Here is a 142,027-nt window from a genome sequence, read left to right on the forward strand (position 1 = left end):
AAAATAAATATAAAGATAAAAATAGTATAAATATATTACTTTTTAAATTTGATAAAAAATATACAAATATTCAAAAATATTTCCTGTGCTACACGACATTGCATCCTCCGAATTTTTTTCAATACATTAGATATATCAATTTCGGTACTTTTTTTTTCAAATACATAAATTATTTTTCCATTTATATATTTTTTACTATTCACACTAAATCTAAAAACTTTTCTCATTACATAAAGATGCACCTACATCTACCGAATTCTTTTGGCACATGTGATAAGGAATGAAAAAAATAGTACTTCAAAAAAAAAAGGAATGAAAAAATAATAATTTGGAAAAGCCGTCTCCAAAAGAGTCCGATATTGTTAGATGAAGATTAGTCTTCAATTAGGGCCGAAGAATACTGTTGAAATTATTCAAAAAAAAGATATACCTACATCTGATGCATTCAAGATTTTCTCTCCTCCTCCACATTTGTGTTCTTTTATCTTATTTATGTATTCATTTATGAGATTAATTTTTTTATCTTATATAAGATAATTTTATTTTTACATATATATAAAATTATGTACACCTTCTGCAAGGTCATATGAAGAGAAAAAAGAGAAAAAAAAATATGGACTCCATACATTCTTATATATGTATAAGAGATAATTCATAAATTATCTCTTACAACATAAGAAATAGTAATCTTTTCATTTATTTATTGAGTTTATTTAAGATGTAGTGTGACAAGGATATAGTAAGCTAAAATATTATAAAAATTATATTAGTGCCATAAAGAGCTTTCACTTGGTTAAAATTTGAATATAAAAATAATAGGTTGATTATATACCATTTTTTTGTGACTTTTAAATTGTGTGCTCCTTATCAAAAGGGGAAAGTGTAGTACACCGCAATGCAAAGCCCACCTAGAGAAAAAAATGTAATACCTGGAATATAACGCTTGGGCGTTTCTTGAATTTTTTTTAAAAATTATATTTATATATTACCCGAATTACATAAATATAATTTCATTTTCAACGAGAATCGTACCTATTATTCAGTATGATAATAATACTAAAAATGTTCTCCTAACTGGTGTCTAGGTCGGGGTCATGTTGTCAGGGGCAAAACTTGATGAGATGTATAAAATTATTAATGTAGCTTTACCCAATAGCTTAAACTTTTGTGTTGAATTAGTTATTTACATGGTATTAAAGCCTCGGTATACCGATTTGATCCTCACCGTACCACACTTTCTTTCTAGTGGAATTTATTTCTTCACATAGGTAGATAGAAATGTATATTGTCCGCCCTTCAATTTCAGTGGACTCTCGTGTGAGGGGACGTGTTGAGATATATAAAACCATTAATGTAACCTCACCTTATAACTTAAGCTTTTGGGTTGAATTGATTCTTCACAGGACTAGCTAAAATTTGAATTTGTATATTGTTACTATATTATTATAAAAAAGTAATTATAATAAGATGTATTATTATTTGAACAAGATTTGTTAATTTTATTTTTATGCTGACAATTTAATATTATTATATGATGATAAATAATATGGAAAAAAAAAATCCAAATCCAATATAAATGGCATTTGGAAATAGTTTATCTTTCTCTTTTCTTCGATTGAAAAAGCAATACTGTTATGGATATGTATAAAGTCCATATCCATAGAAGGCCTAGACAACACAAGTCTAAAGGGAAATTCTATAAATAAAAGTTAAAGATCACATGTATGATTGATATTTTTTAATTTTATTTTATGCAATCACACAGTGCATACACCCACCTTTTCTTGACTAAGGCCGTCGCGTTGTGTGTCGTGATTCGCTGCCTTCTAGATACATAATCTATAGATATTTAGAGAAAATATTAAATCTAATATCAATCACTTAACCTTTGGTTAGACAACTCTACTACATGCATGCTGAACAAATACCTACGAGGGGGCCAAATCTTTCTTAACAGATTTTGGAATCTTTGATCTAGTATATAGTCAACGAAATGTACCATCTTTTTCATTTTTACTGAAAATATTATGGAGAATACAAATACATAACGATTATCCATGTGTTTTTCCCTTGATGGATGGATTTCCATTAACAAGTTGTCTTTTTTGTGTGTGTTGAAATTAATAAATTGTCTTTATTCATTGCATAAATGAAGTGTAGAAGTCAATTTAGTGAAATCAAGGAAAAGGTAAACAAAAATATTACTACAAGTGCAACCCCGGCATTTATTCTGAAAGACTTGACAGTTTGATAGATTATATATTTTTATTATAAATTACATATATTTTTTTTATGAAAACCAATTCTGTTTCAGAAAGATCTAGAATTAAGATTTTAAACTTAAATTACCAAAAAAAAAAAAAAAGATTTTAAACCTATACTAAAATTATCATCTATAACTAATCAAATTTACTGGTGTAATTATAATTCAATGTTTTGAGTGGAATAACCCCTCTCTCTTTTTTTGGGTAATTAAGTGGAATAACCCTTTGAATCAAATAAGAATTACCAAACTACCAGTCAAAACTCCAACGAATTCAAGCTTTACATACAAAAATTCATGTTTCACGTTCAAGCGAATGAAACTTAGGTGATCCCGATAAATCAAGCGTCATACATCCGTATGGTAACATACCCAAATCAATGCTGCATGCATATATAGCACTAGCATCTAATATACACCTCTAGGATCAATTTAAGATTGTAGCAGCCATAAAAAGATACGTATGATTGATTTTGGCTAATAAAAATGAGAGAAATAAAAGAAAAAATGATTATGATCGAGTTTTTGTGAAGTTGCAAACTTAAATATTTATGTAAATAGTATTACTAATACGTCTTTATAACGCGATTTTACAATCCAATAGGTTAGACGTATTAGAGGGGTCTTAAATTATGGGAAATTTAATCTACGGAAGCTTATGTTGTTAAGTCCATTGCTTAATCCCATCAAAAGAAAAATAATAATAATAAAAATTATGTGAAGCCGATTTACCTACTGCTTTTCTTCCTTGATTGTCAATCATTAATCATGTGATGTTGGCTGTTGCTACATTTCTTTCTTTTTTTCAATTATTCTCCCAATTGGATTGTGGTACTGGTCTCTCTCGTTGTAGCACTTGTGTTCTTATGTTGTTATATTTATCTGACAGACAGAATATGTCGTCTTCAATGGACTGGTTGAGCTTTTGCAGTCATAAGAATTAGAATTATTAATTTATGTTTATGGAAATTGAGTAGTCTACATCACACGCATGTTTGAATTGGGGCTATGATCATAGGCTGGTTCACTTCTTTTGAAGCAGTGGACCACGGAAATTATTGACTTACAAAAGAAGTACGTGATATTTTTCATGAATATAAGAGTATAATAGGTATACGTATGTCTGTTGCATTCTCTTCAACTCAGATAATGTACTTGTATATGACTATACGTGAAGTATTTTTTAAGGCAAAATTATTTGTGCAGTGATAGAAATAGTTTGTCTGTCACATACAGAGAGAGAGAATGGATACAATGTTGGATTTTGATAATTTTTTTTTTAATTAGTGAGTCTCATTTTTTGTCTCTAAAGCATATATTATTTTTCTACCGCTACTGTTGCAAAAAATAATACTCATTTTGTAAATTTATAAAAATATTTTATATGTTATTTGTCTGGTAAAGAAAAATTGATCTTATGAGCAAAAATGAAAATTTGAATATAATTTTATCCTTTGATTAATAAATTGTCGCTCTTGTTATCCGTGCTATCATTATATACAAAAAAGACATTAAGGGTTATTAACCAAAAAAAAACAGAAACAAATTATTCAAAAATTGTTTTAGAGTGGTAACGATTCCTTTCATGACGACGAGAAAATGGGATTGTTTAAAGGCCAACAAAAATGAATACACTGGAATTGAAATTGAGCTCAAACCCTTTGCAAAAGTGGGTCAATTCAATGGTCCAGTAAGCTGAAACTTAAAATTAAAAACGAAGGTTCATCGATATCTGAAGGCAAGCGAAGAGGGACCAGGCCCATAATGACTAGACAAGCATGGCTTCAAAGAGGGTCTTGGATTTAGATGAAGTTCCAAGTATTATGGGTCGGAAAAACGACTTCTTTAGCAAACAAGTTGGGACATTTTTATTGGCATCTCTGAATTCTGATTAATCGTTTGCTACGTTAATACAATTAATAATTTATTTACCATCAGTTACGGATCTAAAAAATGTTAGTGCCTGCAAAATTATATAACCTTAATTAGCGATTGACTTGGTCGGAAGTGTCGGCCTTAGGATCAATAGTTTAATATTATTCATGATTCATGTATCATTTTCAAATGCTGCGAGTAGCATTTTTAGAGTTTTTATTTAAAACAAAAAAAAAAAGTCAGACCGATCTTAACAAGTTAATGGACTGTTAGAATTTGACCGATTTGTCCAAAAGTTAAGAACTTGACGGACTTAGATATTGGATCACGGATTTTTGGGTCTGACAATCCAGACTAGTTCGGTGGTAGAGCTATCGGGCCATGGGCCATGAATCCCATGATTAACTTAAGGAGAACTACTAATTAACTCAGTTTAATGAATATTTAATCAATTAAATACGAAAATCAAAATATTCAACATGTTTTCAAGCCGAACAAAACCACATTAGAATGCGCCATTGAGCTAACCATTTTAGTTGCAAAACTAGCTTTACTCTTAGAAAAATAATAAATAAAACTATTAACATAATCATGATCAAGTAGTTACCGTTCGATTTTCACCAATCCTCTTTTTTAATAAAAAAAATAAAATAAAAAAATCCATGTTTCAAGGGCCCGTGATGTGATAGGCTTTTCATATTTCAATACTAAAAAAAACAACTCTTAATATCAATCTTATAAAAATTGGGTCGATTCCGCCGGATCACCAAAAAATCGGTGACTCAACTCGGTTTATAAAAGAAAATTAATTTATTCTCATTAATTGATGTCTTTTTTTTATTCTCACATACAAATGATTTATTTTCTTTTAAAATATTTGAGTGATGTATAGCTTATTAACTTACATAGATTATGTACTTACAACACTAATATTATCTTGGTTATGCAATATGCAGGAAATTCTGATTTGATTTATAGTTAGAGATGTCGTCTACTGAACTTGAAATACCAGGATCATAAGTATTATACGTTTCATTGAGAATTTGTTGGACAATTATATGTAATTTATTATTTTTCATATTAAAATATTTAGAATTGATATAATTTTTTTACACGTATTTAAGTATATTTATATTTTTTAATATAAAATATAGATTTATATATACTTACCGATCATGTGGTTGAACCAGTAATCCACTAATTGAACCAATGACTCAATCAATGACTCAATATCTCGACCGGTCAATAACTAGGCCGGGCTTAATAACATTGCTTAATATAGTGGGACTGTATATTAAACTCTTGTATGAATGAGTGTGTAAGAGAAATAATGTATAAAATTATTAATGTTATTTAATAGCTTGAAAATTTTAGGTTCCATTATTGTTTAATATTCACAAAAACAAAAAGTCTTCCAAAAAGTATGTATTGTTTAGGGACGTTTGGTAGAGTAGAAATTTTCTTGAACTCGGGAATCATGATTAATGAGAATATAGTTAGAATACATGTTTCCCGGTAATGTTATTAAAAAACTGTTAGGTACACGAAAATATTACCAGAAATTGTAGTTAATTTTACTGAGATGGTGTTTGGTTGATGATAAAATATTGGTGGAAATATGGTAGAGTTTTACCAAAATGACCTCATAACTTAACTATGTCTTTCAGATTTAGAAAGAAAAACACCATTGTGCGAAAATGAAAATTTCTCCTCGTTGACGAACTCTTCCACCATTCAACAAATTAAATACAGATCAACAAAAAAAAGTAATAAATTACGTTATAAAAAAAAATATGAATTTTTTTAATAAAATAAATAGGTCACCAACAACACACAGTAGCTAAACCCCCCTTCATTTTAGATTTTACAAGTTACACTTTGTATAGAAGAGGAGCAAATGAGGTGAGACGGACGATTGACTTCAACATGGTTATTGCAACTGAGAGCGTTGGGTTGGGTGAAGGATCCAAAGTAAGCTCAAAATAACCATCAACCGAGAGCACAATATACGAAACTTTTGCAAATCAGGTTCCAAAACAAAATAACCAAGATACATCACAAACACAAAAAATGGAGACAGGTCGCGGTGTCTCAGACAAGATAACTCACGTTTCGAAGAAAATGGCTTCCGATTGGGAATGAGGTCAGTACCAGTGCTTTTTTCAACAACAGGTCCTCACAAGAAGATACATTACCTTTTTTGATGAAGAAAAAGACACAGGTGTATGAAGACCAGCTGTAACACACGAAGGGTAGATTTATCCCAATAAATCAGACAAGATTTCCTCCAATCGAGTATTTCACAAATACCATCCCTTTGAAGGTAATCTGGACAAAATTTTGTTCATAACTGAAGATTCATGGAAAACTAGATACCTGGGCATTACCTACCAAATGTGGCCTTTCACAAAACCTTAGTGAACTTTTCTGGTAAAATTTCAAACATCCCTCGACCAAACAGGTCCTTAAGCCTGAGCAGAAGGAATTTTTTTTTTTTATGAAAATGACGCATACCTTATTTCCTGTATTAATTTAAATCAAACTGGAAAAAATGAGACAAATATTATGATAAAATTAACTTTAAATTATGTCATAAACATATTTTTGACATTTAGAATGCCCCCAACAATTTGTTCCACATTAAAAAAATTGAATATACGACTACAGGTTTTAAGTGCTGGGAATAAATATGAAATAGAAGAAGTCCAATAATCAATAAACCAATAGGATAATATAAAAAAATATATGTATAGAATATCCAAAGTGCAGATCGGTGGGGTGTTAGGTAAATTATGTAATTAACTGTAAACCATGACTATGTTTATATCTATCTGTAGCGACGATTGTGAATCTGTGATGCACATACAAATATGTCATTGTTTGAAGCGCCTAGTTTTGTGACGAGATCATAACGGGTTTATTTTATGAAAAATATTAATCTCATGTGATAGAAGATAATAAGTTTTTCTTACACACTTAAAAGATATGGGTATCATTTTAATTTTTTTTCTATATAATGGGACCCACATAAAATTGTGAGTGCAACAGTAGATATCATATCTCCTGTTGCATAAGAAAATATAATCTCTTATTTTATATCAAAGCTCTCCCTCCTTTTTTTTTAAATTTATTTTAAAGTACGAGAACTCTTATTTGAAGAATTGAAATTCAATGTGATGCAAAACAGGATAATAAGCCGTTATAAAATGTAACACTCTGTTTTAGAATTGGTTTATTATCATTACTTTATGATATCAAGTGCAATTACAATCACATTGGTTCAATTAAAAATCTGGATAGATTTTTCTTTTTCTTTTTAAAACTTACTTATTTTCCTTTTGAATAACTCAAATTTAAAATAAACAATCGCGTGACTATAATTATATGATATTGCAGAATAAATGAAACTTAAGCTTAATATCATACTCTTATTTTGTTCAAGTTCAATACTAATTATTAAATTGGAAATTTTATACTTTCTTTATAATTCTCATCTCCGATTTGAGCGCGGTATTAGATTGCTTGTTAATCTCAAACATGAATAAAGAGAAAAACTTATACGAATTGCATATTTTATTCCAAGATTTTAGCCTCCTTATCCAATTCCGTGTTAGCGCAAGCAAGAGACCCACATATATACTTGTCCCGCAAGTAATTGGCCATGAATTTGGCATTCGGGATTTTGGATCCACTTGCCATATTACAAGTCAACACATCTCAGAGCTTTGCTTGCAAGAAAAATATTCCTTCTTATTCAACCGTATAATTAATTTTTTAAAGTTAAAAACAATTTTTTATCTAGTAATAACATTTTGTTACAACCTGGCATGCGTTGGCACATTCACAAATGACATGTATACTTCATGATTTAAAATATATCTTTTGAATTAGAATCTTATGACTTCACCAAATTTTTTTAAAACGAACTATTCTTTATGGATTTGATATTGTAAACTAGTACAACTCTGAGCATAACCTCAAATCTTTTATTCTTTCCTTTTGCCAATAGTATAATCTTGTATTCATCGATAAAGATAAATTGCTTTCATACATCTCAAAGAATTGGAACTACAATTCATTATAAACCATGGCCCTTTCCTTCATACGTCAAAGCTTCCCTTTGACATCTGAAACTGGTCTCCGTGAGACCTATGAGGATGCATTGGCCTTGAATTATAGTCAAGGTAATGAAGGATCATCACCAAAAAAACTGAGCACATAAACATAGGTATTGGCCCAAAAAACCAAAGGAGCAAGTCAAGAGCAAAAAAGAGGGCTCGAAGACCAAGTGACCAAAAATCACCTCCCCTTATGACTGCTATTTCGACACTCCTCACTGGGATAGAACTATCTGGGGTGCCTGGGATTTTTGGGGTGCTTATGAGATAGGTTGCATGAACAAAGTGCCTGCATGCTTGAACAAAGCATGCGAAAGCAAGTAGGAAGCAAATTAATAAGCAAATGTACTTGATGGAAATGGTGGTTGCCCTTGTGTCACCATAGATTAATTGACTTTGGAAGAAAGCATTGGAACTACTGGCAATCCAAGCTCCAATAAGAGAACAAAGAGTCAAAGAGACAGCGGCTAAGGCTGTAGAAGCTTGTGTGTTGTTTTGAAGAACAGTTATAGTTGGGCCAAGTTCCTTTTTTTCAACCTGTTCATTACCAAGAAAAAAATAAATATAATAAATAACTAATTTAAAGGGTTTTTCACTTTTCAATCAAATCAAACAAAAGGAGAAGGATCAAGGATTACTTGCCGCCATAATATTTCTAGCCCAAGCCCTTTTGTCGTTGTTCTCAAATCCCATGACTGTTTTGTGAGGCAAATTGATATATCTGTAAAGGAGAAAAAGGTGATAAGTAAACATGATCAGCAACCCGCTAGGAACCAAGATCAAATCCAGGTACTCTTTACGGAACCCCATATTCTCAAACTCTTCCTTTCTTGGAGTCCCAATTGAGGGGTATAGTGGAGGATTGGGTTTTTATCAAAGCATATTCAGTTTATAAACTTTGGTCAAATAAACTTAGGTGGAATCCATGTTCATCTTTCACATTGTCATTCAATTTACTTGAAGGACCATTGACCTTTCGTAACTTGGCAACCAATTGCACAACTTGATATACTTTCCCACGCTATTTTATTCCGAACCATTGGAATTATTGGATTAGTACAGCTAAAATACTAACCAAAAGAAGAGAAAGTGGCTTTAAAAAGGGGACCAAAAAAAGATGCTTTGAGACGAAGAAACAAGTTTTGTATTCGAAGTTGTTCGAATCCTAATGGGATAAACCGTTGATATGCTGAAGGAGTGCCTGCATAATGGAGGCAATATGTAATATATAATTAAATATATTATTACAAGTTGAGTATAATATTTTATTTTATATTTGAATATTAGTTGCATTAATTCTTAGGCAATAATTTTTTGAACCATTTTTAATTCCAACATAAATAACTTTTTTTTACTTAAATAAATAATGAAATTGTAAAGAACCAATTTAACCTAAAGCCCGTTAAGATTGAAGGGTGAATAATATATAGACCCACCTACTTGTGTTATGAAATTCCACAAGATTTAATTATTTATTAATTAAATGAGACGGTACGAATTCACGAAACGAAGACTTTGATATCATGTCAAAAATCAATTCAACCAAAATGTGAAAATAATTTAAATAGTCAACACAATATCGAACAATAATATGAATAGTTGTTGGAGATACAAAAAAATAAAAAAATAAAAAATAATAATAAAGGTTAGTGTTGCGAAATCGGCAAGTATACCGTTCATTTCAAGTAATAAAATGATAAGTAAGATATCGTCCCACGAGGATTAATGCACCAATGACTAATTTTTAACTATTCCCTTTAAATTGGAAAAGAAAGAAATTCAATTTGATTGTGAAAATATTTGTTGATCGTAATTTAAAACAAAAATTTAAAAACAATAATATTCAAAAGCATTCAAGAATGTCAAGAACCTCAAGAAAATATGAGTGATAAAAATTGTAAAAGAAGATGTAGTCATGATGCACTTCACCTCCGACAATTTATTTACTCAAACAATTCATTATTTTCCTATTAAATAGTTGAACCCTAATGTCTTAGTGATTTCAACCCTTTAACTCAATTAGAATCCTAGTGTCCTAGGATTCCTCTTGAGTTAAGCATTAAACAATTGAATGTAAAAGTCTGCAATCTATGTACGCCTATGTCTAGGTCATGCACGGATTGTTATTCTACCCTTGTCCAGATTAAAACTCCAATATGTCAATTGTGAGCTCTAACCCTCAAAGAGTGATCAATTCTAAAAAGAGTATGGAAGAATTAACACAGGTAGAATAAAGCTAAATAAACTAAATTAATTATAAAAACAATTTAAGAAGTAGAAAGAATTCACACGCTACTAGCGCCAGGTTGGCGCTGATAGCGTGGAAGTGTTGTCTGGAGGCAGTAGCTTCGCACTACTAGCGTGAATCTCGCGCTGATAGCGCGATTGGCAGAAATAGCTGGCGCTGATAGCGCCAGTGCCGCGCTAGTAGCGCGGTGATCAAATCTTGTAATTCTTTGTGCTACTCAATTGAGCTTCTTTCTTGTCCTTTTTCCTGCAAAAATATAAAAAATCAGTGACAAGATATCTGATTATGATTTATCAATTTAATAGTAATTATAGCCCTTTTTATTCAAGATTAATCAAGATTCTTTCTTTTTTTGGCTTAAAATCATATCTATGTGGGAGGCATATCAATTAGCCATGCCAGAACTTTAGAATTATTAGATTTATTTGCAATGTTATTTTTTTGAATAACATATAAATATTAGTTTTGATATGTGAAGTTATAATAGCTAAGACTGCTTCAATTAAGTTTGCTTCAATTTGTTTTAATTGTTATCTGTGAATATATTTTGTGTTATTTATTTACTTGTTTAGTATGAGAAGGGGATTTTTTTTCGTTTAGACGTGGTTGGAAATTGATCTGAATCCACACCTTAGGCTCACCAGTTGGGTTCAATCTCTTAAAGTCCACATCTAGAACCTTCTAGAAGACACCCATGGGAAGCGCTCACCATTGGGATATTGAGGCTGTAGTACGTACTACGTAATTGAGGCTGTAGTACGACTCAATGTAGCCGGAGCAGCATATTTTCGATATATAGAAATTCCAAAGGTGGATACTGCAATACATGAGCTTGAAGGGAACATTGAGGAGAACATGATAACAGAAACTGTTGGACCAGAACAAATAGCTGAGGTTGTGAGCCGCTGGACTGGTATACCAGTGACGAGGCTTGGCCAGAATGAAAAGGAATGGTTGATTGGACTTGGTGACAGATTGCACAACAGAGTTGTAGGACAAGACCAAGCAGTTAATGCTGTTGCTAACGCTGTATTGAGATCAAGAGCCGGTCTAGGTAGACCTCAACAACCAACTGGTTCATTCCTGCTTTTGGGTCCAACTGGTGTTGGTAAAACTGAGCTTGCTAAGGCTCTTGCTGAACAACTCTTTGACGATGAAAATCTGTTGGTGAGAAATTGACATGTCCGAATACATGGAGCAGCACTCTGTTTCACGATTGATTGGAGCACCTCGAGGGTAAGTGGATTGCAAGTGAACTTGTGCTGATTGTTATTTATTTTGGTTGTAAGCATTATATCTCACTCCGTGTATTAAAATTTTCAGGTATGTTGGACATGGGGAAGGTGGTCAGTTAACTGAAGCTGTAAGGCGAAGGCCTTATAATGTGGTACTTTTTGATAAAGTGGAAAAAGCACATACATTTGTGTTGAATACTCTTCTCCAAGTTTTAGATGATGGAATATTAACTGACGGACAAGGCCGTACTGTGGACTTTAGAAACAGTGTCATTATTATGACCTCAAACCTCGGAGCTAAACACCTCCTAAGTGGACTTTCCGGAGAATGTACCATGCAAGTTGCTCGGGATAGCGTAATGCGGGAGGTATCTTTTCAAGGCTTATATTAATATACTATGATAAATGCTTATGTGGCTGTTCAGACTAATAATATATATTTGTATATAATTTACTTAAACAGGTAAGAAGTCATTTTAGGTCAAAATTGTTGAATCGACTTGATGAAATTGTGGTATTTGATCCTCTTTCACATGAGCAATTGAGGAAGGTTGTAGGGTTGCAAATGAAGGATGTTGCTAGTCCTCTTGCTGAGAGAGGGATTGCCATGGTAGTGACAGATGCAGCACTAGACTATATACTTGCTGAGAGCCATGATCCGGTAGGTATCATTATAACATGTTGGTTTGGTACATGATGCAGTAATATGTTAATGGCTTGTACTTAATAACCTTTTGTTGCTTGAAGGTGTATGGTGCTAGACCAATTAGGAGATGGCTTGAGAGGAAGGTGGTGACAGAACTCTATAGAATGCTTGTAAGCGAGGAAATTGATGAGAATTCAACAATGTACATAGATGCTGGGCCCGATGGGAACGAATTGGTCTACCGTGTAGAAAAGAATGGAGGGATTGTTAATCATGCAAATGTGCAGAAGTGAGATATTTTGATTCAGATTCCCAGTGGACCCAAAACTGATGCTGCACGGGCTGTCTAGAAGTAGGGGTGTCAAGACGGGTTGACACGACACAAATACATCAACACTAACACGACACGAATTTTTATTCGTGTCAAAATCTTTAACTCTGACACGACACAATTTTTTTGCGGGTTGAAACGATACGACACGAATAACACGCAAAATAAGGGTCAAAACAGTAATTGACAATTTTTTTTTAAAAAAAGTGGTTCAAAATTAAAATAATAATAAAAAATAGTAATAAAAAAATAAAATTAAAAAAAAATATGGGTCGACACGAACACGAATATCTCAACACGAACATGACACAAATTTTTCACGTGTCATTTTTTTTAACACGAACACGACACAAATTTTTTTACGGGTCAACTCGAACACGAATTTTCGGGTCGTGTCGCGGGTCGACCCATGTGTCATAACCTATATTGACACCCTATCTATCTAGAAGATGAAGATTGAGGAAATTGACGACGAAGATATGGAAGAGTGAATTTTATAATAACTGTAATTACATTTGATGCCCAGAGTGGCTCAAGTTTCAAGTTTTTTTCCTTTTTGTCTGCTATGTGAAATGTGGATTTTTTTGTGATACTGCACGACTCCCGTTTTTTCCTTTTTGGAAATTTTTTGCAAGTGATGTATATAGAAAAAGCGCTCGTGAAATGGGTGTGATTGAAGAATGAATATCCCTCGTGAAATGAGTGTGTAAGAGAAACAATGTATAAAATTATTAATGTTATTTAATAGCTTGAAGTTTTTAGGTAAGATTATTGTTTTAATATTCACAAAAAGAAAATGTCTTCCACAAAGTATGTATTCTTTATGCCCGGGGCAGAAGGAATTTTTATTTATTTATGAAAATGACGCATACCTTGTTTCCTGTATTAATTTAAATCAAACTGGGAAAAATGAGACGAATATTATGATAAAATTAACTTTAAATTAGAGAAACTTCCATCTAAAATTAACTTGGAACTTTCCTGTTTTTCAAGTTTTGTTGACAAAAAATATCTTTATCAATTTTTTTATATTTTTGGGTTAAGTGTCATGAAAAGTGGGCGGGGGGAGAAAAAAAAATTAAAAATGAAAAAGAAGAAGCAAAGAAGTGAAATAAGAGACGCAGAGCTGAACTAATTTCCTGCCTTAGAGATCTCTTGTGGAAGAGGAAGGGAGTCATGGAAAAAGCCCGAGAGCAGAGGATGTACCTGCTGATGAAGATTATCAGTATGAGTCAGAGGAAGAACATTTTGAGATGAAACCTAAAGAGAAACCACTTGGGCCACCGTTGGAGTTAGAGGTTCCACTGCGACCACCTCCAGCTCTTCCACAAAAGGTCTTCCTGTAATTTATATGTTTGTAACATTGTTATTTTGGTGGATGCCTGTGTTTTATATCTTTAACTTACAGTGGCTGGAAAGGCACATGAATACTATTATTCGTTTTCTTAGTTTATGTTATGTCTTTATGATTTAGGTGGCATATGTAGGGTGCCTAAGTGAATGTCTGAATTTTTATATGATAACAAAACCGTATCTTTAGGACATTTTCGTAAGGAGACGTGTTAGAGAAATATAATATAAAATCATTAATGTGATCTTCACCAAACATCTTAAGTTTTGGGTTGAGTTGGCGTATTGTATATGATGATATCTGCATATTGAGAACATATACAATATGCAGTCTAGGATTATGAGAACATGGTCATGGCAGATACAGTTTAATATGCAGTTTCACTTTAGGGGATCAAATCTGCATAATGAAATGACTTTTATATGATGATGTGCATTTTGGAGAGCAAGGGTTGTTTTTGGGGGCGTGAGGGAAAAAGCTACTTCTAACTGGAGATTTGCAGGTTCTTCCAAAGGAAGGGGTGGGAACCTTAGGTGATCTTACTTTCACCGACAATTATAGCTGGATAAGAAGCAGAAAATTCTGGCTTGGTGTTAAAGTGGCTTCTGTATATTGTCATGGGATTCGTATTCGTGAGGGAAAGACTGAAGCTTTTGCTGTTAGAGATCATAGAGGAGAATGTGAGTTTTCTAGCAGTTACCTCTTCATATTATTCCTTTCTGACAGAATAATTTCCATGTTCATCCTCCCTCGGGAGGTGTTGGATCACTAATATTACACTAAAGCATAGATTATGAATCTTGTATTTATTTTCTGGTATAACAGATTTCACAAGAAATTTCACACTAATATTACATAAAGCATAGATTATGAATTTACTTCGGCGTACCTTCTTTTGTATACTAACCCAATGGCATGGTCACCAAATTTACTCTACAATAAAGTCCTAACCCAATTTACCTTCGACATACGTGTCTTTTTATATATTGAGACTTGAAATTATAATAAATCTGGAATGCAACAAAATAATATAATTATTGCTAAAGGGAATATTTGAAATTATAACAAACAGTATGTAATTGTTATATGTATATCTATTTTATTCCAAAAAAAGTGGCAACTGATTGTTTTTGGGATATCCCATGTAAAGATTTTCCTACCAAAGTGAATACAGCTGCATCACCACAGATTAAGTTGAAATAATATCTTACTAGTTAATCCACATATACTTGGTGGTTGTAACATGTTTTTAATATATGCAACATATTTTAATATTTAATTTATTGGTTATATTATTTTTTGCATACATTAAAAACACATTGCATACATTTTATTATGTTTTAATTTTAAAATTTCAAAAACTATAGTTTTTTGTTAAAAAATATATAAAACTTTATAGCTAGACAGGGTTTAAATTTTTTAAAAGAAAATGCATTTAATAATAAAAAAAACTTACACCTATGAGTTTTTTCAATAAGGTAAAGGTTTCACATTGAATATTCTAATAGCTGGGATGGGTGAATTCAAAGCTAATATTTCCAAACTTACACCTATGCATTTAATATTTCCAAGCTAATATCATGCCATATTCTAATAGCTGGGATCGGTGAATTCAAAAAAAGGAAAAAATAATACAAGGTATAATATTCAAATAAACAAATCCATGATAAGTTGCTAAAGTGAGAATCATACAATCAGAAAAAGACAAAAATATATTCAGCAAGTGTTATGTAAAAGTATTGTAACAAACAATTATATAATATTCGGAACCTAGACTAGAATAACGTGCCCTATGACTTGTGATCAAAACAAAATAAGTTGAGAATTGAATCTGCATATCAACTTTGGACAGGCCCACTACCATGTTTCGTTTGGGTTGATAGATAAAGGAAAACTTTCCTTTTAGAAACTTGAAAGGGGAACAGTGCCGCAAGTGTTATAGCTTGGGATTTAAGCCTTTTTCTCTCTTCCCATAATGGTCCCTTTCATGTTTGCTTTTTTTTTAAGCCTTCTTGATCCATGCACCTTCCTCTTTCATGCTTAGAAATTTTTTCTAAAGCTACAACTCTTCCCTCCTCTTTTCCATAGCTATTTTTAACTAACCCTCTGATTACTTTTGTTCAGTATGCGCAGGCAGAATTTGTATCCTTGCAAAGAGAGGGTGACCAAATAAGCCATATAATATTTAGCTGAAAATGTCCCATTTGTTTTTTTGATTTTTTTGTACGATGCAATCTCCACCATCTTTTATCTTGCTATCTATTTACTTTTCTTGGGCAGAGTTCAAATACATATGCCCTTTTTCTTGCTTTTTTCTCAAATACCTTTATTTCTTCCTTATTTGATATGAATCCATTTTTTAGTAAATTTTTGATGCTTCAAGGCTGCTTGGCCATAGACATATCTGACTTATGAATTGTCATTTTCTCCTCTATTTTTTTTAATTCACTTCTCAATTTTTGTTTATTTTTTTTTTACGGGACAAGGAAAAAAAAATGGTGAATAAGTAGGACAAAATATGATGTTTACATAAGCTAATTTCTGACCAAATTTGGATAAGATACATACACCACAATCAAAACATTAATTCTATCAAAAGTAATAAAGGATTCTTTGAGTGCGAGAGAAAAAAAATAACTAGTAACATGATAAGCACCAATTTACAAATTCGAACTTATCATTTCCCGTGGTTATGCAGAAGATCAGAATTTAACATATAATTGCCACAAAATGGGTACACTTTGCTAGTTGTGATTTCTGAAAATTCAGGTAATAAGGTTGACTAAAAAATGATGAATATGCATCTGGCAGTTAGTCTTGCATGCTTATAGTGATAAGCACTATTAAAAAAGTCCAAATTTTTGACGGAAATTTTCGACGGAATTAATTTCGTCGAAATTATTATATAAAATAAATAAAAAAGAAAATAAATTTATGAATTTTTGACGGAATTAGATTTCCGTCGCGAAAATTATTATATAAAATAAATAAAAATAAAATTATATTTATGAATTTTTGACGGAATTTAGCCACGAAGAAAAATTCGACGACTTGAATTCTGTCGAAAAATCCGTCGAAAAATTTATTTTCGACAAAAAAATTCCATAAAAAAAATTGACTTTTCTAGTAGTGAATGACTGCATTAAGGTACTAAAGAAGCGCAGAGAAGCTATTTCAAGCAAAGGAAAAGTAATTATCATAAACATAGTGATCAGGGAGAAGAATGATAAGCACGAATTAACAGAAGCAAAAATCTTTTTTGATGTGTTAATGATGGTTCTGGTCAATGGAAAAGAAAGAGAAGAAAAAGAATGGGAGAAGCTCTTCTTGGAAGCTGGATTCAGTCACACTACAAGATCACACCCATCTTTGGTATGAGGTCACTTATTCAAGTTTATACTTGAATTACTCTAAAAAATCATCTCCGTTCCCAGGAGCAGATACAGTGATTTATGCATTGCTTTTCTGTTGCTTCCCATCATAAAGGATAATAACATTTTGTATCCTAGTTTCTGTTTGATCTTTATGCAAAAACCTTAATCCCGATTGTTACAATTATACTACCTGTTTTTGACGCACAATTCACTGTCTCCATTTTGGATATTCTAATTTATGCTTAAAGCTATGTACATTAAATGTAGCAACAACTGTTCTAATAACTCTACTGTGACAATACTAACTAACATAGATTTAATCATCAATACTTATTATATTCCCCGCTTTTGTTTTTCTTTCTGGGTACAGGGATGTTCTTTTCACATCTCTACTCCTCCTATTTTGCTATATTGCTGATTGTGACAAAAATAAAACGTTATCATTAATGTGGGCCTAAACCATTAGTTACAAGGCATGGAATAACTCGAGGAAAAAAGTCACTTGTTGCCATATGACTGGACGGGGCACGAAACATTAAAAATGACCCAATCTTCCCTTAATCTGTGTCTGCCCGTTTATCACTACTTGAGTACAGTGCCAAGTTAGTATGAGGAATGAGGATGTATGTCAAATATGGAGATTTTTTTGAACAAATCATATAATCCTACGATTTCATTGACCAATAAAGTTATCAAATGAATTGAAATTCTAATTGATACGATCTAAAACGATAGATGGGTTGATATATGCTCTAAAGTTGAAAATATCATATAAAAATATATAAAAAGTCCCTTGGTGAGATGTGGGAGTGTAATGGGCTTGTAGTTATAACTGTTTCTTTTCTCGTTGGGCTATGGCTACAAAAACAATAATTTTAGTTTGAGTGATGTAGCCCATGGTTTGGGAGTTGCTTGTGCACAAAGTTATTGTTTGTTATACAGGAATAGTCAAAATAGGATGAAGTATTAATTTCATCAACAAAAGGAAAATACATAGTTGTGGATAGAGTAAGAGTATTAAAAAAAAAAAAAAGTTTTACGCATCTAAGAAAATAATACAAGGCTTTTAAAAGCAACTTCATATATCTTTTAAAAATATAATAAATATTTAGAAACAAAGAAGTAAATAGAACCGTTGAGTTGTAACTTGTGGACCAACTCATTTGAACCCATTAAAATAGTAGATTGAGTTACTCCAGAATTAATTTAGCAAGATGTCTGACAACTTACAAGGATCAACGACGGTCTCCACATACTAACACGAGATCTTTCAGCGTGCTTTGTCCTCGTTCGCACACACTTCTCAAATTTTTTTTCATGAGGTCACTCATTTCAGAATTGTCCCAAGTCAAACACGCTTAACTATGGAGTTCTTCCGTTCCGAGCTACCGAAAAGTAGATGCATCTCGTTAGTATAGGTAGTACCAATTAATTCTTATAAGTTATTCCCAACTGTACCGTCCCATACCAGCATAGTCTCTGGAATCTCTCTCTTTCGGGTGTTGATTCGATTCATTTATGTACCCCGTCGCTGGAAATCTGTCAGGAGTCGCTCCTTGTCCATGCCCTTTCGCACCGACGATCACTCCCCACCTTCGTAAGCCCCCGCAATGTTACAATCCTAAATTGAAAAAAATTCATAGTACTCCCCTAGTAGATAAAATGGATCAATGGAAGTGTGCCACATCAGTTTTTATTGTCGTGGAAAGAAAAGAAAAAAAAAAAAAACTTACATAGCGTAAACTCTCTTGTTGCACTCAATAGTCAGTAATCCCATTGTACTAAAAGTGCTTTCCCTAAATTGATATGAATAATGGAGTTTTTTGGGGAAAGCTTGATAAAATTATTTATTGTATATTCTGTTGTATTTCGTTGAAAATTTAATAAGTAATTAGCGATTCAACCATTCATAAACCAGTTTGTCTTAGGGCAAGAGGTGATCAGTTGTATATTTTATTATTTTATATTAGATTAAGTGATATTCAGATTTTTTTTTTTGATATATAACTTGGAGGTATTCCCATTCAACATCCTCTGATCACCTTCTCATCGGAGTACGTCCCTGAAGGTTACCCCTCTTTGGAAGAGCGGGTGGTCCACAATTTTCTAAAAATTTGCTTGAGACAGAATTTGAACACTTGACTCGAGCAAACTTTGGGAGCTCAATTGTCAACTTAGCTATCTTTGAGAGTTATTTTATATATTTTTAAATGAATTCATCATTTCATTATTTATTTGAGTAAAAAAAGTTGTTTACGTTGGAATTAAAAATCGTTAAAAATATTATTGTCTATTTCTAAGAATTAATGAAATTAATATTCAAATATAAAATAAAATATTATACTTAACTTGTATTAATATATTTAATTATATATTACATGTTGCCTTCATTAAGCAGGCACTCCTTAAGATATCAACGGTTTATCCCAATCGGATTCGAACAACTTTACAATACAAAACTTGTTTCTTCCTCGCAAAGCATTTTTTTTTGGTCCATTTTCTCTTCTTTTGGTTAGTGTTTTAGCTGTCCTAATTAATAATTCCAATGGTTCTGAATAAAATAGCGTGGGAAAGTATAGCAAGTTGTGCAATTGGTTGCCAAGTTACGAAAGGTCAATGGTCCTTCAAGTAAATTAAATGACAATGTGAAAGATGAACATGGATTCCACCTAAATTTATTTGACCAAAGTTTACAAACTGAATATGCTTTGATAAAAACCCAATCCTCCACCATACCCCTCAATTGGGGGCTCCTAGAAAGGAAGAGTGTGAGAATATGGTGTTCAATAAAGAGTACCTGGATTTGATCTTGGTTCATGCAACCTATCTCATAAGCACCCGAGCTAGTTCTATTATCCTAGTGAGTAGTGTGGAAATAGCAGTCATGAAGGGAGGTGACTTTTGGTCACTTGTGTCAGGTGGGTCAAGGTGAAGTTGATGACGGGGGATCACCACCAATTAGTTAAGTTACTTTAAGTACATCAGGTGAGTCTGACACCATATCTCAACCCAAAATTTTAAGGCATTAGGTTCATGGATCCTTTCACTTATATACTCTTCACTTAGCCTATTACCAACCAATGTGAGATTTATCACACTTAAATATCCCAACAACTTGGTCTTCGAGCCCTCTTTTTTGCTCTTGACTTGCTCCTTTAGTTTTTTGGGCCAATACCCATGTTTATTTGCTCAGTTTTTTTGGTGATGATACTTCATTATCTTGAGACTATAATTCAAGGCAATTGCATTCTCATAGGTATCAGGGAGACCAGTTTCAGATGTCAAGAGGGGCTTTAACTTACGAAGGAAAGGGCCATAGTTTATAATGAATTGAAGTACCAATTCTTTGAGATGTATGAAAGCAAATGATCTTCTCCATGAATACAAGATTATACTATTCGCAAAAGGAAAGAATAAAAGATTGAGGTTATTTTCAGAGATATACTAGTTTACAATATCAAATCCATAAAGAATAGTTCTAGATCACGTTTTATAATTTTTTTGGGGAAATCATAAGATTCTAATTAAAAAGATAAATATTTTGTTAGAAAGTATGCATGTCATTTGTGAATATGCCAACGAATGCTAGGTTGTAACAAGATGAGTTGGTGGGCTTGTTTAAATTGTTATCCGACCATGGCAAAGGTTTGGGTCATAAAATTATGGGTTTTATAATTCTCGAGTTACATGAGAATTAAAATCTTATGTCGTAAAAACAGAAAATATATGGGATTCATATGTTAAAAAAAGTTATGTGGAGATTGACGTCAACACAGAAATCGAAGAGTATGTATGAAGATTTCAATTCTCATATTGAATGAGAATTATAAAACTTTAAAATTATTATATTTAAGCTAAGGGTTAAATATTTGGGAAGCGAGTTATGTGTAAAGAGTAGATTGATGAAACTAAAAAAAAATCGATTAATAAACGATGCAACATACGGTAAGTGATAAAAATCTCCGCACTTTTGAGTCATAAAAAAATTAGGCTCAATCAAATAAATAGAGACTATTTAAAAAAATGTTATTACTTAATTATTATCCTTTATAAAAAATATGTGAATATTCTTGTTTTTTATTTAAAAAATTAATTACACGATTGAATAATAAGGAATGTTTTTCTTACAAGACCATTCAGAGCTCCCCATGAAAAGAGCTTTGTTACCATATTGTAACGATCTGAATCAACAAACTCTAAAATAAACGAGAAGACAAAAGACAATCTGTATTTATTTCCTCAATCAACAGTATTAATATCAATTACAAGTAAACATCCCGACTTTATTACATCATAAATCTTCCAAACACATAGTACAAAATAAAGAAATGTAACAATCGTGAATAAGGTTTTTGCATAAAGATCAAACAGAAACTAGGATACAAAATGTTCTTATCCTTTGATGGGAAGCAACAGACAAGCAAAGCATAAATCACTGCATCTGCTCCTGAGAACAGAGGTTATTTTTTTAGAGTAATTCAAGGATAAACTTCAATAAGTGACCTCATCCCAAAGATGGGTGTGATCTTGTAGTGACTGAATCCAGCTTCCAAGAAGAGCTTCTCCCATTCTTTTTCTTCTCTTTCTCTTCCATTGACCACAACCATCATTAACACATCAAAAAAGAGTTTTGCTTCTTTTAATTCGTGCTCATCATTCTTCTCCCTGATCACTATGTCTATGATAATTACTTTTCCTTCTTTGTCTTTGCTTGAAATAGCTTCTCTGCACTTCTTTAGTACCTTAATGCAGTCCTCATCACTATAAGCATGCAAGACTAACTGCCAAGATGCATATTCATCAATTTTCAGTCAACCTTATTACCTGAAGTTTCAGAAATCACAACTAGCAAAGTATACAAACAAACTATCCTAGCTATTCTGTATGCAAATTAATAAAGCTTTAAATCCAACTAAACCTTAATGCAACAAAAAGTTTTGCAAAGATGAACAATTTGAATACCTTAAGAAGAATGGCATCTGCTGAAGGAATAGACTGAAACATGTCACCTCCAACAAACTTCAAATTGCTGCTATCTGGCAAATTTTCAACCACATGTGGAAGCTCTAACACTGTGCAATGAAAATTAGGAAATGACTCAGAAACCATCCTAGCTACTGCTCCTGTACCACCACCCACATCAACCAATGAGTTCAATCCCTCAAAAACAGATTTGCAATCTTTGATTACCAAATTCATCATCCCGGAATCACTAACCATGGCTTCATTGAAGAGCATGTTAAAGTCTTGGTTTTGGCTTAAATAGTCCCAAAAACTGGTGCCATATGCAGTGTGAAAGGGTGTGAGCTCATTTGTGTGAAACCACTCTCCCAAGAACTCTGATGAGTGAACTAGAGACGGATGAAACATTGCCCTTACAAAAGGAGACAAGGTTGGGACACTGTCTTTGAGGAGAAGCCTTGAGGAAGGTGTGAGATCATACCCCACTTCTTCCTTCTCATCATCATCATCTTTTGCAACCTTGGTTGTAGCAAAGAAGCCAGCATGCACCAGCAAGCGCATAAGCCTATATACATAACCAGATTTGGAAGGGTCGATGTGAAGTGCCAAGACCAATTCAGGGATAGTAATGGGTTGGCCATGGTTGTGGATTATGTCAGGTATTCCCAAATGAACTGCACTTTTGAGGCACATTGAACCAATGAAACTGTAGGTATATCTATACAAATGGGACTGAGCCTGAAACAACTCTTCAGCTCCATGCCCTTGGTTGATATCCATTTTTTGCATTACCCTATGCTTCTGATCAATTATCTTGCTTTTTATGACAAACAAACCGCAACTGAAATCTAAGATCGGAGATAGTGGTTAGTACTATTACTATTGCTCTTTAAATATCTATTTTTTTTTGGACTCTACCAGCATTCGTACAAGGACCCTTATGGTGTTGTCCTCCAACAAGCAACAACTACCATATTGACCATGAATGCTAGTCTCTTTAAATATCTCTTATCCTTAATTCTGAGGTGATGCTTTCACGTGTCTTGTATAGTTGACCGGCATCGTTTTTCTTCTATACTTTTCAAAACTGATGTTCTATCATTGAATACATTTCATTTTAGTAAGGGGAATGTGTTTATCTTACTCGACGTATAAAAAAATAGATGAGACAATATTTCCTTCATAATAAACATACAAAAATAAAAACAAAGTCTGGGATCATTTAATCACATCACTCGAAAAGTCGAACCAATCAAAGTAAATATGAATTTGATTACGTAGTCAACTTGATTTTGGTTTAGTTTAAACATCTTATCTCCGTATTGTTTGAATATTATATTTTGATTTTTTTTTTCAACTCAATTAAATTTAAATAAATCCAATCACCTAGTTTTTTATGTTTCTAAAAACTATTTTAATAGCACCACTTCCAAGATAGCAATAGAAGACGACAAATTTTTATTCACCAACAAAAAAAAAAAGACACGATTTTGTGCGGTCATTAGATTGCAAATTACTAGGTTTGAAGAAGAAAAAAACTCAACTATTTCAAGTTCTACTACTGGCATGAAATCTTTAGTGAACAACAGCACTTCTATTTTATTTGTTCCGCCATTTATGAATTGAACAAAACCGTGGGTGTGCGTTTAGTTAATGGGAATGACGAAGGCATGGGAATTTTAGGTCTTTGCTTAAAGTAAAAATCAGATTACCACTGATTACGTTAGACTATTTTGTTTTATTAAGAGGCTATAAACTTGATGTAACTTAAAGCGGAAGGGTTTTTTTTTTAACATGGAGACAAACTATTGACTTTATTTATAATAAAAATGTAATTTAAATCATATCATTTAATTATCATAATTGAAAAGTCATTCAAGATATATTAATTTATTTCAGCCTCAAATATATTATCTTTTAACCACCATGAGTTGTGCAGTCAGAAAATTTTGTAAAAGAAAACCAAATTATAATGTATATTCTTTTTTAAAATTAGAATTATCTAACTACATGATCCAAAAAATAAAATAAAATAATAAAGACGATTACAACTAAAGGCTTCTATAAATTTTGAGAAGGGGGACAAAAACTAATTATATGACTAAAAAAAATTAAAAATAATTCTCAAATCTAAAGGCTTATATAAAATTAAGGGGACAGTTATCCTCTAACCTCTTTTTTGGAGTTACCAATCCTAATTACTTCTTTGAGGCGAGTTGGCTCCCTCCGATATCCCCACGAGCTTCGACTCTTTGAGCCGGCTATGAGATTAATCCGGAGTGCGGGGGAGCAGTGATGGCTAAAGGTTCAGCCCCCTCCCCAAGAATGCATTCAGCAGGAATCGAACACATGTCGAACCCCACTAACTCAGCGCCAAATTACCAACTGAGCTGCATCCATTGGGTTCTAACCTCTTTCTCTCGCTCCAATATTACATGACATATGTATATTCAATTTTAGTTAAAAAATAATAATGAATAAATATATAGAAATGAATTAATACTATTTTTATTTTCATCAAATAAAGCTTCACTACTTGAAGTGATATGAGTTTAGAGATAATAATTAATTATTGATGCACTTACGGTTGGCCCATTGCGCGTGGCCTAACTTTTGATGCAAGAAATCCAGAGTCAATCAAAATTGTGGCCCAACTTAATAGTTATACGATAATTATCCATCATTTAGTACCGGATAATTATCCCAACTTAGGGGATGTATTGGATTGAGATTTCAAATGATTTTAATGGATTGAAAAAAAGTCACGTGGAATTCGATTAGGATTTTAAAGAATTATTTTAGAATCCGTCTAAATCCATTAGTATTCAATCAGGATTTTAAACAATGGAATCACAATCTCATGGTATTCAAAAATCCGACGATTTTAATAGATTTTCTATTGTGTTGATTTCGTGAAACTTTTTAGTGAAAAATATAAATAGGATGTCTCTCTCACAATCTCACCCTAACTCCTAGGATTTCTTGAGATTCTTCTATTGTAGTGTTTTCTTCTTCTTTTGGTAGGTTGACTGCTCGAAATTGGGTTCCGCCACGGGAGCTTCGTCAGAACTAAAAAAAAAAAAAAGAGTATATTTTTGAGCGATTTCCATCACAAAATAACCCAGAAACAACAAACCAACGAGATTTTAATATAATCTATCTAGAAAATAACATATTTTTGAGCCATTTTTGAAATTTTTTGGAAGTTTAAAAAGTGATTTTTCAAGCTATGGGTCACGAAACAGTGAAAAAATAACAGGAAAACTAAAACACTCAAACCAATTTTCATTTTATTAATGAAACAATGTCAATTTAAAGGAAAATTGAAACTTTCATAATATGAACCCTATATTTTGTAACAATACATTACTTGAACGAAACTCCTTCACCATAGGAAATAATTTCAAACAATTTTTGTGTCAATAGATAACTAAAAGCTTGTTTCTCAAAAGCCCCAAAGCAATTCAAGGTTTCAATGTATCGATTGAAAAAAATTTGATTTTTTTTCTAAACTTTCATGTAATTAAACCAAAAATTTCAGATTCGAAATTTTCTTAAAATATTCAATGAAAATATGCATATCATATATGGTTAGAAAACTCTCATTACGTAAAACAAAAACCCCAAGATTTTCAAGATCAATTACAAAAAATTTCAAACGAAATTTTATCATGAACTTTAGGTTCTATATGCAAATTTAAAATTACTTTTAGAATTAAAAAAAATTGGGTCTTATAATCATATATGCATAGCTCTGATAGTAAATGAAGAAGATAATTTTCAACCCATTAGATATTTGAAAAACTGTTGTTTAGTAATTTTGAATGTTTGTTGAAATTTATATTATGTTTTACTGATTGATAAAATTATATTAAGTTTTACTTTTTTTTTATTAATTTCATTGCATTTCTTTGTTATTTTTTATGGGAAGATTATGCTTATAACCTATTTTTGTTTACAACTTTTTATAACCATATCTTAACCGTTGATTTTCGTTAATAAACGGTTATTATTTTCGCAAATCAAACTCATTAATTAATATTTAATTTGCAATGAATGATAACCATTGATTGACAGAAATCAACAGTTAAGATATAGTTGTAAAATGTTGTAAACAAAAATAGGTTGTAAATATAACATTTTTCTTTTTTATTGACTCCTGCAATTTTGAATGTTAAAAATTCATATGATTTTTTAAAATCTTATAAATCTATATTGTCCTTTCAAATCTTATAAATTCTATTAAAATCCTTTAAAATCCAATCTTATGAAATCTTGATTGTAAAAAAAGTTTTTTAAAAAAGTCTTTAAAGTCTCTCCAATTTTAAATAGTCTTTTAAAATCTATAAGATTTTTTAGCTCAATTTTTTTTTTAAAAAAAATTCTAATCCAATACACCCCTTAATATTTATTCGATTTATAATGATTATCAATCTTACGATAAAAATTCATTTTATGATAATAATACAGTTTATGATAAATCTGATGGAGAATATAAAAATGTAATAAAGAAAGAATTATCAATTGAGTTTTATCTATAGAGATTGATAACAATGAAGATGGAAAAAAATTGAGGATGAATCTTTTTATAACATGGGATACTGATGCACTTACAGTTAATCCATTGCACATGTAATTTGAAATATAACAAATTAAGATCAAATTCAACCCCAGATGAAGCACCATATATGGTTATGATTTGTTTGGAAAGATACACATTTGACAAGATTTCAGATATAAGATTTGAGACGTGTTTTGAATGATTTAATTTTAATTATTTATTTATTTTTAAAAGTTAATCACTTTTATATTTATTTTAGGAGTTTTCCTTATTTTTAGGATTTTAGATTTTAAATTTTGGATCAATTGTAATTGTCTATAAAAGTTGCTTATAATCCTTATCGTAAGAGTTGAATTTTATTATTTTGTTAATGAAAATTGAGAATCAGAGGGTCATTTTTTTGTAAAAATCCTAACTTTTTATTTTAGGCCCACTATTTTTTATGCGCTTTCGACATCAATTATTTTATACAATTTTCCCATATTAAAGTAATTTAAATTTTATTGGAAATGCATTTAAATACATTACCCAATTAGATCGTTAGTTAGAATTTTGTTATTATAAGGGTTTTCAAAATAGGATTTTTTTAAGTGAATAAATAAGAATTATTGATGATTAAATTATTTAATAAGTAAAAATTACTAGACATTATAGTTTCAATTAAATGTAAACATAGCATGACTTGCTGAATGCGTAAGTAGCGTTTTTCCTAAGCCCTGCTCCATTGTATGTCTGCAGCCGTCCAAACAGACGGGAAACCGAAACCACGCAAAAGCCAACGCAAGGTAACAAGGGCACGAGGAAATTATTTTTGAATACTAAAGAAAATATAATTAATACTGAAATGGTTCGAAAGTGAATTTGGTAGAAAAGTTAAAAAAAAATTGTTTGGTTGGATAAAATTTTACTAGAAAAATTAAATTAAATTATGTGAGTCTTTGTTTGATTGAAAGTAAAATAATAATGAAAAAATTAGTTGAAAGGACTAAATTAACCCTTGTACTTAAATGGGTGGAAATGACTAAACTAATCACAAGAGGGTAAATATGTAAGATTTTTGGTTCACCTCTTTTCATTTCCCTAATTTTCTTGAAATACTACCTCTCAAATGGTAAACTTCAACATAGAAACATCTCCCCTTTTTGTATGCAATTTACAATGGATGGGAAAAACATTTTGGTGGGCAAGTTTTTGTTTTCCTTCTACCAAACATTGACAACATAAAATGTTAATATAAGATAGACGGGGATCCAAAAATAAAACCTGAACCAAACACTACGAGGAGCCAATCGCTGCTTGAAGTTGAATATTTTAATTTAAAAAATAAAATAAAAAAATTGCAATGTTTATTTTATTTTTATTTTATTTTTAATTTTAATTTTAATCTAAATCTCCATTAAGGATTCGTATTGAATTTGTTCTCTCAACGACTTCAACAACTTCTTCTTCTTCTTCTTCTTCTTCATCAAGAAAGCCATTTGGTGTTGGTTAAGGAAGCATTGAGCATTTGATCTGATTAGATAACAGTTAGGCAAAAGCATGGTGCTGCCGCTTTTAAAGCTTGGGACGCTGTTGGTGAAAACCCTCAGCAAACCAGTTGCGAGTAGGTTGAAGCAGCAAGCTGCTATTCACCCCAGGTTCCGCCAACTCATCATTAATATGGCTCAGGTAGGTACCTATTACTACCTTCTCACTCATTGCTATCTATCACCTTCATTTGCTTCTAAGGGTTCAAACTGATTTTCATTCATTGACTTGGATTTGTGTTCCATTACATTCCATTTATCAAATATATTGATATTTAAGAAGGAAGGAAGTAAAAGAATTAAAGAATTCATGAATAACACATGAAATGTCTGTATGTTTTTTGTTTTTTGTTTTAGGGTTTTTTCTGTTTTAATACGGAAATGATTTATGAATCTTGTATTGTTATTAAAAACTTGATCACCACAGAGCGGTTTAATTTTTGCTTCAATGGTTTATTACATAGCATCTTAGTCCTTGATGATGCCTTACTGGCTTGTATTAAGCATTATGCTTCTGCATTCCCTATGGCAAATTCTGTTTTAAATGGTACATTCTGTTATCTTCTTTTTGATTTAGGTTTAGAGATCAATCATTTTAAGTACTAGCTGTCTGTTCTTATGCAGTTTGGACTTTGACTTTGGATGTGAAGATATGAGAAACTCTAATATTCTTTTTCTTTTTTAAATTTTTTTTTGGAAACAGTTTAATCATCAAGTCACAACAAAGATGCAAAGGCGCATCTATGGCCATGCAACGGATGTTGAGATTCGCCCTTTGAATGAGGAAAAAGCAGTTCAAGCTGCTGTAGACCTTATTGGAGAACTCTTTGTCTTCTCGGTAATATGGATTTAGATGTGCAATTTGCTAAAGCTGTTTTACTTTTACTTATGGGTTATTATTATTGAAGACATGGATTTCATGTGGGAAATTATTACAGTTCACTTACAGCAGTTAACTTTAGTGGTGGAATCTACTGTATGCTGCATGGTGATATAGAATTTTGCTAAGAATTGAATGCAATATATAAAAGTTATTATATGAAATGGGACTCAGTTAACAAATCTGTGTCTGGCTAATTCCAAATGTCAAGCGTAATCACCGTGAAATTTGAAATTCTCACAATCTTGTTTAAGCTAAAATTACATCGAATGGAAAAGGTTTGCTGTTTTCCCTGTCTGTGCTTTTGAGTTTTGAGGTATAAACCTTGTCAGTAATTATTGAAATTTTGAAACTTGGGCAATAAGCTTTAGTACTAAAGTGTCAGCTTTTATTTCCTAGAAGTGTTTGAGTAGGTACCATGGTTGTTTAACTCGAGTTAACTCTTAAACTCTTATGAGTTTATGATCGCAGGAAACAAAAACAAGTTAACTCATATGCAAACAACTCATTCAATTTTAAGATAACTTTGAGAAAATTGGTAACTCTCGACTCTACTGGCATGTTTATGAGCATGAATTTACACATGGTTTCTCCCTGAAAACACAGTTTTTTGTCAATTTTGTTTGTGATTGGATTGGAGTTGAGTTGCCTCTGTATTGCATATGTATTGAGTTCATGAATCTTATTTATGTTTTCATTACTATTTTTTTCTGTTTTTTCAATACGAAACAATTTTAAGTACGGCACCAAGTATAATATAAATTGTTGGGTCAAGTATCAGGCTACGTTTTCACTTTATTTCTTTCATTGGCTTTGTTATAAAGTTGGCATGTTCAATATTAATTATGAATGTGCTATTTAATTATGTTTGGTTACTAATATGTTCTTTTAATAGTATTTTTAAAGCACATAAACTCATACAAGTTTACAAGTTGACTTTAGTGGGGCTCCTCCAGTTGATCTAAACTCTCAAGTTTGACAGTAGGTACTATGATCTTACTAGGTTTGGGTGACTTCGAGTTGATTAAAACACCCAATCATGCTGTGCAGAAAGCTATCCTAATAATTGACACATGTAGTCAAGTTTCAATTAAGTGGTACTTTATAGTCAGTTGTTGGATCAGATTGAGTTCTGTGTATTAAATATTAGCATAAATGTTTTAGAAAGTCTGTATATAAGTAGATGAACTAATGCTAAAGAATGGCAGAAAATTACAGTTATCTTGCCAAACATAGTGTGTGTCCAGAAGGGTTGTAGGAAGTATTCAAAGAGAAGACGGCAAAGACAGAGGAAGAAGAAGAAAAAAAAATGTATAGAAACGGGAAATTGATAGCTCAAATATTTCTTTATAGTAAATTGAGTGAATAATTTTTTACAAAGTGAGATAACAAAATGCTTACGATATAAGGCCCAAAAGAATTGCTTTTGAGTTGTGATCTTTGAAGCCAAGGGTTTCCGTCTTAGTTTAAATAACATTTTTGGAGAATTTACCTTTATGAGAACAGTATTTTCATTAAAGGAAAGATAAAGCTTTTTAAGGATAGAAAACCCTTGGGAGTTGGGACTTGGTACTAGCTAGTTTAAGTACCGCCACCTCCCACCCCCAACCACCCCCGAAAACATAAAAAGAGACCCTGTTGGGAATTTATTAACCCTCAGACACAGGACATGAGAATATAATCATTTTTACATGTTTGTACCAAAATAATTTGTGTGCATACCCACATGCCTTGTCCTTAATAATTGTTTGCTTCTGTGCCAATGTGCTATTTTCATAGGTGGCGGGAGTTCTCTTAATCTTTGAGGTACAAAGAAGTGCTAGATCTGAAGCAAGAAAGGAGGAGCTACGAAAGCAAGAGCTGGAGGTAATTTCAAAATTATCATCTAGTATTCTGGTATACATATATCTGAGATCATGTGTTTCCTTTATTCCTGATTTGTCAAGCTTTCTTTCTCATTCAATTTTTATTTCTTTTTATTTTTCTGTCCTTGTTTTCAAAATTGCTCTATTATTTAGTTTATATATTATTTCCCCTTAATTTTAATTATCTTATCTTGCATCCTAAGTACCATGCCAAACATATCCGCCCTTATTAAATTGAAGTACACTCTTCATGGTAACTTAATTTACTCCCCCTTAAAAAATGAAAAATGTCCTTCTTGACTTTTTTTATAAAAAAATTAAAGTTCAATTTCTTTTAAATTAATTATGCATGTCTTATTTTTAATTTAAACTTTTTTTAATCTATACTTTTTGGATTCTACCTAAATTAATTATGAATATCTCCCTCATTATTTTAAATATTTTTTCTCCTTAATATTTTTCTTTTTCAATTTTCTTTTTTTTATAGATTTTATCCGAATTTAAAATTACCTGCATTCGTATGATACTTGCTAATTACATATATCATCTACTGCTTATTTTCTGATGTTATACAAATACCTTTTCATTCTGTAATATTATAGTTCTTTGCTTAATCTTGGTTCTCAATATGTTCATGATTTTGAAAACAAGGACCGAAAGAAATAAACAACTAAAATTGAAGGAGAAAGAAAACTTGACAAATTTGAAACTGAAGGAAACACACAATGTCATATATATTTTTGTACTAGACATTTTTTTTACTAGAACAACTTGACCAAATTGTATAGATGATTAATTTTGTTTAGTAATACTGCTATTATTGAAGGATTATTACTCCTTTATGCTGAAGATAAATAAACAACAAACTTCTGCAATTTCAAACTTAACTATTTATAACTTTACTTGTATGGCCTAGGTAGAAGCAGTGGAATTGTTTGCCTCTTATCATTTCGTGAATTAAAAGTAATTTCTAGAACGACTGAACAGAGGTTATGATGCATAGGGCCTCATGTTTGAAGATATCAGAATACAGGATTACTAACGTTTTCAGCCTTTGATAAATTCAATCCCTATATTTTCCAGTTGGTGCCATCAATTCCTAATTGCATTATTGTTGCCCATAGGTTGCATAATGCTTTGTGATGTATTTTATTTTAAAATTCTGTTAGGGATGGTTAAATTGACAGTCATGCTGAATTTGAGAATGAAAACAGAAATCTATAAGTGGCTAGTGCTAGACCTCTCGTGAAAAAGCTGCGGTAGGACAGTATTAATGTGCTTTGTGTTGAAGTTGATACTGTTACAAGTCTGGGTTGGCATGTTTGAGGGTTAAGATTTAAGGCCAGGCGGTTTTATTTTAGCTATCTAAGCATTACTGTTAAAGGAAAAGTGGGTTGTTAATAATTCATGGCACTTTGTCCTCTTTCTCCTTCTAGAATATAAAACCTCAACAGAATGTGAGAGAAGTTATCTCTTAGTCAAGGTTTCATATTACATCATTTTCCGACCATTGTTCATTCTTCTTTAGGCTGTTAAGCAAAAAAATGAGGACTTGGCAAAAGAGGTAGAACTTTTTAAGCAGAGACTTCAAGAACTGGAACAACTGGCCAGGGGACGAGGACTCACTGGCATTCTAAATTTCGGACTCGGTAATACAGAAAATGGAAAGACAGGGAAAACTGCTTGACCTGATGAAGAGGATAATTATGCACCACATTTTTTCATCTATCAATTTCTCTATTTGTATTAAGGATATCTCGTTGATGAGAGATTCCTAGGTTGTGTGGGATGGATATTGACGGACATCACAAACACAACTGTGCAGCACAAGTGGGTGAGTGACATTACAATTTTTTGTGTAGTTAGCTTATTCATGACCGATTCGCAGGATTAAAAATTTTGTAATATCTATGGATAGAATAAAGCAAAATTTATAACAATATCCTTTGTGGTGTACATTGTTTTGAGTGCAATAAAGTTGAGATCATAATGGGATAGGGGTTACTGGTCCTTTTCTCTTTTTTGTTACGTGGACAATATTTTGTAATTTGGTTTAACGAGTAACAAATTTTTTTGAGACTTATGCTGTTCCTTAAGTTCTCTTTGTCCAAAATCAAACTGAATATAATTTCTGTTTGCTGTGCTATTCTTTATTTTTTAGCAAACCAAATAAACTAAAATGTGTTACTCAAACTAAGTTGCAGAGACTATAATTTATAGCGGCAAAGATGTGCAGCCATCGGTTGAGTGGAAAAAGCATCGTTCAAATATAACATTTTCCTTCTCAAGTCCACCTTTTATTCTTTAAAAAATAAAATAAAATTCATGTATTCACTTTCTCTCTCTTTCAGCATGAATTAATTTGCAGTTGGTGATTGCTCGGATTTATCTGCAGTACAGAATATGGAGGACCTCATGTCCTTATTCATTTAGGCATGGGTATATGTGGAAGGCAATTTTGTGTTTAAAATGATGGTAACTATTTTAGCATTTACTGCATGGATATAAAATTGAAGTTACTTGTGATTATATCTCAAGTTTGGTGACAAGGTATCCACCGCCTTTGATCCTGAATATTGTGAGCACAACCATCCACCCCACAACCCAATGATGTGTTTTCCTTTTGAGAAAATAGAGGATTATGTGGATGCTCTGGATGATAAACCATGGAATGCAGCTTATCCTAAGCAGGTATTGTATCCATTGAACAGTCTCCTATAAAGCTCTTCCATTAAGAGGAGCATCAAACAGGAATATGTTATTGTTGGATGATAATGGAAGTGTACTTTATTCCTTCCTTACATTGATCAACTTTCACCTGTTCACCCAACAGAGGAAATTCAATTTTTCTTTCTGTTATATTTGGCAAAAAAGGAGGAGTCGTCTTCTTGTTACTTTGATTTATTTTGTGTGGATTCTATTATTTCTTCAAATTCTCCTCTGTTTTTTAGCAGTGGTTTCATTGGGTCACCAACAATGAGTTGCCAAAAATATTTTGTAAAACAAATGGTAATATATATAGATTTAGACCCGTATAAGAATAATAAATCTTATATTTAATTTTAGCCGTTGTTTTCGTCAATCAAACAGTTAATATTGATTATGTTATTTTCATTAATGCAGGCGCACTTTCTCTAGCTCTATGTATTTAAAGTTTATCCCACTTCGTTTTTTGAAGTAATTAGAACAAAATCAACCTTGAAGACGCATAAACACTTTCATTTTTCCAAGTGTTAATTAATAAGTAATAACTACTAAACCTCAATTAACGTCCATGTCAATTTTCCAAAAATTAAAATAAATAATAGTAATTATACAGAGATAAAGTTATCTCCTGTTACTCATAAAATTATGTCATTTTGAATTAATGAAAAGTTTTTTCATAATTTTAGGAAAATTAATAGAAGGTGTTTTCGTAAAATTTATATGATAAAAAAATGAATAAAATTATGTAAATATCCTTTATTAATTCAAAAACGACGTATGATGCACTTAAGTCACCATAAATTATTATAACTGCAGACGTTTCAGTTTTAAAACTTTTTATGGATTTTAATAATTGCAGACGTTTCAGTTTGCATGACTTTATGTTTTGTTTATGGTTATTTCCGTTTTGTATCAGTTTTTAAGACCATTGATAGTCCTTTGTTGTCAGTTACTTTTTGTATTGCCTTTAAAAGGCTGGTTAGAAGGATGTGAGGGAAGAATTTTGATGATTGAAGAATGATAATATAGCAGAAAACTTATGCATTTTCCTGAAAGCCTATTTTCCCTATAATTTTGCATCATTTGGTATCAGAGCTCAGGTTGCCTTAAGATGGCTGAGCTCTGATACCAAATGGTGATTATTATACTGATGCGAGATATGCTGAAATTGAGGAAAAGGACAGACGGATCCAAGAACTCGAACAACTGCTTGCAGAGGCACAGTTGCACGAGTCAAATGAAGGATGAGAATCTGAAAGATCATCTCATGAGGAGGAAAGGAGATTATGGAACCAAAACCAGGAGCGACGAGGACGAAGTCAACCTGGAAATCAATCCTTTTTTGCTAATATTGAGGTGATGATTGAGATCCCGGAATTCGAAGGAACCACTCATCCAGATGAGTTTATTGACGAGTCACACACCGTCGAAAAGGTCTTTGACATCATAGACTTGACAGAAGACCAGAAGGTCCCAATCTATGATGAATATGATGAAGAGCAAGATGATGAGAATCCTGTTATGGATGCTCCAATTTATGACAAGTTCCCTATCTATGATAAGTATGATTGGGAGCAAGACGACGAGAATCCAGAGGTGAAAGAAATCTCTTGTAGTGATTCCGATGGGAAGTCAATTATTAGAAATTCTAATATTTCTAACAGAGATGAATTTCTCCCCAAAGATATCATGCAGAATGATCCTTCATCCAAGAAGTCTTTAGTTTGCAAGCAGTATTATGAATTTGGGGACAACGAGCATAACAACCTTATGCTCCATGGAGATAAAGATTTACCTTTTGGTAAAAGTTTAATTGGAGATTGTCAAAGACAATGGGACTTGCTGGTACATCAGACAAGGTTTTCCTATGACGGATCACAGATGCGATCATTGATCCAAACTACAAATGAATATACCAAGCATGTCAAAGAATTACATTTCCAAGTCCTAATCTTAATTAGGAAATTTGGTGATATTGTACCAGAAGAGTTGCCGCCTGGATTACCACCTGAGGACGTTGCAGATTCGAGGGCGAATCTTTCCCTAGTGGGAGAGTATGATGCACTTAAGTCACCATAAATTATTATAATTGCAGACGTTTCAGTTTTAAAGCTTTTTATGGATTTTAATAATCGCAGACGTTTCAGTTTGCATGACTTTATGTTTTGTTTATGGTTATTTCCGTTTTGTATCAGTTTTTAAGACCATTGATAGTCCTTTGTTGTCAGTTACTTTTTGTATTGCCTTTAAAAGGCTGGTTAGAAGGATGTGAGGGAAGACTTTTGATGATTGAAGAATGATAATATAGCAGAAAACTTCTGCATTTTCCTGAAAGCCTATTTTCCCTATAATTTTGCATCAACGTAATTTTGAGGTCTCTGAAAATAACGTATTTTTAGTGACTGAAAAAATATTTTATCCTATTATTATAGATATAAAGATCTTTGATTCATGCTTTCACATAATAGAAAATTAAAAAAATAATAATAATTAAACTTCTTTTATTGGGAAGAAGAAAAGTTGGCAGCATAGGAACAATCATTTTTGAAGAACCACTACGTGGTCTCTATTTGAAAAGTGATAAACCGGAGTAGTTATAACCTATGAAGCACCGACACTTCAAAAATTCTGACGTGTCGTATCCGATACTTTTCGACACTCTTCGACACTTCGACACTTCAACACGCGTTGTAGAGATTCAAAAAAAAGTTCAAAGGTTGTGTTGCGTTACTTTTTTAGTTTCAATTATTAGATTCATTGGATTACGATTACTATTTTATTGAGTTTAATATAAATATTTGGGATATCTTATATTTCTTTGCAAAATTGATGGGTGTTATAAGTTTAATTTCATTTTTTTGTTAAATTATTGAGTATTAAATATAACATATATGACATAAATTAAAAATACTATTTAATATCAAAACGTGTCCTAACGTGTCGAAATCTAATATTTTTTACAACTAACGTGTCGGAGTGTCATGTCGTATCGTGTCTCGTATCTCGTATCAGTATCGGTGCTACATATGTTATAACTTATAAGACAGGGCCACGATAGCATCCTATATCGACAAAAAAAAAAAAAAAATTGAAAAGTTTTTCCAATATTCTACAGTGCACATTCTCTTTTGGTGATAATTTATATTTTATGTTTTACTTATTAATAAATTTTGAAATATGTAAGGAATATAATACTTAAATAATAATTATTATGAACATATGACACCAAATTGCTAACAAGTATAAATTAAATGCTGTTATTGAAAGATATAAAATATACCGAATAAAAAAAAAGTATGTAAATAACATTATTGTAGCATTACGAAGATGCTATTCTGATTCTCACCATATATTATATACGAAGTTCAATTATATTCTTGAATGCACCTCGGCAATATTTATTTTCAACAAAGGAAAATTTTATAAAAGATTTTTCTTAATATATATTAAAATTACAAAAAAGAAAATAAATGATGAGGTTATAACCGTTATTTTAGGTAAGACAAAGGGCATATTTAATATTTATTTATCCAACAACATATATTCTTCAATCTTCACTGTAACTGTAATGTTCCTTTTTTCCCACCTTCCATACACACACTGATCTCAGCAGAGAGGGAAGGAGAGAGAAAAAGCACTTTCTCTCTCTTCCCCTTTCCATCTTTTTATATAGAGTTTCTCAGCTCCAGTCTTTTTCTTAAGAGAGAGAGAGAATTGAACCCTCTGTTTTCAGTGGAAAATTTGGACTCTGAGGTAAGCATATATGAGTTTTCTTTTCTAATTTAGGTTTTGGGTTTTGGTTTTTGGCTGTAAACTGTGATCATGACTTTGGTTGGTTTTGCTTTCCAGTGTCTTTGTAGTGTTCCTTCGAGCTAATATTATGATTTGCTTCAGAATTGGAGATTGTTATAATGATGCTTTGCTTTATGCTTTTGATTGGCTTTAGTGAATTTTTTTTTCTTGTTTCAATTTGTTACGGTGGTTTATAAATAAAATTGATTACTTTGATCTTTATTTAGGTTTTATGTTTTCACCGGAAAATGGGCTTGTGCTCCTACCCTCTTTTTTTTTTTATTTAATTTATTGAAAATGGGGGTGAATCTTTTACTATGATTTGACTTAACTATGTCATTGTGATGTTGGATTCTTAGTTCTAGAATTCCTGTACTTTCTGGGTGGGGAATGAGCTAGAATATGCTTCTGATCAATGATCATGATAAACTTATCTGTAAGTTGGATGCATCTGTTGGGTTTTCTATTTTTCTGAGGTTTTATTTGTGAATTGAAACTCAGTTATATTGGTGAGTCTAGGGTTTTATAGGCAGGACTTGAGGTTTAGGGATGAAGAAGGTTTCCAAGAGCAGCTGCAAGACAGCATCACACAAGCTCTTTAAGGACAAGGCAAAGAACCATGTTGATGATCTGCAGATGATGTTCCTGGATCTGCAGGTTGCCAGGAAGGAGAGCCGTACGGTTGATGCTGCACTTCTTGAGGAGCAAGTCCATCAGATGCTTCGTGAGTGGAAGGCTGAGCTCAATGAGCCCTCTCCTGCTTCTTCTTTGCAGCAAGTAAGCTCTTGCAGTACATCTCCTTGACTGTAACTTGAGGACGTAATTATCATGGGTGCTTGTAACCTGTACTTTTTCTGATGGTGAATCTGTGATGGACACATGTGAACTTGAATGGCAATATTTGTTGTAAAGGCATGATTGTGAGTTGTCATATTTATGGGTGACTATAGGGTGGCAGTCTTGGATCATTCTCGACCGATATCTGTAGGTTATTGCAGCTCTGTGAGGAGGAAGATGATGCCACTAGCCCATTAGCTGTGCCTAAGCCTGAACCTAATGATCAAGCTGGGGCTAAGGAGATATTCCAAGAGGTGTGTGCCTTTTTCCTTTTTGGGGTTATTCATCTATTTTGGCAACATTAATAATTGTTATCTTGTGTGCCATTAGCTGTCTTAAGTATTGATTTTGAAGCTTCTCGGTTTTTGTTGGGTGTATTGCTTCAACTCATATTTAGATTAATGGATACTTCAGAATGGTAATAGAAACTGAAAAAGATTATAACCTGACAAGTTGTCTTTCACATGTGGTAGGCTTTTTGTTGTTTTTTAATGTATTTTTTGAAGTCTCCATTTTCAAAGGACAGAAAAGAAGCTTTGATGGTTTAGTCTTTTCTTAGAGTTAATACAATTTTCTTCCCAAGAACCCAAAGCCCAATTTTTGTTCTTATGCATTATAGTTATAATCATTATTTCACTGTCAGTCAGTGTTTTGGATCTCACCTGTAATTATAATGAGTTTCTTGGTTTAACTGTAAATCAGGGCCAACATCAAAATGATTTCCTATTAATTGATGAGAGTAAACACTCCACCTCAGGAGTTTCCAATATGGCCGCTAACAACTTGGATGGGCCTGCTTTAGAGTATCATCAATTTGATTTAAATCAGGACTTGGATCACAGCTTTTATGCTGGTTTTAACGATACAGGTTTTTGTGAGGAGGATGCTGTTCCTCATATATCTAGCTATCTACCAAGCATCTTCCCTCCTCCTTCTGCTTTCTTAGGCCCAAAATGTGCACTTTGGGACTGTCCAAGGCCTGTGCAAGGGTTGGACTGGTGTCAAGACTATTGCAGTAGCTTTCATGCTGCTCTAGCTTTAAATGAAGGACCACCAGGCATGGCCCCAGTTCTAAGACCTGGGGGAATTGGACTGAAGGATAATTTACTTTTTGCTACTCTTAGTGCAAAGGCACAAGGAAAAGATGTTGGCATACCAGAATGTGAGGGAGCAGCAACTGCAAAGTCTCCATGGAATGCACCTGGTAATTTAATCTTGACGTCTCTTTTCCTTGGTTTGCCTGTTAGGCTGTTATTTTATAAAAGTATCTAGTATAAAATTTGAGAAGATTGTTCTTTACTTCTTTATATGTAATTAATTAATTTCTTGGTTGATTGTAGAGCTCTTTGATCTTTCTGTTCTTGAGGGTGAGACTATTAGGGAATGGCTTTTCTTTGATAAGCCTCGAAGAGCATTTGAGAGCGGAAACAGAAAGCAGAGGTCATTGCCTGATTATAGTGGGCGTGGATGGCATGAATCTAGAAAGCAAGTGATGAATGAGTTTGGGGGCCTGAAGAGGTCCTATTATATGGACCCACAACCGCTGAACCATTTTGAGTGGCACCTTTATGAGTACGAAATCAGCAAGTGTGATGCATGTGCCTTATATCGGTTGGAACTAAAGCTTGTTGATGGGAAGAAGAACTCTAAGGCAAAGATAACTAGTGATTCAGTTGCTGATCTGCAGAAGCAGATGGGAAGGCTCTCTGCAGAGTTTCCGTCTGATAACAGATGGTCTGCCAGAGGAAGAACCAAACCTAATGCCAAGGTTGGCATAGGTGGTGTCTATTCAACTTCAAACAAAGTAACTCAACTAAATGGACCATATGAATACGGGTTAGCTACACCATATGACTATCTTGTTGAGAACACAAGCGACTATTATTTGACGTGATTGATCTTTAAGGTATGAGCTAGATGCTGCATTCAACTTTTTACATTAAACTGCACTGGGTTTTGTTTTCTGTCCTCCTCCTTCCTCTGATTTGGTCTTTTCACTTTTTCTTCTTAGGAACAAGAAGATAAGGTCATTTTTTCCCATTGTCGAGACATTGTGAATAGCTCATTCTCTGAGGAGTGCTGCATTAGAGGCTGCTGGATACCGATTTCTAACTTCGGAAGTTCACCTTAAAAAAAATTGCTGCATGCCTTTTATTAAAAGCAATTGGGTGAGTGCTTGAATCTAATCGGCAGTACAGAAATTGACCTATTATTGAGGCACAAAATTGCTGTAATTTAGCCCTGACTCTTTATTATCCAAATCATACTAATGTAAGTCACTTAACAACACTGTTGAAGGCGTTAGATGCAGTCTGCATGACAGACTTTTCAAGGCTCCATAACAATAGTGTTGACTTTGCAATAAATGTTTCAGACCCTTTATGAGCAATTTATCTACAAAAAAAAGAAAAAAGGTATGGAGTCTAACTTTGAAAAATGTGAGATGATCGACTATTGGGTAGTGTCATGTTATTTAAGAATTATGATTGTTGAGTTGTTCGTCATGGGTAAAGTAACATCGAATAGCTTAGGATCATCTCTCTACGGACGATCAGATCCATGCTGCATTTTGTCTATGAGTAGAGAATTGAATAGCCTATTGTATTAAAAAGAAGAAGAGAGAATTGAATAGCTTTTCAAAAAGCTACTAGATCGCTAGTTTAGAATGACTAATTGCGTTATAATATATGCCGTAATATACCTTTATCTTTACATTTAGATGAATTTTATTTTGGCTTTTAAAATATAAATTAATTATTCCTTGAGGTGAGAACAAAATATAAATGATTCTAGTAAAGATTATTCACTATCAGCGATTCGGCGTAACATTATTATTTAAATTTTAGACTTGTGTTATAACTTAAAAAGAGTTCAGATTATTGAATTGCTCAAAAAGTCTCCATCTTGTAAATAGATTAGAAAAAAAACGTGGAGAGAGAATATCCTTGCCTAACCCTCTATCGAACTCAATGACATAAAAGTAACCAATGTTCTCTCCTTTGGCGGAGACCAAGTAGATAACAATGGAGACACAATGTAAAATTAATTCATCTATTTAGAATTGAACTCCCCCTGACCTACCCCCATAAACTTTACTCAGATAGTATTACGGTGCGATCCTCCAAAATATCGCCGACCATACACGCACGAGGCACGAATGAATCTCACTTCAGCCTCTTGAAAAATGCTAACTGGTTTCTAAGTTAGCATTGCAACTCATCTCTAGTAAAATGTCGGATAATTTGTAGTAAAAATAGTTTTCCACCAATTGGAGCAAGACGAGATAACAAGCAGAAAAAGTGACTAGGGAAAAAAATGCCAATTGACTATAGGTATCAAAAGCCAAGCCCATCAAGCTTCTTGTCAAACCCTTTCTTCCAGGTCACTTCAATTGAATTTGAAATATATTGTATGTAATTTGTACAAAGAGGCTCTCTATTTATAGAGACTACAAAATATAATGGGATGACCTAATGGGCCAAGCCCACAACCTGGACTATTCTAGACTATTCTAATAATAATAAATATTATTTCTAACACTCCCCCTCAAACTGGTGCGTATATATCAAAAGCTCTCAGCTTGTTACAAATATGATCTATTCGGGGACCTCTAAGAGCTTTAGTGAATACATCCGCAAGTTGATCATTGAAATTGACAAATGCTGTCTCGATCTCCCTTGACTGGATCTTTTCTCTAACAAAATGACAGTCAATTTCTATATACTTGGTCCTCTCATGAAAGACTGGGTTAGAGGATATATGCAAAGCGGCTTGGTTGTCACAAATGAGCTTCATAGGCCTTTGTTCACAGAGATGGAGTTCCTTAAGCAATTGTCTCAGCCAGATGAGCTCACAGGTTGCATTTGCCATTGCCCGATATTCTGCCTCCGCACTGGATCTGGCGACCACAGTTTGCTTCTTACTCTTCCAAGAGATCAAATTTCCTCCTTAGAGGACACAATACCCTGAGGTGGACCGTCTATCTGAAGGAGAACCTGCCCAGTCAGCATCTGAATAACTAGAGATCTCTGAACTCCCTTTATTTGTATATAATAAACCTCTTCCTGGCGCCTTTTTAATATATCGGAGAATTCTAATAACTGCATCCCAATGGGAGTCACAGGGAGAATCAAGAAATTGACTTGCAACACTCACTGCGAAGGAGATATCTGGCCTTGTCACAGTAAGATAATTCAATTTTCCAACTAGTCGGCAGTAGCGACTAGGATCTGGCAGTGGCTCCCCCTGTCCTGGTAATAACTTAACATTGGGGTCCATAGGTGTATCAATGGGTTTACAGCCTAACATGCCCGTCTCATCTAGGATATCCAGTGCATACTTCCTCTGACAGATGGAAATGATCAACTTGCGTATGTATTCACTAAAGCTCTTAGAGGTCCCCGAATAGATCATATTTGTAACAAGCTGGGAGCTTTTGATATATACGCACCAGCTTGAGGGGGAGTGTTAGAAATAATATTTATTATTATTAGAATAGTCTAGAATAGTCTAGATTGTGGGCTTGACCCATTAGGTCATCCCATTAGGTTTTGTAGTCTCTATAAATAGAGAGCCTCCTTGTACAAATTACATACACTTGAATATACAATATATTTCAAATTCAACATGGTATCAGAGCTTAAGTGACTATAAAGTCACAAGTTCGATCCTCACCGCCCCCACTTTCAAGTGGAATTAAAATAAAAAGCACAAAAAGGTAAACCAAAAATTGGGCCTGTGCAATTCCACGCTTCTAGCCCAAAGGGCTCTTGCGTGAGGGGGCGTGTTGAGATATATAGTCCCATATTGATTGTGTGGGTAACTAATGTGGCCTTTATAAGGCCTTGGGCACTCCCACCCTTAGAGCTAGCTTTTGGAGTGGTGTATCTCAAGGTTCTTTACAACTTCCAAAGGAGAAGAAAGAAATAAGAGCTTTACATATGCAACCAGCAAACATAAACTGCAAGAGTATAAACTTATATATTACATACGCAGCTTCCATTCAAGATGGCTTCATCTAAACAGAACAATTATTCTCATGTTCTTGCACATGCTTTTACAATTACAGGTTGGAGAAGATATAAAGTTGGGTAGTTACTCCATCCACTACCATCAGAACAGGTACCCTTGGCATCGCTGCTAAGCACCATCATCTTCCAAGTTGTTCACCCGTTCACATTCATCAATCCATTCACTGTATCTGCATAGTTGCAAACAAGCTCCTTGAGTAATGGGGGAGAGAGAGAGAGAGAGAAAGAGGGAGAGGGAGGAAGGAGGATGTTTCCCACATATTGAATAAACTTACACATCTATTGGCTCAGATAAAGCTGCAAACACAAAAAAAGAAAAGAAAAAAGAGAGAGAGTTAAATATTAGCTACACTTGTCACGGGGCAAGAGGTCTACAAGGCAAGGTAGCACATGCCAGTAACTTCATTGAAGTTAAAATGCATCATTAAAAGCAAGTGTCAAGGGAACACCTCAACACCATCAATATCAAGTTGCGTTTTATAAAGATCAACATAATATGTTATTTATATGCCACCCTTAGCCATTTCCCATTTCCATATGCAGTGCCAGCCATGATAGAACAATTGGAAATAACTGCTCCACTAAGAATTAATGTCCTAAATGCTAAACACAGCCTGCCCATTGAAACAAACCTGTGATGGTAGTGCTAAAGCTCTCTTGGCATATCCCGCAAGAAGCTTCCCCTATCAAGTTCTTCATGTCACTGACAAAAGAACACCAAAAATGAGCTTCAAACCAAGTAGCATACATCTATAACATGTAAAACAGAAGGTTTCCAGATTGATTTCAGAGAAAAATGTGCCCTAATATCTTTGGATGCATATTAAAAAAATAAATAAATACACACACCCCTTAAAAGTAGTTAAGAAATGCTTACATGCGGCATTCAACACTGGTGCCATGATTGCAGAAAGGGCAGCTGAAGACAGTGTCAAGCTTATCCATTCGTTTCTTTGGAGGTGGCTTTGTTTTTGCCTTCCTCTTTCCCATATCTTATATCCTGCTTATATATATATATATATATATATATATATATATATATATATATATATATGTTAAGGCATGCAAACAGTTCAGTGAAATGAAAACTTCTCCCCTTTCCACAAATTTGAAAATACAGACATGGGTTACCAAAAAAGCATCCACAGTTCCATACAACAATTAAACCTCTCCAGCAATTCATTCAAGCAAGTAATCCTTTTTCATCTATCAATGCATAGTAACACCAATTGCTCCAATTTAATTAATTAATTTATTTAAAAAAAAAAATGCCAAGTAAATATGAAATAGAAATCTAAAGGACAAAATTCTATGTGTTTTTTAATAAGCATTTTCGGTTAATAAACAATTCAAAGGAAAAATATTAAATTTTTAATCAACCGCATCGACATGGGAAAAGGTTATGCAACATTAATCTCTTTAACAATTCTGTCTCTCTTTGTTGCATCGGTCCCCTGAAAACTAACGGAGAAAACAGCGGAGAAACAGTGTATGTCGAAATTTCAATAATTTTTGTTTCCTATGAAAAAAAAGTACAGAACTTTACGGAACAAAGTTATGCCCTTTTTCTATTTGTTCCACGAAATTTGTCGGCAGCCAAACGGCAAAAATGAAAAACGGAAATCAAATGAAACCCTAAGCGACCCAAAAAAAAAATATAAATAAATAGAAAAGAGAAAAAGAAGAAGAATATGAAAGAAAAAACATACAGTGATAGAAGAGCAGGCAACCCTAGAGAGAAAGACTTGATCGATTTAAAGAATCAGAATGTCTCTTTCAGAAAGAGACATAATAAAGAGAGAGCGTGCGATTGTGAGTGTCAAGACAGCAATAATTCAAAGGGACAGAGGCCACATTCATTTCACGCAGTTTTTTTTTTTTTTTTAAACGTGAAGAAAGAAAAAATAATCTTGAAATTATTAACTTTAAATTTAATTTAAGTTTTTATTAAAAAAATAAAAACTTAAATTTTTTTGAAATTTTTTTATTGTCTACATAATATTTCTACACATTGCAGTGATTAAGAAGCCTTCTCAATAATTACCTTTTTTAAGATTTAAACTTTGGTTCTTTACCTGATTTCACATCTAAACATGTGGACAAATAGCAAAAGGTATTCTGGGTAATAATTTGAGTGAGTCTCTCCCTTAAATTAAGTTTTAAAGTTTAATTAAGTCTAATTAATTTTGAATTTTAATATGGCATTAGAGCTTATTTTGATCTTAATGTTAAGCCATCTTTATTTATTTTTTTACCATGATAAGATTTTAACATTTGAAATTATAACTTCATGTAAATTACAGAAACCTTTTACCATTAACTCATTTTTAATGGCTTTCACCTTCAATTATTTAATTATGTAAACTTTACATTCCATATCTTTAGATATGGCTAGAGTTAATTTTGAACTAATTATGAATAATAGTTTGCACACCTAGTCAAATCTTTTGCCCATGCTGCTACCTTGGTTATCATGTTTTCCTTTTAGTATGTAACATGTAATTCCATCATAAATCCTTAATGAGGTTTATTGTCTTCTTTGCAGAACGTATGTTCCTCTAATTTAATTCTTTATCTATTAAAAAAAGGAATTAAACTTCTCCGAGAATAGAAATCATTCTTACACTAATATTGAAATCCTGTGCCAAACCTTTTTTTTTTTTTTTAAACTGATGAGACCCATAAATTATGTTTATAGTCACATGAGATATCACTTCTCCCGTTAAAGGAGAAGTGTTTTACCCTTAAAAAATGTATTTCATTCAAATTATGACTTTAAATATTTTATAAATAAATAGATAATCATAAAAGTTTTAATGTTTTAATAGTGAAGATAGATAAGTTATCCACATTCGTTCATAAAATGACGTCATTTTGAGTTAAAAAATAAAAAATTATAATGAAAAATACTATTATACCCCTGAAATAAATTATAAATAGAAAAATATCTTGATTTTCGCTTTAAAACAACGTTGTTTTAGGTTAAATATAAATAAATTATGAAAAAAATGAATCCATCATAAAATATCGGATTTCTATCCTTCCTCTCCGTTTTCATGCATTCCTCATAATTTGCATTGTATATCCCATACTCTAGTGACATTGTTGAGATACGGTATAGTTGAATGAGATTATTCTTTTTGCAAATATCATCACAAAAACAAAGACACTTAATTTTATTATAGAAAATAATTATTCATAAATCTTAAGAACACGTCTCTTTAGACTCAATTTTTTTTTCTTGCATTTTTTTTAAAAAATCTTTTTTAGTAATATTTGTTTGATATGCTTTAATTTCAAATTTATGTGAAGTAATTTCTTGAGCAGAAATTTTATACTTCCCTAATTTTAAAGATAATAATATTTCTTAAATTCATTTAAAAAATTGCTCTAATGGTCTTGCAATGTTATATGAAAGTTTATTTTTAAGTCATTAAAATTAATCTAATGACGAAAAAATTAGATAATTTAAATAAAGTTATAGATTTGAATATCAATACCAAGTTACCAACCCTCCCCTCGTATAAAAAAAAATATTTTTATTACAAAACAAGGAAATCTTGTTTGGGCCAACAACATAATTAGAGTATAGAGTGGCCCATTATATGCCCAAACAAGTGTTGTGTGTTTTGTTTTGTTTAACTTTGAGAGGAGAGGTCTCAAAGTCTCAACTGTTACCAATGACAATGGCTACCGTACCAAGCAGCACCTCACTACTGTTCACCCCTCTTGTTCCCCTTCGACCCATCTCCAAATTCTCACCATTCTTCCCAACGTTGCACCTTACCAACTCTAAAAATTCCATCTTTGTCCTCTCCTGTTCTTCTCCGAAGGCCATTCCGGTGACAGAGCAGCAAGTGCTTCAAGCCATTGCTGAGTCCGACAACAAGAGCCTCCCATGTGTCAGAACCTTCGAGAATGACTTGTCTCAGCTCACTCTCGTCGGAGCCGTTGATTTCCAGCAGGCTTTAACGGCGGCTGCGGCTGACGGCGGCGAAGTTGCCTCCGACCACATTAACGCCGGCATGGATGCCATGGTCGTAGAAACCGTGTTTCCTGCTCCTTCCAACGGCCACGGCACTGTCTCCACTCGACTGGTTCGTTCAATTTCATGTTATTGTCCACTTTGTTCATATGAAATTGAAAATGAAAAGGCTTGCATACCCATGAAAAATATACTTATAGGTTCTATTACTTAATAGTATATTTTGAGCTACGATGAAAAGTGTGTGCATTAGAGCTGAAAACATAGTATTCTTTGTGATGAGGAAACTGTATTGTAATGCATATATGTATTTCATGCATGTATGTATGTATCTTATCATCACAGAAGTGTAGGCTGTAATTGTGGGATATGTTTGGTAGTCCGTTTTAGAAATGTTTTGGTTTTAATTATATATGTTATCTTTGCTAGAAACTTATATCGATGCAATTTGGAGATTAAATTTCAAAGCTTGTTGTTTTGACAGTTCTTACCTGCTAGGAAAGTTAAAGAAAAAGCTGCCAAGCTCAGGAAGTCCCTCTCCAAAGATGTATTTTCCAGCACTACATCTAAGAATGTTCTTGCTATGACCTTTAGGCAAGTTGTTTTGCAGCAGATTTGGAACTTTGATCTGATTGCATTTCAACCAGGAGAAGAACGACAAATGGAGGATCTTGAAAACCCAAGAGAGGTTTGCTATCTTTTCTTTCAAAACTTTTTTGAGTTTTTATATATCCATTACTTTTGTAAATCATAATGTCATATTATAATGTCTGTCCTGCAGGTGGCCCTGATACTGATACGTTCAGTTCTTTTTATGCATTTCATATGAGCAGGTTCCTGCATCTTTCACTATCAGCACATCCGATGAATATCTTATCTCCGTGCTTGCAGAAGCTGTTTGTATCTCTGCTCTTCAAAGCACTCAAAGACAGTTTCTTGATAAACTGCAGGGTGGTAATAGAAGTGGTTTCTTTCACTGGTTTCAAAAGCCTGAAAGGATAGAAACAAAAGATTCCTTGGTCGTCTTATACAAATTATTTGAAGATGAGATAGTTGAAAATGCTAGGAGTCTATTGGATAATTATAATTTAATGAAGGATGGCTTTAAGCCTTTGAAAATAAAATCAGGGAATTGGTGGTGGAAGCCATCCTGTTACGAAAAATTAGAGAAAATTGGTGGTTCTGATTTCAGTGCTTGGACAAGTGAGTATGTACCTGCATATCGGTTAGAGATTGACACCAAGATAATGGGAGATGCAAAAATTGAGGGCTGGAAGAAGTCTGCAGAGAATAGGTGGGAAGTTCTTTTGACCCACTCTCAAATGGTACTTTATCTTTTCCTTCTGCAGTGGCTTTTATATTTTTATTGTTAATTTTTATTTTTTAATTGTTGGGAGTCGTGACTCAAGTATTGAAACAAGCTTAGTAGTGGACTTTATTTTTTTCCTCAGTTTTTTTTTTTAAAACAGAGAAGCAAAAGAAGATAGTAAGACCTCTGGGTCAATATTTTTGTTAATGAATTGTGGTTGGCCTGCCCACTTTCTGACTTCAAGTTGCTAGATTACCAAATGATAGTATGCCTTAAACACCTAAGAGTAGGCAATTGGCTACAATCATTGGTGATTAAATGGACCGTATGGGGTCAAAATAAGTCCTTAAAGTTTAGCTTATCAAAACCATTACAACATTAGTACAACTTGAATTTTCTCTTTAAATTATTATTGTTTAAAGCCAGTTGCAACATTCCATCAGGAAGAGATACAAGAATAGGCGAACAAACATACAAAAGTTTACAAATTTAGGGTTAACATAAAAATAGAAGAGAAATAAATAATGAAGGGGAAGCAGAGCAAAAACCTGTCGGTCTTGTGATAACATTTGATGGTTTAGGATTTACTTGTTCAAAGTGCAAAAAAAGAAAAAGAGAAACATTAGCATTAAGTCTTGACAATTTTCTAAAAGATTTATGTTATTACTCTGAAACATAAAAGAAATCTGGAAATTTCCAGAAAACTCTCTAAACTGATCAGGCCCTTAACTTCACTTAAGGCTAATGTCTATGTTTTGTTTGGTAAATTCGAATATGGCGGCTTTAGTTCAATGCTTAGTTGTTTCACTCTTTATTTAGATTTTACTTATTTCCTATACTCCTTTGCTATAGAAGGGTGTACTGCAAAAGGTCACCCCAAGTTATGTGACAATTATGTCATCAATATCATGTATACAATACATGTTCATTCCGTTATAGGTTTAACAAAATTGCAGGTTGGGTTGGCAGAAACACTAGATATGTACTATGTGGATCCTTATACGCTACCTGATAAGCAATTATCCTGTGGTGTGGCTGCCAAGTTTGCCAAAGTGTCCAATAAAAAGGTAATCAAATATGTTGTTTGTTCTTTAAGTCTTCATTAAAGTTAGCCTTAAAATGCTTGATCTTGTGTGGTATGATAATGTCTGTGAGAGGAAGATGAAACTACGTGATAAGGTGTCTGATAAGACACCGAGCATAAAAATGTATTTTAGGAAGAGGTATAGGAGATCACTAGCTCTTTTGTATGCTGACTCTGCAAGGGATAATATTCCCCATTCGGTTAGAAATATTCCCCCATTCTGTTAGAGGGGAAAGCACTACTTAAAAGGGGTCAACCAGGGGCAAGGGAGATCATCTTTTGGGTCATTCTGGACTTGGGACACCATTATGTGTTTGGGAGTGACTAGAGGCACTACAATTCCTCTAGGTTATCTTTTCCTGTTTTTGCACCTTTGTTTTCTGTTCATATTCTCACACATACAGATGAGTTGTAATACTGAATTTCCATTCTGAATCTGTGATTAATACAAGCTTTCATAGTTATTTCCTTCTCCATCTTGTTCTAGAGACTGTGAACATAACAGTGTCTTTCTGTATAAAAAATTAGTCTTGCAATAATCTCTTGTTATTCAAGATCATGGTGTAAAAACATATATAGAATCTTTCAAATATGAACAGGAGAGTCAAAGCCAAATTTCATTGTTTTCCATTTCCCATTCTTCTTTCATTTTTTTTTAATTCACTACAAAATTTCATTTTGTGGCTTCCATTGTCGTGGCCCAAAAATGAGGGGAAAACTAAATTTCCTTTCCTGAGAAAGTACTGTGTAGAAGTTTACCTAGTTGCTGATGCTGAGATAAACAGCAATGATATAGTTTCTGTACTGATACAAACAAGGAAACATGGGCAGTTCTCATTGAATTTCTTAATTAGTAGTAATTTCTGCTTATCAATTAGTTTTTTTATACAACTCTGTTGAGTAGAGTATGTTGGCTTTTAGTTGATATTTTTTTTTTTGGTAGGGGAGTTCTTCTTTGCCAAAATTGTTGCCAGTCACCCTTGCAAGTGGTATATTTCTTGTAGCAATCAGTGCTCTGGGTCAATTTTGTTTGCCTTGGTTATGCAAGGAAAGGAAACACCCTGTAGAACATAGATCTCTACCATCATCTGAAATCAACGTTGCAATGAATGACTTTTTGGATGGAACCAAGGTATGCAGTCTATCCTTTTTCTCTTTATTATTTTATGAAATTATATCAAGTATTATAGAGGGCGAACCGGAGTAGCGGTAAAGCTGTTTCTTTATGACTGAAAGGTTACGGGTTCGAATCCGGGAAAGAGCCTATTTGCAATTATTTGCAAAGGTAAGGCTCTGTACAAGGATTGCCCTCACCCCATATTCGCTAGTTGGGTTTAATTGGGGAGTGATTTTTTATATCAAGTATTATGCCGAGAAAATTCAAAAGCAATTTATGCAAAATTTGCATGCTGGTTAGGAATGTGTAAGTATGGAGTTGATTATTAAACTAGCTTATTATATGCGGCTCTTTCCTTTCTGCTTCCTTTTAATTTCTCTTGTACTTCCTAAAGGTCTACATCTATGCACTAAATTATTTGAAGTCTGTCAAAATTATTAAGATCTGAACTAGTTGGTGTTGGTAATTTGTTGTAGATCTCCTTGAGTCTTTTGTTCAGCATAGTAGTCTTATGGCCGTAGGTTCTTTGTCAGAGAAATGCCCCTTTCCCTTTTCTATTCTTCCATACTTACACTGTTCAAATTGAAGCATATATGCCACTTTAAAAGATTGAAGAACTTAGAGATGTCTATGAATTTGCTTAAGTGACTTGCACACCAGCCTGCTATGGTTGTATGCACTTGAGAAAATTAATTACAGTCTTTAATTACAAGAGAAATAAGTGGGAAGAGATGTTTCCTAGAACTCTCTGGTTTCAAATGTAACTAATTCCAGTAATATGTTATTTCCAACAATCTTTAGTAGTACCCAATCCCTATGCTTCAGAGGCTGAACAAAAAATCAATCTGAATTATATACTTACGAGATAATGAACACACAATATGGAAAAAGCCTTGCAATATTAAATGGATTGATCACAACAAGTTTATAATGTTGAAAAGTGATAAGATTGGACACCAAGAAAGAAGAACAATGTGGATTGTTATTGATAATGGTGAATCAGAGGGGATTGTGACAACCTCAGTAAACAATAATCAAGAAACAGAAAGAATTACAGATGCAAAGAAGTTACAGACTCCAAACCAGAACCTACAATGTTGGTTCTTCCTATTCCAATCCCAGGGCCTAAAGGTCCCAAGTTCCCAATCTTTCCAGGATACCCTCCAACTGCTGTCCCCCTCCTTTTATCCACGCCTGTCCCTTTCAAAGACATTAACCCCTTAACCACCTTAACTAACCAAAGCTGACTCAGCTATTCTGACATCATCATCAGCATGAGGTTGTGACCCTTTGTGCTTTCTCCTTTCATATTTCTTTGCAAACATTTTCCTAGCCTTAACCGTATCAAAAAGCTGTCTGAATTTTGGCACTGGCTTGAGCCTGTCGTCGTTATATTTGAAACTGTTTGCAGTCCTTTGTTGTAACACTAATTCTGCAGCGTGAAGGTTATAGGTCATGTTTAGTAGTGCTTTGTTCCTGCATTCCTCATGGCATATTTGTACTGTTTGTTTAATAGTTTACAGTGCCTGAGAAATGCTTTTTGGATCTTTTACATGTATAGTTGGAAGATTTTTGCATTTCAGCTGTTGCAAAGGTAAAGGATGCTCTTGGCTGGTCGGATGATATTAAGGTGGAAGATGGTATTGGTGCCTGGATTGGAGAATTGCCGGCTTACTTGAGAGGTAAAGGTGTTGATACTTTTTCTACATCGGAGAATATAGATGCAGATTCAAAAGTGCCCATACAGGAAATTGCTAGTTACCAGGTACTCCAGATTTTCAGAATATTTTAATTGACATGCTTCATATTTGGCGTGGATGCATTTTTGTTGCAAAGTTAAGACATGACTGGTACATAGGAGTTTAATTTCATGAACTATTTGAGTCTCCTGTGCATAGAGGAAAAAATTTGTAATGCATGTCATGCTTGGTTTGTATTCTTCAACCTAGTCTGGATATTTACAATATTGTCAGGCAACTCTTATTACTGTATTTGATAATGTTCTTGCCCTTGCTATTGTTTGAAATTCAGGTGGTTTTCTCTAGTGACGGGAAGATAGTTGGTTTTCAACCTTTGAGTAGGGTGGCTGTCAATCATTGGGGTTCTAATCCTCTAGCAAGGGAGCTGTATGGAGGGAAAAAGCTTTCCCCAGGTAGGTTCTTATTGCTTTTGATAGTTTGATGTTTTAGCTTAAACTTCTATTAAAGCTGTTCTCTTGGATTTTCTCAAGCAGGTATCATTGAACCAGGTCTCAAGGTCTCCCTTCCAAGAAAGGTTATCGTTGTGGAGTTGCTGATGTCAGTAAACCCAGATGCCTATTTTGCTGTAGCCAGGCCATTTCAGTGATCCTCTTCTTGGGGTATACGTAAAGGCTAGAAGCTTGTGGGGCTCTAGTATACTGGTTTGACCAATTAATCGCAATATTTTAGATTTAAAGTTATATTCCCCCAAGGGAAAAAAATTTCAGGCACTAGAAGGCATGTCTTTAGTTTTTATCAGCTTTTTTAAATAGGTATGCTTAATATTTTGGCATATTGTTATTGTGAAAAGTTGAAAATCCCCTCCACCATATTGTTTCATAAAGAATGCATAACCCTTTCTCAATATGAATCTACTTGAAACATCATTTTTAGCTCATATCGTTGGTGAGCATCAAGATTCTGTTGAATCGTTTGACAATAATAGATAATATGGTGTTGACTTCTTGGTTAGATGTCCTTGGATTTTATTTTAGAAGATTCTATGACATCTTTAATTAGTAGAACTCTTATGTAGTTGAAATATTTCTGATTTTTTACCAAAGTTCATTGATCTTAACATAGATTAAGCAATAAAACTTGTGTAAGTTGAACTAATAAAATTTATCACGTTAATCGAACTGTATTTATAGTTGTAGGTTAAGCGAGGCAATTATATCTTGACGTTTATACATTCTATTTGAGTTATTGGGTTTGTGTTTGTATCTAAATACAATTGCTCTAATAATAATAATAAGTGTTGCATAATAATTTTAATGGAGTAATTTCCAAAATAAATAAATAAATAATTTTCGTGGAGTAATGATACACGATCCTTTGCGTTTGTTTGATAGAAAAAAAAATTGAATAGAAATATACATTCTCAAGATTTTTTTTTGTTGGTAAAATCTACTCAAGATTTAATTTTGCTTAGTATTAAACCCCTTAATTCTATTATCCATTCAGAGCTTAACTAATACTTTTTTGTAACTATACAGGGGCAAAGATTGTTCTTTTTAATGTTCCTAATATAAATTAGACTCCTTGCGTCCGTTAAATTATATTTACACCAAAATAACGTGTGTGAGTATATATATATATATATATATGTATATATATATATATATATATATATATACTGCTATGTTTTAGTGTCGATATTTCATGCTTTTGGAAGCTTTTTTTTTTTTTTTGGTGATATACAAATATCACTAGATGAAAATGAGCAGATGGGATGGGACCATTAATAAATCAAGTACAATGTCGTGCGAGCTTATAAGGTTTGGAACAGATGCGCAAGACAACCTTAATTTGATTGAAACGGCTAGATGAGCATACAAGAGAGCTTATATAACTCCATTCGAATTTGTGACACTGAAATCATTATAGAGACTGTACCAGACAACTTAAAAATTATGCCAAATAATTATGTGATTTCAGCGTGACACTGAAATCACACTGAAATCATTATTATACAACTTCAATATGGTATTTGGTTTGTCTCCTTTTTTTCTTCTTCTTGTTCTTTTGATATCTTGTTAATTTGCTATAGCTGTGCTTGAGAAGCGAATTTTCTGAATGGAACGAAAAAAATTGTGACGAAATCACTCCTAGCAGAGTGGACGGAGAGAGGCCTGGGAGATAGAGCCCATGAATTTCATGACTTTCCTAATCGTTGGCTTTGTTTAGAATGACAAAGGCATGAAGCCATATTCCCATCTCATTGTTGCTTGCTCTGTTTCAATTTTCAAAGAATTACTCATGCAATACACACACCATTTGAGATCCTTCCCACATAACTTAGCAGGAGTATCACATTCTTGGTGACTTACAGATTGTTTGCATAGCCATAATTCCTTGTTCAACCATGGGCACCAACACCTTTCATGTTGCAATGTATCCATGGTTTGCCATAGGCCATCTTACCTCATACCTGCAAATATCCAACAAACTTGCTGAGCGAGGTCACAAGATTTCATTTCTCATGCCTAGAAATACTATACCCAAATTGGAGCATTTCAATCGCCACCCAGATCTAATCTCCTTCATTCCAATCACCATACCACAAGTCAATGGTCTCCCTCTCAGCTCTGAAACCACTGCAGACCTTCCTTTCTCAATGCATTCTCTTCTCATGACCGCAATGGACCTCACCAAGCCTGTGATTGAAGTTTCTCTAAGACAGCTCAGACCCCATATGGTGTTCTTTGATTTCACATATTGGTTACCTGCATTGGCATCTCGGTTAGGCATTAAGGCCTTACATTACTGCCCAATTAGCCCTGCCACTGTGGGTTATCTAATAAGCCCAGAAAGAAAACTCCATGAAAAATCCTTATCAGAAGCTGATCTGATAAACCCTCCACCAAACTTTCCACCATCAGCCATCAGGCTAAAACCTCATGAAGCAAGAGGGTTAGCCACTGCCACTGTAAAGCATTATGGCAAAGGCATTTCCTTTATGGAGCGCCAATTGATCTCATTCACCAGCTGTGATGCTATCGTTTTCAAAACTTGCCGAGAAATGGAAGGCCCTTATTGTGATTATCTTGAAAGCCAAATGAGAAAGCAAGTGTTTTTGGCAGGTCCAGTTTTGCCAGACCCACCAACCTCGACTTTAGAAGAAAAATGGGTGACTTGGCTAGGAAGTTTCAAACCCAAAACAGTGATTTTCTGTGCCTTTGGAAGCGAATGCATTTTGAAGAGTAATCAATTTGAGGAACTGTTATTGGGTTTTGAACTTACAGAAATGCCTTTTCTAGCCGCCTTGAAGCCCCCTATTGGAGCTGAAACAGTGGAGTCAGCTTTGCCAGAAGGATTTAAGGAGAGAACAAAAGAAAGAGGGGTGGTTTATGGAGAATGGGTTCAGCAGCAATTGATCTTGAGCCACCCATCTGTGGGTTGCTTTGTGACTCATTGTGGGTCTGGGTCATTAACAGAGGCCATGGTAAATGAGTGTCAATTGGTACTGCTACCCCACGCAGGAGATCAATTTATTAATGCAAGAATAATGAGTGGAGATTTGAAAGTAGGAGTAGAGGTTGAGAAAAGTGAAGATGGATTATTTACCAGGGAAGCTGTGTGCAAGGTAGTAAGAGCCGCAATGGACAATGACAGTGAAGTGGGTCAAGTAGTGAAAACCAATCATGCTAAATGGAGGGAGTTCTTGATCAGTAAGGAGCTGGAAAACTCTTATGTGGATGATTTGGTTCAGAAGCTGCATGGTCTGCTCAAATCTTGATTCATAAAGTATTAAAATTTTGAAAGTCACTACGCAAATAAAAAGCATTAAGTATGTGAGATACACATATTGATGATAGCCACATAGCTGAATGTGACTCGATAGAAGACAAAAATATTCTGCTACTGAAAAGTTTATCCTGTGCTATATAAGACACAAATTTATTCTTTTCTCATGTCTCAAGTATAGAGTTTCCAAGTAAAATAAACGGGTGTACAAGTAGAAAGCGTTCTCGCATAATTACGTTCCTGAGCTTAAAAACATATAAACAGACAATAATGCATACAGTAGAGAGCCAACCACACAAACAAAACATGTAAACAAATTAAAAGGATGGGAATATTGATGGTACGTCCTGTTTCCGACATGCTAAAGGACCAAATAATCACTGGATGTATTTATTCAATTTAAAGCAGTTATTGATCTTTCAACATAAACATCACGTATCCTAGTCCCCAACATCAATTTTTCTGTATATGTTAATAGTGTCCAAAAGTGCTAACAAGGAACCCCAACTTGTATTTAATATAACCCACAAGCAAAGGTCAAATGCTAAGGACATCACTTAGAACGAAATGAAGAAGGAAACATTTCTGCAGTTTAACTAGATATATTGAAGGCTACAAAAAAAACCTGCTTCAGAATACCACCAATTGTCTTGTTATTTTCCACGAACTAGCATGAAATAAAAAACCAAATTTCCCTCTAGTAGTTGAACAGTTCATTTTTCATTGCCGCCTTGATTTTCTAACCCGAAACGACGTTTGAACTTGGCAATCTGCCCTAAACTCTCGGCCATTTGACGCTTAGCTCGGAAGTGGTAGACTTTACCAACTGGGTGTATCTTTGTCATCATGACATGCATCAATCTACCCGTTTGTGTAACATAAGATATCCATTGCTTCTGTGGGTGCACTCCTTTCTTCATCTCCTGACAATTTGCAACCTCATCACCACCACACACATTTTATCAAACACTTGGTAGGCTACAAAAATTGAATTTCATTCTGGTCTTAAAAAAATAAAATAAAACCCCAAACAAAAATAGATAAAACAAGTTTTCAGGTAATCAAGTTGAAGGCGAAAAGTTATCAAATTTCTTGGCAACCGGTCAAAAAGTTTCAATCAAACAATTTTTTTTCAATTACAATTTAAAGTACAATTAAATCAAAAATTTCAAAAGCCTATGCAAGATTAGGAGGGAAAAAAAAAGGTATACACTTACTGGTAGCAATGTGATACAAGCAAGTAAATTCAATTCAATACCTGAGCTTCGATACTCGTTGAATTCAGAGAGTGTGGGACTTACAGTGAGGGCAAGGAAAAAAAGAAGAGGATTTTAGGTTTTAGCTTGAAGGTCAAAACGGCGTCGTATATTACTGGGCTGCTAACATGGGCCTGTTAGGTCCATTTGTATTATCCCAAACATTTTCACTTAACTGGATCCGATCAAGACATATATTTAAAACAAGGAAAAGTCAATCATCCAAATCTGTGTGGAGTTTGACTAGGGTTTTTGGAATTTGGAATAAAGTGAAAGTGCATCATCCCCTTTTGTTCTTATCCTCGGAAATTTGCAGAAAGAAGGAGAATTTGATTCGAGGATCGTAGCGTAGGTGTGATTGACAATGGGAAGGGGAAAATTCAAGAGCAAGCCCACCGGTCGCCGCCAATTCTCCACACCGGAAGATATGCGTAAGCCCCTCTTCTGATTGCCCTTAAAAATTTTAAGTCTTTCCTACGATTAATTGGCGTCATACTTCAATTGCTATTGCCTTTTTCTACGTGGGTATTCTCATCATCTAAATCCAATTATTTTGTTCCAAATATGATTTTCAGCTAAAATGGATAGTGTTTATTATTTTTATGCCTTAGTGTAATAGAATGGAATAGGGTGCTGCGGAACTGTTTTCGTGTGAAAGTGAAATTTGTTGGAATTGTTAGATCTGGAGAGATAGAGATAGAGAGAGAGACTGCCTGCTTGGAAACTTTCTAAATATCTCTTCTTGTTTGAATTGAATTCAAATTACTGCTTTTAGCTTTAGTTGTTGAGTTTTGTGTTTTTTTGTTTGATTCTTTTGGGAAGCTTCAAACTGCGTTACAGATGAAATTGACATAGTTAGGACCTTAGATTTACAGGAAAATATATAATAACCAAAGTAGTAATGCATCGGCAATTTGCTGGGATTGAAACTTTGCTGTCTATGGTCCCAGTGTGTTTCTGTTTGGGCTATAGATCAAAACATACAGATATCTATTAAAGGGAGTTGGTTCAAGTGTTACATGCTTGATTCCTCTTAAACAATGTCTTTTGGGAGAGCTAGCCCCGCTATGATGTGGATATTCCCGGCTCAAAGAGGATTTGTTCCCGTAAAGAATACATGTGGTTTATCAAAAAAAAAAAAAAACATACAGATATCTTTGTCGTGTTGGTGGGTTTAGTAGAGATGAAAAAAAGAAAAGAGAACTTGAACAAGCTGTTTTGTTGATACAATTCATTTTTCTTTAAAGACTTGTTAACCATTTAAAAAATGGATTATATTGGGGAGAAAAGGCTTGGGTTGTTGATGTGGGACTGATGAATCAGATAGGGACTGAAAGCAAGTTACCTTAACCAGTTCTAGAAAGTTTTAGTTGATCTGACAATTTTCTCACCTGTTAGTTGGTTTGACAAAGGAAATGCGAGGAAGAGCTTGTTTAATACCTGTATTTGTTCTACCCTGTGATTGCATTTAAAAGACTATTTCAGTTCAATGTCTGTTGTTTTCCCTTTCCAGTATCTTTATGTTTTGAATGCTTGTTATCTTGTCGTGACTCTTACGGCTCACCATAGGTCTGGTCCAGTCTCAAACTATTATATGGAGGAATTAGTTAAAATATATTTCAGTTCTCTAATTTTGAAATTTAGCCTGCGTAAAAGTTCTTTTTGATGTCAACACCCTTTTGCCCCCTCTCTGATGAAAAGAAACAGAAAAATGGTGTAAGCACCTCAGAAAACTTAAATGTTTCTTTTGATTACTGCAGTTGCTGGAACCTCTAACCGTCCTCGAACTTTTAGACAGGTTTTCTTCTGCTTCCTTTATCTCTTGTCTCTCAAGCACACATGCATGTGATCATTTACACACAGAATAGTTTTGTTTGTATGGAGTATCTATGGTAACAATTCTTTTTTATATGCATATGGATGTATTAATTTGTTTTCTGTTTCTCTATATCTTTTACCTTATTTTACACGGTCATTCTCTTCACAACCTTATTAGAAAGAAGCTGAGCATGAAGAGGAAGAAACTGAGGAAGCATCTGGGGATGAATCTGGAGAAGAATCTGAAGAAGAAACTGCAGTTAGTATCTCACAATTACTACTAGTATAGATGGATTGCTTCTTCTTTTTCCAAAGGTTTTGTTCTATGGTCTGCCGCCATCAATATGAAATTGATGTCTTGTTGCTATATAATGTATGCAGAAGAACAAAGGAACTCAAGGGATTATTGAGATTGAAAATCCTAACTTGGTAAAGCCAAAGAGCTTGAAAGCTAGAGATCTTGATGTGAGTTCAACTTTATGTATTTGGTCCTTACATAGACATCTTTATAGTAATTAAATTATACGCAAAGAATAATGCTATTTTCTTGTGGAAGCAGGTTGAGAAAACAACTGAACTTTCAAGGCGTGAAAGGTTTGCTATTTTTCATTTGCTTATTGTTTAAAGGGAGTTATATGTTTCTGCACTTAAAGGGGCTGTTGCTTGCTGTTAGAGGGGAGCAGAACATTCTTTTTTGTCTAATTCATTTGGTTCCATAATGGGGAAATATTGAAGGTGTAACTTTTGTGTCAAACTGTCAATATGTTTTCTGAATATCTTTCAATTTTCCCTGGTGCTTGCAGAGAGGAACTAGAGAAACAGAGAGCTCATGAGCGTTATATGAGACTGCAAGAGCAAGGAAAAACAGAACAAGCAAAGAAAGATTTAGGTACTTGTAGCTCTTGAAACATTATTGAAACATTACCTCTAATTATGTGCTTTTGTACATCTTTTTCTTTTTCTTTTTCACCCTTAAGTTTGATATTATGACATGTAAACTATATATTGATTGGTAACTACTAAGCTGTATGACTTGAATGAAATAAAATATGCTTCGCAACGAGAAATGTTCTGTTATGAGGGGCTTTCATTTCCCGATGATTAATGTTTAGTTTCTTTGTCATTCAGAACGTTTAGCTCTTATACGTGAGCAAAGGGCAGAAGCTGCTAAAAAGCGAGAAGAAGAGAAAGCTGGTAAGCTCTAAATACTGTTCGTGTTGCTTACTACTCTATTTCATATCCAAAATCTTGATACTAATGAATATATCTGTTTCAGCCAAAGAGCAGAAGAAGGCTGAAGCACGCAAGTGAAGTTCATGTAGAATGTCATATGGCCTAGTTATACTACAATGAGTAGGAGGAATTTGTGCTATTACTACACATAATAACATTGTGTCCATTTAGCTTTATAATGGATATTACCATTCCAAGTTGGTAACATGTAATGCAATTATTTCCGCATTTTGTGACTTTACATATAAACGTTTCGCTTTCTCTCTTTATGCATTCTCCATCGGCCTTTTATTTATTGTTAATAATCGACTTCAGAGCCATTTCTTTTTTTTTTTTGGGGGGGTGGTGGGAGTGTTCAAATAATTTTTTTGTTTTGGCCCTTTTTGGAGTATTTCTACACAGTTCTCTTTCTAAACAGTTGGGTACAGATACTAAAGATTACTGAAGTTCAGTGTTTGGGGGTTGCGTTAGCTGTTATTTGGCAATGAAGAAACCTGTTTATTTTTTAAGCACCAAATGCATTACTTGTAATAAACATATTCATGCAAATATGGGGACGGCTCCGTGAATTTCTCTAAGCTGTCAAGATGGAAAGGTCCTTTACATCCTTCTCTTCATTCTAAGGTGGTTGGTTGATTCAAACTTAATATAGCAAATGGTTGTGGAGAGGTATTAGCCAAGTCTTGGCAGTGGAAAACGGATCAACCATTAATTGTCTAATTTTTTAATAATTGAAATTTAATTTTGTTGCACCATTTCATTTTAAAATTTCTTAACTTTTTATATTAATTAATTTCTTTGGGTTAATGGATGTATAATCTCTAAATGATAAATACTTTTTGAACACATACAGGTGCACCTGAATAGCTGGTGCGTGTAAGTAGTTCTACTTAATTTTAAATAAGTCTAATAGATGTTTTATTTGCACAGGTATACAACTATACAAGTGCTGTATAGTACATGACATAAGAATAACATAACTAAATTAATGTATGAAACTTTAGAGGAGGTAAATACAAACATAAGCCCACAACCAATTCCTTGTTCAAGTTTCCCCTGGCCATATCCTTTACCAATTCTATTCAATATTTATATTTGTACAGTTAAGAAACTGCATTTGAGTTGTGTGAGGTATATATACCACTAGAAAAGCTGTCGTATTAATGTATAGTTTTAGATTTATGTTAAGAAAAGGATAAAGGACAATAATGAAATGAAAGTTGGCTTGACAGGCAACAAAAACGAAGGCCGGCAGGTATTGCGCTTATATCCCAGTCGTCTATGATCATTTGATCAAGGGCTCACATGGTTATCATGAAATCAATGCATAGCTAGCTGCAATTATGATGATGATGGATAATAAATTAGTGTCAAGATTATTTTTCATCAGACCTTCCTTCAAAGAAGCCCCTAAAGTTTAATTGCAGTGTTTTGGAATTATAACTTTCGCTGATTGTTGCATTAGAATGATGTTTGTTTGGCACAAATTCCCCCTTAATAACACTTAAGATTTACAGGTATTGCTTTGTTTTATTGCTTCCAACAGCTAGAAAGTAGAAATAAAGTGTATGACAATTATAGGGAAACCTTATGTATTTAAATATATAAACTAAAATATGTAACATGACATAATCAGTAAGTGTATTATTTTGTATGGAGCATATCTTTGGTACTAGGTAGGTATGTATTCCCTTACTTAGGAAAAAGTGAGACATAAGTGTTGATTTGAATCACGAAATAGTATGCACAACCAGACATACGTTTAATAAGTCCATAAGACCATTACTTACTGAGAAGAAAAACGCATTCATTCTGAATAATGTAAGGATCTCGCAACTTCCTAGCACACGTAACCAACTCATACAAGAGGATCTTGCGTTATCACCTGCTCAGAACAACTTGACCACCACATGAACTAATGAATAAAGGATCACACATGCATGTTGCGACATTTACAAGGGCTTAGCCTCATTATACGCATATCACCCACAACGTAGTCTGTGAAAGCTATCATTCTCCACTTATAGTAATGAATATTGCCATACAAATGCAACATAAGCAAGACTCCTTTCCACTATAAATATAGATGTATTGAACCCATGTATGATCATCTATCCACCACTATGTGAATATCTTGAACTTAAACTGACTTGAATATCAGAGGGCTTTGTAGATTACCTCCCAATCTGCTCAAACTACCTTAACACTTCTACACCAACTCAACTATCTCGTTGAGAATCCCATCAACAACCTAAATATCTCGCAAAGTACAACCCAATTAAGATTTTCACCAATAATACTAGGTTCAACAGTGTGTGATTCAGTTTAATAGATATTGGACTAATCAAATGTCAATAACCATAAAAAAAATGGGTAAAATGAGAAAAATTAATTCTATTACTTTTTGCCAAATTTAGTAACAGATGTATCTAATTTTTAATACTACCTACTACTAAAGATATTTTCTTTTATAAGTTGTCTGTTCTGGACCAAAACTCGAATCTAGGTCCAGGAAATATTCAATATGCTTCAGAACCACTTAATGATTTGGTGTTTCCTTTCATAATACTAATTTTTTTCTTTCTTATTTTACCCCTGCTATTTTTCTTCTTTTCTAATTTTATCCTTTCATTTACATTAAAGAACCACCCAAAAAAATAGTGGTGCCGCACCACAATAAATTCTCTCCTAGGTCCAACTCTCCTTGCCGCATATGCATTAGACATGAATGATTACATGGCACTTCTAGAAACTTCGGTGGCAATTTTTTTTATAAACTTTTAAGTAGCATCTAACTAACTATAAAAGCATAATGATAATTTCAGTATAAACGTCAACTTTTTGATCCTAATGCTATAATGAAGTAGGAGAATTTACAAGTGAATATTCTTCTGGCTGCAGTGGCGGAGTTAGAGAAAAAAGCTAGGTAGTACCAAAAAATTCAGCCAGTAGAATTAGATTGTGCCAAAGTTATATTGTTTTTAAAAATCCAACTAATATAAAGGCTTCATCAAAAAAAATTTAAGAAAATCTATACCATTTTAAAAAATTAGGTGGTGCTTTTCAAGTGGCTCCGCCACTACCTGGCTGATAAATTAAGAATACTCTTTTTCAAATGTTACTCGATGATAAATTTAGGAGTAAATATTTTTTTGAGCTCCTAACAAAAAATATGGTCTCCACTTTAGTCTCTTAAAAAAAAATTAGTCATCTAGTCCCTGTGAAATTCAAGTTGGACCTATTTTAATCCTTTTGAGGTACTAATATAGGTCTTTTTTGAATTTGTGAGAGACCACGATTTCAACTAAATGAGTCCATCTTGAATTTCTTAGATATTTTAAGAGTAATTTTTTTATGGGAGATTAAAGTGGGGACAATATTTTTTGTTAGAGACTCAAAAGATATATATATATTTTTTTTGATAACAGACTCAAAAGATATTTACTCTAAACTTAGAGTGTGACGTAGTATTCATCTGATTCAAGTTTTAGATATACTATGCAAAAGGAAATAACAATTATCTATAATGCAAAATTCCAAATCACCTAAGTCACTTAAATGATATTTATAACTAAAAAGATAATAAAAATTCTAGATATTAAATACATAATCTTAATATAAACTTTCTTAAAATATATATTTTATTAAAGACGAAATCTCTAAAAATAAAAGAATATTGATATCTTAAATATCATAATTATTATCAAATCTATATATCAATTAATATAATACAAAAAATCCTAATTTATTCTGGATCACATATTCATATAACAAAACTTTATGAAGCATTTTTTCACTACGTACGTTTACATGACAAAGATATTCAAACAACTATCGCAATCTGTGAGTAAAATTTTCTCATCTCCGATATTAAATTTTACAAAGATATTTTTTCTATTTTTAAAAATATAAGTTTTGTTATTTACAAAAAAAGACAATTAAGTCTATGAATTAACAGTTGAGTTAGCAAATTTCCTAGGATTTATAGCATTTTAAATTACTTGTAGCATCTATGATAACTGTAAGCAAATTTCTTGTAGTCTGTATAGTAGAAAAGATAATTCTATATTCTTAGTAAACGTTAAATACACAATAGAATGAGAAATAATATATTAAAAAAATAGACGTTGTATTTATCCGAGTGGCATATGGCATTTAGAAATCAAAAGTGCATTACCTACCAACTTCCTTTTCACTCATCTTCAATGATTAAAATTCAAATTTGTTGGATCCGCCAATTTGCTAATCGACAAAATAAAATATTAAAATGGACTGCTAGTTTTTAAAAAATTAGAGATGATTATCTTGAAGAGACACGTGTAACTTTTTCTATCTCAGGAATGAGAGCAAATATATAGTGCACTCCGCGGGCTGCCGAGAGAAAAAAAAAGAAAGAGAGAGAAAATGATCATGGAATTAGTTTCCCATGAATGAGTGGGAGACTCAGGATTTGTTTGAGAATTAGTTTTAAGAGGAAAAGAAAAAGAAAAGAAGGGTTTTATTAGGGATATTTATCAATCTATCCAAATCGATTCAAACGGCGGTGACCGAATCGAAAAATCAATAACCGAATAAATCGAAAATCGAAAAAAAAATCGTAAATTTTAATTGGATTGGATCGGTTTTCGGATTGGTCGATGAAAATCGTACCGATCCAAACCGATATAATATATTAATTCCCCTTTACCTACTTGGGTCTTTCCCCAATCATAGCGCAAAAATATCTAAACCCAAGATCCATTAACCCATCAACTAAACTCAAGAAAAAGCCTAATCACATCTCATCAACAAAATTTTATTTAAGTAGAGCTTCATATCTCATTGCCCCAAAAAATATTATATTATTGCTTTTGTATTTCAAAAAAATAAATTTACAAAGTCAATATATACAAAAGATGTTATTTGCACAATAATCATGAAATAAATTTTAGGATTTTCAAAAAATTGATCCAATCCAAACCGAAAAAATTGGATTGGATTGGATCGGATTTCAAAAAAAATCCAAACGGAATGGATAATTACATGATCAAACCGAAGGGATCGGATCGGATGATTTTTGCTTCCAAAACCGATACAATCCAGACCGCGAACACCCCTAGATTTTATTAATTTTTTTCCTTGTATGTAAGTTTAAAAAAATGAGGGAAAGAATTTAGGAATTTTCACAAATTCCTCTAAAATCCTTCTTCTCAAAATTAAAGTTCTTCAAATTTGAAAGATTTTAACTCCCAAACGAGGGAAGAGAATAATCTTTGTTTCTCTCTCCTTCCTTTCTCTTCCTCTCCCTTGAATTCTTTTTCTTTTTTTCTCCTCCAAACTCCCAAACAAAACTCAAAGAATGGAGGTGAAAGATCAACTGAATTTTGATACTTGCTCCGATATGCGAATAGGGATGGCAAAAATGAGCCAACCCGTCGGGTTGGCTCGTAACCCGCACAAAACGAGCCGGGTTGGGTTGGCAAAAATGAGCTGCCAGCTCGATTTAGCCCGACCCGAGCCAACCCGAGCTCAAACGAGCCAGCTCGCGGGTTGAACGAGCCAGCTCGCGGGTTACTCTTTTTTTTTTTTTTTTAATAAAATACAATGGACTTTACTGATGGATTCTTCACTGATGGACTTTACTATATTGGTCGCTTTTGCAGGTCCTTTTTTTTCATGATTGGCTTTTGATTTTAGATGCTTATCGTTGAAATATATAATGGATTTCTTTTATTTTTTATTTTTTGGCTTTATATACGTTTTATGGTTATCGTGAGTTAGAGTAATTCAGAAAATCATGATAAATGACTCCTGTGATTAGTGAAGTGGTTTGTGTTTCATTTAATGTTTTTGAATTTTGTAAACTACTCTACTTGTAGTTGGACTGCAAAATACAATAATTTTATACAGGAGAACAAACCACAAAAATTAAAGTTTTTGAGCCAACCCGCGAGACAACCAGCGAGCCAATATTTTGAGCTAACCAACCCGCGAGCCAACCCACTAGCATCATTTCGAGCTAACTCGTGAGCTTTTTTTGAGCCAACCCGTGAGCTTTTTTACTAGTCAACCCGCGAGCTGATTATCGAGCCAACCCGCGAGCCAACCCTAACCCGGCTCGGGTCGAGCCGGGTTGGGTTTTCTGGCTCATTTTTTTTTCGAGCCAACCCGACCCGACTCATTTTTTTCGGGCTGAATGCGGGTCGGGCCGGGTCGAGCCGGGTTGGCCCGTTTTGCCAACCCTATATGCGAATCTGGCTTTTATGTTAAGTTGCATTTATTGACGGAAAAATTTTATTTGCAACCCTGGAGGATTGGGAAAATTGTAGTTGCATTTATTTGTCCTAAAATATTCTTCATTAATTTCTAAAATTATGTCGCAAGGGTTTGAAAAATTAATGAAGAATATTTTAGAAATTTTATTTATTTTTGTTATAAGAATTTTATCAAAATATTCTTTATTAATTCTCTCAATCCTCAAAATGATATAATTTTGAGATGGTTGAAGATAGCTCTGTGAGTAGGGGTGTAAATGGGCTGGGCTGGGCTTTGGCCATCCTGGCCCAAGCCTACGTCAAAAAAAAATTCAGCCTATCTGGCCTACTGGCCTATTAAAGGCTTTATTTGTAGGCCAAGCCCGACCCATTTTCACAAACAAGAAAGCCTGACATGGCCTACAGGCCTTGTAGGCCTCCCACTATATATACTAAGCAAAAAAAATAATTTTATAGAGCAACAAAAGTTCCTTTCATGCATGCACTAGTACTTCTCGTAAGAAAAAAATGACAAACAAGAAATAGTCAACATAATACCTCAACTCTAGAATGTATATCATAGAGGAATAGAGTCAAAGAAATGAGAAAAATAAGAAAAATACAATTACTGGATGCTGAAATAAAGTCTACAAGAGAATGTCATTCATCTAAAAATCTTTAAACCACCATCAAGATAAGGGAAAGAAGAGTATTATTGAAAGATCTTCATCAGTAACATCATAATCCAACAAGGTACTCATTGCTCCATGGTATTAAGCTGCAACAACATGTAAAATTTGGACATTAGACAAGTTTTCCTTTCATAAAATAAAATAGCACAAAAAGTAAGAGATATTGGTATTTGGTACTTTGTGTATTTGCCACATAAAATAAATATTTTATTTTAATAAATTAAATAGGCCAGCCTACAAGGCTGTAGGTCGGGCTTGACAAAATTGGCCTATGGCCTATTTATTAAAAAAGCTTTTTTATAAGCCTAAGCCTACTCTACTTTTCTGAAAGGCCGGGCTTGGGCTGGGCTCAATGTAGGCCGGGCCGTAGGCTGGGCTGGGCCAGCCTGGCCCATTTACACCCCTATCTGTGAGAAACAATAAACCCATATTAAACAAGTATATATTTTAAAGTCATTTAAAAACTTCATATGAAAAAATCTATTCCCGTGTTTTCTCTCCATTTGAAAGCCAGAAAACAAAATTCACACCAACGCCAAGTGTGTAAGTAAACATGTCTCTTTATGTAAAGGCACACAGGCCTCAACACTAGCCAATAGTAGATTTTACGTTAAAATTTGAGGGCATGAAGTATATGATTTTGTTTGGAGAAGGATGTGAGAGATTTAAGGGGGAAAAACTCTCATATTGATGGGACTCCTGCCGAGAACGACAACCTATCAATGAATAAGAAACTTGAGGAGCGTTTTTACAATCAGATTTTGATGGGGAGACCGCTACTCATTATATATGAAGAGGTAAGAATTTCGGTATAGTCGAAAACACCACAAACGTTGATGAAAATCCATTTGATAAGTCGAATTAGAAAATGTTAGAGAGTAATTCCAATAAGTTCGCTAGTTCTTTAGAGAACCAAAGAGAAAACTCTCAAATTTGTGAACAAAAACTCTATTGTATTCTCATTGTTTGTTCACCTATAAATAGACCAATTACAACCCAAATTAAAAATCAAATCCTAATGCAAACTAAATCAAAAATAAATCTACTACTAAGATAAGAAAATAACCTAACAAGATTGAAATCCTATATCGAAAGCAAAAACTAAGATAAGGAAATAAGATATATATTTCCTAAAAATAAGAAAAATTTCTACAAATAAAAATAAAGATGACTAATCACAAACAAATTAGAATTAAAACTCCTAAAAATAAAAAAATATAGTTATAATTAAATAAACCTAATAATTAAGGAAAGATTATGATACGAAACTTGGCAATTAATTAAATTCTAAACACATTCCACATCTTATTTCTAAAATATATTAAATATTTTGTAGCCAAATCTTTTATAAACGTGTGCCAAGCTGGAGTTTGAAAGCAATAACGCGTGATTTCCAAAAAAAAATTCAGTAGACATAGTTCCTTGTCCCCACTTGCACTAAGTTTTAAAGCAATAAATAATTCTTTCACTACACAAAAAATTTTCTGCAGCAATTAATTTTAATTATGTACTAAAGATAATATATAATTATAAATTATAATGATAATTTTTTTTTTTTTTTGTCACGTTAGCCAACAATATTTGAAGAGAGAGAAAAAACAAATTTATTATTATAACTATGTATTATCCGTAATACATAATTATAATCATTTGCTATAGAAAATTTTCTTTTACAGGAGAATAAACGCATCTATAAATAATTGTAATATGAACATCGTTTAGTAGAACATACTACCACTAGCTAGTTGATTCAGTTATAATGCGTTTCCCGAGACTTGTTCGATTCTTAGTTCAAATAGAGTAGTACAACTGTAGAACATGTTTCTCTATAAGATTTTGAACATAATACTCATAGTTGCATACGGCTGTGAATAGTAAGAAGATTTAATCGTGAATTTACTGGTATTTAATGATTTTTTATTTTTATTTTTATTTTTTGGAAAACTTTAATGGTTTTTTTATTGATATAATGTATCTAAACGGTTTTAATTTAATAATCAGGTCAGCCATTAAATTCAAATGAGATTAACAATTAAAATTGGAAATATAACTTATATTACTATAAAATAATTCTACCACTATTTAGTTTCAGACTTTTAATAATGAATATTTTAAGGATACTAAATAATAATTGAAAAATTATTTAAAAGAATGAAAATTTATTTTAAAAATTATTTAATGTTTTTTTTTTCCATCTATATCTTTTAAAAGCTTGCTAATAAAACCCTTTTATTATGGGTATGCATTTTCATGATGAGAATTCTTTGATCAAAATTTATCTGTATCTTCGTCTTCTAAGTTGTTGTTATTAGCCTCGTATATTTGACAATTTAAATACTATTTCTCTATTTGATATCGTGTAAAATGATAAAGTGGATAAGGGGAAATAGCCATCTTATGCGACGGAGAACATGACTTGATCAAGCACAATAATTAGAGTATCCCAATCCGTTCCATCATGTTTTCTGCAGGGGCGTCCAGTTAAAATAATAATAACCATTATTTATGGAGGGAATGTTTCTAGGTAGCTTGTCTTAGACTTTCATCTATCAAATTTAAATATAATTACATTTCTACAGAAAATAAAGTAAAATAAAATAAAATTAGTACACGTGGTCAATTAGCTCGGATATTTGCATCAGCACCAACGTAATTTTACGCTAAATTACTTGTTCCTTATGGTTGACCAAAATGGATTTATTTAAAACGAAATAATTTCTCTCAAAAATCATAGGCTACGTGAATCATTATAAAAAATTATTTGAATAAATCAAACTCGTAAACCAATATCATTCTATTTATTTTAATTTTTTTTTTGAGGTTCAAGGCTTATCTGTTAGACCTGGCAGAGAGACCTTTTAACAAAGCGTTTTAAGTAGCCTCATCATATAGCTTAGGGGAGGAGATAGGAATAAAAAATTTATGGATATAAAATTCTATTACCCTCGTATCGAAAATATTTTTAATGCTACAAGAGCATCGAGTATTCACTACATCTTTTATTAAATATAAAAAAAATAATTCATCAACACCACTCCTATTTTTGTGATTATTTTCTCTCATATTTTTTTTTTCCTTATTTGATAAGGGATTATCTATTTCTCTTGCACACTCATATCATGTTTAAATGAGATGTTCACATGGCACTTATGTTAAGAAATTTTATAAAAGTGTAACAACTCTTTCATTAAAAAAATTTTAAATAGGATTTCACGAAAAAGAAAAAAGAGAGAGGAAAAGATTCAAAATATAGAATTTAATAATCAATGTGAAAAGTGTTTAATCTATTAATCACAATTTAGGGGTTCGCTCTGATATTTTCTTCAAAAAAGAAAATATGATACTATTTTTTTAAAATACAGGATGAGTAATAAAAGTTTAATATTTTTATGAGCCTGAAACTTTTATAAATATGTTACTCTTGCTACTTGGTCTATGATTTTTATTATTTAATCTGTAACATTTGACATAAAACTTATAATTTTAAAAAAAAAACAATGATATTCTCTTTTTTTAGGAGAAATAAATAAATAAACCCCACAACTTATAGTCAGAACTCACAAGGGAAGTCGAAAGATTTTGGGTTTCTTCATGATTATCATTTATCAGTAGGTTTGACCTCCTCCTTTTGCCAACATTTTTTTGAATAAGAATTGGTAACACCATAGCCACCATCAAGATTAAACAAAAGGCTACTTGTACTGTTGTACACATAACCACTAACACAAGAGGGAGACTAAGTCTTGCATGTTCCACCCTACTACTAGCTTTCTTCTTTTTTGTGCTCTGTCTTTGTCCACACCTAGCCAATAAGCAAAACAGAGAAAGTCAGCGTTCCCACGTTCTTTCGTGAAGTACAAAGGCTCTTGTTACTGGGAAAATTTAATGCAATAAAAGTAATATAATTTAAGTAAATATATAATGTGATATAAAAATTAAATTTGGGTATTAAATTGGGCCAGCTACCTCTTATTGTAAAAACAAAGAGGAGGATATTACACAGTTAAAATGTTTGTTTCTTTGTTTTTGTCTGGTAGATAACTTCGTGTATCCCTCACATGAGTCACATCCACTTTTGTTGCCGCTCCAACTTGCTCAACTACAAAAATCATAAGCTGCTTAAAGCCTGTCCAAACAGCTATGCAATTTTATAAGCTTTGAATATAAAAAAAAAAAAAAAATTAAAAAGAAAATCATTTTTTTGTTTATTCTCTGCATTTCGTTAGCATAAGCCAATTTGAGACTAAATTATTCGTATTAGAATATCTTATTATTAATTGCAACTACGCAATTATTATTAGACAAAAGTATTTCTCCGATCAACGAAAATAAAGTTATTTTTAGTGAACTCAAAACGACATTATTTTGGGTTATAAGATTAAAAAATTATAATGATAAAGACTAATATAACTCTTCAATATATTAGAATTACAAAAACATCTTGATTTCCGTCCCAAAACTACATTGTTTTGGATTCACTGAAGATAACTTATCTCCGTTGACCGGAAAAATTCTTTACCCTTATTATTATGGGGCAAGTTATATTTACAAACTTTTTTGTTTACAAACTCTTACAAACTACACTATGTTCTCCCGGGAGAACACTAATTTTACTATATTATCCCGGGAGAACATACTGTAATTTATAAAAAAAATTCAAAAAAATTTATAAATGGATCCTTTCTCTATTATTATTATTACCATCATCATCATCTTGGACGGCAAACTAGGTGGTCAATTGTCCTATACAGTGGCGGACCTATGTTAGTGTAAGTGTGTGCAAGTGCACACAAATTTTTTGGAGAAAAAAAATATATAAAATATATTTTGGGTCATCACTAAAAATTACAAGATCCAATTTAATCTTTTAAAAAATAAAGTCGACTCCTGATCCCTTTAAATTCTAAAATAGACCCATGTTAGTCTTTTTGAAGGATTAATGTAGATCTTTTTTAATTTCAGAGACTATGATTTTGATTATCTAAGTCTATTTTTGAATTCTGAGAGATCATGAGTAGACTTTTTTTTTCTAAGAGATTAAATTGAGCCTCGTAATTTTTGTTAAGGACCCAAAATGTTCTATTGTAACAGTTTAATTCACTCTTGATTACTTTTGTTATATTAAGTTAAAGTTTTCTTTTATTTTTTTGTTTATATTCTTTTGTATTTTAATATATTTAATTTTTTTTTCCTTTATTCTTTATTCTAAGTGTGCAAACATTAAAAAAAATATTCTAGCTCCGCTGTTGGTCCTGTACTATAATTTTCATTTGTCATGAACTAAAAAACACAAGGTTGAGTTTATAGATGAAAGCAAGACAGTATTCAGAAAATTTACTAATAATTTGATAATGCTTATCCTTCCTCCGTTTCTTATCATCATTAATTTAACCTTGCATAAACTACCTACAGTTTTGAGTTATTTTTAATATTGAAAGGGTGCTGATGAAAGGAAAACCAAAATAAACCTTTGTTTATGTGGTTGTTTATTTCAACACTTCATGTTTTCTTGTAGCTTTCTTCTTTCTAAATATTTGAGGTAAGCAATCAGAATCACAAAGACTATGAAAAGTTCTTAGACATCCATGTCGTTATGGACAATTTGTTGAAATATATTTAAGAATATGATAACGGTTAGTGGCCACCGTGTGAACAATTTTTCATATATTTTTTTAATCTTAGTAGTTAAATCCCATTCTAACCTTTGAAAATTTACATGCAAAAGCCATTGACTTAGTAACAGGTATTAGGTAGCCATCTTGAAGGCGCGTCTGAGTCTACCGAGTCTATTGATTCAGTTTTGTTCCCTTGTTAAAAGATGATGGACAACTCCTCCATTTTGATTATTTCGTGGTCCTTGCTTTTCCATCTGAAAAGTTTTTAACATTAGATCTCTGATCCAACATCAGAAAATTAATATTGAGTAATGGACCAACAACATAAAGTGTTTCTTCTGCTGCTACTTCTTTTCCAAGTTCTGCTTGTTTCAGGGCAGACAGCCACTCAAGACGGTAAGTTCCAATTCAATTTTTTGTGATATTTCGCTCTTTGTTTGGTGTTTGATGTATATTTATCATATTTCTTGCATATAAAGACATAATCTACAGCAAACAAAAAATATCTATATATGCAGTTAAACTTAGGTTCTTTTCTGTCTCCATCTCAACATCATGAATGTGAAAATCTGTGATTATGCATGTAAGTGGGTGGAAGATATATTATACCATCAAGATCCTAAAACAAAATTTTCTTAACTATGAAAAATTTGACAGTTAATCTTTTATATCATTGACTAATGTACAAAACTATAGTTTGTATACTGGAAGCTCCTTTGCTGCTAATAATAGGTTTTTTTGCCTTTTGTTGTTTATTTATTTGATTTCTGAAATATCAGTGTGACTTGACTGTATAGGTTGCATTCTATTATAGTTTTCATCGTAATTTGTGGTCAAGAGCTAAATGCAGCCACTCTCTTAGGAGTTAAATTTTTGAGTATTTAGAAAGCTATGCAGTATTGTATGAGAACGTAGTCTCTTTTTGACAATTTTTTTTTAATGCAAATTGTACCGCTGCAGTTTCTGGCCTAGTATCTCTCACACAATTCTGGAGTAATAAACCAGCAACTTGGGTGGGTACAGATCCTTGTGGCAGTGGTTGGGAAGGAATTAGTTGCACCAATTCAAGAGTTACCGATTTGTTAGTTCTTTGGTTTCTTTGGCCCCTTCAAATTGATATCAAGATTGTTTCTTACTTTCTATTTTTTTGGAAAAAAATTCTGAAAAGATTGCTATTATTTTCAGGAAACTATCAAGCTTTAATTTGGTTGGCCAGCTGTCTTCGGGAATCCAGTCTTTATCTGAACTAGTAAATCTGTACGTGTTCTACTTTTCATATAAGTTATAAACAGAGCTAATGTGACCATTAATTAAGCTTAAATTCTTCTTCAAACCCTTGGATGCTTAAAATGTTTCTGAGCTTGTGATTTGTTGGAATTAGAAAAGGCTCCTTTAAATTGAGCTTGTTTCTAAAGTGAATAAGTAAGGATGTTTATACCTCTAATTTAATCTAAAGCTTTATAAATACATCCTTAGTTGCTCACTTTAGAATAGCCTTTTCCTGATTTGGTACCTTGAGTAACATCATGATTTTTGGATTATGAAAGTTGCCAAATCATTTCCTTTAACTGAATAACCACCCAAAAAGGACATTTTATTGTGACTAGGTTACTTGTGGATGCAATACTCAATTGTAGCTAAATTAAATAGTTAATAACATGTTGTTTTTGTTCAAATAGGGATCTTTCTTCCAATACGGGCTTGACAGGATCAATTCCAAAAGAAATTGGGAGTTTGAAAAAGCTGCAATCCCTGTAAGGCAGTTAGATTTGTAATAAATAATTTGAATACAAACTGAATTTCTTTTGATTGAATTCCTGCTTTCTTATAACTTTTCTGCCACTTTGACCTTTTATTTTCCCTGTTATAAAAAAACATAGCACGCTTTTTGATCTGTTCCTTTTTTAACTGTTTTCCAGAGCACTGGTTGGTTGTGGTTTCAGTGGTCAAATTCCAGATTCACTAGGATCTTTAAATCAGCTGACCTTTCTGTAAGAATCCCATCTTAATAATTCTGCTACTACATTTATGAGAAGGTCTCTACACACATCAAAATTATTAGAGTCCAAGTTATTCCACTGTAACAAAGGATGATGCTTCACATGTAACATCTTTTGTTGGTTGTGCACCTTTCATTTCTTGTTCACTTCCTAAAATTATCCAACTTAACCTTGAAGCTCAATGTTTCTTCTTTGGGCTAATATATGATAAATTATGAATCACTTCTCACCTTATTGCTTTTCATGCAGAGCACTGAATTCTAATCAGTTCAATGGAAGTATTCCACCCTCTCTTGGCAATCTAACCAACATTAATTGGCTAGATCTTACTGATAACCAGCTTGATGGGTCTATTCCTGTCTCTGATAACCAAGGAGGACAAGGTCTTGACCTGCTCCTTAAGGCCCAACATTTGTAAGTCAATTCTTAATTATCAGCTTTCAGTTGATATAATTACACTATGTGACTGAAATCACTGAATATTTTCCATTTTACTGAATGATCCATGTTTATGTCCACTTCTTGCAGTCATCTGGGGAACAATAAGCTCTCTGGTCCAATCCCAGCAAAACTTTTTAACTCCAAAATGATTCTAGAACATGTGTAAGCTTCAATATATCTTGTAGTATTTTTTATTTTTTTTCGGGAATTTCAAAACAAAATAAAGGCATGGAAAGTCAAGGGTCCTCATGTCACAAAATCAAAGACAGTATAACTTTTCAAATAAACATAAGATGACATAATCCTCCCTTCCATTTTTTTTGCCAGGCTTCTTGATAGCAATCAACTAACGGGTAGTATTCCAAGCACCGTTAGTCTTGTGAGCACATTGGAGGTGGTGTAAGTATATTGTTGCCAGTGTTAAGCAACTTCATTCATGCAATTATACTGTCTCTCAATTTCTTTGAACTTTCTCTGTATTGAATATTCTCTCCACCACAGGCGCTTTGATAGGAATCAATTAAGCGGGGGAGTGCCTTCAAACTTCAACAATCTCGGACAACTTAGTGAGCTGTAAGAAAACTAAAGAAATATTCCCTATTTAGCTTCATATTTATCTGTAAAAATTGTCTCGGTTATCAATTTTGCTGAGAGAAGGCAATGACTATATTTTTCCAGGTATTTAAGTCAAAACAAGCTGAATGGCTCACTGCCCGATCTTACTGGAATGAATAGACTCACTTATGTGTAAGTAGTCAAATAGTGATGTTCTATTATATTTTATTAATGCATGGAAAGTTTAGGATCAAGTATGTAAAATTTTGATCATATAGCCTAGATGAAATGCTTACAACAATATTTTCTCTCCACTTACATTAATACAACAACATGATGCAAAACATGGGCATATAATTCATGCATAATGCAACGATTTTAATTTATATTTCATTATGGAAAACTATCTGCAGGGATCTGAGCAACAATAGTTTTAATTCTTCTGGTATTCCTTCATGGGCTTCAAATCTGGCAGAGCTGACAACTGTGTATGTTGTTCCTTCCTCCTCACATTTCTGTCTCTAATTCTCTCTCTTCACACTTTTTTGTCATGTCTGAGCATGTCGTGTTTGCGTTTCAAGAGTAAAATAGGTCTCAAGTTTTGGATAATCCTATATAACTGCCGTTCCTAACGGCAGAACTTTAAAATTTTGGAAGGTAAACGTAAATAGAAAGGAGAATACATAGTAAAAGTCTGACATAACAACATGAAACAGTTAAACCGCTTTTAAGTTTAAACTACTAAAAATCTAGTTGAACTTGTTGGTTCATTCACTAGTAATTTTTTTTTTTTTTTTATTGAACACCTCAATAATAATATTTGTGTTGGTAGACTTCAGGTCTATACACAATAAAGAAGTCAAGTTCAGGCCTTTATGTTTATGTTTGAGAAATAAGCCAAACCCATTTAAGGTAAGGTCTGACTTAATGTATCCCCAAACATCACCACCTAGGTTTGATGGTGTCAAGTGCATAACTAATAAAAGTACACATGAGCAAGTACCATGTATACTTGGATAATTTTTATACCTTCCCCATTGAGCGTATTTGGGATCGTTTTGCTTGTATCCGTATAAGGGTTTAGTATAGCATCAACAAGCATGCTGAGAATTGATAGGTATATAATTACATGTTTGAATTATAATTATACCAACTATTTAGAAGAATCCACTAGACCGAAAAAGTATAGTAGTAGAGGATGCATAAATGTCCTACGGTCCCACCCCACACAGTACCTGTATGTGTATGGTTACGCATATCATATCCATGCAACCAAGCCTATTGTGTACATGGTAGAATATTTCCAAAAACCTGACTCCCGGGTTAAATTTCTGTCTCCGTGTAACCTTATTTAATCAGTTCAATTTGGAGTATGTGTGAGTATAGTATAACTATCTTGTGAAACAAAACACTTAAAACATATAGATATACCCTTATGTAGCTAGCTTATTCCTTGGCTATATGAACAAATGATGATTATGAATATGTGGTGATTGTGATTGTACTGAAATGTGGTAACAGGATACTGGCGGACAACCAGCTCAGTGGCGCATTAAATCTTAGCAATGGCTATAGCAACAGTCTGCAACTCATTAATTTGGAGAATAATAGAATAACGGACTTCAATAAGGGAAGCAAACCAATAATTTTTGAACTGATGTAAGCTTCATTATGCATGATATGCTATAGCATATTTTTATTTGATTTTTACAGCTATTAGCTGCTGGCTTTTCTTCTCTGAGACAGTTATCTAATGTTTTTGCAGACTGGCTGGCAACAAAATTTGTTTAGAAAACGGAGCTTCTCAAAATAGTTACTGCCAACAGCCCCAAGCCATGCCCTCATATTCAACACCATTAAATAATTGTTCACTTCCATCTTGCAGTTCCAATCAGATTTCTAGCCCCAACTGTATATGTGCATATCCATACACTGGAGTTCTGTTATCCAGAGCTCTTAGTTTCTCAAACTTTAGTAACACAAGTTACTACAAGGATCTTGAGCAGACTCTTCTAAATACTTTTCGAGCCCAAGATCTTCCAGTGGATTCAGTTTCTCTTAGTAATCCTTTCAAGAATTCATCCACTGGTTATTTTCAAATGGATCTGAATATCTTCCCATCTCAAACTGTTAGTTTCAATAGAACTGGAGTTTCAGGTGTTGCTTTTGTGCTCAGCAACCAAATTTACAAACCCCCAGAATTTTTCTCCCCTTACAGCTTCACTGGAAATAATTATGGATACTACGGAGGTGATTCATGTCTCATTATAAACTAAAAATGCTAAATTCTTTGTCCGTTATGTTTAACAATGCTATTTCTCCTTTCTCACTCCGTCACTCTTATGTCACTTAGGAGAACCTAAAGGATCAAGTTCATCACATACAGGGGTTATAGTTGGTGTAGTAGTTGCTGTTTTGGTCTTTCTTGTACTAGCACTCCTTGTAGGGATATATGCCCTCCGCCAAACAAGAAGAGCAAACAGATCTGCAGAGTTCAATCCTTTCGGTAAGAAATGATTGCTGCAAGCTTGATTTAATTTTGTTCCTTGCAAGGAATATTTCTAGTAGTCTTTAATCGATTCAATGTTATTTTAAATGCAGCAAATTGGGAACTGAACAAGAATAGTGGCACTGCTCCTCAATTGAAAGGAGCACGATGGTTTTCTTTTGAAGATCTAAAGAAATACACCAACAACTTCTCAGAAGACAATACCATTGGATCTGGGGGCTATGGAAAGGTTTTCATTAATGACATCTTATGACTGCATTTTTCCTTCTTCTTTTTTTCCAGAACAATTGATTCACTTAACTTTCCTAGAAGAAATTCTCATATCTTTTCAAATTTAAAGAATTTTATTTCTGACATTTGTGTCAGAAACATCCAAGTATTTTCCCAAATTATTCTCTTCTTGTTTACTGCTCTGCAAGATCTAATTAGTCCTCATTCACAAGGTTTACCGAGGTGTACTTCCTGCTGGGGAGTTGGTTGCCGTCAAACGGGCTGCAAAAGAATCTATGCAGGGTGCTGTTGAGTTTAAAACTGAGATTGAACTTCTATCAAGGGTCCATCATAAGAATCTTGTTAGTCTTGTTGGTTTCTGTTTTGAGAAGGGTGAACAAATGCTGGTGTATGAGTACATTCCAAATGGCGATATAATGGATAGTCTTTCAGGTACTTCCAATTCCTTTACCACTCCGTATGTACCATATTAACTCTATGCTTCAACTGGACTGCAACTTTGTTTAGCTCTTCTGGGTTCAAGCTTTAGTTACCACTGATATACTTTTACAACAACCACTTCAATGATCCAATAAAGCAAAAGTCTTTCAAGTTGCCTGGCACATATCTCAATTAATTTTCTTTATTTGATTTTGTCAATGCAGGAAAGTCTGGGATCTGGATGGATTGGATACGGAGGCTAAAAGTAGCATTGGGTGCAGCCAGGGGTCTGGCCTATCTTCATGAACTTGCTAACCCACCAATCATACACAGAGACATAAAATCAAGCAATATTCTACTTGATGATAGCCTCAATGCAAAAGTTGCCGATTTTGGTCTCTCCAAACTTCTTGTTGATAGTGAAAGGGGCCATGTCACTACTCAAGTCAAAGGGACAATGGTTTGTATAAAATGCTTTTTACTCCTACTTATGCAGCAGCATACATCTTTATTTAAAAGGGATTTTAAGTTTAATAGTGACCAAACTTTCAATAGTTAAATGGTTCTCTGCCTTTAAATTTTCATACACATGAATCATCTTTTGCTTGGTGGCTATGCAATCAAACTAATTTCCTCTAAGGGAAAAAATTATGAAATTTTGGGGATAACGGTGAATGAAAGTCATGGGTTTGACTGTTTGAGTGCAGGAAACATCCTCTTTGCAAAAATGTAAGGGTAAAGTTGCGTACAATCGATCTTTCCCTTTGTCTTTTTTTTCTTTTCCGGATACTTTTGAATGTCAGAAAAAGGCTACTTACAACACAATTATAACTTCACTGCTCGTGTTCTCATCTTGATCCCTCTTTATGGAGTGCTAAGAATGTAAACAACCTTAAAACTGTTTGAAGAAAGTTTTGGTTTAATAAATCAGAAATGGAATCAATATATATATTGAAATTTAGTTTTATTGATATTTTCAAGAGGGATAGCTGATGCAAATTTATTTCCTTTTATTCTCATAGGGGTACTTGGATCCTGAATATTACATGACCCAACAGTTGACTGAAAAGAGCGATGTATATAGTTTTGGAGTGCTAATGCTGGAACTAGTGACAGCAAGAAGGCCAATAGAGCAAGGAAAGTATATTGTAAGAGAGGTAATGAGGGTAATGGATACATCGAAAGATTTATACAACCTTCATTCCATTCTAGATCCCTCCATAATCAAAGTCACAAGCCCAAAGGGTCTAGAAAAGTTTGTGGGACTGGCAATGAGGTGTGTCAAAGAATATGGAGCTGACAGGCCTACAATGGCTGAGGTTGTAAAAGAGATTGAGAACATAATCGGGTTTGCTGGAATCAATCCTAATGCTGAATCAGCTACAACATCAGAAACTTATGAGGAAGCAAGCGGGGGGAATGTTAAAAATCCTTATGGCAACGAAGATTTTAGCTATAGTGGAATTTTCCCATCAGCAAAGGTAGAGCCTCAATGAGTTTTAGTTTATTTTCTTTTGTAATTCTTCTCCCTCTTCAGATGCAATCAGGTGCTTTAGAAAATCTGATTCATTATAGAAATTGATGAATTGATTGGCTTTCAGTGCATTGGAAAGTGTATTGTTAGCGTTAACAATGGTTTTGCCTGAAGGGTAGAAGAGGAGTGGACTTGGTGATCCAATGCCATTCCCAGTTGTACTTATATATATGGTTTAGTCATGAAAATATTTTTGTTAATTTTTGAATTATTTGTAATATTTGAATGTAAGTATAGTATTGAACGTTGAATTTTGAAAAGACAACATGTCTCTTTTTCTCTTTTTTCCATAAACAACTCATGGCAGTTTGACTCTAACTGAGGATCCTATTCAACAGACATAATTTTGACAGCAGACAAGTACTACAAAATGAAATAATTGAAGCAAACTGATGTCATTTTGTCACCACATCTAATGAGCTAAATCAATGTTGCAAGGTCTTGTTGGCAAGGACATTGGATTCACGCTTATCCTAGCTATTGAATGTCTGAGGGCAGTGTTCCACAAAAACAAGAAATACAATACATCTCATAAATACGCACTGATAAACCAAAATTGCTACAACATGTTGGCACTTTTTATCTACAAAATATGATTGTTGGATTTTGAACACTGACTGCAAGAACTCATCAGTTTGTTGAAACAGTTCTCCTTGCACGAGTGATCATGTGAAGTCCAGCAAGTATTTAAAGAAATAAGATAATCAGATCGTAGAATGTCTACGCAGATGCAATCACCTCAGAAGAAAGAATATGGATGATTCATCGCAGAAACTTTTAAGTTGATGTAAGCACGCGTTAGCACCACATAGGAATACATTAGGCAAGTAAATGGAAATGGAAATATGCATTAATAAATTGGACTATAGCATTAAATTGACACCAAGTTATTCATCATAGAAGTATCCATCTAGGGGGGGAAAACCTTCTTAATGATATTTTCATGATACATAGGTTAATTATTAATATTTTGTTCTAAATATTTATTATTCAAATTTTATTAAAAGGGAGAGAAGTAAATAAATAAATAAATAAATAAATATATATATGAGTTTGTTTTTTCTGCAGTTACTGCAGATAAATTATCTGTAGTAAATCCAATACAACCTCGTTTTGAGACAAAAATTATGGTATTTTTGTAATTTTAATTTATTTCAGAGTTATTATAGTCTTTATAATTATAATTTTTTAATCTTTCAATCCTAAAACAACGTCATGTCATTTTGGGAGAAAATACAGATAACTTATCTGCAGTAAATACAGAAATATATATATATATATATATATATATATATATATATATATATATATGGTTCACTTTTTCTGCAGTTACTGCAGATAAGTTATCTGCAGTAAGTTCAATACGACGTCGTTTTGGGACGAAAATCATGGTGTTTTTGTAATTTTAATTTATTTCAGGGTTATAATAGTCTTTATATTTATAATTTTTTAAGATTTCAATACCAAAATAACATCGTTTTGAAAATAAATACAGATAACTTATCTGCAGTAACTGCAGAAATATTTTTCTCATATATATGGGCTTAACATTTCTCAAGCTGCTTGAGACAATGTTATCTCCGGCTACTAAATCATAACCGTACAAAGATGGATCAACGGTGATAAACGAAGAGAGAGAAAAAGAAAATCATAATCATTCAAAGGTGAATCAATTAATATAAGGAAATAAATAAACAAAACGACGTAATTTTGGGATGGCCGGAGATAACATTGTCTCAAGCAACTTAAGAAATGTTTTTCCATATATATATATATATATATATATATATATATATATATATATATATGAGGTAGAATCCTTTGACACCAATTTGACACCTCATCTGAGAGCCGTTAGATAAAAAAAGATCAATTGTGTCAGGCTGGCCCAGCCCAGCCTACGGCCTGGCCTACATTGAGCCCAGCCCAGGCCCGGCCTTTCAGAAAAGTTGAGTAGGCTTAGGCTTATAAAAAAACTTTTTTAATAAATAGGTTATAGGCCAATTTTGTCAAGCTCGGCCTACAGCCTTGTAGGCTGGCCTATTTAATTTATTAAAATAAAATAATAAAATAATATCTATTTTATGTGGCAAAGACACAAAGTACCAAATACCAATATCTCTTAGTTTTTGTGCTATTTTATTTAATGAAAGGAAAACTTGTCTAATGTCTCCAAATTTTACATGTTGTTGCAGCTTAATACCATGGAGCAATGGGTACCTTGCTGGATTATGATGTTACTGATGAAGATCTTTCAATAATACTCTTCTTTCCCTTGTCTTGATGGTGGTTTAAAGATTTTTAGATGAATGACATTCTCTTGTAGACTTTATTTCAGCATCCAGTAATTGTATTTTTCTTATTTTTCCCATTTTTTTGACTCTATTCCTCTATGACATACATTCTAGAGATGAGGTATTATGTTGACTCTTTCTTGTTTGTCATTTTTTTCTTATGAGAAGTACTAGTGCATGCATAAAAGGAACTTTCTTTGCTCTATACAATTATTATTTTTGCTTAGTATATATAGTGGGAGGCCTACAAGGCCTGTAGGCCATGTCAGGCTTTCTTATTTTTGAAAATGGGCCGGGCTTGACCTACAAATAAAGCCTTTAATAGGCCAGTAGGCCAGAGAAGCTGAATTTTTTTTGACGTAGGCTTGGGCCAGGATGGCCAAAGCCCAGCCCAGCCCAGCCCATTTACACCCCTTGTCACATGCTTACAAACCAGAGTTGTTGATCTTTTTTGATCTAACGGCTCTCAGATAAGATGTCAAATTTGAAATTTGATACTGATGTCAAAGGATCCTACTTATATATATATATATATATATATATATATATATATCAAAACAAATCTCGATCTGAGGCAACATATTAAAATGACACGTATCCTTTGAGAAACGTGGCATATTAGTAAGAATAAAGAACACGTTTCATTTTAGTACATGCGGTCCACGAAAAGCTTTAAAACTGCTTCAAACTTAATATATGTACAGTTTTGTAATATAAAGGATAGAATTCGTTTTTTTTTTTATAAATAAAAAGTTCTTGTGAATTTTTGTTAATTTTCTGAATAAACTATACAAGAGAGGAAAGGAAAAACAAGAAAGAGAATAAGGAATAAGATTAACTTAAAAATACCGACTTTGAGTTAAAATATTTTAAAACTAGTTTTACTTGAAATTTTCATTTTTCAAATGAATTTTTACCTAAAATTTTATGGTTTATGTTTTCTACAATTAATGTAAATAATTTAATTATATTAAGTTCAAAATGATGTTATTATAAAATAAAAATAAAGATGTTTTGTAATTATAATTTATTTCATGATTATAATAATTTTTTTATTATAATTTTTTAATCCGAAATGATATTATTTTAAGAATAAATATAAATGAGAGAAACTTTTAAACCCAAATTTTATACCGATAAGAATCAATTTTCCAATATATATGATTTTGTGAGTTTATGTTGTCCCCAACTCAAAGCAATCACCGAATGAAGCTACTTGTAGTTGTACCACCACCATGAGTGAGACTAACCCCAAAAACCATTACCCTGTTCCACCACCTTCTTCTTCTTCTTCTTCGAGTGGGGTTCCCAGTGATAATGGACCAAGCAAATTTAGAGGCGAGAAGAGGCATATAAACCCACCAGAAACAGAGATTCCTGATGCTGCAACTCTGAGAGAGCAATGGAGGTATGCCACCAGACAGTACGGTAAATGGTACTCTCACGCTTGGGGCACTGCCATTCTTGCTGGTGCTGCCTTCTTTGCCCTTGGTTGGGTCATCAAGGGAGAGAATCCCTTACCCTCGTTTCACTCCAACGATCCTTCACCTCCCTCTTCCTCTCATGAGAAGAAGAAACCTAGCCCATGATCATCCCTATCAAACCCTTCTTTTCTGTGAGTTGATTCACTTTCATGATTCTTTAATTTATTTATTTATGAGTAGTGCTCTTTTTTTTGGGGTACCCTTTGATTTCAATTTTAAATTGACGTTCTTGTGATTGGGAATTGTAGATAGGACTTGAATTGGGTTTCTGGGAATCAGAATAGTATTAAAGTTTTTCTTTTTATTTGTTTCGGTCATTCAACTTTAAGGGTTTTTTTGGCTGAATTTGGTCCTATTAGCGGGAAATATAGATCACTATGAAACAGCTTCTAGTATGTGTTTGTGAAAGTGAAATTTTGAATTGGGTTGTTTGGCTCAAAAGAATAGGAAGAGGTTGAAGATGAAAAATTAGGTTTGGTGGTTGGTAGTGTTGCTTTTCTTCCAATGGTGTAATTTATTATCGTTAGATCATGTGTTTGGGACTCCTGACATGACTTCTGCTTCTGATTTGAAGCCTCAAGGCTCATGTGGTTTCACGTTGTGGTCTATGAAGATAAAGGTGATGCTTGATGTCACAATTTTATTATATAACGTGACTTTTGTGTATGAACAACGTATCTATGAATGAACATTTGTAACATTACTGTCCATAAATGTGATTCTATTGCAAACATGTCCCGGGAAGAGTGGTCTACGGTTTCTGGATTGATGCACCGGCCACCATAGCTTTGTTATATAAAAATGGCCTTGAAGGATTGCATGCGTAGGCTATGCTTTGTTTGAATTAAAATGGACTGGTGAAAAATGATTGTATATTGGGGCATTATAAAGCCTAAAACACTTCCCTCGAATCCATTTCACTCCAACCTAGCAAAGCCTTATGTTCTTTTGCTGAACTAGTTATTTGCAGAAACTTTTTCCTTTTGGTGCATTAATGAAGTGGCAATGTAGTATGCTATGTCCGTTCGAAATTTTCTCAATTTTCTGTGTTGGGTTTATTGCATCCATTGAGTCTCAGCGCTTTGCTTATCTCATGGTACAAGAAGTTTTTCAGTGTCCAATCAAATGTTTCATCATCTTTTGACACTTCTGATGTATTACAGATTATTCTTTATTTTAGTATTTGATATTCTGTGAGCTGATTTTTTCAGTGTCCAAATCAAATGTTTCATCATCTTTTGACACTTCTAATGTATTACAGATTATTCTTTATTCTTGTATTTGATATTCTGTGAGCTGATTGATTTTTGGAGTCACATTTTAAAAGGTCGGGTTGAAAATACAGAATTAAATCTCTCTGTGGTAGAGTTGGCTGCATATTGTTTGTTGTATTCATATGTAAGCTGGAATTAGACTATTTCTATGCATAGTTCTTGTTTTCATCTGCATTTTTTCCAATCTTCCATACATTAGGCATCAGTTTTACGGTTAATGTTTCAAGGCTATTTTTATTCTGTTAGTATAACTGCATGATTGGCTTTTGTGTTATTTCCTGCCCATCATATCGAAATGGATGGTTAGCTATCTATATATCTTTTTTTCCCTTTTTGTTTTTATAAGAAATACTATAGAAGGGAATAACGAATTAGTCAAATTGAACGGCCCATGTTCTTCTTGTCTTACTGGACTGTGTAAATCTACTTACTACTTGGCCTTTCACATTTCAGACAAACCTAATATATTCTACTTCATAAATCTTATTTCATGAATTTTATATTCAAATTGAAAATGATTGTTTAATTCAGGTTAGAAGCCTGAAATATAGTGATTAAATTAAGGTTAAAATTGATAATGCCTGGGAAGGGGTAAATTTCAGAAGAACTGGCTTTTCCCCTCAGTTTATTACCTTAATGTTTGTTAGATTAACTTCTATCTGCATTTGCGTAAAATAGAGATGTCAATATGTTGTGCATATTACCTCCTTAATTTGTTCATAAAAACATTAAATTGCAGGTGCCATTGACAAGAATCAAGCCACATAAGAGCTGCTTTTCGTTAACAGTGCCCTGAAAGCTCTCCTTGCTTGCAATGCTCTATTGAAGTTTAATGTTTATAATCGAGTCTCGTGACATAATTGTTATTTTGCTTTTCTTAAATTAGTTCTTGTCACTGTTTTGATGTGGATGTAAGACAAAAGTTTTGTATATGCAAATGCTTCACCCCAACTACTGAAATTTATGTTACTACTCTCTTTACTTACGAGAAATCCTGATACTGCACCGAAATGCCCATTTGCTAATTTTTCGTTTATTTGATCGCACTGAAAAATTATCTGTATAAAATCAAACGCTCAAAATTCTGACAAGATATTATATATAAAAATGGAAAAACAGAAAGCGACAAGTAAGGCAAGTAGATGTTTTCCACATTTAGTAAAGTCTGAAATTAGATAAATGAATAGACAGAATATGCATGCATAGACAGGAGCAAAGAAAGTGAAGAAGCCTAGGAAAACATTTAGTAAGTCTGAAATTAGATAAATGAATACCTTCATGAGACACAACAAAATAGGAACCAAACAAAATGAAAGTGCATCGTGTTTCCTAAACATTTGTTTAATATTGAACAGATCTTCTCTACAGTCCAAAGCAGAAAGTTTAGAGTGATGCTATGTAGACAATCATTTTCATGCTGTAAGGCTGATCTCTACATGGATATAAACAAGACAAAGTTTTAAAGTAAAAGTACATAGATTTTTACTGAATCCTCAAGAAGAACAACATCCAGCTTTCTTCACAGCTGATACATCATCACGAGACCCAACATTAATTGTCTGTCCTTTTGGTAAAGCTGCTGGATCATCACCAATTTCAAGGGCCTTCTTGCTTACAACACGATATATTTGTGTCAGCACTTCTGTGAAGGAATTTTCAACGTTCATGGACTCAAGGGCTGATGTTTCCATGAAAAAAGTATTCTCTCTTTCAGCAAATGTTGTAGCATCTTCGGTTGAAACTGCTCTCAAATGACGCAAGTCTGCTTTGTTCCCAACAAGCATCACCACTATGTTGGCATCTGTGTGATCTCTCAGCTCTTTCAACCATCTCTCAACATTTTCAAATGTAACATGCCGGGTAACATCATAGACTAGTAAAGCACCAACAGCTCCTCGATAGTATGCACTTGTAATTGCTCGGTACCTTTAGTAAAGGAAAAGCAAACTAAGATATCTTTTATGTAAAATCAGTAATACAGCATTGTAAATAATTATTCATGTGGAATCCAAAATTACTATGATGTTACTCTAAAGATTCTTGTTATGATTATGAATCAACAAGACTACCAAGATTCATTACAAGATATCCACATTATTCTGGCATTTAATTATAGGCTTGATTAAGAAACTGAATGATGCATCAAATGATCAATGTAATTCACCGGAAAAGGAAGATCAACTTTTTTACTTTCATTTTTTCCTTGTGTTTTTTTGTGCACTCCACTTATAAATTCATCCTCCTCAAGCAATCTGTTTTTCTACAATCGTCCTTGGAAAGATGGAAGTTTGCAAGAAAAGAAAATAGTAATGACTCAAACGAAATGATTATGATTTTCAAGTTTCAACTTAGATATACTAAACCAGAATGGAAAGGAACTGTTAAAGGTAAATAAGCAGTGAACTAACATAAATAAAGCAGCATTGGATCTTTAACTGTGCTGAGCATAGAAAATAAATTCTAGTGGCACAGGATGTAACCAAATAAAGGTAATATAAGTTGTTTATAGATTGCACTGAACTAGTGTTTCAGTACAAGCAGTGATGAAGCTTAGGAATGACAGGAGGGAGCTGAATAGATTTATATTAAAACAAATAAGAGTGGGTTCTCTTAATTTCATTGTGAGCTTTATATTAACACCACACTTTAAATTTTAGATATACGATATCATATAACATGTTTAAGTTATGTCTTAGACACTTCTTCTCGCTCCAAATTTTTGGTTCATGCTCCACCATTGATTAGAAGGAACCAACTTGAGGAGCTGACCGACATCCCCTTGTGCACATGACTATAAGTTCATAACTCTTCAGCTAACTAGTTGTTAACAACATTACCATAATGACTTCCTTTTAAGTCACCATATTACAACAAAGTTCAAGCATTAATAATAACAACCCCACCTAGTGAGATAGGGCTTGGTTATTGTGGAGTTTATAGTAATCATAACAATACTAGCTCTGGTCATGACTTAAACTTTTTTTATTTCTAGGTAGCCAGTAACATAGTATATGATCCATAAACAATTATCAGCTACTCCTAAATGTTCACCATGTTACTAAAATCATATTAACAATAATAATATTAAAATTTTCCAACATCAATCTTAAATACGAGGGAGAAAATCTTGACATTTGAGCAACACCAGAATTCAAACTATTATAACATGAAATCTTCAATGCAAGGATTTTATAAGTCATTTTGATACAACAAGCCAATTTCAAGCCCAAGTCAAATAAGAGCAAGTAATACCAACAAAATGGTTTAAAGGTAATTAGGACATCTTATTATTACAAACTTGAGACGTTGGTAACCTTCGCAAGCAAGACTAGCCAAGTGATAACTTCATGTCTTTTATTACTTAGTATATGGTTACCAGCAACTCCAACATCTTTTTCAAAGATGCTACAAGTAAGACTATTAATAATAATGTTGACATGTTTACATATCGATATCAAGTGCAGGACAAAAGAACCATCAGCATTATTTCAATAAGAACTCAATGCATAATGCTAAGATTTGTATGTCGATTGGAAATAAAAACTGTATTGAGGTCCAATAATAATATATTAGCACAAGGCTACTGCAAATAAAATTCAAATTTCAATGTGACAGCAAATAAAATTCAAAAAAAAAAATTAAAAAAAAAATCTAATTTCTAATTACTATGACATTTTCCATTTTCCAAACAATAGATTGGAAAACAGAAATCCAGAAAAGCTTCGAATGCATCTAATTATCAGCAAAATGGGTGCAGGAAAACAAGAGCAGCAAAAGCCACATATATCCATTACAATCAAATCGTGGACATTAATAAATTTAAAAAAAATAAATTTCAAAAAACAAAAACACATATAAGGCGATCTCAACACACAGAATCAATGGCTAAAATTCCAAAACAAAATGCAATAACCCAATTGTAGCATGAAGGAGACAAGAGAGAATGAGTAAATGAATCTTCACCTCTCCTGGCCAGCAGTGTCCCAAATCTGAGCCTTGACAACCTTATCATCTACATGAATGCTTCTGGTTGCAAACTCAACTCCAATGGTGGACTTGGATTCAAGGCTGAATTCATTTTTTGTGAACCTCGATAAAAGGTTGGATTTTCCCACACCAGAGTCCCCAATCAACACCACCTTGAATAGATAATCGTAATCGTCATCAGCTCTGTACGCCCCCATTTGCCACACACACCCCTTTTCTCTCTGGTGTTTGGTTAGAGAGAAAATCAAGGGAAAAAAAATGATTTTGATATGTTTGTTCTATCAGAGATTCAAATGGGTTGCGGTGAATATATATTAACAATTAAAGAAACAAACTTTTGTTATGAAATCCAGATTTGGAACAACGTCCGAAAAACAAAAAAGCAGGGAACTTTTGGTAACAATGGGATGCAAATTGAAACAGCGATGCTGGAAATGTGGGGTTTCTTAGTTGGCAAATTATATTATATTTTATTTTCCATAAAATGAATTACTATTTAATCTATTTTAACGTATAGAAATTTCTTAACGTTTTTTTTGTGTGTGGAAGAAGAAATTTCTAACGTTAATAACTATAAACGAAATTCTAGAAGACAATTTTAATGTCATTTACAGTTAATTTTAAATACTCTATTATTAATTTTAGGACTCTAAAATATAAAATAAAATTTTAAAATATTGTACTATCAATTTTAAACATCTTAAGAAAAAAAATATAATTTGAAAAAAATATTTATCTTTTTAAAGAACAGTCATTTTAATTAAAACTATTATTTTTATTTAACGCTTAAATTAAAAAAACCCTTCTATTTATTCTTTCACGTGATTTTTATATGAAATATTGTACTATCAATTTTAAACATCTCAAGAAAGAAAAACATAACATAGAAAAAATATTTATCCTTAAAGAACTGTGATTTTAATTAAAACTATTATTTCTATATATAAAAACAAATTCATTTTATATAAATGAAATATTTTGTTTATTAATACTCATAAATCAAAGATTTAATAAAAAGTTGAATAGCTAATTAATTAAGTACTTCTTATATATTACGATAATATAATAGCACAAACAGACACGCGATAAATATCAATGATTTATTCCAAATAATGAATAACGTTGAATCAGCCATATTTGTTAATGTTCAGTGCTAAAAATTTATATGCTTGACCTAATAGTATTTATTATGATAGAAAACTCTAATTAATATTTTGGATTTATGAAACAATATTTTTGTTTGAACTATCCCTAGATCTCCTAGAAACTTCCTTGAACGTTATATATAGCTGCAATCAATATTACATATTAATGTTGTCTTGTTGGCAGTTCAGGCCACATTTGAATCAACTCATATTGCCTATAATCAATACATGAAGCAGCCAGAAGTGCACGAACTAAATATGTATTTAAAATTCTGAAAAAGATAAATTACTAGGCAAAATTAGTTAATTAATTAAACAATGTATTCCAACTAAGATCGAGGAGCAAAAATCCTATGGCAAACATGTTAGGCCATTAACATGATGACATAAATGATTCATGCCCAGCAAAAACTTCATATGAACAGTGGAAATACACCCAAAAACATCATCATGTTATGCACCCAGATTGAAATATCAAATGCTGTTGATTTGTGGAAATGGTTTTCATTTGAATAATTTATGTTAGGAAATACACTCACCACGTGTGTGAGGTGTGTTATGTAAGAGAATGCAATACACCCGGATATTATATGTACTCAAACACGACATAATGACCCAGAACGCAATCTTATATTATTCAATGACCGGGAGACTATGTAACTTACCCAGCACACTTTAAATTATTTCAGCCTCAGCCTCAGATATTATATATACTCAAACACCGACATAATATTGTTAATTTTTCATATATAAATAAGAGTGTATGTTTAAAACCAAATTAATATATATATATATATATATAGATAACTTGCACATACCAAAAAAATTTAGACAAACGTAAATTTGTCTGAATTAGGAGATTTGACATCAGGTGACGAATATGTTTGGGCCTTAATTCGGGGATGGACCTGTTTTGCTTGTATTGGCCTAGTATTCTTGTACAAAAAGGCTATGCAGTTCGATCTAGATTAGGTGATGATTATTATTGACCAAATAATATTTAGTATGTGCAATATGAATTCACAGTAAATCCATATATTTTTATTTAATTACATTACAAAGAGAAATACCACGCACATAATGAGTTTTTGTTTCTTCCAAGTAGATATTAGCTGCTGATTCGCATACAAATGAAGGTACGTTGATAAATTTTTTTTTTTTTTTTTGGTACTAGTAGTGGTTGATATTTACTCAGATGAAGGAAAAATCTTCTTTCCAATTTTACAAGTGTTCTCGACATCGGATTTCATATGTTTCAGAAGATTAGGTCAAAGCTATATCCTGATTCAAAATAGGAATCATTAGATAATCAGCGTTATTTATTAAAGAGTTTGCATTCTATCAAAAAACATCACAAATATTTGGTAAACCTTAGATAACACATCACGAATACACACTTTTAAATCCCTAACCTATATATTACTGTAAACATATGCCCCTTCATTGACTTTAAATCTATTGCATATTACAGCAGAGATCTATATATGACCCTTGCAGCCATCTCCCTAAAAAAATATCATTTACCACATTGAATACGATGATGCTCTTGCATCAAACAATACGAATTTTCGACTCAGCACACATACCCTTATTCCCGCGGGGAGCTAACTCTTTTTTTAAAAAAAATGCAATTGAAGAAATTGAGAGTGGATCCTCTCATATTAAAAAAATGACAAGAATGCTTAAAGGTAGCTTAGTTGACAACTGAGTATTCAAAAGTTTGCTTTGGTAAGTGTAACGCCCGGCCGCTTCAAGAATCAACGACTATCCCCACATATTAACACGAGACTTTTCAGTGTGTTTTTTCCTCACTCGCATACTTCCCGGGAAAACTTCCCCAGGAGGTCACCCATCACAGAATTGCTCCAAGTCAAGCACGCTTAACTATGAAGTTCTTCTGTTCCGGGCTATCGAAAAACAGATGCATCTCGTTAGTATAGGTAGTACCAATTAATTCTTATGAGCTATTCCCAATTGTACTGTCCCATATCATCACAGTTTCTGAAATCCCTCTCTTTCGGGTGTTGATTCAATTCATTCATGTACCCGTCGCTGGAAGCCTGCCAGGAGCCGCTCCTTGTCCATGCCTTTTCGCACCAGCGATCACTCCCCGCCTTCGTCAGCGTCCGGATGTTACAGTAAGAGGTTCAAACTTTAGCCAACGCAAATTTTTGAAATTTTTTGGGGTGCAGAGGAAAACTGCTTCCCTCTCGAAGGAGGATTAGTCTCACCCTTCCTCCGATGACAATGGTCCAATGCATCTCCTATTTCAATAAGGAGCTAGTCTTAGGGGCCATACTCCAAGAGTAAGGTGGCCGGAGAAAATTGTGTGGGGATACCTCTATGTTATCTACCAAGAAATATATATGATCATATGAAGAATCATAACGATAAAAAGGTAAACTAATAATAAAGGAAGAGACAAAAAAATATTGAAATAAATAGTTATAAAATTATACTATGACCATATAATAAGTAGTTAATTAATTTTTATATAATTATAATTTTCTGACATTACAATGTAATATTTTTTTATCACGACATGATCCATTTCAAGAAGAATCCAATCAAAGTCAATGTGACTGTTCCTTTACCTAACACCCTCGTGGAAGATATAATCACAAGTATATAATGAAATCACTCTTTGCCATCACCACGGCACCACAACACCAATATGCTCACAATTTTAGTACGTTCCAAACCAAGCATCACGTCCATGTGACCAGAAAGTCAGAAACTCTCTGGGGAACAAAAGGTGTGAGACACACACATACATACATATTGCTACTTATTTAATTCCTCGACCATGCTTCCTATATATCCATCCATCACATAAACCAATTAAAGAGAGCCAAACAGAGAGAGAGAGAGAGAGATACCATTCACATCATATATATATGAGTTTGCAAAGAGCAAAGTATCCAGAAGTCTTCTTGTTCATGATTATATTTTGTGATCATATATCATGCAGAAGAAAATGGATGTTTGGGTGTGACGTAGCATAAAAGAAGATTGAAGGAAAATAAAGAAAAGGGATGTTTGGGTGTGACATAGCATAATAAAGGTTGGAGGAAAAGGGAAGAAAGAGGGAGTGTGAGGAATTTGAATTTGCAGATAGGTAAGTCTTCATGATATATCGAAATCGCAGTGTCAAATCGAGGCATCAAACATGAGAGCAAACACTGTTGTTATCAAACAACACGTAAACCAATTAATCAGAAACTGTGACCTCTCATCAACAACAACAACTACTCTCCTATTCTCTCGTTGATTTTATAGGAAAGGAACAGTGTGTGAGTTATGAAAAACATTTCCCATGGTCATTCCTCATCACATTTGAGGACAAGAATTCGCAGTTTACGTGAAAACTTTAGTACCATTCCGTTTCGGGTCAGACCTTTCTGAATCGTGTAAACAAGATGCGCTTTTAAATAGCATACAGTGAGGTTTGGAACGTTTTTGATCTGACTACACTACGATTTCTGGAACTTAAACTGCAACCCTTTGGTTTAAATTTTTTCCCAATCTTTTTTAAAAAAAAAAAATTATCGTGAGCTGGTATAAGCAAGCTAGAGAAACTAATTGCAACCTATTGTCATTATACATGATGAGAACATAACTATAATTAATACAAAATATTTGTGAAGGATTTTTGGAATTCTGTAAAAAATTATATAAAACTCTCCCTGACAATGCAAGCCGATTGCTTTCTTTCTCTTTAATTTTAAGTCATTCCTGACTTAAAGAATGGTCACATTTCATATCAAATATGTGTTACATCTCAGAGCACCTTTAAAGGTATTTGCAAATGATCTATCTATAAAGGACTACAAGAAACTAAACGATTTTAATGGCGTTAATATTTATATGTAACATTATCATTTAGAATCTTGAGGGTTACTCTCAGAAATAGACACAAACATGTGATATATAATTATGTTCACTAACACTTTTTTTTTTTTGTCATTTCTTGATTAAAAAATATTGAATGTAAATTTTGTAACACCTAACATAAAATGGTACTTTCGATAAAAGGGAATAGTTATTAATTCAAGGGTTAATTTTCTTCACTCGATAATTTCATATATATATACTTCGAAGTCTCAAATAAATAGAATTAAACAATTTGAGATATAATCACATACTTAGATGTCAAAGTAAAAACATTTATATTAGTGTAATTTGAACGGGTTATAAGAGATAACCAAATATATTAACCCTTATTAGCTTGATTGATATTTAAATGATCTGGAATAAAGATTTTCTTATTATTTCACTTCCATTTTTTGCAATCCTTTTCTTCACCTTCTTATCATATAAGCAATAAAGATAATTAGCTTTAATTTAATTTAGGATAAAAATAAAAATTACATATTTTGGTCAACAAAGTCATGATAGCCATACTTGAACAATATAGATCCATCTTAAGTCATTCTCATGAGCAGTGCCTGGAAACCCCTATAAATAACCCTAAAAGAGTATTACACGCATAGAGACGAAGATAAAAGAAGGGAGGAAAAGGAGTGAGAGAAAGTGATCGAAAATAGACAGAAAAAAAAAAAAAAAACATATCTAAAACGCCATTCACTTGACCGATCCTTCAGCTTTCTACTTCCTATATCTGCAAAACGATAAAAAATATATAGATATACATAAAAAAAAAATGGTCAGTAACTATTCATCAACGAGGGTTAGAGGGAAAAAATCATCACAAATTAAGACAAAAACTAGTACTGTTGGTTATGAAATGAGTGTTAATTAAGATGCAGACCAGATAATAATATGCGCCATGCTGGAGTGATTGGAGGGTTACACCCCACTGGTTTGTTAGAACTGGCTGACCAGTTGCATGGATAAGCACAGCATCATCACCAAAAGCCTCACGCACGTTGAAAGGTCCCACAGATACCTCGAACGCCACATCGTTAATGAACACCGTTGATCTCGCCGTAACAGCTGGATCTCCAATCCCTGAGATACACCGAATCATCTCTCATGTGCAAGTCGAAACACACTAGCTATCTATCAGAAGTCAACAATAGCTAAAAGCCAATTCAAGTTTCAAGCCAATGAGGCCATGCACACGTGACCCAAATACCATGCTAATCTATATATGCCCTAATAACCCTCTTTCTTTTACAAAACTAGTTTTTATTTTGAAAAGCCAAAAGCTACTAATTAAGCCCAATTTGGAATGTAACATTGTGCTAATTAATGTGTTAATGAATGGTTAAGGAGATTCCTATACTTTACCATGCACATTAATGTACATAAATAAATATTTACCTTGAACTTGAGCAATGATGGGGGATGGAACAGTAATGGTGGTGGTAGTGATGGGAGGTAAAACAGTAGCAGTGTGAGATGTTGGAGTGACACAGAAATTAAAATGTGAGGGTTGGTGCATTATTTTCACGGACTTGTCTTGATATTGATCTTTCTTTGAGGAGGCTCCATGGTTCATGATCTCACTAAGCAAAAGACTAGTGCAAGGACCAACGTTATTATGACAAGGTGATTGAGCTTGAACCACACTAGAGAGCTCAGAGAAGCAAAATCCTTGTGATGTTATGGCATTAGGTATTACTCCTTGTCCGTTATGTTGCACTGGGAAGAAGAAAGCATCAGCCGGTGGCGGTGGTGGCGGCGGAAGCAGAGTGGACTCATTGTGGGTCTGAAAATAGGTTTGGTTCACAGAGTTAGTGGGAGAATTGGACACCACATCGGTGACATTAGAGAAACCAATGGAAAAAACCTTGGTGGGTATTATTTCTTTAGGGGAAGATTTCTCAGAGGAAGAAGATGAGGATGAATTAGGTGCAGTGACTTGAGGAGGGAGAGAAGGAGAAGGGTTTTGTTGGGTTTCCGGGTTCTGATTCTTTGAGTTCTGTAGATGGCGAAGCTTGTGCTTGCTCCTGGATTTGCGGTTCTGGAACCAATAGAAGACATTAGCATCACCCACTTGGCCATACTCTTGCAACTGTGCCCTGATCTTCCTTATCTCTTCTCTTGGAGGATTCACCATCCCAGAGTTGAATATAGCTTCCAGTATTCTAATTTGCTCCGGTTTTGGATTCCACCTTGGCTTTGGCTCTGGACTTCTCTCCTCACAACCTGCTGCTATCAATTAAGTTACAAAAAACATAAAAGAAGAAAAGAAAACATAAAGTCCACAACTTTTTAGAAATGCCAATTAGAAACCTGGATCTCTATATCTATATTTTATGTAAAAAGTTAATCAATATTTCAATCTTATGAATTTTTCAAAGTGGAACTTAAGTGCAAGCTGATACTACTTATATGTGGAAAGATAATTGTCCTTTTTGTGTTCAGAATTGGAAAGGGTTTTCAAGGTTGTTTATATGGTGAATAATGAGAGAAATTTTTAAGTGATTTTTGAGTTTGGCAAATTAACCTGAAGCGTAAGGGCTTCTATGGCATCCATTAGTTGACATGAGAGAGGAGTTGATGTCATGCTGCCATTGGTGGTGAGGATTGCAGGGCTTAGACTTGAACATGCTTGGCCAGTGTCTATTAGAGGAAGCCATGATGATGATGATGCAGATGATGATGATGGGAACTAACTAGTGTGAAAGAGGTGGTGGAAGTTACTGAACTGAAAGGTAGATATCAAAAACGGCCAACCAGATGAGAAAACAATCTAAGAAGCAGCCCTTTTTGTGGCTCCTGCTTTCGGTCTCAACTGAACCCACAGGACCAACATAGCATACCTTCTCTTATATAGCCTCTTCACCTACCCTCTGTGTAACAGTGTCTCTCAACGATTCTATTGCAATAATAATGAATAATCTGTTACCATCAGTCATGTACATAACATCCTGGCATGCATCTCCTAAATAAAAAAAATAAAAAAATGTATTAAATCGATCATTCACATATATTAGAATTTAACATATTAAAAAGGGTTATTAAATTAAAATATATAAAAATGGACGAAAGGCAACAGGAATCACTTGTGAGAAAGATAAACTAGAAAGGAAAGGGAAATAAATAAAAAGGGAATGATGATAAGGGAAGAGAAGAGAGTACCATGTCTCCCATCCCCTGCTCTATAGATATAGCGTTTGCATACACTACTTTTGCATTAATAGTTAGGAAGAAAAAGAAAAAGAAAAAAGAAAAAAAATGCTTTTGTATGTAGAGGTTGTTTAAAGTACAAGGAAATTCCCCCCGGACGAGAAGCAAATGGAACATGGAAAGGAATACATGCTGGGGACTTAATTAGGAATCTTGTTGTTGTTGCAGAGATGGCAGAGAAAAAGCTCTTAATGCTAGGACTTTCATCAGTGAGAGGGAAGAGAAGGGAAGGGGTGGGGTTCTGATCAGTTTGTCTCTTTCTTTTACCGGATTTCTATGAGGGGAAGGGAGAGAAAGGTCTCTCTTTCTTTACTCACTTGGGTTTGCTAGCAATGTATTAATGGGAGGGTGAAGAGTGGGGGTAGAAATAAGTGTGGGATTATTCTAATGGAAGAGGTTGTTGTAGGAATAAATAGGGGTTGGGAGGATGAGGGGTTTCAAAGTCAAGAATAGTGCGTGTGATAGTGTTTGATTGGAAAGCGGTGGTGGGTTAGTAATTGCAAGTATTTTGGGTTATTTTAGGCAAAGTAAGGACCAAGTAGTTTGGATTGACTCGAGGGGGCATATTTATTATCTTTTATACACTTGTATTCTGGCTCAATTTAATTCCTCCAATATGCATGTAGGCTTTTCCACAACTACAAACTCATTAAAAAGCATCAAATAGATCTCTGCATATATAAACCGATAAGATGGAATGTGAACGTTATCCAACAAATGAAATGGTTTGCAAAAATAGGTTAAGTTCATGAGTTATTGTTGTGTGTACTTGGTACATCATTAAATTATAAATTTGTTTTATGTTGAGGTATATGGTTTGCGATGATTCTCTTTATATGACTTTATTTTCTTCATTATTATGTACGACTCTCGATGATAGCCAAACTATATCCGGGGTTCGGTGCATGCCAAATTGAGTCAAAAGTTTACCGTTTTAACCAAACAATACTCATCGATCGGCGTCTCTTGATATACGTCCTGATTTTAAATATTGGTTCGTTCTGATTTTATGTAGCAAGAATATTCGAAAAATCAAGATCATTTAATTTATTAGATGCTAATATGCAAGATGAAGCTATAATGAATAAAGTCACCATTTGTTATGTCACAAGATATTGAAAATAATGCATAGCTTGCTTAAGCTAAAGAAATGTATGTTGAGGACAGATATACACAAGTTGCCTTAGTTACATTATGTAAGTTCGGTTTAAAATGTCAAGCTATTATATCCTTCTCGTAAAAATTTGTTGGTTTTCATATATATGGTAGAAAACAATCAAACCTGACGAGTCTCAATTTAAAAGAAAAAAGAAACGGAAAAATATTTGATGATACACGTACGGCCAATGACAAAATTAAGTATTTTTCTATTTTATTTGTTTTCTGGCAATTTTTTACGAGAATTTCTCGCATTGATTTTTAGTTGTTAAGATTACCGAGTAAGCTAGTCATATTTTACCAAATTACTCAAAATCCTAATGAATTATAATAGAGATTTTCCATAATAAATGCCTCTTTTCATATCAAGATGATACTCATGCCTGATCTAGGTTATAATGAATTCGTGTGTTTTTTTTATCCTATTAAAGAAGGGTTATATTTATCTTATGTCGTAGGAAAATGATTGATTCATATTAGTGAAATAAAATTATAAGTGGAACTCACATGTAAGAGGAGAGAGAAAAATAATTGTGGAACTCACCTCCACTTTGTGTGTGTATAAAGCTTGTTAATCTATGCAACATAAAATAAATATAACCCATAAAAAAATTCATTAGGCGGAAAAAGGTGACTGTACAACATATTGCACGTAATTAGATGTATTATAATAAATCTAAATATTAAAAAGTTTCCGTAAGTATATCGTCAATCTGAATAGGAAGATACATTATTTTTATTTATTTATTAAGATATTTCAATCGGTTCATTATTTTATGATTAGTTCGTGTTTAGAATTGAGATTTTAAATTCCCTAAAACACATACTAAAAATAATCGAATATATATTTACACCCCACCTACTCAATTCTCTCTCACTGAACTATATCATTTCATTCATTTGGTTAAAGGTTATATTTTTCACCTTGTAAAGACTTATATTTTTCACCTTTTAAGAGATTCAATGCATAGAGTACTCGAGATCTAATTTGACTTATGAGAATAAGTTCGTTTGTCTTCGTTTGGTGGAAAGAAAAATGATACAAGGTTGTGATTCAGCTGTCATTCTAATAGAATGACTACACACTGGTTTTTGGAAGATGCATGCATAGGTAGGTTAAGACCCTATCCTCTTTATGCAAAATCCTGGCATGGAATAGACGTCAAGAAAAGAATTTTCTTTTTTATTTATTTCTTTGTTGTCTTACGATGAAAAACTAAATTAATAAGTTGTCTTCCATTTAACAAATTATAAAGATAAAGCCCTACTCTTTTTTTATTTTTTTCCACAAATTTTCTCTTTAGATTAGATCTATTTGTGATTTATTGATAATTTAAAAACAATCCTAATATATATATTCTTTTAAAAAAAATGAACTTTGCTCTTCTCCTTAAAAATTTAATTATACCAAACTGTTGTTTATACCGATCTAAAGATTTTATAAGATAGGGAAATATCAATGTCAGCCTTTTTGACATAATAATATTGCATTATTTTAATGAAATGTGTCCATTAGTGTACTATTCAACGTACAAATTATGTCAATATGTTAATGTCTCATGCATCAAGCTGCCAAAGTTAAAATTGAAGAATATAATTATATACAATTGATAGAAAAAATCAAAATAAATATGATACATGATTTTTTTTTTATAAAATACTTTTACACTACTGGCTAAAGAAAACATGTAAATTATTTAAAGTAAACTAGCTAGAGTTGCGATATTAGGGCTTCAATAGCTCTAATTAATTTAAGGGAAATGTAGTTCTCTTTTCAATGAAGAAATTTTTTTCTGCAGCGAGCAATTGATTTTCACTATATATTCCAAGACGTATATAATAAAAAGTTAAAGTTGCAAAAAAATTCTCTCTCTTCAAAAAATTGTATGTTGACATGAACAGAGAAAAAAATGATTTTCATATTTTGACTATGTACCTCGGGAGTACATGGTGAAAAGCAGTCGTTACAAAAAATTTCTTCTTCAAGAGAAAATTTGAACTCGCACCAGATATTATCTTCTAGTGTACCAACTCTCCAAAAGTTTAAGTTGTTATAAGTAAGAGTTTTATCAGAGTTATGTCGTAGAAAAAGTAATTGTGTAATGTTATAGAGATTTGTTTTGCGTGCCGTAATTTTCTTTTTTTCTTTTTTCTTCAAAAAATGTGGGCCTTAGAAAATGTTGTGTGTGTAGGAAAATTTGTTGTGTCATGTTAAATGACAAACGCAAACGCTATGAGTAATACATGATGTTATTAAGTCTCTTATCATAACACATTTGCCTTTCTTTGTACTTGATTAGGCTGTGTTAATGTCATAACTCCCACTCTCGGCTCATAAAATTGTTTTTCATGCTTATGGCTCTTTCCTCTCAATTTCCTACTTCAATTTCTTAGTTCATAACTTTAGCGAAATATAATATAAAATAATTTAATACTTTCAACCAACAACTTAAACTGTTTAGGAGAATTGGTTCATCACACTCGCGGTGCACACCCCTACAGACACATTCGGTCTTTTTATCTATGAATTATGATCAATGAATATGTAAAAAACCTTGGGATACACCATCCCAAAAGCTAGCTCAAAGGGTGAAAGTGTTAAAGGCCTTATAAACTCCACATTAGTTGCTCATACAACCAACGTGGGACTATATATCTCAACACGCCCCCTCACACGAGAGCCCATTGGGCTTGAAGAGTGGATGATGCAACAAGCCCAACCTACCTGTGCTAAGAAATTCTACAAGAGAAAGTGAGGGGCGACGAGGTTTGAACCCGGGACACAACACGAGGCTCTGATACCATATAAAGAACCAATTCAACCCAAAAACTTAAGCTATTGGATGAGTTTACATTAATAAGGTTGTTTACAGAATACAACATAATCAACTATACTAACCTAAGACATCAACATGTACATTGGAAAAATGTATAGTATATGGAAATATTGAGCTTGAACGAAACGAATTTTTTGCTCTTGCAATATCAGTTTATCAAATGTATTTTTACTAAATGCGTTTAAAGTTAATGCAATAATGAATTTCGGGTTAGATTGTACCTTCTTATTAGAAGGTTCACACAACGAAATTCTAAGTAATGATTTAAGGCACACAATTTAATTTTTATGCATGGTAAAAATAACATTGAACAAACTCAGATGTAATAGATGAATTCTTCATCGACTATTAACATTCCAGAAAGCAAAAATCATTATGCGTGAATGCATTTAATATAAAGTGACATGATGAGAAAGCGAGAAGAACTATATATATATATATATATATATATATATTCTTAATTAGTATCTATATAAATCTTTTCATAGGTTCTGACATATGAAAGAGTGGGGGGGGACCATGCATGGCCAAGTTTCTTTCTCAGAGTCTCTGATCTCTCTCATGCTCCTCTGTTTGGGGCAGACAGACAGGAAACTAGGCAGAAAATTGGGAGTACAATCGCATCAAACAAGTTTAGCAACTGAAGTAGACCTTCCTGAGAGGTAGCATTACTATACTTGTGCTTGATTAGTGTAGTGGATACAACTTTTTGAACCCCATTTTGGCGTTTTGGCCATAACTCCACTCCTCCTACTACAACAACACTTTTATTAATATATGCCTAGCAAAAGTGCAAAACGACGTGAGCACGTAAGTGTGTGTACCTTTGTTAACAATTATGAAGGAAAATCAACCTACATGTCCGTACCTTTCCATTGCAGATACCCATTCCTTCCCTGCTATTTTCTCTACCAATGGCATTAATTATTATCTCTTTTGATTTGCACTTGAAGTTCTAGCTAGCTTCTGTACCAGACAAGGGGCTTGATCCTCTGCTCCAAATTAAGCCCACGTCTATATATATTTATTGCTTTCTTTTCTTACCGTTTCTTTCTTTTTTTCTCTTTTACTTTTCCTTTCTAATCATCTTTCACTTTTTCTGTTCCCACCGTTCTGTCTGCACCAAAAATGAGAGGAAAATCAATAAGTAATCTCATCATGGACCACCTCTGCAGTCCTCTAGCTCTATGTTGAATTTTCTCTTCCCCTTTCTTTTCTCTGTCTAGTCACTCTGATTGTTAAAGCTTTCTGTAGATTTCTTATTGGTGGGATAACAGTGATCATAGTTTGAGTATCACACAAATACAAGTTGTAAATGATTGGAGACAAATCTTCAAGTTTCCAAGTCAGTGAATAATTTATATCTGATTGGGATTGGAGTTTACCTAGAGGCCAAATCAAAGATTTGATTCTTAGATTAATTATTCTCTATATTTGTAATTTAGTTTGTAATTTAGTCTCTAAATTTATTTATGTATATAAGTCAATTTCTATATTTATATTACTTAAATGGGAGTGATATAATTTTTTTTAGAGCCTAAATAAGTCAAGTATTTATTCTTTAAATTCCAGTGTTCTCAAGTTCGAGTAGTCACTCCCTACCTCAATTATTTTTCGTCGTATAACATTATGGTGATAATCGATGTTGCACTCAACGGATATAGGTTTTAATATTAAATAATATTTTTAATTTACGTAGTATCTATTATATTTAATATTCAATAAATTAACAAAAAAATAAAGCTAAACTTATAATACTCATCCATTTTGCAAATTAAGAAACATAAGATATCACAAATATTTATATTAAACTCAATAAAATAGTAATCGTAATCTAACGAATCTAATAGTTAGAATTAAAAACACAACGCAACACAATTTTTGAACCCTTTTTTGAGTCTCTGCAACCGTGCAACACGTGTTGAAATATCGAAGAGTGTCGGACACGACACATAAGGTGTTTTGAAAAGTCGGTGCATCATAGGTGACAATTATAACGAAATGATTTTTTTATTATCCATTATTTCCGTGATCCTGGATTCTTTTTTAGTAAAGCCGAATTCTATTTCTAAATTCCTGCACTCAATGCAGAAAACTTTATTAACGTGTGATTACATTGTTATGTGTACTTAGAAGTAACTCTATTACCTTAATAAAATTAGAATGATGCAGGCGATGGTAGAAGATGCAGATGGTAACCCCATAAAATTACACTAGCTAGGAAGAATAAGAACTTGATGATATAAATTATAAAGAATAATATACTTGGATTAGAAGTATATATACTTGATTTATCCCATAAATATCACTTTAATGCTCTTATATATAGGTTTTGAGTACACTGATCTATCATGTCTTTTCATGATCCTAACATTGACGGAATGCTTTATATACACCAAGTTCTTGTCAGAAGGTGGGACAAACATACTTTGTTAGAGTCAATATCTATATGCCAAACATGAATATATCGCTGAAAATGAAGCAGGGTACTAAACTAAATCTATCACCTTCAGGTTAACATAAACACAAACCAATAATAAAAAGTGGAACAGAATGCTTGACTACTATTTCTAGTTTGCTTTCTAAAGGCGTTGAGCATGCACATGATATCAATAAATGTTTCGGATTAATCTAGTGCAAAACATGAGATGGCCGTATATATGTATGTCGTAGCTAAAGTTGCGCCAATGACAGTTACTAAATGCTAACATGCACGCAGTAAATACACAACATGGTGATATTGAATGCTTTAATTTTGTTGCACATGGTATCGCAACGCACATGAGGATGAGGTCCATCGTTGTACCCTTGGGATGATTAAGCATGCTTATAATATATGCTTGGCACAGAAAATTTTGGAGTTAGAGACAGAAAGTTATGCCACCTATTGGTGGTGTAACATTTATTTCATGACTTGAAAACCCTATATATGAAAGAGACCTTTGTTTGTAGGTCTACCCTTGAAGCCAATCCACGAGTAATTCTCTGATTTTTTGCATGCTGGTAGACTTTCCGACCACAATTTGAGAAAAGGACATTGAGTGTTGTAGGAAGCTAAAATCTCTCGCTAGATTGAAAAATGAATTATATTATCAAGTTCTTAATTATGTCTACAAAAACTTAATACTGTGTTGTTAGATTTATTAAACAAGCTGCCTAAAATGAAAATCAATCATTAATTAGGTTCTGAAAAATAATTTTTGTATAAAATCATGCAAATGCATATATTAGGGGTGGCAAAAATGAGCCAACCCGTCGGGTTGGCTCGTAACCCGCACAAAACGAGCCAGGTTGGGTTGGCAAAAATGAGCTGCCAGCTCGATTTAGCCCGACCCGAGCCAACCCGGGCTCAAACGAGCCAGCTCGCGGGTTAAACGAGCCAGCTCGCGGGTTACTCTTTTTTTATTTTAATAAAATACAATAGACTTTAATGATGGATTCTCCACTGATGGACTTTACTATATTGGTCGCTTTTGCAGGTCCTTTTTTTCATGATTGGCTTTTGAGTCTAGATGCTTATCGTTGAAATATATAATGGATTTCTTTTATTTTTTTATTTTTTGGCTTTATATACGTTTTATGGTTATCGTGAGTTAGAGTAATTCAGAAAATCATGATAACTGACTCCTGTGATTCGTGGAGTGGTTTGTGTTTCATTTAATGTTTTTGGATTTTGTAAACTACTCTACTTGTAGTTGGACTGCAAAATACAATAATTTTATACAGGAGAACAAACCACAAAAATTAAATTTTTTGAGCCAACCCGCGAGTCAATATTTTGAGTTAACCAACCCGCGAGCCAACCCACTAGCATCATTTCGAGCTAACTCGCGAGCTTTTTTTGAGCCAACCCGCGAGCTGATTATCAAGCCAACCCGCGAGTCAACCCTAACCCGGCTCGGGTCGAGCCGGTTGGGTTTTCTGGCTCGTTTTTTTTTTCGAGCCAACTCGACCCGACCCATTTTTTCGGGCTTAATGCGGGTTGGGCCGGGTCGAGCCGGGTTGGCCCGTTTTGCCAACCCTAGCATATATTGTTGAGATACATAGTCCCACATTGGTTGTATGTGCAACTAATATGGAGTTTATAAGGCCTTGGACACTCCCACCCTTTGAGCTAGCTTATGTTCCGGGTTCAAACCTCACCGTCCCTCACTTTCTCTTATGGAATTTCTTAGCACAGGTAAACTGGGCCTGTTGCATCATCTTCAAGCCTCAATGGGCTCTCGTGTGAGGGGGCGTGTTGAGATAAGCCTTCAAACCCCAATAGGCTCTCGTGTGAGGGGGCATGCTCATATATAAGCACCTATTTAATTATGTTATTGGTCAAATAAATTCTTATATTTATCTAAATTTTCAATAGATCCATATAATTCAATAAAAGCTAACTAGCTAAATGGTTAGCGAGTAAATTAATAATTATTTAAAATCTTAAATGAACAAAAGCTTGTTAATTTTTTTGGTAATCATTAAAAAATTTTAATTATAGAGATTTATATAAAATTTAATAAAAACATGAGGACATAATTTAACCTCAATTAAACATTTATCTAAAAAACCATATTGATATTTCATCGCATGTTATGTACACTTACCAAAGATTTTCTTTCATCGTGATATTATTGCAAGAACTGCAAATATAATTAAAAAAAGAGAGTACTGTTCACACAAAATATAACAATGTAATTAAGTATGCCTAATTGCACATAGGTCACAACAAGGCCTACATTGTCTTAGATTTTTAATTAATCAAAATGAAAAAAAAAAACTACTGAATATATATAATTATGAAATTGTAACTTTAATAATTATATCTAAATAATATCAGTTCTTCTTTTTTTGGTTTATTTCTATTCACTTTTCAACTTAAGTTGACTTACCCCTACGTTACTTAATATATTATTTTGTCGCTGCCTTTACGAAACTTAAAAAGACAAATGCATAAATAAAAACTTGTATTTGAAGTAACGTGCGCAGTTGGTTGTGCATGAAAAAGACAGAAAGTTCGGGTGTTGAAATATTGTTTGGAATTGTCTCAGCAAAACTTTGATATTTTTGAAGTAAAAATGCATATGGTTTTGTGTGTGTGTGGAGAGCATGTTGAGACTATACCTTGATGTCCACACACCATAAGACAGTGGCGTAGCCACAGTCAAACCTGCAGGTGCTTGGCACCTGCTTGTTTTTTTTTCTTGTACTTATTATATAATTAATTATAATTAATTTTAGTAAAAATTATAATTTGGCACCATTTAAATAAAAATTTAAATACTCGATACAAAGTAACACCAAACCACTTAAATATTATTATTAGAGGGAGAATATTTTTATTATCAAAAGTTTCTACTACTAACTTACTACCTATCTAATCACCATTGAATTAAAGAAAGAGAATGCAAAAAAGTTTTTGAAAAAAGAAAAAATGTTGATCCAATAGTGATTAGATAGGTAGTGAGTTGGTAGTAAAAAAATTTAGTAGTAAGAATATCCCTCCTCTTATTATTATGGGATAAGTTATTCTACCTACTATTTTTTCTGCCTACCTTTGCCTATCACTCTCTAATACCGTTAGATCAGAATCTTAACTAACATTTATCTTTCTCTCTCTTCTTAAGATTCTGATCTAACGGTATTGGAGGATAGTAGGCAAAGGTAGACAAAAAAAATGGTAGGTAGAATAACATATCTCTATTATTATTATTATTATTATTATTATAACTTCTCAATTGCCGATTTCAATTATAACATTATGAGCTATTCTAGGTGCACGAATAAGTGGATCGTTCTTGAAGCATAATTAAATTATCATTCTCCATGCATTTTTTATTTTTATTTTATTTTTCTTGTGTGAGTGGACGGAGAAATTGCTTTCCGTTTTTTTGTCGCATATCCTTTGGGAGGCGTTTGGTTGAGGAGAAATTTTTTGAATACTAGGGAAATGTAATTACTAGGGAAATGGTTGGAAAGTAAGTTTGGTAGGAAAATGTAAAAAAAGTTGTTTGGTTGACCGAAATATTACCAGGGAAATTTATTTAAATTTGCAAAATCCATGTTCGGGAGAAACTTCGCACCTGTTTTTTCACTTCCTCAGTTATCTCAAAATACCACATCTCAAGTGGTATTATGTAATAGTGAATTTCATCCAAAAATCAACACAAAAGTCATTTCCCCATCTATCCTATTTGCCTAGTATTTTTTTCAAAAACCTGAACCAAACGTGGTATTTTCCAATATCCACTTACACTCTCCCATCAATCCCAAAATAAATCTTCAACCAAACACTACCTTGGAGTAAGTTGTTAAGAAAGAATAGTTCTATATCCTCCTAAGTCCTAACTCATCATCTTCCTAATAATTTTCTTCATTATTATTGAATATATTTAGGAATAATTATATTGTCGCCTCTTTATGTTAGCGCTTATTATATTGATACTAATTTTTGTTTAAGAAATTACACATGTCATTTTTATTTTATTATTTTTCAAAAAACTTTATGTGGGATTTGCACGTAACAAATGTAAGATATATGTAATATCTTAAATGAAGGAAGGTGTTAAATTAAAGTGTAAGAACAAAACGTAAAATAAGGAATACATGTACAATTTTTTAAATTTTTTAATTAAAGAGTGTCAATATAATAAACACTAATCTCATAAAATGTTTGTGTAATTCATGACTTTAATGTTTCTACAGTGAATGTAGATAAGTTATTTACAATCACTTTTAAAACGACGTTGTTTTGGGTTGAAAAATTAAAAATTATATTGAGAAAGACTATTATAACACTGAAATAAATTATAATTATAAAAATATCTTCATTTTCGCTCTAAAACGACATTATTTTGGGGCTCAATGTAGATAACTTATCTATATTGATTGCAGAAAAAACGAACCCTTTATACTTAGGGTAAAATATTTGTCTTTTTAAAGGATATAACTTTATGCCATTTTAGATCTTAACCGTTGATTTTCGTCAATCAACGGTTATAATTTATTGAATAAAACTTATTAATTAATTATTAATTCACAATAAAACTCAATACATCATAACTGTTAATTGATGAAAATCAACCGTTAGAATCTATGACACAAAGATATATCATTTAAAAGGGCAAACATTTGTCCCTTATACTTAATTATTATGTTTATGAAATGTCAAATACTTAATTTTTACTTAATCATTATTTTAATAAGGGAAAAATATTTTTCATGTTACAAAAGATAAAATTATATCTTGTAATCTCAAAATTACATTATTTTAAAAAGGGAAAAATATTTTTTCAGTGATGTAATGTCCCACATCGGTTGGAGAGGGGAACGAAGCATGCCTTAAATAAGTGTGTGGATACCTTTCCTTGTAGGAGGCCTTTTGGGTAACCCGAAACGTAAAACCGTGAGCTCGACGGTGCTTGTGCGCGGGGCAAAGCGGACAATATCCTGCTACAGGCTTTGGGGGATGTATCCTGCTACAGAGTTTGGGACTGTTACAAGTTACAAAAGATAAAATTATATCTTGTAATCTCAAAATTACATCATTTAATTTTGTTTGTTTCTTTATTGTATTAATTTTACCAAAACAACTTTCATTAATTCTTCTAGCCCTTAAAATAACATAGTTTTGAGGTTGCAAGATAACTATATCTCTTCTGAAAGAGAAACGATAAACCCTTTTAAATAAACATAAATATAATTATTAGAAAAATGTTCTAAAAGGGTTCAGAATTGCACGTGGAGAAGTCAAAAGTAATATCATTAAATTGTAACTATTGAGTTGCTTTCACAACTTTTTAGCTTGCATAGTTACGGAACAAAGGCAAATCCCTATGTATACCAGTGTGGTTATTTCTCCTTATTAATCGGGAGAATATGTGGGTTTTCAACTCTTTTACCAAGATGAAGTTTCAATAAGCCTAAAAAATTGCGTCAGAGTACTTTGAATGTTGACACTAATCCTATATTACCATGACCGTGTGAACAGAACCCTACATAGTAATACTGTATTGAAATTTAACACCAATCCCATTTTCTTGACATTTTTTGTTACTTTGAACTGGAGAGAGTATTTGGGCTGGCACTGAAATTGCGTTATAACCATGCAGTACTCTGTGAAACCAAATCACACATAACCCTAAAAATAAGAGCAACTGAACACAGCAAAAGCAAATAATTAATTTAACAATGCATTACTAAACATCATTTGTCATAATTGAAGAGGAATACAAAAACTTTCATAGAGATCAGCTATGATCCCATAGGCTCTCTATATATTATAATCACGAAAACTAAAGAATGTGGTTTCAACCCTGTTATACAAGTGATTTTGGGTGATAGACAACTGAATCTGAAAATACTTAGAGGAAAAAGCATGTCCTTTTCTTGCGTGCTTTCTTCTTAGGCTTTGGTGGTCTTAATGCAACCTTTATTGCAGTGTCAAAAACTGACTTCACATTCTGAAACATAAAGAAAGAAAGAATTAGAACATAGACAGTTAAATTACTTTCCAATTGGGAATTGGATTGAAGTATAGATCGACCACCTTAAACTAGAGTTTGGAGTTTGCATCAAAATATGTTTACAAAAGTAATTGTTAATCGCAGGTCCTCTAATGGTGTTTCTCTTTAACACTTAAAACACACAAGGAGTTCTCTGAATATACCTCTTTGTATATCTTTTTAACATTCAAGCCTTACATACAAATGATTTACATGGTACTATTTAAAAGCAATAGCAAATAACTAGAAATACTAATGACTAACTTAGGAAATCTAAACACATTAATTGTCCACTAACAAATTCCTAAGGGACACACCTCTTCACCACAAAACCTTTCATTTTCTATTTTCTTTTATTCAAATAAAGTTTAAAAACCCAACAGTTATGAAGTTCTGATATTTACCTGCTGTGTTTTAGAACTGCACTCTACATAAGTGACTGCGCCAATCATTTTCTTAAGTTCTTCTCCCTGTTCATCACAGCTATTGTTAAATACATTGTCCCTGGAAAAAAGATTTTCACATTCTATGTAAGCATATTTTGGTTTAATTTGTTGAGGACATGCCTGAGAAGTTGTAATTCGTGTGGCTCCCGGATGATCAACCAAGAATTGCTTGTCATCTCGCAAATCTGTGCAATGAAAGAGTTAAGTAGAAACCAAAATTAGGTTTGAGGTCCAATGACAAAATTGCTGAGCAACACTAATGTAATTTAATCAACAAGGGGACGACATGTAGCAAGATGTTGATGATATTATAAATGAAATTGATTTGAAAACATTAAATTCATTCAGAAAATAAAAGAAACTGGAATATATAGTTTTCTTTTTGGCTTCATGAAAGTAATAATTTTTTCTGTCTTTCTTAACTACCTGCTGTAAACTGGCCTTATATTTTCTGTTTTCTGTCATGGCACACAACTTGCAATTGAAAATTTGTTGATGACTGGTGAGTAATGCATTTTATTTACGAAAGTTTCATGGGTGGATTATCAAAGCAGAGTTGTGTAATGCATGAACAAAAGAAAATTAAGCTTCAATTATCCTTGATAAAGATTGAGAATATACACAAAGGACGTTGTTTATATGCAGAAACTGAACTTTCATGGCATACCAATTTGATTATTGACTTAAAAGGGATAGTCAACGCATGATTGTTATGCTACTTTTGAGAGAATTATCTCACCTAGTTTTGTTCCCACAAGCACAACAGGTACATTTGGAGCATAGTGTCTCAGCTCAGGTATCCACTGTTTGTCAAGAATCCAATAATTATAATTCCCTTAAAGACTGCAAAGGTGGCAGATACTAATCTGAGGGAAAACATAATTATAGTTACAGAAAAAGGAGCAAAGAGGAGAGAACCTTTTTGGAAATGTTCTCATAACTGGCTTTACTGATGAGAGAAAAGCACAACAAAAACACATCAGCTCCTCTGTAGCTTAAAGGCCTTAGCCTGTTGAAATCTTCCTGTCCTGTAAATCCACAATTTTACACCAATTACTTAACTCAAAAGTCCCACAAGCTCACAAAAACATTTCTCTCTTCAACATTTTGAATTTAACATAGAAGATGTAATCTCAGAAAGAAAGATGATATTGACCAACCTGCAGTATCCCACAAACCAAGATTAACAGTGTTGCCATCCACCACTACATTAGCACTGAAATTGTCAAACACTGTTGGAACATAATCCTATCATAAAGGAAGCAAAGGAAAATAGTATTAGCTTTATTACTAGCTCCTTCAACCATGATTCAAAAATAAATAAATAAATAAAAACCTACTGTGGGAAATGTATTGCTTGTATAGGATATAAGCATGCACGTCTTTCCCACGGCACCATCACCAACTGTCACACACTTGATGAATCTGGAAGTAGTCATTGTGTTGTGTTCTTCTACTTACAAAAACATTGAAACTATAAACGAAGTATGAACTTAAAAGAATGAAAAAAGTGAAAGAGAAGGGCGTGGTGGGTGGAACTTAACAACCTAGCAGCAAGTCTACGACCTACTTTAGTTGTGGCTCATCCAAATTTATCTAATTTAAAATATTTGCCCCACAAAGCTTTTCTTTACTTTAAGTGCAAGGCCAAAACCAGGGAGGGTAACAAAGTAGGTATATGGTGCATGCGTTAGTTGGTTAAGTGTGGAAGAAGGGAGGGAATGGACGATGGAAAAGCAAATAATTTGCTTAATTAACTAATACACTATGATGAAATAAAAGAACAAATTAAGATATGATATGATATGATGCAATCAAGTCAAAAAGTTTCTTGTGAATTGCTTGTAAAATTTCTTCGTTTCCCGAATTATACATTTCGTAGTTGGTCCTATATGCTTAGCTGGGCTGATCTGGCATCGGCTTTTTCTTGGGTCCATTGTTTTTAGAAAAGCCCAAATGTGAATGCCTTTTACTTTACCGTTTTGTTAACTATAAGTTGCAATGAAGACTCCACAAAACACGGTTATCATGGCTGCTGTCTGTGGAACTCTCCGGCACTAAACACACAAATCAAATGGCCCAACAACTAGAGCTCATTGAATTGATAGGTGTGCCTTTTTTTTGTCTTCAAAAAGTACTTATATTTGATACTTTTTTTTTTTTTTTACTTTCTCTAAATAATTGATACGATTTGAAACAACATGTCAAATGCTTTTGTAAGAAGTTAACAAAACCCTTAGCTTTTATAGAATTAGTTAAAAAGAGTTTAATCAGTTTATTTATGTATCTTTTGTTTTTTCTGCGGTTACTGCAGACAAGTTATTTGCAGTAAGCCCAATACGATATTGTTTTGGGACGAAAATCATGGTGTTTTTGTAATTTTAATTAATACTCTTTATATTTATAAGTTTTTAAAATTTCAATACCAAAATAATGTCGTTTTGAGAATAAATATAGATAACTTAGTGACTGCAGAAGTATTTTTCCCATTATTATTTAAGTTATTCAAAATAAGTCATATTCTATTTTTAATAAAGCTTTTTTTTTAGAGAAAAATTAAATTATAATGAGAAAACATTTTGCATGAAGGAAAATTAAATTAAAAGTTTTAGTTGTATACAAATGACATCCTTTATTGCATAATTAGCTAATACAATTTCGTAAATAATAATAATTTTGTGTCGTTGTATTTAAACTATGAGGCTTATGTATGTCATGTTACAGAAAAATTTTATAATTTCCTGCACAGACAACATAGGTGGGGCCTACTGGCTTTTTAGAAAAACAAAAAAGTAAAAATTTGAGACACGGAATTCAATCAGTCTATAATATATTCTAAACAAATTCCAGTAACACGACGCTTATAAATCCCTTAAACTATATATATATATATATATATAATAAAATCAGATTTCTCATGCATAGATTGTAGAGACTCTATGCATGCAACAACCAAATCCTCTCTTGAATTCATCCAAAGAAAGCTTTGTTGAGTATTTGCGCCAACTTTAAGCAATCTTAAAAGGAGAAGATTTAAGGGAAGGATCTGCGAAAGGTCCCTCAACTAGTCCCTTTGCTATTAATCTGTAAGTTGCTTCGGTATAGTGGAGTCCATCCCAGTTTATACGTTTTGAAGGTTCAGAGCAAACAGTTGAGCGAGGCTCCCCACAACTTACGTTTGGAAGGAAATTGAAAGGTCCACCTGCTCCACAACATGCTTTGAAAGTCTCACTCTTATCAGCTGAAAAGCCTGCATAATTAATGTACATATTTAAATGAATTTGATAAGAATAAATTGTGCTAAAATTAGATATCACTTGTTCATCCAATGAATGAAAATAAAAACACAACGCACCATATTGATGTGGTGCTTGAAATAAACGTTTGGCATCATTGAAGTAGTCGAAATATATTATCTTTGCTTGAGGATTTTTCTTCCTTAGTGTCTCTATGGCCTGTTTGAGCTGCTCATTATAGTACTGAGCCAAGGTATTGTAAGATTTCAAGCACCCAAATTCGTCATGGTCGTCCTTGTTATCACTCTTCTTCACCGTCAAAACTGCAGAATTGCACCCAATGGGGAAGTTCCCTGGTACCACTAGCTCTACAGCTCCTTCTTCTATTAATGCCTACCAAATATTAAACAAAAAACGATACAGATATTCACCACCGGCCGTGATATAATCAATCAAATTTCAAATTAAATGCTAAATGAACTATTAAAATTGATGCTACTTAAATTTGATAAACATACAGTGGTGGTATTGGTAATTGCTTCAACAATCAGGGGAACTATTTCTCGGAGTTGTGGAATATTTTTATTTGCCACCATATGCGCGATAACATCATTCCCACCAATCTCTCCAACCAGAAACAATGATCTCTTTAAGCAGTTATCACACTCTGTGTGTGTCATAGAATGGAATATATAAAAGTTATTTAAGTCATGTTGAGAAAATTTCATGTATTGCATTGGATAGAAATATTATTATAAAAGAGTTTTGTTATAACCAACCTTCTTTGGTTTTACAGAAAGAGGGTTTGAGCTTCTTAAACCAATCAAGTTGAACTCTCAACGATTTTGCATCTTGCGTCAGTGGATTGATTTTGGTTCGAGTGTAGTATTCCATATCAAGTGCAGTTGCACCAACATATGCAAAATTTACTCCTTGCGTGAAGTTTTGGCCTTCGGTGAGATTCAAATAGGCTGGCAAAAATGGCAACCCATATGCCTCAGCTACAATTCAAATGACCACATGTTAGTGTATTAATTATTCAATCACTAAAGAATTATAATTTAAGTAGTTGTAATGTTTCGTACTCTATTATTAAGAAAATAATGGTAAATATATATATACCAATGAAATCAATGATGAGTCGTCCATCTGACATGCGACCGCTTGGATGTTTGAAAAATGTTGAGCCATAAGGACTGTCGCGGATAACCTTGCCAGGCGGTGGTTTGTGGAGGAAAGCAGCATTTCCGGTGTCACTTATAGAGTCACCAAAGTTGAAAATAGCTTCATATGGCAGAGTATTGGCATTTGAAGCAAGGAAACCACATACGAGGGTGATGCTAAAGAGAATAAAGATCTTCATGATGATGTTCCTGTAAGCTAGGAACTTAAAAGGACCAATGTAAAGAAGATCGATCGGTACTTGGAGTTGGATGAGGGGTGCTTGGAGTTGAGCTTTATATATTGTCACTTGTCAAGCCATAAATATAGTTTGCTGCTTCGATTCTATTTTGTCATATTTTGGTTGTAACAGAAGATATTTAATTAAGGCCATCTAACGACTTATCCTTGAATATGGATCTCTTGGTTTAAGGTTTTGTTACTCTGAACATTATGTGCTGCAATCTCTTTTGGTTCTTTCTATAGTTATATTGTTTGTTGCACTGTACTCACCTACATTATAGATCCATACACTAAATTTAGACGTTGTAACAATTGAGTTAGGAAAAAGTGTGTATGATAAACTTGTGTGGTTTTAAGTGAAAGAAAAGATATATCATCTGACATTGAGCTGTGAAAACGGGCCAGCCCGGCCCATTTAGCCCAAGTGGATTAGGGTCAAAAAGTCCACAATGATATAGATTCACACGGGCCAAAGCCCTATGGGTTAAAGCCAACCCGCGGGCCTTCTAAAAAAATAATATGTATTTTAAAAAAAAAAAATATTTATAATAAAATGGTGCATAGAAATTATTAGAAAAAATAAAAATAAATAGTTTTTAGAAAATTGTCACTTTTAAAAAAAATTATTGCATAGAAATTTTTTCGTAAAAAGTTTAGACAGAAAACGTTTCTGTAAAAAATTTGACGAAAAAAAAAATTCGTCAAAACTCTTTACAGAATCTAAATTCCGTAAAAGTTTTTGACGAAAAAATTTCCGTCCAAATTTTTGACGAAAAAATTTCCGTCAAATTTTTTGACACAAAAATTTAAGTCGAAATTTTTGATGAAAAAAGTTTTTGTTGAAATTTTTGTCTCAAAAATTTTCCGTCAAAATTTTTGACAAAACACATTTCCGTCAAAAAATTTTGACAAAAAATATTTTTGACAAAATTTTCGATAAAAAATATTTCTATCAAAATTTTAAACGGAACACATTTTTGTTAAAAATTTTCCACGAAAATTATTTCTGTAAAAAACTTTGACGAAAATATTTCTGTAAAAAATTTCAACGAAAAAAATATTTTGTCAAAAATCTTTACGAAATCTAAATTCCGTCGAAAGTTTCACAGATACATTTCCCTCAAAAAATTTGAAAACAAATATTTCTGTTGTAATTTTCATTGGGTCACATTTTCATCGAAGATTTTGGACGGAAAATATTCCGTCAAAATTTTTGAAGGAATTCTTTTTTTCGTCAAAACTTTTGATGAAATTTTTTCGTTGTAAATTGGGTTGAATATTGTAGCCCGCGGGCCAGCCCCAACCTAACCCTATAATGAGAGGGCTTTAAAAGGATGGGCTTAAAATGACCCCATTACATAAAGGGCTAAAATTTTATAGGGCTGGCCCTAGGGCTTGATGGGTTGGCCTTAGGGCTTGAGCCCTTTTTGTCAGCTCTAATCTGACAAGAGAGTGGCCAAAAAATAAAAAGTAAATATCCGTTTGGGTCCTTAATAAAAAAATACGGTTCTCACTTTAATCACTTACTAAAAAATATTAGTTGGCTTATTCCTATGAAATTCAAAGTGGACTCATTTTAATTATTTTGAGAGACTAATGTGGATCTTTTTGAATTTGTGAGGGACCACGATTTCAACTAAATGGGTCCATTTGAATTTTTTAGGGACCTCAAGACTAATATTTTTTTGTAAGGGACTAAAGTGGAGAACCGTGTTTTTTGTTAGAGACCAAAAAGTGTATTTACTCAAAAATAAATAGAGTAAAACCTATCTTGGGTCTCTAACAAAAAATACAGTTCCTATTTTCGCCCATTATAAAAAAATATTTATATTAGTCTTTTTTTAAGGATTAAATTGCGTCTTTATTAAAATTTTGAGGACCCTATTTTTAAAGAACTAGAATTATAGAAGGACCAAAAGTTAATTTTTTTTATAAGGGACGAGAGTAGGGATCATATTTTTTTGTTAAGGATCCAAAAAGGGCTTTACTAAAAAAATTAAAGATATAGGTCCTGCCTCTTTGTAAAAGTAAAATGACACAAATTGTGTCATCTAACAAGATAAACATTTTTTCCATTAACTTAATATAACACCGTTATAAATATAAAAAAAAGGGAAATAAAATTAAAAATTAGCAAACATAATGAAAATAAAGCCTAAATAACAAAATAAAGCAATAATAAGTAAAGCGTAAATAAAAATTTCGAATTGCCAAAAAATATAAAATAATAAAAAATTTGTCTTAGTAATACAGGATAAGGGTAAACTGAAGTCAATTTGTGAGTATTTGTGGCCCTATCCACGTGGAACTCGCACTCGAGTTGTAAACGGATGATTCCCGAATTGATAGGAAAACACATAAGATCACCTCATCTTTATAAAAGCCGAAATCCTAACTAGAACTGATGGGAACACCAAATTGGATACACTGAGTACGTATTCCAGAAAATAGTTAACTGTTATTGTTTCTTGGCATCATCATCGATTCAAGAATGTCAAAAGAAAGGGATAGAACTAGAAGGGGAAGCAGAGCCCCATATACATGCGGAGGTTGCAAGTGGATGAGGAAAAAGTGCGGGAAAGATTGTCTTTTGGCTCCTCACTTCCCACCGCAGAACACGCAAGAATTTGAAGCATGTCAAGGAGTTTTTGGGTTTAGCAACATGCAAAGGATGCTTAGATTCCTTGGTGAACAAGAGAGGCAAGAAGCTGCCAACTCTATGAAATGGGAAGCTTCGATGTGGACCCAAGACCCTGTTTCTGGACCCCTTGGTCAGTACAAAAAATTACAGCAAGAGAATAACAATCTCATTAACCTATTGAATCCCCCCGAACTTGGCAACAACAACAATGATGATGATGATGATGATGAAGTAGCTCCCACTCACAATGCACGGATTCAAAGAAGTGATTTTCCGCATTCTCTTAATCATCCTGGTGAAGGAAGCACAAGCTCGAACAGAGTTGAGCAAGAAGGTCAACAATGTATTCAACAGCAAACCCATACTCTTCAAGATTCAGGTCAAACTTCGTTTCCCACTTCTTTCTCTCTCTTCTCTTATTATATTTAGATTCTTGATATTTTCACAGAACAGACTGGGTATGAAAAAGAAAGTAATACTATTAGGTAGAAAGAACTAGGTGAAATTTTTTATCTTTGTGCGGTGTATTTCTTGTATTCGTAGTTGAGATAGAGATAGAACTGTAGAAGTGTAGCGCTTAATTAGTTAAGGTTAATCATGGGTTATCCTCTGTTTTTGTATCACTGACTAATTAATTGGAAAATAGTTCACATGAGAAAAGAAACTAATCTGGAAATTGTGCACCAAATTCAACAATGTAATATGGAAGGTGGAAATTATTGCAGTTGATACTGTAAGATGTTGTTGACACATGCAAATAATTCTATGATTTTGTGTCTATACTTTGGTTATGTTAATTTAGACAAAAAAGGGGGAGGAGATTATTTCTGGGTGAACTCTTTCATGCATTAGGAAAGGTTCTTCTGCCCCTTCTTTATTGGTTTTTTGTGTATGGGCCAATGGCTTCTGTTTTTAGGTTCAATCCATTGACCCTTTTCTACTATTTCTTTTTCTTCTGCCCCTTCTTTATTGGTTTTTTGTGTATGGGCCAATGGCTTCTGTTTTTAGGTTCAATCCATTGACCCTTTTCTACTATTTCTTTCTGCTTAGAATGCATGCCAAAACCCTTTTTGAGTTTTCTCTCAAATTTTACAAATTTGAAATTGCATATATGTATGCCTTCATAACTTCTTATCCTCATATATATATATGATTACAATGAACTGTTTCATGCGTAGATGATGAACTAGTAGTCATAGAATTTGCTTTCTTCTTTTGATTTACTTTTCTTTAATCTCATTTTAGATGAAAGCCAGTTGAATAGTGAAGAGAAGATGACTGAAAATCGATGATTAAGACACAGGAAGAAAATGATCATGTCTCATCAAACCTCCTGTTTTCTTCTTGGTAATCCCGCTTTTCTTAGGATAAAGTTGAGTTTGCAGTGTAAAAGAATTCACAAGCAAAATTACTGTGCATAGAAATTTTAGAACATTCATCATCTGGGTAATTTTACACTAAAACTAGCAATATTATATAATTCAATACATGGCTATAAAATTTTGTGTAATATTCGATTAAGAAATTCCTCTTCTCCACTATGGATGCTATTGTGGTAGCGCAGCTAGCTGCTCTCAAGAATCATGTTTGGTAGATGAGCATTGTTATCATCCTAATCGTTGTATGTGATGGAAAAATAATGTAAAATAATTATTAGAGAAAAATTTGTATTTAAGAAATTAATTTAATAATACCAGCAATTTCGTGAAATGTATTTAAGAAATTGAAACATACAATAACAACGTGAAGTTAAAGAAGGAAAGTGTTACACACTATGTCAAAGACAATTTGCCTTTTCTATGGTGCCCAAAAGTTAATGACAATTGTGATAGAACAGATTATTTCAGTTTCGAGGTGTAAATAAGTTCGGTTGGGCTAGATTTGGCCTGAAAGAGGCCAATGTCTATATAAAAAAAAATTAGGTTTGATCTGGTTCGTTAGTCTTATATAAGCCTAAATTATAAGTTTGATCTGATCTATATTTACAAAAATAAAAACTTTGATCTAGGCCTATTAGCATGTTTAAGTCTACTAAGCATTCAATAATTAAAAAAATAATTAAAATAATATCACTTTATTATATTTAAAATAAATTATATAATATAGGTCGGTTTGTAGGCTTTATAGGCTAGGCATATAAAAGAAAGTCATGTTAGACTTTTTTAAGACCTGAGTCTGTTCTATTTTACTATATATAATAGGCTGAGCCGTAGGCATATGTTAGACCAACTGTCTCATTTATACCCATACCTTTATTTAGTGATGATACTCTCAAATAAGCATCACTCCGCGGACACAAACTACCTGATCAAATGAATGTAGAATGAATTCAAAGATTTCAAAATCCATTTTAATAGAATTTTGGTAAAAAAGGCAAATAAAAGGTAACTCATTTATTCTGATTTCTTTTCATATTTATAAACCATGATGACTATTAAATGATAGAGTCATGTATATTCAATGTTTAATAATGGTGAAAAAACTCAACTCTTCACATTCAACTCCTTATTCATAATACTTAAATTCTATAAACATTCTAATGTATCATCTTATCATGAATGACGATAGTTTCTTTTTAATTAATTAATTTTCCTCTGACGCAATATCTTGGAGCGTGTTTGACGGGGGGATTTTATTTTGTTGCCTAAGAAAGTGGGGATGAAATTCAAATGTGACAATGTTTGGTAGGAGTTTGAAAAAAAATTGCCTAGAAATTTTTTTTATTCATAAAATGCCTAGAAAATTTATTTGTATGAGAATGTATTTTATGTGTAAAAATAAAGTAAGAATACCACATGAGAATACCACCAAAGGGTGGTATTTTGATTTTGCCCGCAAAATGCTAATTTTCCCACAATTTTTTTAATAATATTTTGGCCTATCAAAACAACTTCTTTTTTTAACTTTTTTAAAAAATTTACTTTCCTACTATATTTCCATTAATTGTGATTCCTAGATAAACAAAATTTTCTATTATACCAAACACTCCCTTAAAAGATCTCCTAGTCATCAGTAGTTGGTAAACTTAAAATGCATGGCAATATTGTTATCCAATTTTCAATCAAAATATATTTCTATTTTTCACTATCTCTTGTATAGTACCAAGACACTCTAAAACCCAATTACACTAACAATCTTCTATTGCATGAGCGCAGTTACTATTCCTACGAGTTTGACTCTTTGAGTCGCTTACGGGTTCGACTCTTTCAGTCACCTACAAGACTAATTCAGAGTTCGAGTGCGAGTTCAAGAATTACGGTACTTATGCCCCTCCCCAGGTAGTGTTGGTGGGATTCGAACCGAGGTCCTCTTTCACCACTCAGTTCCCATGCTACCAACTGAGCCACCACACTTGGATACGCAGTTAATATTTTTAGTTATTAAGGATGTACACGATAATTATTTTATTTTTTATTCTGATATTTGGAGATGAATATTCTTTTCCTATTTTTATACCCGAAACAAATAAATTAAAAAAAATTCAAATTTTTTCCTCGGCTATTGATTCAATCTCAAAATAAAAAAAGAGCAATTTTATCAAACATAATTTTTAACTATTTTTATTTCTTATATTAAAAATAGTAAGAAAAATTATTTTCATAAATATTACCGTACATACCTTTTTTTTTTGGATTGCTCCACTGATTTTCGGACTTTGCCCCGATAATGTCCAATCCAACTCGGATAGGTTACCATACATACCTTGAATTTATTATATCTCTATGTAAGTTTCGTTTTTTTTAACAATATCCACCAATCTAATGACACAATGTTATGTATGATTATTTTATTTTTATATCTTGAATTAAATAAGGGATTTGTATTTGTCATTCAACATGACACAACAAACTTTCCTACAGACACAATATTTTGTAGGGTCCACATTTTTTGAAAAAAAAAAACTATGGCACGCAAAACGAATCTCTGTAACATTACATAATCACTTTTCCTACAACATAACTCTTATAAAACTCATTAAATAATTATACAAAAACTATTGGAAATGTAAAAATATTAATCATACCAAAACATGATCAATAAATTTTCATTAAATGATTATACTTATTTGAAATATATGTCACAATTTTTTTAAACTTGTCCCGAAAAAATATGCATTGTTTTAGGGGAAAAAATTTCTTATGCACAGGAGATGAAGTTATGATCTTTGCAATCTAAAAATAATGTCGTTTCGGGGTTTAGAAAAAAAAAGTATAGGGTACTTTGAAATTTTATTTTTTTATATAATAAATTCTATTAAAATATCACGTATTTTCCCCCATAAATTTCAAACAAAATAATATTTATGTCGTTACTGCATATAAGTTATATGCATTTACTTCCAAAATGACATCGTTTTGGAATTAAAATATTAAATAATCATAATTATAAAGACTATAATAACCCTGAAATAAATTAAAATTACAAAAATACCATAATTTCTACCGCAAAACGATATCGTGTTGGGCTTACTGCAGATAACTTATCTGCAATAACTACAGAAAAAACGAACCCAATTTCAATATGAAGTCATTTTTGAATTACAGAGATAATTTTATTTCATGTTCTAGGAGAAACATTAATATTTTCTAAGGAAAAAATATTCCCTGCGACTTGAGAAAAATAAATTTTAGGCATACAAAATTGCATATTATCAAACCGAAATATGGTATTATACTGAACAAAATTTTCATATAAAACTCATTTAATGCGTGGCTATTAAAATAATTAAACAACAATAAAGTTTTCATATAAAACTTAGGAGCAGGTTATATTTACAAACTTTTTTATTTACAAACTACATTATCTTCTCCCGAAAGAACACTATTGTAATTTGTAAAAATTTATTAAAAAAATTTGTAAACAGAATTCCCCTAAAACTTAATCAATCAATACATGTTTTACCGTCCTTCTCTCTCGTTTTCGATCTTCCTCAATGTTTTGACTGGGAAAATCATGATTGATTAAATAATACAAAATAAGGTGTATTTTGGAGTATGAGAAGGAATAGAAAGGAAGTGAGGAAATTAACAATTTTTATACAGAACTGAGAACTGCCATTTATCATGTTCTTTCCGAAATCTTATCTGAATCAAAATAATGTCCACAATCACATTCAAGTAAATTCACCTTTTATAGGACTTCTTGAGAAACATAAAAAAATGGGAGAGAGAAAGACGGAAGAAAGGATAACTAAAGATTTTATTAGAAGCATACCAAAAAAAAAGATTTTATTAGAAAATTATGGACTGTTAATTAATGAATTGATTTGACGATAAAAAATAAATTGTAAGAGGTTATACAATTTTGTTGTTGCAAGTATATAATTAATTGCCCCAAGTTTGTGTTTGAACAGACAAGTCATCTTCACCTTTATTTTTTTCAAATATATTTGAACTTCTATTCCTATTCTCTTTATTTATGTGTTGAGCCTCCTCTAAAATTTTCCAGTCTCACTTTCTATCTGTTTCTTTTTTTTTCTTTTAATTATTATACTGATGAATACTTATATAGCTTCATGTCAATATCTCTTCTATTTATAGAGCATTTTTACAATATAAATATAATATTGTAATAATGAAATAATATAATTTTACAAAGTATCTCATACAGTGCCACATGCGATTTTTCATAATACAATATCACATAGTAAATATTATAATAAATTTATATATAATATTATAAAATCTCACATACCATGTATTTTAATATTTTTTATACGTGAAAATGTTGGTCTATTTATTTTTTCACAATGTCAGTAAAGAAACAATCAATACTTTTAAAGTTATCAAACTAATTTTAAATAGTCTTGTATATTTTTTTTCTACATAGAACCAATCCAATTATGTCCAAATTATATAGTTCGGGTATTTATATTTTTGGATTGGTACATAAATTAAATTTTAAATCTCTCATACATTGAAGTTATTATTTTTATAATTCTTTACGAATAGAGTGTATTTTTCAATAACTAAATAATTAGCCAAAAACCTAATTGTTTCTAGAGACTCTTTGTAAGCTGGTTCCGAAATACTAAGGTTTGACAAATATAAATGCATGTACATACCCGCTTCTAAAGCAATTAAGATGGTAATTAATCTCTCAATTCAATCAGCAATCTATCTCTCTTCTCCCCTCAAAGTAAAAGCAGAAGGACTCCAGCTATATTTTATCATGTTCCTTGTCAGACTTTGAAGAACTTTACATTTCAAACTTAACTTTAAATGCTTTTCATTTTTTTAAAAGAAAAGAGACTTTGGAATAATATTATTATTATTATCAAAGGACATTCAGTACCAAACTTGGTTTTGTCTTCCTCTCAAAACGGTTCTAAAAACACCCAACAAAATGAAAAAAACAAAAAACAAAAATGAGTTCAATGTTATATGGTAATTTTTCTTTGGTCAAGGTTTCAAACCACGTGAAACAATCGGGGCAAACGTCTAGTCTTATTCTCCGAACATGACTTGTGTGCTATCTCATATTTTATATTTTATTTTTCTAAAAAAACAACCTTCAAGATTAATATTTGAAAAAAATAAAGAGTAAATATTTTTTTCGGTCCTCGGCAAATTTCACGATGCTCACTTTAATCCCTAGCAAATAAAAAGATTATTCATGGTTCTTAAGAAGTTCAAAATAGACTCATTCAAGTCCTTTTAAGATACTAATGTGAATCTTTTGAATTTGTGAGAAACCATAATTTCTACTAAATTGGTCAATTTTAAATTTCTTAAAAATCACGAGTAATTTTTTTATTTGCTAAAAATTAAAGCAGATATCGTGAAATTTAACGAAGATAAAAAAAAAATATTTATTCAAAAATAAATAAAAGAAATTGGGATGAAATGTCAAAACAAAGATTGGTATAGGACTTCTAGTAACTATGGGACCCACCAACTTTACTCAACGTCCCATCTCATCCTATGATGATGTCATAATAAGGGAATTTTTCCAAATATTCCAAGTCGCTTACGTCATCCCACCAGAAAGTTTCCACGGTGACGACCTTGACGACGTCACCTTCCAAGTAGGAATGAGCCAGCCGGATGCTGAGCTGTCATGCTCCCTCGCTTTGCCATCAGATTTCCCACTAATTGCAAACTTACCCCCACTCCAAATTTTATAGTTTTTTTTTTTTGTTTATTATTTCATAAATTAATGTAGTAAATTTTATATATTCAAAATTTGAAAAAAAAAATTAGATATATAAAAAAATGCTTAATAGGTTATTACCCAGATGGGATCATGTGCAGATCGAACCTAATGCAGAGTTTTAAAATAGTTTTAATTAAAAAAAGTATGGGCTTAGGATGATGCTAAAATATTACATACTCTCAGAATTTATCTGTAGTTACGATTCAAGGGACAAGTTATGTGTGAGACCTCATTTGTTAGGGACACTAGTGGTGGTGGGGGCTGCACAAAAAAAATAATAAGGGATTGGTTTATACTTTATCAGTCAATTCTCAGTCTCCATTTTGATTCTTCTTCTATATCTTTCATCTTTTCAATCAAACAAAATATATTGAAAGAAGACAATATAATAAAAGTTGAAATTTTTTTCTTTTCTTGTTTATATTCTTTTATTTTTTAATATATTTAAAATTTTCTTTAAAAAAAATTCGAGGGTGTTTTCCCCGAACCTCCACCACTAAATATACAGACATAAATAATATTTTCTGAATCTGCCGCTACATTCATGGTTCGCCACTACAAAATGACCATATATATCCAATGCTTAGATTTGATCTTTGTTAATATTTTTTTTTATGGGACATGATATACTTATCACCAAAAAAGTTTACAACCTTTACAACTAACTTAATCATCATTGATTTTCGTCAATCTAAGGGTTATAATTTATTGGAAATTAATAATTATTAATAATTACAATCAAATAATTTTCAATAAATTATAACCGTTAGATTGACGAAAATCAACGGTGATTAAGTTGATTGTAAACTTTTTTGATGGTAAGTATATCTTTCTCTTTGTTTATTTTGTTATTGTTAAATAGGCAAGATTGGTTAAGAAGTAAGTGGAGTTAGAAATTGGCGTTAATGATTCAAGGAAAAAGAAAATTATGTTCAGACTCAATGACTCACCGTAGGCATGGAGATATTAATATGCATCGCAGTGATTATACCGTGTGCCAGATGAAAAAGAGCGACAGTGACCAATGTGCCACGCTTTGTCAAACAAATTACCAGAATGTCACGTGAACAGTAAAATTTTCCAAACTGCCACGCGTGATAATTCGCTACACAGTGTAGCGAATTACGTTTGCAAATAATTCGCTACACTGTGTAGCGAATTATGCCAGGTCAGATTGTCCCGTCAGTAAGAATGCCACGTGTCAACCCTGGAGTAATTCGCTGGGGTATGTAGCGAATTGCTCCTAACGAAAACCTGTTGCACAGCAGCATGCTGGACACGTGTCAATCATGCACAAGTTTGCTACACACCATAGCGAACTTGCTTCAAATTTTTTCTATAAATCCCCTCCGCCCCCCACCCCTTCCCCACCTCTCCAACCTCACTCCTTCTCTCTCTAAGTGTGGTCTCTCTCTCTCTAAAGGTTAGTTTTATTTTTTCTTTAGTTTTTTTTTGTTTTAAAATTTATTTAAGTTATTATTTAATGTTTAGTTGTAGTTAATGTAGTTATTTGGGTTAGTGTTTTTGTTTGTTTAGTTTTTGTTGTTTCAATATTGTATTTAATTGTTCGTTGTTCGTTGTTCCATATGCCTATAACCCATTCACTGCCACCCTTTTTTTGGTATGCTCTCATCCTCCATGGACAACCGGCGTTATGATTTTGACAAACCATTATCAGCCTTTTTTATCATTTTTCTCTACGATTGGTGTGCGATTATTTTCCATACAATATTGTTTAATTGCCATTTGTACATCATGTTTGGTGTCGAACAATTGGTCCTTATATAGCTCGTGGCCCATCTGCCAGTTAGGTATTTATGCTCCATGCATATCTTCCAATTCTTGATCTGGATATTCCTAATTAACATTCGTGAAATGGCTGATTCCATCCCAAAATGGTACATTATCATTTCCTGTACAATAACATATCCAAAATCCCAAAATCATATAATTTGTTTATATGAATCACCATCGACATCTATATCCGACGACTCACTGTCCGGAACAAGACCTTCATCAACCTCTTCCTCGGAACTATCGGTACGCCATGATGGATCATACATGTCGTGGACCGGCAAGCTTTCATCAAACAATTGTTGAGTTTATGGTGCAGGCGCGGGGGACGCGTCCTCATCTTCCGGATTAACCACTGGCACCATGTTTATGTCGATGATTTCAGTGGATGGTGGAGAAAGTTGACTGTTTGATTGTCCACCATAGTTGACTTCTGCATAAAATTCAATAAATCTCGACTCGCCGTGTTCTGAAGTGCTTGCATCTACTACTAACGTTACATCGTCATCTTCAACAATTTCGACGCCAACCCATTGCACGGGGTTACCAGAGGCACACCTAGCGGTCAATCGAGCAAGATTTTGACCACGTTGTAATCTCAACTTCTTGTAGATTATCTTTTTAAGCTCGTGAAGATTGCATGTTGGGCTCATGCAAAACATTTTTGCATCACCTTCAAAAACTTGCCCGTTTTGTCCAAAATATCTTCTCCCATTATAATAAACTGTGACGATTACATCATTCCTACCCTCACTCATCTTACAAGAGTAGAAAAGAAACTAACATTCACAAAAGATAACACAAAAGTAGTAATGTTTGTATATAATGGCAAATTTTCGCACTCAGAATAGGATCCTGAAATTGAATTGAGCTGATTTATAGTAACAAAGTTCGCTACATGGGTACCACTTTATGCAACATAATTCGCTATGCCCCCTAGCGAATTACTAGGGGGCTGACATCTGTCCATTATCAGTCAGAGCGGTTCCTAATTTGCTATGATTCATGGCAAAATAAGTACATAATTCGCTAGGAAGTACAACGAATTTTGGGGGTATTGACACATGTCCCGACAATGACTGGACAGGATTGGCAATCTGACATGTAATTCGCTGCAAGGTATAGCGAATTATGGGAGTTGTGACACGTGTCTGACAAGAGACTGCCATGACTGACTCCTGGTCAACTTAATTCGTTACATACCCCAGCGAATTACTCCAGGGTTGACACGTGGCATTTTTGCTGACGGGGCAATCTGACCTGGCATAATTTGCTACAAAGTGTAGCGAATTATTTGCAAACATATTTCGCTACACTGTGTAGCGAATTATCACGCGTGGCAGTTTGAAAAATTTTACTGTTCGCATGACATTCTGGTAATTTATTTGCCAAAGCGTGGCACATTGGTCAATGTCCCTGAAAAAGACATGGACGTGATATGTTTCCAATATAAAATTCTTTCCACGGCATTTCATTCAAAATCGCTTACTAGTCAAATTCCTTTTATGCTAGTCAGTCTGAAACATATTAGATTTTTTTCCCATTTGGTACCCCCATAAGAGAAACAATGTACATTTCATCATTATTTATAACGTTTTAAATAATAATCCTACTTATACAATACAACTACACACTAGCATATATTGTAATTTAAATTCCATGAAATAAAACTAACTAACTCAATTAAGCTTAAATAGAGCTATTGATTCCTATTGATTTTCGGTAGAATAATCAATAATGGCATAGAGATATCCGAATTCTATATTTGTCACAAATTATTGAAATCCATTAGCATGTACCTACTTTTAATAGCTTAAAGCCATGTTTGTCAGTGTGTAATTGTCATACTAATAGCTGTATTTCACTCTTTGCCCATGGAAAACATTCTTCGGGTTATAGGTATTATTTTGTCTCTGTCACCGTTGTCCATTTCTGTCATGTTCGTTCATCTCATTTTCTTTCTACAATTTCCAAATTCCAACTCAGGTGGCACGCCTAAACCCTGACAACTGAAAAAGTTATAGGCACATCACCCCATGTATAATATTCATTCAATTTAGAGAATTCGAGATTAATCCTATGCACAAGGTTGTGTTACTTTGTCATTGGCTTCCAAAAGATTTTGAGCCAATTTTTATGGAAACAAAACTCACGGTAGAACTTTATAGATGACGTATCATTTAAATTTTGGAATTCCACAATCACGTGGGCATCAACATGTTTGCAGTCATTTTCATCCTACTTGAGTGTAGCATCGATCATGCAGGTGTTCAATTTTATTTCACATTCTTCGTGAAGAGAAAGTGGAAATAAACAACGATCATATATGTGGAGCACTCTTTAGCACATGACATTATGAAGAAAAAATAATAATAATAATAATAACAATTTGTCTCCAATTGAATTATTGGAAGCAAGTTGTAATCACTATGAATGTATGCAATATTAGTCTAGCGTGATTCATTTTAAGCAAAACCAGAAAGAAAAAAGAAAAAAACTTATTTATATATAATAAACTACATGAAGTGCAATGTTGTAAATATTAATGAAAACTCATGACAACTATAAACCTAGCCCACCAACCAGCAAAGAGGAAAGTTATTCCACTCTTGTTAGTGTTCCACAAACCCTTCTCTCTGCCACAAAATATTCTCGGACCCCACATTTGCCCATTCATTCCAATTTCCATAGATATATACGAATCGGTTAACCATTTAATATAACCTTCCCATATCTTCAAAACCAACACGCCACCAAAACAGAGAGAGAGAGAGAGAGACCCTGACACGAAAACAGGGGAAGCAAGAAAAAAGAAGAAGAAAGATTGAAGCCATGGTTTTATTCTCCCAAACCCAAACAGAGTTACCCTTAAATGAGAATGACTCACAGGACATGGTGATATACCAAGTTCTGAACGAGGCTAATGCTATGAGCAACCCTTTTATGCCTCAGAGGCACCAAACCCTCGGTGGCCAGCAGCACGGCCTAGAAGCCACGAGGAGCATAGCAAAGAAGCACTACAGAGGGGTGAGGCGCCGCCCATGGGGGAAGTACGCGGCGGAGATTCGTGACTCGGCACGGCATGGAGCAAGGATATGGCTTGGCACCTTTCAAACAGCTGAAGAGGCTGCCATGGCATATGACAGAGCAGCTTTCAAGATGAGGGGTTCCAAGGCTTTGCTTAATTTTCCACCTGATGTTGTTGCTGCAGCTTCCTTGCAGATGGAGTTTTCTTCTAAGCATGATTTGAATAATCACGATTCTGATTCAAGTGCTAGCAGTTCTTGCACAAATTCCACTGGGGTAATAGATAGCTAGGGTCCTTGGGGCACAGTACTGGAAATATTTTGAATCCTTTTTCTGAAATGGGTTGCTTCATTTGTATCCGTATTCCAAACAATCCCAATAAGCAAAAAAAAAAAAAGAAGTTGAATTTGATACTTGGATCATAAATTTGTTATAAAGGTAAGTGAATTTTTATTTTTATTTTTATTTTTTTTAACGTCAAGTGTTCTTTGTTTTTGTGTCTCTTATGGATCCTCTTGAGTGTGTATATAAAGATAGGCTAATGTTCAACAATGTAATGGGAAAAGTGACCATAGAGCATCACCGAAGTGACGCATAGATTTAAAGTAAATCTCGTTTTCTGAATGGCTTATATACAAAAAAAAAAATCTTGTTTGATTGATAATGATATTGCGGCCCAGAATGAAGGCTATAAAGAAACTGGTATATTATGTTTCCGTGAAAAACCAATTCAAAATTAGTTGTTAACGATGAACGGGTCATCAATTTTGCCTTAATAAGGGTAGTAATATTAAATAGAAAGTCAAATTTCGATCATGTTGCACAAATGAAAACCATTATTATCAAACCTAACAGGCACAATCTATCAATCGTAATAATTGCTTTCTATATCTCCTAGTCAAGCACATGTTTTGACTTGTATTCTTTTTTTTCAATTTTGTTAAAAATGAGAATAGTAATAAATAAATAAATAAATCAGAGCAAGCCTTCACCGTTACCATTTTTTTTTTTTAGTACAATTCACCGTTACCATTTTATATTCATAAATACATGGACAAAGCTTTAAGGTGCGGCTCGTGAAAATACAATAATTTTTTTGTGAATAAGGGTATTTTGGTCGTTGTCCCCGTGACTTGTGTGTGATGGCTTTAATAAACACTCCAGGGATTTAAATCTTATTAAACACACTTTATCGTGATTATAGTCATCCTATGAAAGGCCGGAGCAGGAATTAATATAGTTTATGTTAAGTTAAATTTTTTTTGAACTATTAAGTAATTTAAATAAGTTTAGGAGTATTAATGAATTTAATTTAATTTATGTCTGATAATTAATTTAGTTTATATTAATTTAAATTATTTTAGAACTATTAATTAATTATTTTTAAGAGCGTTAATTAATTTCATTTAATTTAATTTATGTTAAGTTAGAATTGTTTTGAACTGTTACGTAATTTAATTTAATTTAAATTAGGAGTGTTAATGAATTAAATTTAATATATGTCTGTTAATTAATTTAATTTAATTTACTTCTATTAATTTAAATTATTTTAGAATTTTTAATTAATTATTTTTAGGAGTGGTGAATTTATTAGACTAAAAACACTAGACTGTTGGGCTACTTACACATAATATGCTAGCAGCATAGCATGTATAGCCACGTCTCAGAAAAACTGACACGTACGAGCAATAGCGGACCTAGAAAATTGTATTTATGTATGCATATTTAAAATAAAAAATAAAGAATTTTTTTAAATATATTAAAATGCAAAAGAATATAAACAGAAAAAGAAAAGAAAATTTTAATTTAACATAAAATAAAAGTAATCAAGAATCAACTAAACTGTTACAATAAAATATTTTGGATCTTCAACAAAAATTACGAGCCCCAATTTAATTCCTCAGGAAAAAAAAGTCGACTCGTAGTTCCTCATAATTCAAAAATAGACGCAAATAATCAAAATTGTGATCCCTCTGAAATTTAAAAAGATCCACATTAATCCCTCAAAAGGACTAACATGGATCTATTTTGAAATTTAAAAAGATCACGAGATAACTTTTTTTAAGGGATTAAATTGGGTCTCGTAATTATTGTTAAAAACCCAATATAATATATATATTTTTTCTCAAAAAATTTGTGCGTGCACTTGTACACATATAAGTTCGCCATTGCGTACGAGTTTTACACGTGTCAGACACATAACACGTCAATGCTATGCAACATAGGAGTTTGACTTGTTGTCGGCTACTTAATCTCATTATATTGTGCAGCGACTTACGAGACCATGAACCTACTTTCATGTATCCACACCTAACTCATCAGGTGTTGTAGCAAATTAGGGACGTGACATTTTGAAAAAGAAAAAATTCAATCCGTGTCATTCAGATAATTTTTTGAAAATGGTGTGGCATTTTGGTCGTTGTTTCTAAAGTCATGTCTTAGATAATTAGTATAGAACTTCATCTCATTCACTGGGCATTCAAAAAATAATAAAAATTAATTAGTATCCATTATCAATGTACGTAAATTTTTTATATTAACATTTATTAATAGTTTAACATATCATTATTTAGCGTCTTTATTATAACTATAAAAAATAATTGTATCAAGATATATTAATATAAAACTTTAACGGTGCATACCGAATAAACTCTTAAAAAAAGTACTGATTTTGCTTTAAAAAAATATAAAACAAACGGAAGCGTTTAAGCAACGACCTGATGCAATCGCCAATGAAAGCTTCAAACGGATTTTTTAAGTATGAAGCAACATCCTGAAAACGTTATTACTATATATAACTGAGTCAAAATATATTAATATGTTTAATTGTAACCTTAGGCTCCACACGTATAACGATGCACGCTTTATATTATATTTATACAAATTTTATTATTTAATTATAATTGACCCTATCTCATTTTTTAAATATTTGTTCTCTATTTTTATCACCTAAACACATGTGAGAGATATACATAATAAATGCATGAGGGGGGGACATTTTGCCATAATTTATTAGTTCCAAGCCCATTGTTGTCCTCAAACAAGTGGCAAGTCCTTAGCACCCACCGGAATTTTGAGGGGTTATACTGAGTTGGATAATTATTATGGAAACAGCAAAGGTCAAAAGAAAAAAAGAAAAGAAAAAAAAACTTGAATTCTTCAAACAAGAATTCTTATTTTACTCCCTTTATTCTTAGAAACGAGCATATATATATATATATATATATATATATATATAAAGGAGAGTTCAATGTTAGAAGTTTTGTCAAGTGTCACTCCCTGGTTAATTCTACAAATTGTATTCACACTACATGACATATACAAACTTTCTTTTTTGGATAAATTGGAAAAAAAATTTCTTTTAAAAATCGATTTTTTTTTAAATCAAAAAATAAATGACCATTTGCGGTGGCAGACAAGGCATTAAATGTCCCACTGCTGTTCACATTGGAATTGGTCAGCTGATTTAATTGCTTTTTACATTGGAATTTTGAAATTCGAATTTTGATTGCTCATTTAATTGGAATGACTCATCTGATCTAAAATTCGAATTTTGAAATGGAATGACTTAGCTGTTTTAATTGCTCATTGATCTAAAAATTCGAATTTTGAAATGGAATGACTCATGTTTTAATTGCTTTTTACATTGAAATTGCTCTTCTGATTTAAAATTCGAATTTTGAAATGGTTTCAAATTTTGAATTTAAAATATGGATGGTGGGAAAAGATTTGGAGAGTTTTGGGTGGCATTCATTTTGTATAAATAGAGAAGTTGTGTTTCTTATTTTTTCTTAGCTTGCCTACGATTTCTTTCTTCATTTCTGTTTGTAGGGGTTGTTGTGTTGGTATTATTTTTTGTTTTCTTTGGCTTTCTCCGATTCGTTTCATATTTTAATGGAAGGTTCTTCTTCTGCAAACTGCCAGGATTGAGGAAAGTGTTTGTTGATCTTTGTCATGCTATCTTCTTAAAAACATATTAGTGTTACTTATTCAAATCCCGTTCAGACAACATTTTGTTTGGTCCTTAAAAAAATTTAATCCAATCTTTTTTTTTTGCTAATACTATGACTTTTGGATGTTAACATATTAGTGTTACTTATTTAATTAGTTTTTGCCTTCTGTATCGTAGGCACATGGAACAAAAATCACACAAGAAATGACATATTTAGTAAGTGTTGAACTCATCCCTCCAATGATTGCTAAGAAATGACACTGAATGAATAGCGTTTTCATATTATAGGTAAAAGCTGATATTTTAAATCCATATTTGCTTGGTGTTATTGTTACCTTGATTTTGTTGATGAATGCTATAGTTAGCAATGATTTGTACGCATTTTTCTTTTTATATCACTTTCTCATGTTAACATGGTGTATTATAACGTATTATGATGTAGTTGTATGCAAAATTAATTATCCCTCTGAATAACAGATTTTTGTTTGTGATTGATATTTGCAAAGCTCTGTATCAATGCTGTAATTTTTTTCACCTGAAATATAGAACAAAATAACGACACAGTTTTTCTGTAAATATAAGGTTTGCAGTGCGATTAACCAACCACGGCGGACGACAAAATTTTTGATCTTTTTTCCCTGTGCATCGCACGGGTAATATACTAGTGAATACGAGATAAGAAGGTCTCGGGGGCTATAGCACCACCTCGCCATTTTTAGATCAGGGGCGTGTTTGGAATTTACAGGTGAAAAATAATTTTTGATTGTTTAAGAGATATAATATAAGATTGTTAATATGGCCTTTACCTAATAATTTAAATTTTTGAACTGAATTAGTTTTTGACATTGATAATTAATTATGCTAAAATCAGTTTCATATTTAGATATGTTATTTAAGAATGACTTTAAATATTTTATTTTATTTATTTTATGTAAAAACTTTGTTTTTAAATAATAAATAACTAAAATTTTTGATAAAAATCTATAGTTCTGATTATAATCATAATAATTATAATTAAAATGTATCTTGGTCAATGATGAGACATGGTAGGGCCTCTAAGGATATTTTTGATGGGATTATGGAAAAGGTTAGAGGTAAGCTTAATGGCTGGAATCAGAAAAGCTTGTCTCAAGCTAGCAGAATTACATTGTCAAGTTCAGTTTTGGCTGTTATCCCTTATTTTCAAATGCAAAGCACCAAAATTCCTTCTTCAATTTGTATGAGGCTAGAGCAACTTCAGAGGAATTTTATTTGGGGGGATATGGATCATGTTAGGAAAAACCATCTTATTAGCTGTGATACAATTACATTGCCTAAACAGGTTGGTGGTTTGGGCGTGAAGCGGATGAATAATGCTTTTCTTGCTAAGAAGGCTTGGCTTTTTATGACAGATCCTGACCAGCTGTGGATTCAAGTTTTGCGGGCTAAATATGTAGCTAATTCTAGAAGAATTGGTTCTTTTAAAGTCTCCAATGGTGATTTAGTTTTCTGGAAAAATATTTGCCGTGTTTGGAAGAGTATGAAGAGTATTTTAGCTTGGGAATTAGGTGATGGTAGAAGTATTAATTTCTGGGAGGATAATTGAATTTTTCCCAATCAATCTTTACTTGATTGTGTTCTCAGGAGAGACTATATTGTGTGGTCTGATGTTAAAGTTGCAGATATGGTTACAGCAGATGGGGAGTGGGACTGGTTGCAGTTAAATCAATGGTTCCCTAGTAATATTCTCAATGCTTTGCTTGGTACTCTTCCTCCTAGTGATGCTGATGGTCCTGATAGGTGTTTGTGGCATTTGGATGGTAAGGGTAGTGTATCTGTCAAAGCTGTTTATTCTTATCTTTTGGATCAGGTTAGTTCAGTTGGTAATACTAGGCATAATTGGTCCTATCTGTGGCAGTGGTTTGGTCCACAAATGGTCAAAATTTTTATGTGGAAGATTATGCATGGGAGGCTTCTAACTAAGGCTCGAACTGCTCTTTGGGGTAATGGTGATGATTTGTGTCTGATTTGTGGATTAGAGAAAGAGACTGTCTTTCATTCCCTAAGGGATTGCTCGCATGTCTATTCAGTTTGGGTGTGCCTGGTGCCACCTGAGCATGGTGATAGTTTTTTTCTTGGAGATCTTGACTCTTGGCTTCATTTTAATTATAATTTGCAGTCTACAGATAGTACTATGCTGAATCGGTTGTCCGTCTTTTTTGTACCTTGTTGGAAATTTTGGGTGTGGAGAAATGAAGTTTGTCATGGCTCTACAATGCCTTCGGTTATTGATAGAGTAAGATTTATTAGAAATATTGTTGATGATATTCAGCATGCTTGCTCTACTCAATCAAATTGATATGTGAAAAAAAGAACTATGGTTTTGGACATTTCATGGCAGTTTCCTGATTATGGTATGATTAAAATCAATTATGATGGTGCTGCTCGTGGTAATCCTGGTTCTGCTGCTTGTGGTGGTGTGATGAGGGATGCCAATGGGAGATGGTTGCGTGGTTATGCTTATCGATTAGGTATTTGTAATGCTTTCAGAGCTGAATTATGGGGGGTGCTTAGGGGTTTGGAGATGACTTGGAGCTTAGGCTATCACAATGTGATGATTGAAAGTGATTCTTCTAGTGTAATCACTCTGCTATCCATGAATGGTATAGCAATCCGCGAGTGTCATCTGATATCTCGCATACGGATTTGAATTCAGAAAGATTGGACAGTTTCTTTTCGTCATACATTTCGAGAAGGCAATACTGTTGCTAATTGGTTGACCAATTTTTTACTTGATGATCAAGAGCAGCCTGATAAAAGAGTTTGGTGGGATCATCCTCCTGGTGTTTATTTTTCGTTGCTTGCAAATTTAGCTTCTGTTTGTAGACCACGTGAGGTGGTTTGTAGTCCTTATGTGTTCTTTCTGTCTGATTTCCCTTTTGTTTGTTTGGGCTTAGGCCTTTTATTTATAAAAAAAAATGCTTAATTTTTTTTTCAAAACTACCAAATTTTCAGCATAAATTATTCTTTTTTAATACATAATAATTCTTTGATTATAATCAATTTTATCTGTTCTTCTCAAATATTCGCAGCATTCTCAAAACAGCTTTTATTATATTAAAAATCCATAATTAGGAAAAATTAATCTTTCCAAATATAAATAGATTGAAAAGGAAATAAAGTAAAAGCTATGCCGCAATAATAGTTAAAAATCGACGATATGTGCCATAAACAAAGGCATATATATTATATCTGCATATTGAAACGCTATGTAGCAACGACACTGACACGAGACACGTGACACGATACGACACGACACTCCGACACGTTAATTCTAAAAAATGTTAAATTTTGACACGTTAGGACACGTTTTGGTATTAAATAATATATTTAATTTATGTAGTATATATTATCTTTAATATTCAATAATTTAACAAAAAAATGTATCTAAACTTATAATATTCATAAATTTTGCAAAGAAACATAAGATATTCCAAATATTTATATTAAACTCAATAAAATGGTAATCGTAATCTAACGAATCTAACAACTGGAACTAAAAACTCAACGCAATTTAACCTTTGAATCGTTTTTTGAATTTCAATAACGCGTGTTGGAGTGTCGGGAAGTGTCGGTGTAACAGCCCGTTGTACACCGGTATTGTTAACATTTATTTATGATATTAAGCGCAGTTACAATCATAGCAGTTCATTTATAAAAATGCAAATAAACTTTTTCCGATTATTACGCGAGCATTTAAAACAATAAAAAGCGTAATAATTAAAAGCTGTGACCGTAACTGTAAACTCTTGCGGAATACTTATTTTAACTATTTTTACATCTTACTTTACATATTATAAGTCACTAAGGGGTTCCCATAAACCCACTTAGTCAATTTCTCAACTTTATGTTTTTACCTTTTCGAACATGGTTCACTAAATATTTTTCTGCGAACACACCACTTAAAACCAGACTTTTCTCTCGAATTATATTTTTTTTTCTTACTTAATTACCTTTCTAAAAAGCTATTACACGCTTTAATCGGAGCTCGTTTGCTCCAGTTATCGCCGTTTGAAGTTGGATAAGCAAAACAGCCAACCAACCCCAAAACAGCTCAAAACCTCTCTCACTCCACGAATTTCTGCAGAAAATCCGCCCATCCAATTATTATCAAATTTTTATTCTACAAACTAGACACCTCAACCTTCAATTTGATATATCATACGCTTAATTTTACTGAGAAACGAAGCGGGAAACAATTCCTCAAAAACCGGCCAGAACAGCCCCCAAGTGCAGGGCAAATAGGGCAGCTGTGTTCACAGCCCTCCCAAGTCCAGCGCCTAGCTCAGAACAACCTCATATTTTACCACAATGTAGGGGACATACCAAGCTTCAAAATGGCGTATGGAATGTCCCTATCGGACCTCTGTGGAGGGAGATATGCTCTCCCGAAGTTCGTCTAAAATCTGTCAATTCTACAGAAAATTCGCCAGAGTTTCCTTTGTTTTTCCAACATTTCCCAAATTTGTACAAGTGGTCTATGACCTCAAATGGTACCTAATAATCAGTGGGTGGCACACACAAGGACCAACAATGCCTTGGGGCTCTTACAACCCACAATATACAACAATTCCATATCATATACAGTAATATACATGCATGATCCATAACTCCATATATATCACATTAAAAGGTGGCTATGTGTCATAACTACAACATCCTACATCAACCTACATAAACATAATACATCATAGTGTAAATATAAATACAACAGACTCCCAAAATAAGTAGGCAACATCCATGCTCAGATCTACTCCTCAACCACGGGCCTCTTGCCCCGAGAACCATCGTCAACTGTTGCGATACCTGAAATATGTCCCCATAACGCGGGGTGAGAATGAATCTCAATAAACTTGGGGTTTATGGAGCAGTCTCCACCCAAGAGTCCACTTCTTGCCAGAAAATGTCAAGTACCAAGACATAGATAACACCATATAATCCATATTAGAATTTCCGTATCATATATATTTTCTGATAATTCTCATTTATTCTTATAACGTGCTTTCTTATTAATCTTAATTACTTTCATGTCTTATGTATAAATAAGGCTTTCATCTTATATTCGTAATATCGTATCATATTCAATAGCATACTCATAATGATCAGAGAACTAAAGTTTCCTCGGCTATACCTTATATACACCGTGATCATATCCATAAATGTTTCCTCTGTTCAGAAAACCATAACTTATGCTTCCAAGGCTTTATCTCATTGAAGATCATATCATATTAACTTGTCATAACATAAATAATGTCATATGCATGCACTATATGAATGCAACTACGCAAAGTATCAACATTAACATCAATTATATCCATACGGAAACCATAATCGCCACTGATCATGGCGGAACAATTAAAGACAGAGAAGACTCCTAAACCGAAAGCTTACCTGAACGCTTTCCGTCTCTACAACTTGTTATCCAAGAAGTTTGTGCAATTAGCTATCCACGCATAGTCCGCCTCACTTGATTCGAATCCCTTGGATTCACACCCCTTGGTTTTCACTGGTACCATTATAATGTATCGTTAATGACAGTTAATTACGTTACTTGTAATACACGTAAACAACATTCTGTAGGTTACATTCGATCATTAACTTAGTGATTTATAAGATCCTATCCATATTCCTTATTTATTACAATTCATCTAATCTCATTCTAATTCACTTCTCATACTAACCGAACTCATACATATATAATTTCATCATGTTTACTTAGCTTAACTCTTGTGAAAGCATTCGTAGACTATAATTCCATTAACTTGACATAAAACTAACATCAATTTCTTTAGCCATGTAATACATATTGGTCGAATAGTTACATACCCATGGACTTACCATTTTATCTTAGTTAATTCATACTTCATGTTACTAACAATTGCGAGGAACATCACACACTCATAATATTAATTAACACCATTCCTTAGCCTAAATACATGTATAACCGAAATGTGTCCATGTAAGTTCCACCACAATTCATCAACTTTTATATTATAAAACAAGCATTCTTTAAGTATACATATATGATCAATAATCATTCTTTGCACTATATGGCTGATTGGCCTATTTAATGATTCCATAATTTTCTTTCAAGCTTTCAATCAATTACATCATATTCAAGGAATCTCCAACACCATTTAGCTTAATGACAAAATAATTCCATCCACTTTCATGAAATAGCCGATTGGTACTTATGGATTTTTAAGGATCTTCTCACCACCTCTACTCTTTATTCTTTATTCTCATCAATCTTTAACCAAATCATTGAACATGAATTCATATGCAAAATTAATCAAACACATCATGTACCTATTTAAACTACCATACCCGAATAGTAACTATAAGACATATTGAGAATTCTATCAACTTCACCACATTAATACCAACTTGTTTCATGCTAAGTAACCTTCTAATATATATTTTTGTCACCCACTCACATAAGAACAAAATCAAAACATGTCTTGTGTATCTTACCTCACTTGGCCGAATTGGCCCATATATAATTCTATAAACTTTCCTTCATAATTTCCACTTAATTTAATTAAAGCAACCATCAAACAACCACTTGAAATCAATATTTCTTTTAGACAATCTAACAAACACATGGTTGGCACCACTTAAACACATTATAACTTACTTTGTTCATCAACCATATATGTTCCTATCATCCTTTATATCAACTTTCATAATTAATATAACAATCCTCACTAATCATAAAGTGTGTGGTTGTGTTGCTTACACTAGAATTCCAAGGGTATCTTTTAACTTTCACTCAATATTTATTAAACCAATCCTTATTTGATCAATTAAAATCATAGCTTCACCTAGACATTTTAACAAACACTTGGTTTACATAAATTTTCATGCCATGGCCAATTGGTTCCCTGTACTCACAACAATTTCCTTTGTTAATTTAAAGCTTTCCTATGTTTAGTTTGACATCAAATCTTTAAACAACCAACAACCATACATAAAACTCATCAAATAATTAATGTAAAACACATCATAAACAGCCCTATATCATGTAATATCATCATCATTTCTAAGAATTTAATCAAGGAAGTGAAGGTTTAATACCTTAGATAACCTAACCAAGAACTAGTGATGACTTACCTAAGCTTAGAACTATGAAATCAATCCATTTCCTCCCCCTTTTCCAAGTGCAGGCGCTGCTGTATAGAGGAGAAAAGAAGAGATTTAAAGCTTCCCAAAGTTAGAAAAATTGTGGGTTAGGATGATAGGGTGCTAAGCTACCTTTTCTATGTTGCAGTCTAGATGAAGTGGTGACTAACTCATCAAGTTCTCTCTTGCCCTTTCTCCATTGAAGGTCACGAACTAAGGAAGAAGAAAGAAGGGGGAGCGCAGCGTGAAAAAAAAGAACGAAGGAAAAGGGACCGCCTAATTGAAGTCAAGTAGTATTAGTTTATTTATTTATTTTTTTGACTAACA

The 142,027-nt window shown here is 32.9% G+C and overlaps 17 protein-coding genes, 1 long non-coding RNA gene and 1 pseudogene across 25 annotated transcripts; 10 read left to right on the plus strand and 9 right to left on the minus strand.

Annotated features, from left to right (window-relative positions):
• Positions 1-8,238: 8,238 nt before the first annotated feature.
• Positions 8,239-9,066, minus strand: LOC133287862 (uncharacterized). Its single transcript, XM_061485538.1, has 2 exons — positions 8,899-9,066; positions 8,239-8,793 (listed from the first exon to the last, which is right to left on the minus strand). The coding sequence occupies exons 1-2, from the start codon at positions 9,064-9,066 to the stop codon at positions 8,239-8,241; spliced, it is 723 nt and encodes a 240-aa protein (XP_061341522.1).
• A 398-nt stretch (positions 9,067-9,464) lies between these two features.
• Positions 9,465-12,735, plus strand: LOC133287863 (chaperone protein ClpB1-like; annotated as a pseudogene).
• An 8,998-nt stretch (positions 12,736-21,733) lies between these two features.
• LOC133287916 (trans-resveratrol di-O-methyltransferase-like) lies at positions 21,734-23,183 on the minus strand. The gene is made up of 2 exons (XM_061485620.1): positions 22,404-23,183; positions 21,734-22,222 (listed from the first exon to the last, which is right to left on the minus strand). Exons 1-2 carry the CDS (start codon positions 23,181-23,183, stop codon positions 21,920-21,922), a joined length of 1,083 nt encoding a protein of 360 aa, XP_061341604.1. The 3' UTR covers positions 21,734-21,919.
• A 5,254-nt stretch (positions 23,184-28,437) lies between these two features.
• Positions 28,438-33,252, plus strand: LOC133287911 (OPA3-like protein). Its single transcript, XM_061485613.1, has 4 exons — positions 28,438-28,632; positions 29,194-29,328; positions 31,150-31,236; positions 32,764-33,252. The coding sequence occupies exons 1-4, from the start codon at positions 28,504-28,506 to the stop codon at positions 32,920-32,922; spliced, it is 510 nt and encodes a 169-aa protein (XP_061341597.1). The 5' UTR covers positions 28,438-28,503; the 3' UTR covers positions 32,923-33,252.
• Positions 33,253-37,565: 4,313 nt separating this feature from the next.
• On the plus strand, positions 37,566-40,961 carry LOC133287881 (transcription factor VOZ1). 3 transcript variants are annotated; one of them, XM_061485570.1, is made up of 6 exons: positions 37,566-37,694; positions 38,391-38,510; positions 38,722-38,824; positions 39,273-39,774; positions 39,911-40,476; positions 40,582-40,961. In XM_061485570.1, the coding sequence occupies exons 2-5, from the start codon at positions 38,419-38,421 to the stop codon at positions 40,462-40,464; spliced, it is 1,251 nt and encodes a 416-aa protein (XP_061341554.1). In that variant the 5' UTR covers positions 37,566-37,694; positions 38,391-38,418; the 3' UTR covers positions 40,465-40,476; positions 40,582-40,961. The 3 variants fall into 3 exon arrangements, with proteins under 3 accessions (XP_061341554.1, XP_061341552.1, XP_061341553.1); XM_061485568.1 differs by lacking the exon at positions 37,566-37,694 and having other exon boundaries at positions 38,236-38,510; positions 38,684-38,824; XM_061485569.1 differs by lacking the exon at positions 37,566-37,694 and having other exon boundaries at positions 38,283-38,510.
• Positions 40,962-43,488: 2,527 nt separating this feature from the next.
• On the minus strand, positions 43,489-45,441 carry LOC133287904 (transcription elongation factor 1 homolog). 2 transcript variants are annotated; one of them, XM_061485606.1, is made up of 5 exons: positions 45,310-45,441; positions 44,478-44,600; positions 44,233-44,303; positions 43,876-43,897; positions 43,489-43,770 (listed from the first exon to the last, which is right to left on the minus strand). In XM_061485606.1, exons 2-5 carry the CDS (start codon positions 44,588-44,590, stop codon positions 43,710-43,712), a joined length of 267 nt encoding a protein of 88 aa, XP_061341590.1. In that variant the 5' UTR covers positions 44,591-44,600; positions 45,310-45,441; the 3' UTR covers positions 43,489-43,709. The 2 variants fall into 2 exon arrangements, with proteins under 2 accessions (XP_061341590.1, XP_061341591.1); XM_061485607.1 differs by having other exon boundaries at positions 44,478-44,603; positions 45,310-45,330.
• A 1,845-nt stretch (positions 45,442-47,286) lies between these two features.
• On the plus strand, positions 47,287-53,725 carry LOC133287864 (uncharacterized). Its single transcript, XM_061485539.1, has 8 exons — positions 47,287-47,697; positions 48,070-48,273; positions 48,419-48,910; positions 49,851-49,961; positions 50,922-51,110; positions 52,657-52,860; positions 53,127-53,247; positions 53,329-53,725. Exons 1-8 carry the CDS (start codon positions 47,287-47,289, stop codon positions 53,439-53,441), a joined length of 1,845 nt encoding a protein of 614 aa, XP_061341523.1. The 3' UTR covers positions 53,442-53,725.
• A 1,018-nt stretch (positions 53,726-54,743) lies between these two features.
• LOC133287898 (cyanidin 3-O-galactoside 2''-O-xylosyltransferase FGGT1-like) lies at positions 54,744-56,895 on the plus strand. The gene has a single exon (XM_061485596.1). It carries the CDS (start codon positions 55,200-55,202, stop codon positions 56,571-56,573), a length of 1,374 nt encoding a protein of 457 aa, XP_061341580.1. The 5' UTR covers positions 54,744-55,199; the 3' UTR covers positions 56,574-56,895.
• A 56-nt stretch (positions 56,896-56,951) lies between these two features.
• LOC133287914 (uncharacterized) lies at positions 56,952-57,906 on the minus strand. Of its 3 annotated transcripts, none has more exons than XM_061485616.1 (2): positions 57,840-57,906; positions 56,952-57,504 (listed from the first exon to the last, which is right to left on the minus strand). In XM_061485616.1, the coding sequence occupies exon 2, from the start codon at positions 57,499-57,501 to the stop codon at positions 57,295-57,297; it is 207 nt and encodes a 68-aa protein (XP_061341600.1). In that variant the 5' UTR covers positions 57,502-57,504; positions 57,840-57,906; the 3' UTR covers positions 56,952-57,294. The 3 variants fall into 3 exon arrangements, with proteins under 3 accessions (XP_061341600.1, XP_061341601.1, XP_061341602.1); XM_061485617.1 differs by having other exon boundaries at positions 56,952-57,519; positions 57,840-57,878; XM_061485618.1 differs by having other exon boundaries at positions 56,952-57,559; positions 57,840-57,862.
• A 167-nt stretch (positions 57,907-58,073) lies between these two features.
• Positions 58,074-61,161, plus strand: LOC133287907 (uncharacterized). Its single transcript, XM_061485609.1, has 8 exons — positions 58,074-58,268; positions 59,598-59,635; positions 59,834-59,914; positions 60,037-60,120; positions 60,215-60,249; positions 60,459-60,544; positions 60,784-60,849; positions 60,932-61,161. Exons 1-8 carry the CDS (start codon positions 58,202-58,204, stop codon positions 60,964-60,966), a joined length of 492 nt encoding a protein of 163 aa, XP_061341593.1. The 5' UTR covers positions 58,074-58,201; the 3' UTR covers positions 60,967-61,161.
• A 12,437-nt stretch (positions 61,162-73,598) lies between these two features.
• On the plus strand, positions 73,599-81,296 carry LOC133287873 (leucine-rich repeat receptor protein kinase HPCA1-like). The gene is made up of 18 exons (XM_061485557.1): positions 73,599-73,824; positions 74,389-74,509; positions 74,614-74,685; positions 75,108-75,182; positions 75,348-75,419; positions 75,678-75,842; positions 75,957-76,031; positions 76,197-76,268; positions 76,371-76,442; positions 76,548-76,616; positions 76,838-76,912; positions 77,946-78,083; positions 78,190-78,674; positions 78,778-78,930; positions 79,026-79,162; positions 79,377-79,596; positions 79,809-80,044; positions 80,607-81,296. The coding sequence occupies exons 1-18, from the start codon at positions 73,740-73,742 to the stop codon at positions 81,078-81,080; spliced, it is 2,796 nt and encodes a 931-aa protein (XP_061341541.1). The 5' UTR covers positions 73,599-73,739; the 3' UTR covers positions 81,081-81,296.
• Positions 81,297-84,581: 3,285 nt separating this feature from the next.
• On the plus strand, positions 84,582-87,121 carry LOC133287878 (uncharacterized). Its single transcript, XM_061485561.1, has 2 exons — positions 84,582-85,027; positions 86,910-87,121. The coding sequence occupies exon 1, from the start codon at positions 84,648-84,650 to the stop codon at positions 84,999-85,001; it is 354 nt and encodes a 117-aa protein (XP_061341545.1). The 5' UTR covers positions 84,582-84,647; the 3' UTR covers positions 85,002-85,027; positions 86,910-87,121.
• Positions 87,122-87,398: 277 nt separating this feature from the next.
• Positions 87,399-90,584, minus strand: LOC133287877 (ras-related protein RABA1f-like). Its single transcript, XM_061485560.1, has 2 exons — positions 90,134-90,584; positions 87,399-88,096 (listed from the first exon to the last, which is right to left on the minus strand). The coding sequence occupies exons 1-2, from the start codon at positions 90,352-90,354 to the stop codon at positions 87,664-87,666; spliced, it is 654 nt and encodes a 217-aa protein (XP_061341544.1). The 5' UTR covers positions 90,355-90,584; the 3' UTR covers positions 87,399-87,663.
• Positions 90,585-96,010: 5,426 nt separating this feature from the next.
• LOC133287865 (WUSCHEL-related homeobox 9-like) lies at positions 96,011-97,863 on the minus strand. The gene is made up of 3 exons (XM_061485540.1): positions 97,718-97,863; positions 96,589-97,422; positions 96,011-96,273 (listed from the first exon to the last, which is right to left on the minus strand). The coding sequence occupies exons 1-3, from the start codon at positions 97,848-97,850 to the stop codon at positions 96,011-96,013; spliced, it is 1,230 nt and encodes a 409-aa protein (XP_061341524.1). The 5' UTR covers positions 97,851-97,863.
• A 12,868-nt stretch (positions 97,864-110,731) lies between these two features.
• On the minus strand, positions 110,732-112,778 carry LOC133287888 (rac-like GTP-binding protein RAC13). 3 transcript variants are annotated; one of them, XM_061485577.1, is made up of 7 exons: positions 112,671-112,778; positions 112,491-112,578; positions 112,249-112,358; positions 112,070-112,133; positions 111,451-111,515; positions 111,289-111,354; positions 110,732-110,842 (listed from the first exon to the last, which is right to left on the minus strand). In XM_061485577.1, the coding sequence occupies exons 1-7, from the start codon at positions 112,767-112,769 to the stop codon at positions 110,744-110,746; spliced, it is 591 nt and encodes a 196-aa protein (XP_061341561.1). In that variant the 5' UTR covers positions 112,770-112,778; the 3' UTR covers positions 110,732-110,743. The 3 variants fall into 3 exon arrangements, with proteins under 3 accessions (XP_061341561.1, XP_061341562.1, XP_061341563.1); XM_061485578.1 differs by lacking the exon at positions 111,289-111,354; XM_061485579.1 differs by lacking the exon at positions 110,732-110,842 and having other exon boundaries at positions 111,294-111,350; positions 111,447-111,515.
• Positions 112,779-114,338: 1,560 nt separating this feature from the next.
• Positions 114,339-115,929, minus strand: LOC133287926 (GDSL esterase/lipase At5g45910-like). Its single transcript, XM_061485629.1, has 5 exons — positions 115,689-115,929; positions 115,346-115,567; positions 115,085-115,233; positions 114,686-114,959; positions 114,339-114,580 (listed from the first exon to the last, which is right to left on the minus strand). Exons 1-5 carry the CDS (start codon positions 115,927-115,929, stop codon positions 114,339-114,341), a joined length of 1,128 nt encoding a protein of 375 aa, XP_061341613.1.
• Positions 115,930-118,434: 2,505 nt separating this feature from the next.
• LOC133287850 (LOB domain-containing protein 24-like) lies at positions 118,435-119,985 on the plus strand. Its single transcript, XM_061485526.1, has 2 exons — positions 118,435-118,990; positions 119,857-119,985. Exons 1-2 carry the CDS (start codon positions 118,462-118,464, stop codon positions 119,901-119,903), a joined length of 576 nt encoding a protein of 191 aa, XP_061341510.1. The 5' UTR covers positions 118,435-118,461; the 3' UTR covers positions 119,904-119,985.
• A 10,305-nt stretch (positions 119,986-130,290) lies between these two features.
• On the plus strand, positions 130,291-131,088 carry LOC133287866 (pathogenesis-related genes transcriptional activator PTI5-like; the record flags this gene model as incomplete). The annotated part of the gene is made up of 1 exon (XM_061485541.1): positions 130,291-131,088. A coding segment is annotated over one exon (588 nt), but the record flags the coding sequence as incomplete, so codon positions are not given.
• Positions 131,089-139,056: 7,968 nt separating this feature from the next.
• On the minus strand, positions 139,057-141,969 carry LOC133287849 (uncharacterized). The gene is made up of 4 exons (XR_009748292.1): positions 141,833-141,969; positions 141,692-141,750; positions 139,970-140,084; positions 139,057-139,384 (listed from the first exon to the last, which is right to left on the minus strand). It is a non-coding gene; the product is annotated as an uncharacterized LOC133287849 (long non-coding RNA).
• Positions 141,970-142,027: the final 58 nt, after the last annotated feature.

Source organism: Gastrolobium bilobum, unplaced genomic scaffold, assembly GCF_033153095.1.
Source record: "Gastrolobium bilobum isolate Gb01-03AN ecotype WA unplaced genomic scaffold, APGP_CSIRO_Gbil_v1 utg12072, whole genome shotgun sequence".
In the NCBI taxonomy this organism is placed as follows: domain Eukaryota; kingdom Viridiplantae; phylum Streptophyta; class Magnoliopsida; order Fabales; family Fabaceae; genus Gastrolobium; species Gastrolobium bilobum.

Bases quoted from the DNA above. Each gene is read 5' to 3' on its own strand.
- LOC133287898 (XM_061485596.1), top strand. From the start codon at position 55,200: ATGGGCACCAACACCTTTCATGTTGCAATGTATCCATGGTTTGCCATA.
- LOC133287916 (XM_061485620.1), bottom strand. From the start codon at position 23,183: ATGGATATCAACCAAGGGCATGGAGCTGAAGAGTTGTTTCAGGCTCAG. The intron at 22,223-22,403 runs GTATTCAAATTG...GCATCTTGGCAG, and splicing joins CAGATGCCATTCTTCTTAAG to TTAGTCTTGCATGCTTATAG.
- LOC133287926 (XM_061485629.1), bottom strand. From the start codon at position 115,929: ATGAAGATCTTTATTCTCTTTAGCATCACCCTCGTATGTGGTTTCCTT. The intron at 115,568-115,688 runs GTATATATATAT...TTTGAATTGTAG, and splicing joins ACTCATCATTGATTTCATTG to CTGAGGCATATGGGTTGCCA. The intron at 115,234-115,345 runs GTTGGTTATAAC...TGACACACACAG, and splicing joins TTTCTGTAAAACCAAAGAAG to AGTGTGATAACTGCTTAAAG.
- LOC133287904 (XM_061485606.1), bottom strand. From the start codon at position 44,590: ATGGGAAAGAGGAAGGCAAAAACAAAGCCACCTCCAAAGAAACGAATG. The intron at 43,898-44,232 runs GTTTGTTTCAAT...TTGTGTTTGCAG, and splicing joins CTTTAGCACTACCATCACAG to CTTTATCTGAGCCAATAGAT. The intron at 43,771-43,875 runs GTAAGTTTATTC...GCAACTATGCAG, and splicing joins TTATCTGAGCCAATAGATGT to ATACAGTGAATGGATTGATG.
- LOC133287911 (XM_061485613.1), top strand. From the start codon at position 28,504: ATGGTGCTGCCGCTTTTAAAGCTTGGGACGCTGTTGGTGAAAACCCTC. The intron at 28,633-29,193 runs GTAGGTACCTAT...TTTTGGAAACAG, and splicing joins TCATCATTAATATGGCTCAG to TTTAATCATCAAGTCACAAC. The intron at 29,329-31,149 runs GTAATATGGATT...CTATTTTCATAG, and splicing joins GAGAACTCTTTGTCTTCTCG to GTGGCGGGAGTTCTCTTAAT.
- LOC133287862 (XM_061485538.1), bottom strand. From the start codon at position 9,066: ATGGGGTTCCGTAAAGAGTACCTGGATTTGATCTTGGTTCCTAGCGGG. The intron at 8,794-8,898 runs GCAAGTAATCCT...GGTAATGAACAG, and splicing joins GGGCTAGAAATATTATGGCG to GTTGAAAAAAAGGAACTTGG.
- LOC133287873 (XM_061485557.1), top strand. From the start codon at position 73,740: ATGGACCAACAACATAAAGTGTTTCTTCTGCTGCTACTTCTTTTCCAA. The intron at 76,269-76,370 runs GTAAGTATATTG...TCTCCACCACAG, and splicing joins GTGAGCACATTGGAGGTGGT to GCGCTTTGATAGGAATCAAT. The intron at 76,913-77,945 runs GTATGTTGTTCC...ATGTGGTAACAG, and splicing joins CTGGCAGAGCTGACAACTGT to GATACTGGCGGACAACCAGC.
- LOC133287907 (XM_061485609.1), top strand. From the start codon at position 58,202: ATGGGAAGGGGAAAATTCAAGAGCAAGCCCACCGGTCGCCGCCAATTC. The intron at 59,915-60,036 runs GTTAGTATCTCA...TAATGTATGCAG, and splicing joins AATCTGAAGAAGAAACTGCA to AAGAACAAAGGAACTCAAGG. The intron at 60,545-60,783 runs GTACTTGTAGCT...TTTGTCATTCAG, and splicing joins ACAAGCAAAGAAAGATTTAG to AACGTTTAGCTCTTATACGT.
- LOC133287864 (XM_061485539.1), top strand. From the start codon at position 47,287: ATGGCTACCGTACCAAGCAGCACCTCACTACTGTTCACCCCTCTTGTT. The intron at 52,861-53,126 runs GTACTCCAGATT...TTTGAAATTCAG, and splicing joins AGGAAATTGCTAGTTACCAG to GTGGTTTTCTCTAGTGACGG. The intron at 53,248-53,328 runs GTAGGTTCTTAT...TTTCTCAAGCAG, and splicing joins AGGGAAAAAGCTTTCCCCAG to GTATCATTGAACCAGGTCTC.
- LOC133287877 (XM_061485560.1), bottom strand. From the start codon at position 90,354: ATGGGGGCGTACAGAGCTGATGACGATTACGATTATCTATTCAAGGTG. The intron at 88,097-90,133 runs GTGAAGATTCAT...CCTTTACTAAAG, and splicing joins GACACTGCTGGCCAGGAGAG to GTACCGAGCAATTACAAGTG.
- LOC133287881 (XM_061485568.1), top strand. From the start codon at position 38,283: ATGAAGAAGGTTTCCAAGAGCAGCTGCAAGACAGCATCACACAAGCTC. The intron at 38,511-38,683 runs GTAAGCTCTTGC...GGGTGACTATAG, and splicing joins CTGCTTCTTCTTTGCAGCAA to GGTGGCAGTCTTGGATCATT. The intron at 39,775-39,910 runs GTAATTTAATCT...GGTTGATTGTAG, and splicing joins GTCTCCATGGAATGCACCTG to AGCTCTTTGATCTTTCTGTT.
- LOC133287914 (XM_061485616.1), bottom strand. From the start codon at position 57,501: ATGAAGAAAGGAGTGCACCCACAGAAGCAATGGATATCTTATGTTACA.
- LOC133287888 (XM_061485577.1), bottom strand. From the start codon at position 112,769: ATGACTACTTCCAGATTCATCAAGTGTGTGACAGTTGGTGATGGTGCC. The intron at 112,579-112,670 runs GTAGGTTTTTAT...CCTTTATGATAG, and splicing joins CAAGCAATACATTTCCCACA to GATTATGTTCCAACAGTGTT. The intron at 112,359-112,490 runs GTTGGTCAATAT...GTGGATTTACAG, and splicing joins TGGTTTGTGGGATACTGCAG to GACAGGAAGATTTCAACAGG.
- LOC133287850 (XM_061485526.1), top strand. From the start codon at position 118,462: ATGTCAAAAGAAAGGGATAGAACTAGAAGGGGAAGCAGAGCCCCATAT. The intron at 118,991-119,856 runs GTCAAACTTCGT...ATCTCATTTTAG, and splicing joins CCATACTCTTCAAGATTCAG to ATGAAAGCCAGTTGAATAGT.
- LOC133287878 (XM_061485561.1), top strand. From the start codon at position 84,648: ATGAGTGAGACTAACCCCAAAAACCATTACCCTGTTCCACCACCTTCT.
- LOC133287865 (XM_061485540.1), bottom strand. From the start codon at position 97,850: ATGGCTTCCTCTAATAGACACTGGCCAAGCATGTTCAAGTCTAAGCCC. The intron at 97,423-97,717 runs GTTAATTTGCCA...CTTAATTGATAG, and splicing joins TAGAAGCCCTTACGCTTCAG to CAGCAGGTTGTGAGGAGAGA. The intron at 96,274-96,588 runs GTAAATATTTAT...GGTGTATCTCAG, and splicing joins CATCATTGCTCAAGTTCAAG to GGATTGGAGATCCAGCTGTT.